The 144,179-nt window shown below is 39.8% G+C and overlaps 1 protein-coding gene across 3 annotated transcripts; it reads right to left on the bottom strand.

Annotated features, from left to right (window-relative positions):
- Window positions 1-62,076: 62,076 nt before the first annotated feature.
- LOC134631731 (protein MTSS 2) lies at window positions 62,077-143,705 on the bottom strand. 3 transcript variants are annotated; one of them, XM_063480289.1, is made up of 14 exons: window positions 143,170-143,705; window positions 120,631-120,692; window positions 119,804-119,877; window positions 87,185-87,269; window positions 86,260-86,351; window positions 85,119-85,193; window positions 80,441-80,598; window positions 79,429-79,536; window positions 79,242-79,339; window positions 77,665-77,941; window positions 77,274-77,348; window positions 73,602-73,784; window positions 72,959-73,145; window positions 62,077-72,413 (listed from the first exon to the last, which is right to left on the bottom strand). In XM_063480289.1, the coding sequence occupies exons 1-14, from the start codon at window positions 143,254-143,256 to the stop codon at window positions 71,545-71,547; spliced, it is 2,430 nt and encodes an 809-aa protein (XP_063336359.1). In that variant the 5' UTR covers window positions 143,257-143,705; the 3' UTR covers window positions 62,077-71,544. The 3 variants fall into 3 exon arrangements, with proteins under 3 accessions (XP_063336359.1, XP_063336371.1, XP_063336365.1); XM_063480301.1 differs by having other exon boundaries at window positions 77,665-77,812; window positions 143,170-143,704; XM_063480295.1 differs by having other exon boundaries at window positions 72,959-73,124; window positions 143,170-143,695.
- Between the last annotated feature and the right edge of the window lie 474 nt (window positions 143,706-144,179).

Raw genomic sequence — 144,179 nt, 5'->3', positions numbered from 1 at the left:
TGTGAGAAGTGCCAATCAGCCAATCAGATTTCGGAACAAACTGTAGCACAGAAACAACTACTAATAGCTCCTACTTTTGATTTTAGTTCTGCCTGATGTCACAGCTGATTTTCTCAGTAGCTCGTGACATTTAATTGAAACGCTTCATCAGTCAGTTGGTTTAACAGGTCAGATTCCCAATCAGCGCTTATCATCCTAATCAGGTAGTAGGTTTTATGTTTCAACAGTTTTAAATTTGAATAAATCAAGTCAGTTATTCCTCAAGGGTCTGTCCTTGATCCATTAATCTTTAATCTTTACGTGATCCTGCTTGGTATTATCACTAAGAAACATTATATCCTATCCCATGTAGATGGTACACAGCAGAGTGAGTGATGCAGTGGACAAAATATAATTTGACTAATAACATTTTATCAAAACGGTCTTTTTGTATGGTAGTATGAATATTGATGTCATTCTAAATCAAATGAATCAAGTACAACTGTATGACTGTGATTGTGGATAAAAAACAATAGTATGGTAGGTAGTAGTCAGCAGCATATCAAATTGTTAAATTTGCTGTTGGCCCAGTTAACCACCCTGACCACTGTTTTCATGCTTGAAGGCAAGCAAAGGTTTTCAAGTGAGTATTAGGGTCGCATTAAGGAAAAAAAACAAAAAACAAAAACACCACAAGGTGGCCGATCAGTTTGTTTCACTGACTCTTCTACACAAGGCATTTTGTAGAGGGTATAGCAGAGACTGAAGTTTATCTTGAAACAACTGTAATCTCCACATTTTGACTTTTTTTTCCAAGATGATCAACAGTATATTTTTTCTTAATGTGGCCCTTATACTACATTGTTTATAGTCGATATAAGCACTGGCTTTAATAAAATTAATTATGGCTACATGTTCTCCATATATATCAACTAATTTAACTATTTAACACAGTTCTATATGTACTGTTTCAGCTATAATGGCACAGTGTAAAACAAATTCCTCACAACCCCATAGTATGAAGCTTGTGGCAGTGAAGCTAGCCAGCAGCTGTTCTATCACACAGATATTTGACAAACTCTTAGCTCCACACTGTATGACTGTCATTAATATTCAGCGGAGAGTGTTTCTTCTTTTTCTGCCTCTACCTGCCACCCTCTTCCTAAACTAAAAACCCTTTATTTCCATGGAAACAGTCAAAAACATCCCTGTGCCCTTTAGGGGATAATGTGAACCTTGCAATGGACCCTTCACATAAATTCACTCATTCTCCTTTGTATCTCTCTCTCACACACACATACCCTCGAACGTACACTGGGAAACTCTGATGCAGTTTTGTGTGTTTATGTGCACAATTCCTGCATTATTCATTATTCTCTTTGTTTTTACCGATCCTCCCATCAGACTACCAGTCTACTTCCATTAAGGTATGACTAAGACAGACTTGCACACACAGACACAAACACACACGCAACTCACCAGTTATTTGCTGATTGCTTTACGATATTCCTAAAAGTTGTGCTCAAGGGTCAATAATTAATTGTGTTTAGTACAAGCCAGACGAGCCCGAGGGAGTCATGAGAACTGCTTTCTTGCTATTCACTTGGCTATCAGATAAACACATAGAAAATATTTACTACTGATAAAAAAGTGATCCAAGTATAATGGTAGAGGCTTACACGTTGTCTCCTTTTGCGTGCCTGCAGTAATTATTTTTCATTTGTAGATTCATGCTGTCATGAGATGTTTTTTTCCACATGTTTTATTAGTGGCCATACAAAGCTGATCCCACCCAGTGAATTGGGCTCCCAAATAACTGAGATGCTTCCATCCATCACTTTGAATTAGTTCATACTTGTACTCCTCACATTGGAAAATAAGTCTATATTACAATCCTCAAGGGATGATGTCATAAAGAACAAGTGGGATTGTTGTCCTGGATTTTAAACCTACAGAGTCCAAACAGAGTGGATTATCAATCATGGAGCAATTACATTATAACTAGAGCCTAAATGTTATATTTCCCTATGGCTCCTCGTAAAACTAATATCTCAGTGACAAATAGCTCCCTACCACCTTTTCTGTACTGGAGCATAATCACCTGTTCTAGTTTGGCGTGACTTCACATAAATAAGCAACAAATACAACTGGAAAAGACGAGTAATGTCTTGTTAGAAATAAAGCCTATACTCAGCCTTAACTCAACCTATTCTGCCACTGTGCCCACTTTTTGAGGTATTGCCATTGTCGCTGAGCGTAATTCCTACTTTTTTCCAAAACATCAAAACATTTTTTAAGCAATGTGACTTCTTAGCTCACAGAATGCTGCCGCATTAATCCACACTATTGCATTCTGGAAGCATTCTACAGCTATGCCTGTTAATAAATTATCCCCAACTGCCAGTAGACAGGAGAGCTGTCTATAGGTTACAGAAAAATGTGAAAACAGAGAAATGAATAGACAATGGTTGTGTTAAAATGCTTTATTCTAATGTAAAAAATGCATAAGTGAAGCTATTTGTTGTCATAATACAACTAAAATGTAAATAAAAGCTTAATTAGGTTATGCTGAGGTCAGACACCGAGTATTTTGTTGAGGATTCTGGGTGATTTAGAAACCTGAGGTGCATAATCAAGTCTACTATCAGCAGGAATCTGTCAACAAGCTCAGAAAGCTGTGTTTTTTTAAGCTTGATGAAAATGCATTTTTCCATAATCCAGTGGGTTTTGATAAGGTTTTATGAGCCTTTAAGATAAGCATGTGAAAATATCAAATTTAAAGATAGAAAGTTCCTACCCAACAGAGATAACACACACACACACTTGTATTCCAGCTGTGTTATGTGAAACAGTATTTAGACCAACATACATGTAAGACAAAAATGTTGTGATATACTAGTGAAAGTGCGAAGAGTATTTCAGTATTATATAGAGAAAGTCTTTATAAGAAATGGCAAACCAATATCAAATTAGCATAAATGTTTCTCTTTCTTGACTGACTGCATAAATTCTGTAATTTCTACTCATTTTACACTTTGAGTGATCACATGGTTGGTTGATTACATTCAAAGCAGCTTGTGCAAAAGTCACAACCACTAATCTATTAATTTGTTCTTTTGCACACAAATTTTATTTATTTTATTTTTTTCATTTTCCTGAATGCAATTAATTTTTTTATATCTGCCCAGTGTCTTATTTTACTGATTATTATTTTCTGTTATTTTCTAGATTTAAGTTTAGACGTTAAAACTATTGGTTTGAGAAAACGACCATAAATTAGATTCTTTCAAAGCTCTGTTTTCTTGGTTGCCATGGTGACACACTTCCTGCTGAGGACTCTGGACAAAATATCTGCTGCAGACACGAAATACCTTCATACATCCTGCTGAAATACATTAGTCATAAATCTGTGCTCACTGTTAGTTAGTTGGTCTGGACAGTAAGCATGTGGGCAACATTATATTATTATTAACCTACATAATGACAACTACATAGCTTTAAAGACCATGAAGAAACAAATGAATTGATAACACAATTTTATTACTCAAAAAATCATTATCTCAGGCTGAAATTATGTGTATTTATGAGTTTTGTGGGTGTTAAATTCTGTTATATTTATTAAGTTTCAGGTATATTTGGGCATTGTTTAAAAAATGTCCTGTTCATGGAGCTGTTCCTACATAATAGACGAGATTGGCTCATGTTTACAGGACTGATGGAAGTATTGAAATGTTTTTTTTGTTTTTCTGTTATTGGAGCTACATTTCACCCCTATTCCATTTTGCCAAAGGAAATAAAATTGATCCATTTGAACACAATTTTTGGGAAATAGCATCAGACACAAACAAAACAATTGCAGGCTTATGAGAAAACATTTCAAGTTGTATATATACTTAGTATTTAGTGCATTTCTACTTCTCAAATTGTACAGTTTGTTACTTTGTGTTTTTATGAGTCAGCACATTCATTATTTATTGACTCTCATGCATGGTATAACCCTGGCCTTCCCAAGAAAACACACATGCACTCATGCACCAAATATCAACAAATGTCTTTCTTCATATTAGACTAGCTGTCGTCTTTATCGAATCCAACCCCCTGCAACCTGCTGTCAACGCAGTGGTTGAACTGGAATAGATCCTCCTAATGTGGGATTGTATTGTGTTTTTATAGTTCTGTCATTGACAATGACAGAGAACTAATAGCCAAATTTCCTTCTCTTCCTAAATACTGGAATGACATGTTCAACACAGATTATAGGCCACGTAGTTAAAATGAACATCACAGAAGCCTGCTGGGTTAAACAACCAGGCTGCTGGCTAAAAGTGCATCATATCCTATTAGTAGCAAGCACACTGTGTTAGGATTCTGATTTAAAATGTAATTTGTGTCTCTGTCTAAATAATGCTCATAACGTTGTGCCCGAGTCAACATTTCGTAGTATGATTACACATGATGAATATTGTTGCATGCAGATTTCAATAAGATGACAAGTGATAAAGTGGGGGAGGTAGAAAGGTAGAAGTAGAACAGAGACAAATGGCTTCCTTTCTAAACGGAGACAGGAAAGACAAATAATAATAAAAAGCTTGTTGATTAATTGATTGTAATTTCGTGATGGCATTTTGCTGAATGATTTATCATTCTTCAGGATTGTCACTGTGTTCTTTGGCGAACAGATGCTAAAATATTTTGTGCTGATGAAGCTCATTTAAATTTGAGAAACATAGAGCGAAAGGAGCCAAGGGTTATCCGACATCTGCAGTGTCTCTGATTTTTAAATAAACACAGATCAACAGATCAGCCAGATGAAACAAATGTGAAAAAGATTCAGTGAGTGTGTGTGTGTGTGTGTGTGGGGGGGGGGGTCTTATGTGTGTGCATTTTTGTTTTCACTTATCTTGCTTACGTGCAAGCCAACTCGAAGAGCGTTCTGCTGAATCCCCATTTTCCTTTAATCTTCACTCGCAGTTTATGCTGAGATGAAGCATAATGCACATCAATCAGAAACACACACACACACACACCAATGCATATATCAAAGATAAAATTAATAATATCAAACAGAGTTATAAATATGTAGATTAGGTTCTTACCCGTTGCAGTCTGGAAACAAACACATGGCCTGTTTGCAATCACAACAAAACACATTTTGACACCAATATGAATTCTGAAACAAAAATCGAATGACAGAGCTTTGAAAACTACTTAGAACAGAGCAGGTCCAGTAAAGTCCATACAAGTAATATTCAGAGGTATTTGAGAGTTTTTTCCTTTTTTTTTTTTTTTTTTTTTTTTTTTTTGTACTAGTGGTTATAAAACACTCAATGTAGTCTTGCAGGAAATATTATTTATTATTTAATATTATTTAATGTGCGTTTTCTTTGTTGTTATAGATAGCATGAATTTATTTAGGGATGTTACTGCTACTGTTATTGCTTTAAGCGGAGATCACGATTGATTTTATTTTAAAAATTGGAGCATTGCAACAAAAAACTTTCCCAGTGAGAAATTGCAGTTGCTTTGACTGGAGTGCATTTACAAAGTCTAAAGGTTGACCCTTCTCTTTCACTCTTGTACACACACCTACATAATAAGACTGGCTTAAACACAGACCCGGCTCAAAGCAGTCCTTACTGTAAAATCCCACAGAGCTCTCACCTTTAAATGGGCTTCATAAAAATCCCAGGAGTTTAAATGCATCTGCAAGAGACAGAGAATCACAATTACAAGCTGTTGGAATGTGCCATCTAGAAATGGGTTCCATACTGATATACAGCTCCAAATCTATAAGATGTACATTTTGCACTACTAAAAATATTTCATCCTATATTATAATCTTGAGCACAACAAATAGATCAAATGTTTAAACAAACATTTTTTTTACTATTTCATGAAAATTATTAACTCACTTTGATAGAAGCAACATATCTCAAAAAGTTGGGAAGAAGAGACGAAGGCTGGAAAGGCATGTGGCATAAAAAAAAAAGAAACAGCTGGTGGAACATTTTGCAACTAATTAAGTCAGCTGGCAACAGGTCAGTGTAAAAATAAAAATGTAGAGAGGTAGAGTTTCACCAATCTGCAAAAAAGATGAAAGAAAAAAAAAGAAAATATACAAATTTCAGAAAAATGTACTGTATGACTTTTGAATATCTCATAAAATCTCATAATCTACAGTACGTGATATCATCAAAAAATTCTGAGAATCTGGAAAATTCTGTGTCCAAGGGACAAGGCCCAAAATAAATACTGAATGCCCATGATCCTAGTGTCTTTAGGACACACTGCATTAAATAATGGAATAACTGCACAGACTCAGGACGACTTCCAGAAACCACTGTCTGTGAAGACAGTTTGCCAGGACATTCATAAATGCAGGTTAGACCCATGTCATGCAAACAAGAATGAATATGTAAACAAGATCCAGAAATGCTGACGTCTTCTTTGGGCCAAAGCTCATTTAAAATAGACTGAGGCAAAGCGGAAAACTGTTCTGTGACAAATTCTCAGATTAATCGAAATTCAAAATTCCTTGTAAAAACATGAATGCTGCATCCTCTGGACTGAAAGGAGAGGAAGCATTTCTGATCTCTGATTATATGCCTATGGAATTGACAGCTTACACAACTGGAAAAGCACCATCAGTGCTATAAGGTATATATAGGTTTTAGAGCAACGTATGGTCCCGTCCATCTTATGGTCCCACCTTCTTCAGAGAATCCCTGGAATGCCTATAACTGTACAAGATCGACAGGACCCTTAGAGCCTTCATCTGGAACTCAATGGGGATGTGGTGAGCAACACTAGAGGCCAACTTCAAGCCAATAGCGCAATTTAGCATCTAGTGTGGGATCTACCAAGAAGATTCAATGCCCCACTGCTGTTCTACATAGGCTTGAACCCCTTCAGTGAGCTCATTGACAAGACTGGCTACAGATATCGATTACGGAATGCAGCAATTTTGAGCTGCCTCCTCTACATGGATGACATCAAGCTGTATGCCAAGAATGAATGGGACATCAATTCACTGATCCACACCACCAGGATCTATAGCACATGTGTCAAAGTCATGGCCCGCGGGCCACATCCGGCCCGGCCTACATTTATATCTGGCCCGCGAGATCATTTTATATAGATGTATTATTATTGTTATGCATGGCCCGGCGATGTGAGGCGCTAATAATATACAAACTACAGATCCCATAATGCAGCGCTGCAGCCTCCTTGCTGAACGCTAGGCTAACTGGGAACATTCCCGCATCAATCAAGTCAAACTTCTGTTATTGCGAAGCTAGCCGCTCACAATGGTGGAGAGAAAAGTTGATTCTGAAAGCAGAGCCTTTCAGCGCCAGTGGGTGACTGAATATATGTTTACAGACATTGCTGGTAAACCCGTGTGTCTTATTAGTGGAGCTAATGTGGCTGTAATTAAGGAATTTAATTTAAGACGGCACTACAAGACAAAACGTCAGGATAAGCTGAAAAACCTAAATGCAGAGCAGAAACTACAGAAAGTAGAAGAGCTAAAGTAGAATCTGACATTTCAGCAGACTTTTTTCACCAGAGCAAAATCACAAAGTGAAGCTGCTGTGAAAGCAAGTTTTATTGTAGCAGAGGAGCCACATCAGCCCGGTACCACTCTGAAGAGCTGCATGATGAAGCTGTGCGACGTCTTGTCCAAACAAAACGCAGATTTTGGCAAATGTGAGCCTGAGGAGAAATACGATTGCTGATCGGGTTTGTGAGATGGCCACTGATTTAAGAACACAGTTGTGTGAAAGAAGCAAAAACTTCATTGCATCCTCTCTTGCTGTGGATGAAAGTATAGACATGATGGACATTGCACAGCTGACCATCTTCATCCGTGGAGAGGAAATATTGAACATTAAATCGATGCACGGGACAACGACAGGAAAAGACATTTTTTAAAACGTATGTCAAAGTCTAACCGACATGAAACTGCCCTGGGACAAACTTGTTGGACTTACAACAGATGGAGCGCCGGTGTTGTGCGGTGAAAAAAGCGGACTAGTCAGCAGGATGCGAGTAAAGATGCAGGAGGAGAACTGTACTGGTGAGTTAACAGCATATCACTGCATCATACACCAGGAAAGGCTGTGTGGTAAAGTCCTAAAAATGGAGCATGTAATGATCACCGTAACGCAAACCGTAAATTTTATCTGAGCTAAAAGTTTAAATCACCGTCAATTTCAGTCTTTTATGTGGGAAATAGATTCAGAGTTTGCCGACATTCCTTATCATACAGAGGTCCGTTGGCTGAGTTGGGATAAAAATTCTCAATAGAGTTTTTGAGCTCAGCAAGGAAATCTGTCAGTTCATGGACATGGCCTGTATGATGCGGTGAAGGCATTTCAAGTGAAGCTGTCACAAATGCACCAGTGCAACTTGCCTCACTTTCCCTGTTGCTAAGTAATGTTGAACCAAGTCAGCGGACTTTGCTGAACTGCACCTGTGCAGATTCAGATGGAGCTGCAGTGTAATGATACACTCAAGGGAAAGTACGACACTGAATGGCCTGCACAGTTTATTAGTTCCATTCCTGAAGCAATGCCCAGCTCCGTCTACATGCGGCTCCAACCTTGTGTTTGCTTTCATTTATTTTTTCTGGGGTTTTTGGCAGCATGTTCATATTTCTAACTTGCATAATTTTGACAGGATATAGTTTTATAAAGAGCAAAATATTTAAAGTTAAAGTTTATTTTTTTAAGTTTATTTAATCTGGAATAATATTCCTGTCTGTTTTTATTCATATTTATGTTTAAAAACATTGTTTTAGTATATTCAATAAATGTTTATCTTGTTTGGCCCGCGACCTAAAGTGTGCCTTGAGTTTTGGCCCCCTCTGCAATTGAGTTTGACACCCCTGATCTATAGCAATGAAATTGGAATGTGAATCGGACTGGAGAAGTGTAGTTGGATGGTAAAAAAAGAGAGGGAAGGTAGTCAGAACTGAGGTAACTGCACTACAAAAAATCCTACCAGTGGCTGGACAAAGCTGGACTGAAAGACAGCACAGAGCCACTAATTATGGCAGCACAGGAACAAGTTCTGAGCACAAGATCCATGGAGGCTGGGGTCTATCACACCAGGCAAAACCCCAGGTGCAGGCTGTGTAAAGGTGCCCTTGACACAATCCAGCACATTATTGCACGATGCAAGATGCTAGCAGGCAGGGTATACATGGAATGATATAGCCAAGTGCCTAGTATACAGAAACATCTGAGCCGAGAATGGCCTAGAAGTCCCGATGTCAAAATGGGAGACACCCACTAGGGTGGTCAAGAATGACCGAGATAAGATTCTGTGGGACTTCCAGATACAGACTGACAAACTTGATTGATGTAGCGATACCGAATGACAGCAACATCAGGAAGAAGGAACATGAGAAGCTGGAGAAGTGCTGAGGACTCAGAGAAGAGCTCGAGAAGATGTGGAGGGTGAAGGTAATAGTGGTCCCAGTGGTAATCGGAGCACTCAGTGCAGTGACCACCCAAGCTAGGAGAGTGGCTCCAGCAGCTCTGAAATTGTAAAATTACTCAGTTTAAAGATTTGATACATTTTCTTTTGTGAATAAAATATGTTTTTAGGAGATTTATTTTTTATTTACATTTTACACACAGTCCCAACTCTGTAGATGAAGAGTCTATTAGTATATTTGCAAAAAAAAAAAATCTATTATGATTTTTTTTTTTTAAATAATTCAATACTCCTGATTATCCTCAGCTCAAGCTAAAATCTCTTTGTGGGACACCAAAAGAAATCCAATTCGCAGAGAAAACCTATGAATATGGAAGCTGAGTCAGTGCCCCTGATACATTTGGCACCTTTTTTCATCATGCTGAGTTGTTATTGTGAGGAGCTGTATTTAACCCAAAGTGTGATTTTTTTCAAGCCCAAACACAAACAAAAATTGAGCCAAACTGCAGACTCCTGGGTGACAGCTGTAATTTACGTCACTGGCACCCACTCCTGATTCCTTCATTGCACTCGGCATACAATATCGCCACTGATTGTGTTAAAGTAGGGATGCTTAAAGAGACTTTCTGTGTACCACAGAGATGCCAGCAACATTGACAAAGGGGCAGTATTTGACACTCTGAAAATGAAAGCAAGTTGGATTACTCTGAATCTTTGATCAGTGGCACACAGAGTTGAGCCAAACAGCTTTGGGTTTTGCTCCTCAAATTTTTGCCAAATTTTAAATAACGCTTCAGCAAAAATGAGGTAAGAGCAAAGAATTAAAGGAGATCCAGCAGAAGGTCTGCAAGGTCTTTTATATTGTATATTAAAGCAAATAATTAGACAAAGGTGTGACAGAACGCTGGCAGGAAAACAGAAAAAGAGCTAAATTAGATCAACAGGAAAGTTATATAGTATTTAGTATAATATTAAGTGACAAGAAACAGAAGCTCAGAACCATGACAGAAAGACTGAAAGCAGTCCTGTGTGGGATTCACTCTGCAGTCTCCTAAATGTACTCCACCCATATACTCCATGACCATCTCCTTCTAGCAAAGGCTCTACAATTCATGTCCAAGAACACAAGTGCATGACATGACTGTTTCATAAAACTGATATCAGACTCTATTTCTGCTATTTATCCATGTCCACTGGTGTCTATTTAGGTAAAAAACAACAACAAAAAAAACATTTTCTGTAAATTTATGACCCATTCATTAAATACTCTGTGTGTACACAGATATCCAGATTTTTTTTTTGATTTAACATAAATGTAAAAAAATCAAGGTATTCACAATTCACAGCCAAGTGTCACATATAAGTTAAGTCACATTTTGTCAAACAAGCACATTCCTCATTTACACTGAAATGAGATAGTGTTGTTTTTTTTACCCATTGTAGGGAAAGAATGACTTAAACACCTAATTATTACACTGATAAATGTTTCAAGATAATGTTTTGCCTTGTGTGTGCTTGCATGCATGAATATACTGTATGTTTTCCCCAGGCAGACTGACAAGCTGATCCAAATTGAGAGGGTGTTCCATCAACAGATGGTATTGGTAGCTCAGGCTTTGGCCTTCTGGGACTCAGTTTGGCCCACAGTTGGACCAATTAGTCTGAGCCACAAAACATTATTATGCTGAACAAATGTGGTTACAAAAGGCCCCAAGTTCTAGTAGAACTAATGCACATAGACACCATGAAAATGTGTTAAGAAGAAAATGCACACATAGAAAAGCAGAGTTTATTGGACTTTTTGCTCAAATGTTGCTGGTTAAGTGTAGAGATGGGAAATTAACAGTTTCTATATACAACTCTTTTTGCCACAGTTCCTTTTCTGTATGTTGATGCCAAATAAAACTTTATGCTGATGATACTATGCTGTACTTAAGTACAAAATAGTGTACCCTTGAGTGGTTCTATGTAACCTTAAAACAGCTTTTCTAGTTTAAGGGAAATTTACTATTGTACTTCTAGCGACCCCTTGAGCTTGTAATTATTAAGTTGTTGCATACAGGTGACAAATTTATATTAAAAAAAAACTTTGGTGAGCATATGCTTCAGTGAGCTTTGCCATTATATAGTTAAATAATGGTGTTCGAGGCTCCTATCTTACAATTACAAAATGCCCTAGATGTTTGACTGCTAAGATCTGGTGAAGGCCAGTTTGATTTATATGATCAAAATTCATTGGAATCATACAGTTACACCTTGTGGGAAAGGGGAATGTTTAATCGTATGATGGTCCTTTGTTAAAAGGACTCGATCGCTGTCATTGCCTCACTGAAGAGGGCAAGTTTTTACTTTAATTTGTCACTTGTGTGTACATTTTCTACATATATTGCACACCAGCTTTGTCCCTTCTGCTTCATAAAGACAGTAAGAACAGGGATGTAGTTAAAGTCTTGCGTGTAATTATTACTTTTTGAAAGCAGTGTTAACAAATTGTTTTTTGTTATTTTTTCTAACTGTAAACCAGTGCATCACTTGTGTTCTTTGAGCAAGGTAGGGTTATTCTTTACTCGATTCTTGTACAGTAAAATTCTGTACATTATTTTCTCAGCGGCTTGCAAAAACAGTCAGCCTTGATTACTTAGGCTTATGATTTTTGACATTTCCCAAAGTCTATTGTGGCTACAGAGGGAAGACTAAGTTTCTGGTCCTTCTCTCACCTCTAGACACGAAAACATTTTCTTAACTGTTGCTGTGTCCTGGTCTTTAAGGCTTCTCTCTGTGTAGAAATTTCTCATTTCTAAATCCTTTGTATTTCTTGGACAAGGATTTTAATTTTGGAACTGGACACTAGCAGATACAGTGAAGATGACACAGATGGTAAGGTTAAAGAGGTTTTAATGAAGGGGGAGTGAAGGGCCTGAAGCTCAACAGGAGAAATTCTGCCGGCAGCAGGAGAGAACAGACTGGAGATCTAAAGATGCAAGTGAATTGGAAAGACGGAAGGCAACTGGAGGGTGACTTTGTATAATGGGTATAAACCCATATGGGAAAGAGATATATATAAATCTTATAAAGTTTGTATCTGTCTTGTGTGAAACTTGTATGAAAAGCATACAAGAGTGAAAACAGATATAAGATCCCTTGAAAAATTATATAAATGAAACTTGTATGTTTTGGATACTTACTAAAACAATATATGAAAGTAATGAGAAAGTGGCCACTTTCATGAGTAAATCATATAAGCCTTATACGATTCACTATATGAAGTAGGCCACATCTTATGCAAGTCTTTTATAAGTTTTTTCTATTTCTTTTCCATATGGGAATAGTCTCCAGGAAACTAATAACTACATTTATAGTGTATTTCTCAACTTATGCAGGGTGGAAATACAGTTAAAAATCTAAAAAAGAAACAGTTTTTATACATTTTGCAAGTAATTAAGTTAAATGGCAACAGGTCAGTATATAAAAAGAACATCTTAGAGAGTTTTCAGAAGTATAGATGGGCAGAGGTTCACCAATCATCACAATACTGCATCTTCAAACCACAGAAAACATTTCATTCATTATCTACAGGACACAATATTGTGACAAGCAGAGAAATCTTAACAAGAAAGCTCCACACAGAGACTGACCTTATTGTTTGACCCCAAACTGGTAGGGGGAGCTCTTTATTAAACACTTGCTTGTACTAGTGATGTGTCGGTCGCGAACGAAACGGCTCTTAGAGCCGACTCTTTGAAGTGAACGACGCGAGCCTCTAGCACTTTTTTCCGCTTCACTCCGCACGCGAGCCTTGTGCTTTGCACTGGGAAGAGGGGGGAGGGGCGGTAGTTACACTCGCAGTAGCACAGGAACAGAGCGGGAGGGAAAGAGAGAGAAAGAGAGCCAGGGACAACAACGTCACATTAGAAAAGTATAGTAATCATCCACAACTATTTTCAGTTGCGGATGATAAAGGATTCAGAAAGTTTATTAATGCAGGCCCATATGACAGAGAATGTGCATCGTTTTTTTGTTTTCATATTTTTTCATATTTATATTTAATTTTGTTGGTTTGCAGTGTTTTGTGTTGTTTCACTTTAAATTTGTTTAAAAGGAAAAAGCTGCAAATGTAAATAGTTAAAGTTGAAATGTAAATAGTTGGTTTTTGTATTATATGATTTATTTATTACATGTTATGTGGGGTGAATAAATAAAAGTATATTTACGGTGACCCCTAGAGACAAAGCATGTACGAACTCCAAAACACAACGGCAGTGCTCCAGGATGCTAGGCACAGTGTTGAGCTTTTGTTACCTAGTGGCTACACAAGCCAGCAAGTACCAACGACCAGATTTACATTAGTAATTGCTTTTGTACATAATTTTATATTGTTGTTAATAATAAATTAATTAAACCAACCAAACAACCTGAAGAGCCGAGCTGAAAAAGCCAGTTCTCTAAAAAGAGCCAGAAATCCCATCACTAGCTTGTACTACACTGTGCTTCGAGTCTCAATAACATAACAGCATAACAGAACTCACTTATGGTATTGCATTCTTTCTATTGAATAAAAACTGTTATCTTAACTGTTGTGTAACAACAGTTAGGATAACAGTTAAAAGTAATGTAACCATAAACAATAAAACAAGAACATCTAAACAGCAGCACATGTCCCAAGGCATGATGGGAGAGAACTAACTGCTCCCCCAACACGCCACAATATCTTTAAAGGTCTGCAAGTAATAAGGCTCATTCAATTCATTTTGAATGCCCAGGAACTTTGGACCCTCAGGCATCACTGCATTAAAAAAACAGGCAAACAGGCATGACTTTGTCATGAAAATCACTGGACTCAGGAACACACATACAAACACATACACATAGAATCATTTTTACAACACATTTTAGAGTGCTGTTGTAGTCATTTGAGATATTTTGGTTATATTCTTTACATATTCATTTATTCTCTTTTAGCCCCATTTTTGGTGTCCATCAACTTTTGAATGAAATTCTTGCAGATTTAGCAGCTAAACAGTTGCTGCTGCAGAACATTCACTACTGAATGGAACTGACAAGAAGTAGAGACAGTTCTCTACCTTGCAAAAAGGTACTGATAAATTTCAGAACTGGAGCTGAAAGCCCAGACCTCCCCGAAAAAAGTGCCAGAAACTCACTGCAAGAAAGTTGATAACAATTAGTAGTAAATCGAGTAACTGAAAGATTAAAACAATTCTTTGAAATGCTAAAAAACAACAACAAACAAATTAAAAACAAAAACCTCTTACTAAGTAACAAATTATTACAATCAGCCCTGAGAAGCAGCTGGGAAGTCATCAGGGAGATGCAGATGCAGCTGGGGTTGAAACACAGACTTTTGAGCTGTCAAATGATGCAGAGAACATGATTGTTTTAGATGCACAATTCATACGGTTTTCAGTCTAAAGAAGGGACACACTTTGCTTTTCTTTCTTCTTTTTCTTCTTCACCCGACTGGCAGTCGGGTGAAGAAGACTTTTTTTTTCCCCCAATACAATGCTATAGAAAATAATCCCATTAACATCTATCCATCCACTGTTGCAGGGTGTTTTGGGTTTGCCCTGAGTCCTATTGCCTTTTGCCTATTAAGGCATGCCTGAAACACCTCACCCAGGAGGCACGCGGGAGTCAGATGCCCAAACCACCTCAACTCAAGTGGCCCCTTTCTTCTCTCTACTTTTCACATTAAAATGAACCAAGAAACAGAAATTTCTAAAAATACATTTTTTTAAAAAATCCAGTCGCCTAAAAGTTTTGTCACAACTAAGCTCATGGCCTCAGAAAATAAGTAGTGTCTCTAAACCACTTCCCAGGAGAGGAAAGAGTCTGAACACTTGGAGTGAGCTATGCAATACCAGCACTTCATGGTACTGTCTAAAAAAAAAGAAAACAAAACGATCCTGTTACCTGATGAATCAAAGTTTCAGATTTCAGGAAGTCAGTGGAAGTTATAAGGAGATAAATAAGAGATCAAACTTCCAATGAAACACGGTGGTAGGAATTTTCTGTGTGGATTTGCTTAACTTGAGTTAGGCACCTGTACTGAATTCTACTCTGACCAAGTGGAAGCAGCACTCCTCTTTAGAGACATGCTTAACCTTCATCTCTGTGGAGAAAGGATTCATGCTCCTGCAGGATAATGAGCCCAAACATACCTTAAAGTTTTGCAAAAATTACTTGAAAACCAAAAAAGACCAGGAAGTGCTCACTGTAGTTGACTTTGACTTCATAAACACTTGATCACAAACCTACTGAGCATGTATAGAGGCAGTTAAAGGCTTAGGAAACCAAATTCCTGACACTGTGAGAGTCTCTGGGTAACAGATAAATCATGCTGGGATAAAATTGCTGAGCTGCTGTCCTTTAAGAGAAAGAGGGGACATGTCAAAAACACACGTCAAAATGCATGTACATTTTTCAGAGATTAACCTTTAAATTGCTGTTAATAACAATAATATTACCTTTGAAACAAATGTAAAACAGTATTATCTTCACTAATGGTGTCAGTCACTGGTTTAAATAAAGGGCACTCATAAATCCTATCACTGTACTATCCCTATTGAAGATGGAAATATGACTACTGATGATGATTTTGCTGAAGCATGTGCTGAATTAATAATATTATGGGCACTATAAATAACCTAAGCCATGCGTAATAGATGCGCATAATGACAGATGAAAGTCCACTACCTCCTTTCCTGTTCATTAAAAAGACTGACAGAGCACACAAAAGTATTGATATGCAAACAGGTCATAAAGGTTGTGTCTAAATCCAGTTCTGGTCTTAGATGCAAGTAGAATGGATGTTAGACCTCCCAGCTGCAGTATTAATTTGTAAATCAGACTGACAGATATCTCCTTTCAGAAATTTCTAGGAAAACGTCAGTCTTTGTGCACACATTTTTGTCTTTATCTGGAACTGGTTTGCTGAATATTCATCCAGATGAGGAATTGTAAAAATACTGCTTTAAGCTTCCCTCTTAGAGCATTTCCATTAAACTGTAAGCATCCCTTAATCAACCAGGTATGCTTTGATTATAAACTAATTACACCATAATTAACAATTAGCCTGCTGGTTTTCAAAGAAAGTGCATTACTTGGGAATTCCAGATTTCTTATCCCTTTTCTGTTGTTTTCTTATGTTTTTGTCATTGCTATCACCATGGAAATATAAATAAAGTGTATATAAAGTTAAAGTAAATAAAGCATAAGGTGACTAAAAGTTTAACCTTTACACAGCAGATTTGGTGTGTCCCACAGATGGACCTCAGTTTATCATTTAAATAGCAAAGGGGGGGGGGGGGGGGGGGTTATCAGGTGTGGAAAAAACACTTAGGCCCTCAGTATAATAAGGAAATTAAAGAGCTCAGTATCTGAAGAGACTCAAGTTTGTGGTTCCAAAGACAGCTTTCTGAATTCCACAAAGGGTCTATAGTCTTTGTGAGAAATATTGCCATGTGTTTGGGTCATTTAAACCACAATTACAGTTTTAGGACTGATGCACTTTCTTTGATCAGTAATGTATTACTGGGCAAGTACCAACTCCAAAATAACAACTGCAATGTGATGAAATCTGTACTGAAACAGTGAAATATGGAACACTCAGTATTCATAACACACTGACCATGTAATCAAACACAAATATAGCCTCCACCCCTGTGTCCTAATTACTTTGCTGACTTATTAATGAGAACCAATTAAGATCTCAACTTTAGTTCCATGCTAAACCAACCATAACTGCTGAGTAAATCTGTTCAATGATGATAACAAATAACTTACAACATAATGATTCATGCATAAGGAAACCCATACAGAAACAAAAACGCTGTGTAAAGGTACCTTTGACCTTGTGTACAAGGGTCAAGAAAAAAAAGATGTCTCTGCAATAGATCGTTTGCTTACAGTTACATTTACTATAGAATCGAATTGCTGAGTTCAAACAGTATTTCTTATCAAATCCCAGCGCACCTCTAACTTCAGTAAACGGCACAAACCATGTTCTCTTCTTATCTCATGTAATGATTCTGCCTATTTAAGAAATATACCTTTCTGTAGCTTTTGAAGCCCTTCAGGCAAAAATCTACCCGAGCGGTTCTTTTCTTTCTGTAATCTTACTTCAATCAGTTTTGTAAATGCAAAGATTTTTATCCTGGGGCTATACACTTGGAAACATGCAGCTTCACTATTTAACTTCATTAAGAGACAAAAGCTGGAGTGTTTTATTAAATGAGGAGCAACAAATTGATGTTTTCTCACACCAGTCGCAGAATGTACTGCATACTTTCATCTGTTGTGCCTTTTAACACTAGAAAGAATTATCAAATTGATTGTGCATGTTCTGTTTAACACTGTGTTTGTCCTTTTGTTGTTCTGTCACCGTGTTAATCAATATGTCTTGATAAGATCTAAAAACAACAACAGCAACAACAAAAAAAAAATCTGTATTGGAGTTGATCCAAATGTATTTAAATGGTTTGTATTGGGTAAATGGTAAAACTGCTCTCTTTAACTAGTTAGTAGTGATGGATGTGTCCCTCCAGTCTAAAAATCAAGTGCAAGCCGACTCCCCAATCAAATCAGACCTGGAGGCCATACATGCATCATAAAAAGCCTGCTTTAATTGAGAGCATTTATATAGTGCTTTCCTAGCCTTATTGACCACTCAAAATGCTTTACACTACAAGCTACATTCATCCATTATTAGTGGGATTTTCCTGACACACACACCTACACACACACACACACACACACACACACACACACACACACACGGGCAGTTTTTAGAGTTCAATATACTGTTACATGTAGAGGAGAGAGGCTTGGGCTGGGATCAGGGCAGTGACTTTTCGATTACTGAACGATGTACGTCCTCAGCTATAGTTGACCCAGACAGACATATAGTTTTATAAACTAATATTATCATATAAATAGTTTAAAAAATATGGTAAGTCCACTTTGTGGTAACTTTAAGAATGTCTGGTTTCATACCCAATGTGTTACATTATTTTTTTGTCTTTAGCTAAAATATCACTATAGGAATATGTACCGAGATAACCAAGAGGCTAAACTCACTGCGAGGCTCATGTTAGGAATCACTCAGAGTGAAGTGGCAGAGTGGGAGTAGGTAGGGCAATTCCCCTGCTTCTTCTCAGATGTATCTACCCACCATGAAATTACACAGTTGTTGTTAACTATTGTTAACTAATTTAATAAAAAATGGGAAACCTCAGTTTTAGTACTTTGGCCATCACCATTTTGGTTTTGGATGAGAGGGTGTACCAGCTACCATGAGCAAGCTTGGCTAAAAAAAGCTGCATCCATACACTATATAGAGATTTAATGCTCAGGTACACATATCTGCTAATTAGTGTCAATTTAGTGCCACTAAAAATGCTGAAATACCACAAATACAATCAAGATGTCCAGTGTCTATAATAAGTGGAGATCAAAATTAGCAGATGTAGGCACAGCTGTTAATCAGGGTGTACACAACTTTAATTTTAAGCCTTAGCAGTTTCAAAATGCATGACTTATCCATTTAGCTCCTCATAGGGTTATTATAAAAGAAGAAATTAGGTTTGAGTTTAAAATGGTTTTATGAGATGAGCGATAAAAATTTCATTTTTATGTCTGAAGTTAAGCATTTTAACTTGGAAGTCTAAAGGGATTCATTTGTTTTCAGAGCCAGCCAGCACCTGATAAGTTGAGCTACAAATGCTGGAATCACCCACAGCAGTCAAAAGTAGATCCATCCCACTAACCAGTTCAGGTTGGCAGGGGTACTGGACCCCATTCCAGCTGTGGGGGTGCACCCTGGACAAGCTGCCAGGCTCTCACAGGGCTATAACTTGCATATAAAGTTGGATATAAGACATATCAAGCTTTTAAGTGATGCTTGTCTTATGATGCCACTTTAATGGGATTGTTCAGAGATATGAAACCACTGTTTCATAAACTATATTCACAAAATCTCTGTTTACAAAACACAGAAAGAAAACATGGCAGAGCCAAAGTCTCAGAGCTTCGGATTAGGTGGTAAAGTCATTTTTCTATTTTAGTTCATCTTTTTCTTTTCAAAGTTACACAATGTGCCCATTGTCCCTGTGAAAGTATACTTCACACTTTTTTTTCCACAGTGACTTTCCACAATCAATTCACTGCCCACCTAATGTGAGGACAGATTATTGTGCAACATGTAAGCCCATTTCACTTCATCACAGTAAAAAATAATACCCATTAGAAACAATTAGACTGCTGCTGTCCCTGTATCAAATTTTGTGAATTGTCAGTGTTGCACATGCTACTTCCTTATTCAAAGCTGAGCCCACAGGTCATTAATATAGCTGCCAGTTTTGTTTTTTTGTTGGTTTTTTTTCCTGCCAAATCCTAGTTTACACATAATTACCAATGCATGATTAGCACACGTGCAATGTTCCTGCTGTGCAATCTCCATCTACTGCCAGTGGTTGGTGTGCATCATCCAATTGTTTTACATGGGGGTGTTGCATGTAATCAGAAGCATGACAGCCCTGATTTATGTATTTAGCATATTTGAATACTAAGCCAACAACAAACATAAACACACTTAAATATTTATTTATAAATTTCTCATATAAATGTAAATCCCTTATTTTACAAGTACATAACCAACATAACGCTCATCTTTACTTTGCAGTTCTGTTGGCTCTGAATGGAGCTCACAATCAGTGTAACTATGAAGCAGTATCAACCTTGTGTGTGTGTGTGTGTGTGTGTGTGTGTGTGTGTGTGTGTGTGTGTGTGTGTGTGTGTGTGTGTGTGTGTGTGTGTGTGTGTGTGTGCATGAGAGAGAGAGACAGAGACAAAGTATGTCTGTGTCCACTTAACCCTAAAAAAAAATATTCAATGTGCTCTCTTTCCTTCTTTGTCTTCATCTGTTAATTTCCCTAGCGAGTGATTACAAGCACATTAATGTGGTTCAACAGCAACCTTCTCTGAAGACAACTGGCCGCTTAATCGCCCCATAACTGCATTCTCAATATTGATCAGGAATGAGTGCTGCACCATCACACATGGTTTAATACACAGAAAACACGTGGGGGGAAAAAGGAGACTAAAATTTAGGGGTAACAACCGAGCACACAGTGAGATGATAGAAGGAGAGAGATCTCTGTCTGTTTGTAGGGGTGTTGTGAGGGGAGCTCTGGATGTAATTTGCTGCAGCATTGCAGTAGTGTGGTGGGGAGTTGCTCTGAGAGCAGCCATCTCACCTGACTCATTAGAGAGAGTAATAAATCGCTGACTATAGATCAGTGTCAAGGGGCTACTCCACTCTGCCCACTGCATCAATGTGCATTGTAGGTGTGTGTATTAGCACCAATGTATTTGCATTTGTGTGTCTCAGTACACGTGAAAACAGCCGCACATTTGTATTTGAGCGCGCATGCTTGTATCTCTTCTTATTTTGTTTTTGTGTCCCTGCAAGAACGTTGAAATCTTCACATACAATTGCACTTTGTCTTCCATACATTCTCTTAATGAACATATAACACATATATGCAGAGTACCATCTTCTATAGTCTTTATTGCATGTGCCGTGGCTGTCACATAAGGAGAGGGACTATTGTTTTAAGGTCACGGCTAAAGGCAGAGACATAAGCTAAATCAACCAACAGGTTTTCATATCCTGCCAGTTTTCTTGATGCATAGACGAGATTTGGGAACTGTGCAGTAATGCATACTGCCTTTTCCACGGAACCATAATTAAAGACAATGACATATTCAGACCAAATTCATGCTGAATGCAAAGTGTTGGTCTGTGAAATGATTTTGCACTCCTCATTTGTTTGCCACAAACAGCCAATTTACCAGCTATACAGCTGTTAGAGGTACTGGAGTGTGACTGTGCGCGCGGTAGCTTCCATTCAGTTTCTCTCAGTTTTACCCCTTGTCTCTCTGTGGCCACTAATTAAAATCAGAAAACTTCCAACTCTGCTGAAGCTTTTCTACTGAATTCCAGAAATTCTGAAGTCATAAAATGTTTCACCTGGAATAAATTACTGACTTGGTAGGGTCATCCAAATATGCAGCATGCCACATACATTCATATTCTGCATAACAGTGTGTATTGTGCTTATGGCAAAAATCATTATAGTAACTGAAATGTGAGATGGACTGACTGATGGCCTTTCCCTTTAAGAAAGGAAAGGGCCAGTATGTGTCATGTAGGTGTCACGGTTTTCACTGGCTGAGGAAGAGGACCCAATGCAGACACTTGGAACGAAATTATAATTTAACAAAAGGCAAGCTGTTTATTTGTGGCTGGAAAAAGGTACAAAACAAAACGCAGATGAACACTGAGGCAAAACTAACTAGAACTAAACTAAACGCTGACCAAGAACAAAACCTTGAACATGATAAAAACCTGAACATGAAAAATAACCTGGAGACATGACAGAACTCAACAGACGACCTGACACTGAACAAAGGAAGACAGAGGACTTAAATACACACAAGGGTAATGAGGGAAATGGAAACACATGGGGAACACAGCTGACACAAATGAACATGACGCCACAGGGAAGCAACACTAAACACACTGAACACGGAAGCACAAGCCTGTCAAAATAAAACAGGAAACATAATGAGATGAAGACTGTGACATGGAAAACACAGACATGAAACACATAACAGACTGGGAAGATGGAATGATACACAAGGAGAGGAACATGAAACAGATAAAGGGAAATGAGGCACAGATATAACTAAAAATCATACATAAGAGGACAAGAGACTTAGACAGGAAACAGGTGAGCAAAAAGAAACAGTGCATCATGGGATGCCCCCAGATGCTGATACTGTGAATTTATGTATATGTATTGAGAGATATTCTAATCAATCTATCAGTTTATTAGATTCCATTAGCAAGAGTATGATTTGGTATAAGGCTGGTGGAAATTCTAGCACTACTGGGTAAAATGGGATATGCTTCTGCTGATAGTGTTGGATCATCAGGTAGCACACTATGCTATTGAATGAAGTGAATGTTGTTTTTTTCCTTGTCTTTGTACATTTGTCTTTGCCATGTTTGTGTGTGTGCTCACTTTTTAGGATGCTTGTGCATACCGCAGAGCATGTGAACCCAAATTTTAAGGATCTCCTTTGCTAAAGATAAAATTCACAATCTCAAAAAGCTCAATTTGAGGGGAATCATCATGTCGGCTTCAAAGCTTCTAAAAGGTCCTCTCACTTCAGTTTGTGAATTCACAAAAATCTCATGAAATGGCGTTTCACCCGTCGAGAGACATAGTGCTGGAATCAAAGGCATGGATCAATTATCCACAGTTACTACAAGAACACAGCTTCAAAGGATACATATCAGATCATAATCTCTGAGGGTTGTGCTTTCTCCACCTCCTCTCAGATTTCACAAACACAAATACACAGGGAGAGAGAGTACGCAAGGAATACGCACACATATGAGTTGTAAAAACATTTAGTTTTTACATCCTTGCACTTGATATCATTAATGTCATCAGATCAGGGGGACGTATTTGACTGATTAATCACACTGATGAGACTGCCTTAGTAAGTGAGGATGAAGAATTGAAATTGGTTCATTACTTTGTGAATCTGACCCACTTACATAGAAGAGACAGAGGGAAACAGAAACAGGGAGAGAGACGATGCAGCGATGCTGAGGCACTCTTGAAACCAAACAATGAAACTTGTTTAAGAGAAGACAGCGTCACACCTCAAATTCAAAAGCATGGAGGAAAAGGTTGTTTACTTCTCTCGGAGATGGACATGTGAAGCTATTCAAAGAAAAAACATTAAATAGATGAATGGGGCCCGTGCAGTGAGACATCGAACTGTGATGCTCTGGTTTCAGAGGAGAATAAACGAGGTTGAGAAAAGTGGGCCTCCAGATGTGACTCCTTGTTCTTACGCCCCCCTTGGCATCATCTTCAGATGGCTGGAATGTGTTCAATTATATTCATAAATATAGGATCGTCTCATAGCTGACAAATATAGACTGGATTTGTATTATTTAAATGCAACCTGGGAGGAAAATTACAGCGTGAATATGCAAATGGGTTAAGAAGATTAAAAAGATCAGCAAAAAGTAGGGGTGTATATGTGGCATGGCAAGGCGCCACAATAATGGGGAGGGTAGTGGGGAGGACAGGAAGAGAATGAGTGAAAGAGTGAGGGTAGAAGAAGTAAATGATGAGAGAAGAGGGAAAAAGAAAGCAGAGAAAGGGAGGAGAGATTATGAGCGATTGAAGCAGGGGTGGAATCTGAGGAAAGGAGACAAAGTAGGAGTGTTTGAGGAAGGACTGGGATCGGACAAGAACGGGTGAATGGTGTTGAACCAGGACAAAAGGAGGAGATAAATAAGAGCAGAGGTGTTATCTGTGAAGAGGAGTAAGAGTATTATGTGCAAGAATAGAGCTGCAAAGCACTTTCTTAAAGAGCAGAGTGGGCCAGGCACAAAAACTGATCCTGATCTAATCTTCTCTATTGTCCTTCACTTGGGCATCTTCAAACATCAACCACATCTCTGCCTCTGCACACACTGGTTCAATCTGCTGCCACAGTTAAGTACAATTAATCTCATGCTGCCGATCGTAGAAAAAAAAAAACAAGAGGGGGGAAAAAAGGCGTTTTTAAAACTCTGCTAAATAAATCATCGTACGAGCGAGTTGCTTCCCGCTCTTCCATTGTTTTGTTTTTGACAGAAATTTCCTGACCAAAGGAGCGATGACGAACACCTATATCTAACTAGTACAGCTGATAAATTGCCATGGTGACAATTAATGAAATACATCCCCATCTTCTCTAAATTCGGCTCCTCATTAACATGGTAATAAACATTGCAGTCGTTATCACAAAGACAGATCGGCGAGAATGATAGCTCATCTTTTTCCCCCAAAAAACTGAGTGGTGGTGGTTTGGATGCAGCGGGGAGGGCAGGAGGAGGGTCGACTGAAGAACTGAGGATATAAGGCGAGACAAAAGGCTGTGGGAAGATGAAGCAGAAGATATGTAACAAAAGAGAGAGTCTATAATGTTCAGAGGGGATTGTTCAAAGCTTTAAACAGATGGTATTGCTATCCAGAAGTCATTGCAGCATTTCATTTAAAATATTTTCAGCAAGTTTTTAAATGTCTGCACAGAGGATTTTTTGTAACTATATGAAAAAGTTTTTTTTCCTCCTTTAACAAGTCTCTGATATTAAATTTGCATTAAATATTAAAAACAGTCTCAAGAGGAGCGCTAGATAAATTTTTAAAGTGAAAGTATCACTGTTTCACTATGATGCTGCAATCCCCCAGTCATGCTCACAACACAGACATGCATCTTCCAAGCTTGCTGCTGTTCAGCTGACCTCTGTGGGCTTATTACTGTATATTTATTCATGAACTTGCAATCAGTTTAGAAGGACATTCCATTCCAACATGTTTTAATAATTATTTTTATAAATCTCCTTTTTTTCCCTGAAAATTACATGGCAGAGCCTTCAGAGAGCAATGAGAAAATATATACTTGAATCAGGTTCGGACATTTTAAATCTAAGAAAAAATATTCCTTCTTCGAAAAGAAACCTTGTGATTTTTGTCAATATATTACAGGCCAAAGAGTTGGAGTCTAGAGAGTTCACTGAATTATCATGATTAATCAGTGTTGCTTTTTTAATACTGTCTCAGAAAATGAACTTGACCTTAATATATGAACATGAATACCTCTACCAAGCAAATTATAGCTCTCATTTGACTCTCACAAAAATCTGAAAAGGCTGCTAAATCCCTTCAGTCTGTCTTCATGCTGTGATTCAGGAGATTTTTTTGGAACATGATAAAATCTTTGCAGTCTTCCTCAAATATTTGCTATAAATACAAACGGCTCAGTCATTATGCAGGCGGATGCTAAGATTTATGGTTTTCAAAAATCAAATATGACAACCAGTAATCAGTTTTAAAGCAAGGTCTATCTGTGCTTGAGAATGTCTACTTCCATTTCCTCCAGTGAGCATGTTTTTAACTGCTTGGTGATTGAAGACCAGTTGTCAAGAGGGAGGCAAAAAGATGAGGGGGGGAAAAAGTTTTCTAGGCAAATATAGCATTTAGTATTTTTATAATGTGACAAATGATCTCCGTAGCAGATATTTCTCTGAGATTACTGCTCTAGTTACTAGTTTTATTTGTTCAGTTGTGAGGTTGTGACTGTATTATTGATGTCAGTTACGGCAGCAGTTTGAAGAGAAAAGAATGGTCACTGAGAAAAGTTCAAACTTATTTGCAAATTCATTTGTTTACACAGAGAAAATAGACACGATGATAAAAAATTGTTTTGATCTTGTGTCTCTGTGGTAAAAGGGAAGTGTTGTGCTTTTTCTCATTTCTGTCAGTTACAATCAAACTTTAAACTTTAAAGCTGATTAAAATATAAGAAAATAACTCAAAGCCTTCAGTGTAATGGTAATAAAACTAGAATCCAGCAAAGCACAAAGAACATGGCAAAGAAAGAAACTAAGTAGATGAACATCTGACATGCATAAATATTTTATGGTGGCTTTAAAAAAAACCAAAACCCTAGCCATATGGATAATGGAGTTAGAGACTGCTATGTGCTACCAAGAAACTGTTCAGTTCAAGCCAAGTTAAGTTCTGGCAGTGGCTAAAGCAAAAAACCTCAGAGAAGCTGTTGAACAAGACTTTCAGCTGATGATGAGACAATTCTGTCAATCAGGTGCCTCAGGAGGATGAAGCCGTTTTCTGACTACATTTATATACTGGGGTTTGAGTACTGCTGATGTCAACTGGGGATATAGTATGATGGGAGGAGGAATACTTTGAGAATCACCTGAATCCCACTGACATATCTTCTGTAGAAGAAGCAGAGAAACTTACAACCATCACTGTGGCTGAAGTCTCTGAGGTACCTAAACAGCTCCTGTGTGGCTGGGTCCTGAGTTTGTATTAGATTCATTCTGAATTCCTGAATATTGTGGCGCTGTACTGGTTGTAATATCTCTGTTGCACTGCATGAAAGTTGAGGACACTGCCTGTGAATCTGCAGACTGGAGCAGTGGTTGATTTTTTTTTTTATTATTTTTTCCAAACGGGATACCAGAGGGTATACTCCACTTTCAGTGGGATCAGCCTTCCTGGAAAGATCTATGCCTCAGATTCAGGGGGAACAGTATGTTTTTTCACTGTTGTGGAACAAAACACCAGCTTATTTTCCTCTCAAGGATACTTTAGTGGGTGTGGACTTGAAGACATCTGACCAGGACTTTTGGAGTGATTTATGGTGTTTGGAGCATGAGTATAGGGTCTGTTAAGTAAGACTTATTCCCAGTGGGTGTCGGACTTCACCGAGGCTGTCCTGTATAGAAAAAAAAAGTTTATAAAATTATGGGTATAATTTCTAGGAACAGCCAAGTGGTAGAAGGTACTCTCGGTTTTATGTTGTTACATACTCATGTATTCTTGTACAATGCACCTGAGTGTGAAGTGGCAAAAATGAGAAGTAGCCCCATAGTCTCCAAGTCTAAGGCTATGGTTCTCAGCCAGAAAAGAGCGAGCAGAGGCCTCCCAGGGCACACAAAATCAAGAGAATGACTGAAGGATTGATACAGTGTCTGCTGCTACATGGTCTGGAAAGAGGTTATAACTTCTGGCTAACTTGAAAATGCCTCAGCATCACTTCAGAAGAACTGAAGGAGCTGGCGGTGAATAGGGAGATCTGGGCATCTCTGCTTAGACCGCTGCCTGCAGGATCAGGTCAGTGTAAGTCGAAGAAAATGGATATATTATTACATAACAAATTTCCAACGTGTGGGACTAATAAAGGTTATCTTATTTAAGCTCATGCACACATTGTGATTCTACCAAATGTGCTGCAGTGCATTCAGGCAGCAATCCCAGTTTGTGTTTTTGTTTTGTTTTTTTTAAGTCATTTCAAACTGCAGAGAGCAGGCGAGAGAAGGTCAGACACAGGAACAACATAGAGAATCCAGTTAATTGTCAAAAATAGGCCCCATGCAGAATAAGCATTGCACTTCAGACACTGGTGTGATTTATTGTGACGGACATAACAAAACTGAAAATAAACACCTGGTTTATTCCTGGAGTGGGATGTATCTGTCAGCCACAGTTGTGACTAAAAGTTCAAGTGATGAAATATTTTCAGATTTTTAAACTGGGCTGCAGCATTATTGAGACTGTGCACTTATGGCACACTTATTTCAGTTTATTCATATACAACAAACCCCTCCTGTCTGTCATGACAAAAAAAAGATAAGCAGCACATTGTCACCTATAATGACTCCAGGTTATTTAATACACAAGAAGATCATAAAATGATTATGATTTCAGGAAACTAGAGAGAAAATAAATGAAAAAGTTGATATATTATCTGCAGAAAGTGGTCCCTCTCTGGGCTTAAATAATTACAATGTGGCCAAGGTTTAGCATTGTGAAACATCAAAGAAAAAACTGCCTTGTGGTGTTCTGAGCTTAATCTGCCAATGAAGGGTGTAATTATACAACATTGTCAGGTAGAAAATGAACTTGTTCCTAATCCCAACCCACCCAAAATTCCTTACTGAAAGATTCAGTGGAACTGATTGGGAGAGCACATTGTGGGTGCAGCAGCCAATTGAATTTTCCACCCCCTCCCTCCTCCCAAGAGAGTGTGCTCCAACTTTCATTACCCACAACTTCCCCCCTTTAAATGTTATTGCATTTACAAATCCATTAAATATGTCCTAATTTTTATCTTTTAAATCAGTAATTGGAGTTGCCAGCTCTACACAGTGGCTCCTGCAACAGCAGCTAGCTGATATAATTGCAATGTATGCGTGACTTGAGTATAATACCAATTAGCTGTGTTACCTCCTTGAAGAGCAAACTGTGTCCAAATAAACACATCTTAATTATGCCCGCAGAGAATAGGATGGAGAACACACAATTAAAGTGGCTAATTAATTCAGTGTTTTATCATGATAGTTTTTCCTTTTTTTGTCCTTACCCTGTCTTGCTTTAGCCAGAATCATGCAACTAAAAGATTAATAAACTGTTCGTCCTCTCCACAGGACTTTGGGTCAGCCTTTATAGTTTTTGTCCTGGCAGCCCGTTTGCCTCTATGGACTGAAGAAAAGGAGACCAGTGAAAAAGAAAAAAAAAAGGAAGAAAGAGCCAATCTCATTGAGTTTCACTGTGCTAACCGGACCAATCAGATCTATTGGCTTCTATGGCCCATCAGACCTGCTGTCTACCCTAAATTCTCTCAAACTTGACAAAGCCTTTCTTTGAGTTTAATCTTACAGCTTTTGTCTTCTGTTCTTTCAACAGCTCTTTATATACTGTGTTCATGTTTTTATTGGCTTTGAGCTTACAGAGCCAATCACAGCTGTCACAGGGTAAAGGTGGGGGTACATGCGGGAGAGGTCATTAGTCAATCACAGGACTCATAAACAAAGACAGACAATCATTTACACCAATTTAGAATTTCCATAGGTAACCTAACCCCATGCATTTCTTCAGACTGTAGGAAGATGCCAGAGTACCTGACTGACACATGAATTGGTTTGACGTTCAAACATGCAAACTGTTGGTGGATTCGAACCCACTTGGACCTTCTTGCTGTGTGCTAAACACTGTACCACCATACTGTCATGTCATAATGGTATAATAATACAATAATATTAATACAAGGGAATATTCTTACATCATTCCACACTCCCATATTCTTTTCTCTACCTGCAAAATACAGAAGATTCGTGTGTTTGCTGACATTTGTTGAGCTGAAACATTGCATTTGAATTTATTTGCCACTTATAGAAATGTTAGCTAGATGTTAAATGACCACGACCATCTGCACAAACAAAACAAAACAAAACAATCTAGATTGGTCCAATCCACTTTAACCTTTCAATACAGACCTATAAATGATACAGAAATTATGTCTTTTTTCCCCCCAATGTCTTCCATCTCTTCCTGAGTGATAAGCACTGTGTTTGATATGGTTTTATGTGGCATTGTTGCCTCTAAATTGATTTGAAGGTACACAGTGATGGGAAATAATAACTGACCTAAAATGTCTCAAATCTACAGTAACTGTAAAGTAAGGAATATATTGCGTCAAAAGGGTGTAAAAGTAATATATCTGGGAAGTCTACTTAAGTACACTAATGATGTAATTTTACTTCATTACTTCCCTTCTCTGATGAAGAATAGGTTTTCATTAAGTCACTTTAGAAGCTAACCATCTTGAATTTTCTCATTTGTAACTGCTCAGTACGGTAAACAAAACCTGGCATATAAATGTGAGATACATGTGATTATACAAGAAATGAGCATAGAGAGACAATAACAACATGACTATAGGAGAGTCTCTGTAGTGATCTTTAACTACAAATGTCTGAATAGGCTTACATCAGATCAGATACACAATTCACCACGGGCCCTGGCTCAACCAGCACAGTACAAATGCAGGTTCAAAGTGTCGGTCCCCAGAGTGTCAGCTCTGCTCCCGACATTATGTTGTGAAGGAAAGTGGATCACATAGTCAGTCAATGAGTCTCCGTGGCTTTGTGAAATAGCATAGGAGAAAAGCTTGCATCAGAGTGACTCTAAACTCTCTTGGTGATGCAAGCTCTTGCATTATTCTATTTCAAGCAACAATGCAAGGAAGCACAAAAGAAAAACGAATGCTTCCACTTAATTCATCATTACCAAACATTTCTGAAAGACAGTTTATTTTGATAATAGTCATTCTTGAAAGACTCTAGACTCCTATATGTAAGTTTTTAATATCTGAACTCTACACTAATTGTGACTGTAAACAGACACGAGCCCTTTTAAACCTACTTGTAATCTCTTTTTATGCATCTGTGTATCTCATCCTATACAGTGCTTCAGAACCCCCAATGCGTACACTCAAAATACTGAGAGTTCTTAAGCTTAAATAGGTAACTTTGTCTTGTCTTAAACTGTGATCAAAAAGCAAACACTAAATCTCACTCAGCAGCATTATGTAGAAACACTTTTCTTTTGCCCTATCTTCATCCCCAGATCTTTGCCCTTGTACCTCAGTTCTCACCGGTTTTTCACCCTCAGGCTCTGCTGATTCTGCATCATTGTCTAGCTCCACATGCTCAACCATCCAGGTAAGGAAATCCCAAAAAGTTGATTCAGTTTTATTCTGGATGTAGCGTTTTCACTGGGAGAAATGTTTTGTCACTCATCCAAGTCTTAGCTGAATGCAGGTTTCCTCAACCTTATAAACAATACATTTGCATAATGACTGAAACTAGCACCACTAACGAACAATGGGCTGTGAGGTCAGTTTCTTGATCATTCAACAACCACTGATCAATGACCATATAGTGATTGCAAAGAAAGCAGTCCAAAGGCCAGATTAACTATCAGTCTGTTTCATAGGTGCAAAGAAAAAGTTGGTACTGAAAGTCTTGTTTTTTTTCTATATAAGGAGGAGCACATTTAAATGAATCATGTAGATTGCTGTGAATAAGTATTTGAGAAAGATATTAGAAATATTAGCAGAAGACACCCTAGGTAAATAAAAAATATTTTTTTTAAATCTTGATTTCATTTATTGAGGCTAACAAAAAGCTGTCCAAACCTATCTGAACCCCCCACACAGGTTTGTCTCACATATGCCAAAACACATAAGATAAGATAACCTTTATTAGTCCCACACGTGGGAAATTTGTTTTGTCACAGCAGGAAGTGGACAGTGCAAAAGTTATGAAGCAAAAATTAGAATAAAATAAAATAAGAATAAATACAGTATACAACTGTACAGAATAGAATAAAATAAAATACTATATACAGTAGAATAAAATAGAATAAAATATGCAATAAGATAAAAATAGAATACAAGTGCTATATACAACTCAGTAAAAATACAACGATGCCAGAAAAGATTATTGCACATTAGTGTTATTGCACATGTGTGAATGTGTGTGTTGATCAGTTAAAGTCTTTGTTGTGGAGTCTGACAGCAGTGGGGAGGAAAGACCTGCGAAATCTCTCCGTCCCACACCGTGGGTGCCGCAGTCTCCCACTGAAGGAGCTGCTCAGTGCTGTCACAGTCTCATGCATGGGGTGGGAGATGTTGTCCAACAGGGATGACAGCTTAGCCACCATTCTCCTGTCACTCACCACCTCCACTGGGTCCAGAGGGCATCCTAGAACAGAGCTGGCCCTGCGGATCAGCCTGTTCAGTCTCTTCCTGTCCCCAGAAGAGATGCTGCCGCCCCAGCAGACCACACCATAAAAGATGGCTGAGGCCACCACAGAGTCATAGAAGGTCTTCAGGAGTGGGCCCTCCACTCCAAACGACCTGAGTCTCCGCAGCAGGTACAGCCTGCTCTGCCCTTTCCTGTAGAGGGCGTCTGAGTTATGAGTCCAGTCCAGTTTGCTGTTCAGATGAACACCAAGGTACCTGTAGCTGTCCACAGCCTCAATGTCCATACCTTGGATGTTCAGTGGTTGCAGTGGAGGATGTTTATGCCTGCGGAAGTCTACCACCAGCTCCTTGGTTTTACTGGCATTGATCTGGAGGTAGTTCAGCTGGCACCAGTCCACAAAGTCCTGAGTCAGTCCTCTGTACTCCTTGTCGTCCCCATCAGTGATGAGGCCAACTATAGCAGAGTCATCAGAGAACTTCTGCAGGAAGCACTGGGTGGAGTTGTGGGAGAAGTCTGCAGTGTAGATGGTGAAGAGGAACGGAGCCAGAACCGTTCCCTGTGGGGCCCCCGTACTGCAGACGACCCTGTCCGACACACAGCCCTGAGTCCTCACATACTGTGGTCGGTCGGTGAGGTAGTCCAAAATCCAGGTAGTGAGGTGATGGTCCACTCCAGAGTTCTCCAGCTTGTCCTTCAGAACCGAGGGAAGAATAGTGTTGAAGGCACTGGAGAAATCAAAGAACATGATTCTCACAGTGCTTCCAGTGGTCTCCAGGTGAGTGAGGGAACGATGTAGGAGGTGAATGACGGCATCATCCGCTCCAATGCCAGGCTGGTAGGCAAACTGAAGTGGATCCAGTGATGAGCTCACAAGGCGCCGAAGCTGAGCCAGGACCAGCCGCTCCAGGGTCTTCATCAGGTGGGATGTCAGAGCCACCGGCCTGTAGCTGTTGAGGTCCTTGGGGCGTGAAGTCTTTGGCACTGGTACAACACAGGAGGTTTTCCAGAGCTGTGGGACTCTTCCCAGCCTCAGGCTCAGGTTGAAGAGGTGCTCCATCACACCACACAGTTGGTCCGCGCAGGACCTGACGACCCTCGAGCTGATGCCATCTGGACCCGCTGCCTTCTTGGCTTTAATCCTCCTCAGTTCCCTCCTAACCTGGGTGGTTGAGAGAGACAGGCTGGAGCCTTGTGTTGAGTGTGTATTGGATGCTGTTGTTGGGGGTGGGGAGGAGTGAGCAGGGTGAATAGAGGAGGTGTGAAGTGTCTGAGGTGTCAGAGGTGGAACAGCAGCAGTGGGGGTGGGTGAGTCTGCAGCCGATGTTGGAGACTGCCTCATGGCTGAATCAAATCTGTTGAAGAAATGATTCAGTTCATTTGCCCACCTCACATCCCTCCCAGGCAGAGAGTTCTGATGTTTGTGGCCTGAGATGGTTCTAAGGCCTCTCCAGACTTCACCAACGTTATTTTGCTGAAGCTGGTTCTCCATCTTCTGCCTGTAGCTATCCTTCCCATTCCTTATCAGTCCCCTCAGCTCTCTCTGCACCCTTTTCAACTCCTCTTTGTCTTTGGATTTGAAGGCCCTCCTCTTCTGCTTGAGGACAGCTTTAATTTCCGGGGTAATCCAAGGTTTGTTGTTGGAGAAACACCGTACAGTCCTGGTAGGTACGGTGTTATCCACACAGAAATTAATATAGTCCGTAATGCATGTAGTAAGGCTGTCGATGTCCTCTCCGTGGTCGTCACAGATCACCTCCCACACAGTCGACTCAAAACAGTCCTTAAGAGCCTCCTCGCTCTCCTGCGACCATCTCTGTACTGTGCGGGTGGCTGGTGGCTCCCTGCGCACTAAGGGCTCATACACAGGGACAAGGTGCACCAGGTTGTGATCAGATCTGCCCAGGGGAGGGAGAGGTGATGAACTGTATGCCTCTTCAGCATTGGCATACAGTAAGTCCAGTGTTTTATTGTCTCTGGTTGGGCAGGTCACATACTGGGTGAAGGTGGGCAGTGTGGAGTCCAGTGAGGCATGATTGAAGTCCCCTGATATTATGAGGAGGGCTCTCGGAGATTGTGTTTGCAGTCTGCTGACCACTGAGTGGAGAGTGTCACAGGCTGCATCCGTTGGCCGAGGGGGGGACATACGCTGTTATCGCGATAACATGCGAGAATTCCCGGGGCAGGTAGTACGGAGGCATGCTAACGGCTAACAGCTCAATGTCTCTGCTGCAGAGTTGTTCTTTCACAGTGATGTGCCCAGGGTTACACCATCTGTCATTCACAAACACTGCCAGTCCCCCTCCTTTCCTCTTACCGCTCTCTCTCGTCCTGTCCGCTCGCAGCATCTGGAATCCCGGTAGTGTCACGCTCGTGTCCGGAGTTAGCGGTGTTAGCCACGACTCCGTTAGCATCATGATGCTACATTGCCGGTACTCCCTCTGTGACCAGGTTAGCGACGTGAGCTCATCCAATTTATTGTGCAAAGAACGTACATTTCCAATAATTACAGAAGGAAGAGATGGTCGATAACGTCTCCTTCTCGGGCGACGGCGCTCCTTCCCAGCACGACACCCCCGTCTTTTCCTCCTCAGCTCGCTGGGAATGTCGGGTCTGTCCGCCGGCAGTACTGCTGTGGGACGCAGCGCTAACAGCTGATCCTTACTGTAAACAAAGGATCCCTGCTCTGGGTCCCCACACACGGGTGAAAAAAGTAGAAAAAAACTAAGAAAAACGACCAGAACTAGCACAAAACGGTAGAACATGGTTGCAGAGTCTAATTACTAATACGTTAGTTATAAAAAATTACGAGAGAAAAGATAAGAAAGAAATAAACTCAGAATGAGCAGAGCTGCTGTAACAGGCTGCCGCACAGGGGGGCGCCGGATCATCAACATCTTGATGATCCCCAAGACTTTTGTGAAAAGATTCTGTGGACTAATGAGACAAAATTTACACTTTTTGAAATGTTTGATACCCATTACATCTGGCATAAAACTAACACTACATTTCCTAAGAAGAATTTTACTAATAGTCAGAGATGGTGGTAGTAGTATGATGGACTGGGCAACTTTGCTGCTTCAGGACCAGGACAACTTGCTGTAATTGATGGAACCATGAATTCTGCTCTCTACAAGAAAATGTCAGTGAACATCTGGCCATGACTTTGTGTCCTGAAGCTCAAACTCTGCTGCCTGTATTATTACCAGGACCCCTTCTATTCACCACATCACCCCAATCCTGCAGCAGCTTCATTGGCTTCCAGTCAAATAAAGCATCAATTTCAAGATACTTTTGTATACATTTAAGGCTATCCATCATCTCTCCCCTTCATACCTCTCTGATCTGGTTCAGATCACCATTCCTTCTCTGTGTCTCAGATCCTCTTCCTCTCTTTCTCTTTCCATCCCTTCCCCTTGGCTAGCCACCATGGGGTGCAGGGCTTTCTGCTGCTCTGCTCCTCGACTCTGGAATTCCCTTCCTCCTGATATAAGAAATATCACTTCCCTCTCTCTCTTTAAGTCTAAACTCAAAACTCACCTGTTCACAATAGCCTATTCCACATAAGCGTTTCCATTCTGCTAGTTTACATCTGCTCTACATTTTATCTTTCTAATTTTGTAAATTGTTAAGCTTGTTGTTGTCATTGCTTGTCTCTATTCTGCTGTGTACAGTGTCCTTGAGTGTTTTGAAAGGCACTTTTTAAAATAAAATATATTATTATTATTTATTATTAAGTGCACTCAGGATAAGCATCAGGAACATCATCCAAATCACACCAGCAAGTGACTAAAAAAAAAAAAAAGGGCAAAAAAAGGAAAAGAATTGAAAAGTTACCTAATCAATTTCTTAAAGAATGACATCTTATTGAGATGTTTTGGCATTTCCTTAAATAGCCTGCTCATGCTGGAAAACCCTCCAGTGTGGCTGAATTAAAACATTTCTGCAAAGAAGAGCAGGCCAAAATTCCTCCACAGTCAGGTGAAAGACTCAGTTCTTGCTGACAAAGGGTGGCACAACCAGTTAAAGCATTAGATTTAGGGGGTAGTTATTTTTCCACACAGGGCCAGGTAGATTTGAATAGTCCTTTTCCCTTAATAAATAAAATTATCATTTAAAAACTGCATTTAGTATTAACCTGGATCATCAAACAAAATTCATATATATTTGATGATCTGAAATATTTATGACAAATATGAACAACAACAACAAAAATCAGGGAGAGGGCAAATACTTTTTTACTGTACTATAAATATGATTTACTAAGGTCTGATGCATGTAATTTATTAGAAACTGTAAAAAAAAAATCATATTATTTTGCATATGATGTGACCGTGAGTCACCATGAGAAATATGAATTTATTCTGGAAGAGCAAGGTGTTATAAAAACATGCATATATTGGGCATGGCTGGATTACTTAAAAGTGCCAGCTACAGACAGAGCTAAAACTTTGGCTCTGTCCTGTTGCTCCTTCTCACTCCCAACTTTTTACTGCTCTTGGCAGAATACACTGGTCATTTTAAAAATGAACTAGCTATGCGGGCATTCATAAATTAGAGCATTGTTAATAGATCACCCACAGAACTTTCCACTCCCATCAGTTGCCCTGCTTAGCAAGTTTAGCCCCTTGACTACATACCTCTGCCAAGGCTGAAAATGTTCTCCACACCATGCATAATAATCTTAGTCCCTGGAAGGACATCTGAATCCAGATTACTCTGTGGTATTTTCTTAAAAAACTTTCTTTAAAAAACATTTTAAACTTCATGTGTCCCAGTACTACAGTTTATATATTTGGACATCACAGAAAATAAAGAGTCGTTTTAAAATCCTTTTAAAACTGTGGAAGTTTGGCAAAACCACATTTCTCTTGAAACTGTCATGCAAAACCGTCTATAGCTTTTAATAATTCTGCTAACAACCAAACCAATCACACGCATATCTTCTTGGTGGAGATATTACCTGTACTTCACTGAGGCCAACATTTGTAGTACTAGGTGCAGGGATGTCAAACTCATTTTATATTGTGAGGGACACAACTCAATTTTAAGTGAGTCAGACCAATGAAGACAAAAATATTGCCCCGCCAAAAGACCCAAAAAACAAAACTGCGAACTGTTTTCATTTTTTCAGTGTAAAGACGTCCAACTACACAAATATTATCTGAGATGTATCAGGGAAAAGTGCAATTTCTACAATAAGTCTCATTTTTTCTACATTATTCACAAAAGCTGCTCCATGATATAAAAAAAAGAACCCCATCAACACAGCTCTTAGGGTTGAAACTCAAAGATAAATTACATAAACCTTAATTATAAATTATAAAGTATAACTTTAATTATACTTTAATTAAATAAAATTACAGAAAAAAGTAATGGTAACTCATTAAGTTTTTAATTACAAGATTTTTCCCTGTAATTAAAAACTGAAATTCTCTCACAGAAATTTTTTTTTTTTTTGCCATTTTTACCCTGGACTATTTTTATTTTTTTTTAATAAATTAAAAAAAAAATAAAAAATAAAAATAAAAATGTCTGTGGTGAATAGTGAAAAAAACAGAAACTCTTGATGAAATACTAACACCTAATTTCCTGTCCTTTAATTTTTTATTTTTTTTAATCTAATTTTTTTTTTAGACAATCTTATGTTTACATCATATTATAATGTGGGAGAAGAGCGTAACACCTGCTAAAATACAATAAAAAAAATTCCCAAGAGTATGTACTTCATTACAGTTTTCACATTTTCTAAAGATCCAGACCAGACCTCGCTGGCTATGGGCCATGCATTTGGTGCCCCTGTTAAAGTTTCGAATATTTTTCCCCCCTGATGTCCTACTCAGAACCTAGCATGCAAATTGATTGCTTTTAGACAAACTATTTTTTTGTAGACAGAAAGGTCAAACACTGGAAAGTAAATGTAAAAAAAAAAAAAGAAAAAAAGAAAAAAAAAGAAATCAGCCCAAAGACTTAATAAGAAGGAATATTTATCCACAGCCTTTGATTAAAATTTCTCTCTGAGATTTCCATCCTGACAGGTGGGTTCAAATTCATTCTCTTTACTGGAGCCATTTAAACTTGGGGAAAACTAAAGAATGAGCTCAGAATGGATTTAGCTGCAATAAGCAACAATGAATGCATCATCCGCGATATCAGACCATATCAGATTACATACAAACAGATCCTATAAAGACCAACTTTAAACTGTAGAATTTGAAAAATCACATGGAAAGGCACTTGGCTACATACTTTCTTTTAGAACAATATTTATGACCTCACTGCAGATTTTCCCACACATCTATCTCTAGGGTTTACAGAGAATGGTCCCAAAAAGAAAAAATATCCACTGAGTGGCAGTTCTGAGTGGTTAGAAATGATTTGTTGATCCTAGAGAACAGACCAGAATGGTCAGATTGTAACTAAAATAACCACTCACTGCAACCAAGGTATCCAGAAAAGCATCTCTGAATACACAACACTCTGAACCCTTAAGCAGATGGGCTGAAGCAGCAGAAAACAACTAGGTGCCAATCCTGCCACAACTGCAATTTGCTCAGGTTGACCATTCATCCCTTTATGACCACAGTGTACTGATCTTCTGAAGGCTGCGTCCAGCAGGATAACGCACCATGTCAAAAACCTCAGATGATCTCAAATTGGTTACCTGAACATGACAATGACAATGTGCTCGAATACAGTGGTGTGTGGTAAGATTTACAGAAAGGCAATTCCCCTCCCATCCCCAAGAACAAAAAACAAAAAAAGAAACACAGACAACAATCCCTTGTCTGTGTGTTTCCCCCATCAACATCAAATTGATTAATATTAAAATTGCTTTATATCGTTAAGGTGAGCCAGTTTTAAATGCTTTATATTCTGTTTAATGTCAAGCCATATTTGTAAATGGTAAATTGTTCTGGTTCTTATTAAGCACTTTTCTACTACTTTGAGTATGCAAAGCGCTTTTGTGCAACACATTCGCACAAACAATTGCCTTTCTATGCTTTGCAATGGCTGTGCTGTGAGGACCACATATCACTGGGAAAAAAAACAAACTGTTGTTCATGAACTCAGAAACACAGACCTGTATCTTGATTTAAAAGGAGGAAACTTTATTAAAAACAAAGAAAAAGAACTAAGCCCAATTAAAAGGCTTCAACTGTGTGTGAAATGGTTAACTGTTAATATCTGTGGGGGCACTGAACATATTTAGCAAGATGAAGGTGCAATATTGGCAAAACAGCTGGTTAAACATATTACATTGAGACATTCTTAAAAATGCTAATCCAAAAATGCTGTTGAGTTCAGTTTACTGTTATTAGAGCGGACATGGTCAGAGCTGTCTCCTTTTTCGATCATCATCAAAGCTTTACTTGCTAATGTACTAAAGAAGTTCTTAACAACTTTTTCACACTTCATTTTCTCGACAGGTTGGCTAAGGTGATTAGCAGAGGTTTTTTTTTTTTTGGTTTTTTTTTTTTTCCACTCTATGCTACACTGCAGTTTAGGCTACGTCCACACTAGCCCGGATAGAATTGATAGTTTTCGTCTGAAAGCGCTCCGCGTCCACACTAGCGTTTTCAGTCGTTTTCACAGAGTTGTGCGTCCACATTAAAACGTCCCAAAACGCTTAAGTTCCAGTCCTGCGCATGCGCAAAAGCGAGTGAGAATTAAAGAATTTGAAGAAAAGCTATCTGGAGCATGTACAAACTGATATTAGTCTTTTTTAGGGCTGTCAGAATTGAGAGCAATCAAAACAACTGCTGTATAATGCCCTCCACTATCTTTGTTTAATTGGTCACATGACTGCATCACATGACTAAAATGCGTCATCGTTTTAGAAAGTCTGCGTTTTTGAGTGTCCACACTGCGATGGGGCAGCTCCGTTTTGAAATATATGCGTTTTCGAGAGCGTTTTCAAAACGCTGCGTTTTTCCTTGAGGAAAACAAAAAAAACAGTGTGGACGTAGCCTTAGAAGCCAATCAGAATTCAACTAGGGTGGAGGGAGGATGCAACCCCACGCCACCTTTCTAGACCGGTGCCGGTGGTTAGCAAGATGAAACTCATCTGGTGCGATGATAAATCACTGAAGCTCGTTTACTTGCTAATACTAGTTGTGTTTCCACACAAAGCACAGATTGTAACTGATCTCAGAGCACTAAAATTAGAGCCAGTGGCAGCTTCCCTGGCACCCATCACTTTATCATAAAAAAAAAAAAAAACAGGTTTATCCATGTTGTGCACATGTAATGTGCAACCACCGGGCAAACACTGCTGGTCTCTCAGCTTGCCTAGCTCATGTCATTGTCAATGGGAGATGGAAACATTGTTAACTGGAGACAGCTACAGTTTTCTATAAGCATGAAACAAGCTAAGCTTTCTGCAATAATATATGATTGCAGTTGCAAGATGCCAGTAATATAAAGGATGGATGTGGAACATTACAGCTTAAATAGCATCTTAGTCTCAATTCAATTGAGCACCTTTCAGATGTGATGGAACAGGAGATTTGCATCATGAATTTGCACCTGACAAATCTGGAGCAACTGTGTGATGCTATCATGCCACAGAGAATTAAGGCGGTTCTGAAGGCAAAAGTGGGTCTCCCCAGTATTAGCAAGGTGTACCTAATAAAGCATCCACTAAGTATATGCATGTATTAAACCATATCCAGGAAAAGCTTAAATATACAGTGCTCACATTGTAAATTACAGGACGTTTAGTATGTATCGACAGAAGATTGGCCATTGCACTTAAATCTGTGCCCGTGCAGCTGACATAGTGGAACAATGCAGCTGCATCTCCTAAAGCATAGGCATCCTTTGAGGCAGGTATAGCCACAATCTTTATATAATATTTTGAACATTGATACATAGAAATTATGTATCGTATCTTCAGTGCCAACATAACTCTGCCATTTAAGAACATCTAAAACTGGCACTTGGTAAAGGATGATGAAACAGCTGGTATGAAAACTATTTCAGTCTAAATGAGCAGAGATATGCGCTTTTAGAAAGAGTCATCTTGATTTTCATGTTTATTACCTGATCAGGTCTTATCAGTAAATAAAACTGAAATCATTACAGCTGAGCTAACAAATCCTTTGTGATTATATCCATCCTGTATGGACTGTTGCCTGAAATTTTAGCATAGGAATAGTTATTTCCTATGGTGAATGAAGCCTGAAAATAATCAGCTCTTGAGATAATAGTTACACCCCCCCCCCCCCCCCCCGATCAGCTTATGAATAAGCCAGCAACATATTGGATATTTGTCTGCATCATCAAATTTAAGTATTTTATCCTTTTTCAGATTTGACTCACCTTTAAGAGCCGCATCAGGATTTTAGTTTTATTTTTCACAAATCAAACTATGTAGGTAATTCTTTCCTATCACCTCCTTTGAGCATCATAGCTCTATGTGGTTGGCCATAGACTCAGCATCATGAACAACTGAGCAGCCAGGCAGCTGTGAAGAGAGAGCGGGAGCCTTTATTGAAATGCTAATGCTGTCGTTCATTAGCTGTCTTTAATTAGTGAGTGTGCTGCTGTGGGCTTCTGGCTAACTGCAGCCATCAACGTCAGACCAGTCATCAACAGACAGGAGAAACACACCATTCCCAAACAGCCTGAGAGAAAGAAAAAGAGAGAAAGAAAGCCCGTGTGTGTCTGTGTGTGTGTCTGTGTTGGGGGGGGAGAAGGGTATATTTTGGGAGAAGGACATAGAGATATTGGAAAAATGGAAAGAATGAGGAGGAGATATTAATCAAAGTGAATAATCAGTATAGACTAAAATATGAGTCATCTGGGTTTTTGCATATTAACCAGGGCGTATCTTTGGGGCACAGTCTAACTTGTTGTCAAAAACATTCATAAGGCAACTAATAACCAAACAGGAAATCATTAGTGGTGATTGACTGGTGTGAAAGCTCACAGCCTTGTGGGATTCAGCTGGTTGGGAAGCACACTCATATTTTTGTATTTTGTACTGAAACATGACTTTTCCTTATGCTCTATTGCGTTATTGACTGCTTGTCTAGTCCAATCAACCGATGTTTCTGAGTATAAATAACTGTAAAAATAATGGCATATGTCCAGTGCTACAAATATGGGGACCAGAAGATATTAAAGCTTGTATACCTACCAACACCATCCTCAGTCTTGGGGTCAAGACTGAGGATGGTGTGTAAATTCAGGGAAGGTCCAGTCCTGCTGATGTTTTTCTTTTTTTTTTAATGTATTTGTTTTTATTTTTTTGCAAAAATATGCCACATGAGAGAATGTAAGAGTTATGGTAGGAAATCGGACCTTCATTTTATTTGCACAAGTGTTGGGTATTATTTTTAGTTGTGGCCTCGGGTACTCCTGAAACCAGAGCTTCACTAAAAATAATAAATCCTCTCCCAGTAGAGGTATACAGAGAGTGATGAATGGAAATCATCGCATAACCAAATATTTGGTTAGTTTGGTGTTGATTTCAGGTATGACTGATGGAATACCAGGGGCTGCGAGGCAAAAAATGAACGCTGGGTCTTCAGTGGCATACAATTTTGTTCTCCCTCTCTATATTTTGTGTGCAGCTCTTAAATAAATACATAGACAGAAATCAACCACTCCTGTCTAACCTGAGTTAAACAAACTGCTCCAGCCCTCTTCCCATTATATCTTAATTGTTCATTTTAATTCATTCTGCTAATACTTGCAAAACTTGTTTTTTACACATTAAATACTATGTGCAGCTGTCTGGCTTGAATTGTGGTAGGCATATTAGTTTATGTTTACTTGACACTTACTGACACTTATGAGGGGCCGTACAAGCCAAAATTCATTCTTTCACTCTCACATGCATACATTCTTCTTTCACACACATATAGACACTGTCACTTTATCAAGGCTGGTCATCATGCCCTTTGCTGCTAAAGTATTTATTTACACCTATATATATTTATACCCACACTCTATACCCATACTCCATACTGGTACTCAGGTTGTTGCACGCTAGTTATAGTATAATTTATTGTATTGTCTTATTACTTGTCATTTCTGTTTGTTAAAAAAACAAAAAACAAAACAAAACAAAACTTAACTATTTATTTATAACTTAAAAAAAAAAAGATTCTGTTTCTTCATTATTTTTTTTCTTTTCATTCCGGGACCGTGTGTACATAATTTCGTTCCACCTCATGTTGACATGTGATGCGAATGACAAATAAAGCTCCTTGAATCCTTGTCAGACTGAAAATATCTATTAGAGTAAAAGTATTGTTGTTGTTGTTGTGGTACAGGAATTTAATACTGAAGCAAACACTTCGAAAGCAGACTCTTTCCTGGAAAAAAATAAAATAAAATAACACAACCTAAAAGAAAGAAGTTCAGCCAAAAAAAAAAAAATCATTAAAAACCAAACAAAAGTATTTTCTTGTTACAACCACTACCTGATTTCATGCTAGAAACAACACTACTGACGCACTATCTGAAAAATGCTGTTTGAGGTAGGTGAGTGCCTTAAATCCCACTGTGCAAACTGACGTCAGAGTGACGTCTTTTATATGTCATTTTGGGACGTACAATTTTAGTCTGCTATAGGGGTTGTTTTGTAATGCCAGGTGACGTCTTTTTTTTCCCCCACTTCTGCTGAACTTCTAGTGTTGACGTTCGTGAGACCTATACGAACAGTTGTGTGCAGGAATGCAGGATGATCAGCAGAGATCTCCAAGATGGCACAGGCTCTTGACGCTAAAAAAGTGTGCAGTTGCAGGGTGGATTTCGCGCAGAAATGACTCCAGCTTCTCACAGGCAGTTTCCAAAATGTGCACAACGACAAAGACTGTTTAGCAGATAGTCCAGTTCATATATACGCATATGTCGTATAGATGTCCAGAACTGGTCATGGACCAACAGATCCAGTATAGACATGACCTGGCCATCTATCAGAAGTCCAATGTTTAGTGGGATAGGTCTCCCTGTGGTACATACATATCCTGTTTGAAACGTCTTGATGCATGCTCAATCATCCAGCTAAGTAAATCTCCGAAAGTTGATTCTGTTCATCTGGACGTAGCACTACGTACGTAACGCTACGTCCAGATGAACAGAATCAACTTTTGGAGCCTTGTTTGAAAATAAGTATGTAGGTAGGCATATATTTCTCCTAGTTGCTCCTCTAGAAGTAGCATATTGAATGTAAGGTTAATGAGCACATAAGCACAATTCAAATATTGCAACAATCTGTTCTTTTTCATCTTAAAATACAAAAAAAGCAAACATGTTGAATGTGACAAAGTTCAGCTCAAACTGATGAGAGTGGAGCGGAGTTTGATAAGCTGACCTTGGATGTCCCACCAAGACCATTATGATGGAATTCAGAATTTGAAAGATTCTGTCAAACATTTCAACGTGTCTGTGAACAGTCTTCATGTTCTGCTGTAACTTATGCACATTTGTGTGCATTGTCAATACAAACATACTTACTTGTTATATCGGGGTTTTTTTTTTTTCCTTTTGTCATTCCCTCTGTTGTGGACATGCTGCGAGAGCATATAGCACATCATTTACTGAGACAGCCGTTCTTTCTACCGTCAAGTCGCTCCTCTTTCTTCCTTCTCTCCCCGTCGCCAGTACTCGAGGCCACTGTGTATGCAGAAGAGACATGCAATGGTTTGTTACTGTAAGCCGAGGTATTTTGTGATTTCTGATGCAGCTTTCAACAGCTTCAGACCAAGCAGCCGCCATTATCCCTGAGGCCTGACAGCTATGTCGAGGATATGATGAGAGTCACAAAATGGAGAGAAGACTGGCATTTTTCTGTCATTGTGTAAGACACCCAAGCTCCAGATCCCTTTCATCTCAAGCAGCATTGCTTTGTTATTCTCTCCACTAATTCTTCCCCATCTCCCTCCGTGCCCTCAGTCTATCGTCAATAATATATAAATTTAAACATGAGATCTTTGCGATTCCCTGTGGGGTGTCACAGCAGGCCACCAATCAGTGTAATAATAAAAACATGCCATCTTTGGCCTTGTTGCTCTATGATTATAATTTCCTCTAAAGTAAAACTAGTGCTCTCACCTTTCCCTTTTTAATTTCCTTTGCCATGTTTATACATGATAATGTTTGTTGGCAGTCTGAATGGCCCAGGGGAAGAAGCTGTTTGTGAGATATTTATATATAAATGAAGACTTTAGCTATGCTAACAATTTAAGTGTTAGCTAACAATGCTATCCTAATAGTTGTGAGTGTTGAAACTGTTAGCAGTTAAGTGTAAATTCGAGTTGAAATGGATTCCTTTGAACATGAAACATGTTGAAGACAAAGAGGTTTTCGAGTCCATCCAAAAAGGCTACAAGGACACGTCAGATGAGAAAGGTTGGGAGAGACCGCTTTAGACATTATTTACTTTTTCTATTCCCCATGACCACCCAGATATCTTCTGTTTTACTTTTTAATAATTATTGTCTATCTATTTTAGATAATATTTGCCCTATTAAAACTAGACTAGCCCCTGTTTCAAAACCCTCTCCTTGGATAAACGACAGCATTCGCTGTTTAAAGCGTGTCTGTCGTAAAGCTGAGCGTTTGTGGAGAAAGACTCATTTACAGGTTCATCTCCTTCATTTAAAAGACCTCTTAGTTTCTTTTAACGCTTCAATTCGTGATGCAAGGGCTGCTTATTTTTCAAACCTAGTCTCTAGGAGCAGAGGTAGTGTTTTATTTGACACTATTAGGGATATTGTTGCTCCGGTTTCTGCTGCTGTCCCAATCTCTTCGAATGAAGACTGTGAAAACTTTCTCTCTTTCTTTCTTTCTTTCTTTGTTGAAAAGGTTAGCAATGTAAGGAGCAACATCTCTCCCTCTATGTACCATTTGCCTGCTCCGATTTTACTTAAGCCTGTCATATTTGAAAGATATATCAAAATCAAATCAAATCACTTTTATTGTCACGTCACATGTGCAGGTACACTGGTACAGTACATGAGAGTGAAATTCTTGTGTGCGAGCTTCACAAGCAACAGAGTTGTGCAATAATACAATAACGTAAAAAAAGCAAAATATAAGAATGGCTAAATCTGAAAGTAATAAATATATGTACAATATATAAGAGTATATGCATTACTGGATGTGTATACTAAATATGTTTCTCTACGTGTGTGTGTGTGTGTGTGTGTGTGTGTGTGTGTGTGTGTGTGTGTGTGTGTGTGTGTGTATATACATATTTTACAAATGGAATAGAGTAAACAATAAAATAAGATATATAAAATATACAGAGGTCGGTAGTTGACCTGTGCAAAACAGTGGCATTAATGTACAGTATGGAGTGCATAATGTTGAAGTTCCAGTAGTGAAGATGAGGTGTCTATGACGTGTTCAGCAGTCTGATGGCCTGATGGAAAAAGCTGTCTCTCAGTCTGCTGGTACGGGACCGGATGCTGCAGAACCTCCTTCCTGATGGAAGTAGTCTGAACAGTTTATGGCTGGGGTGACTGGAGTCCTTGATGATCCTCCCCGCTTTCCTCAGGCACCGCTTCCTGTAGATGTCTTGGAGGGAGGGAAGCTCACCTCCAATTATCCGTTCAGCACACCGCACTACTCTCTGGAGAGCTTTGCGGTTGTAAGCGGTGCTGTTGCCGTACCAGGTGGTGATGCATCCAGTGAGGATGCTCTCAATGGCGCAGCGATAGAAGGTCCTGAGGATGCGGGGGCTCATGCCAAATCTTTTCAGTCTCCTGAGAAAGAAGAGGCGCTGCTGCGCCTTCTTCACTGTTTTTTTTATGTGTACTGACCACGTAAGATCCTCAGCCAGATGTACACCAAGGAAGCGGAAGCTGCTCACTCTCTCCACAGCAGCGCCGTTGATGGTGATGGGGGTGTGTACTTCTCTGCACCTCCGGAAGTCCACTATCAACTCCTTTGTCTTTGCGACGTTGAGGGTGAGATGGTTGTCTTGACACCAGTGGGTCAGGGCGCTGACCTCCTCCCTGTAGGCCGTCTCATCACCGTTGGTAATAAGACCCACCACTGTAGTGTCGTCCGCAAACTTCACAATGATGTTGGAGTTTCTAGTGGCCGTGCAGTCGTAGGTGTAGAGTGAGTACAGGAGAGGGCTCAGTACACACCCCTGTGGAGCACCAGTGTTCAGTGTGATGGGGGATGAGGTGGTGCTGCCCAGCCTGACCACTTGGCGTCTGTCAGACAGGAAGTTAAGGATCCAGCTGCAGAGGGAGCTGCTCAGTCCTAGATCCTGCAGTTTCCTGTCCAGCTTCGAGGGAACGATGGTGTTGAATGCTGAAATCTACAAACAGCATTCTCACATACGTGTCTCTCTTCTCCAGGTGTGACAGGGCAGCATGGAGTGTCAGGGCTATGGCATCATCAGTGGACCTGTTGTGGCGGTATGCGAACTGTAGAGGGTCCAGTGAGTCGGGTAGTGCAGAGCAGATGAAGTCCCTGACCAGCTTCTCGAAGCATTTGCTCACGATGGGGGTCAGGGCTACGGGTCGCCAGTCGTTCAATGAGGAGATGGTGGAGGATTTGGGTACAGGGACGATGGTGGCCATTTTGAAGCAGGCTGGGACTACAGACAGAGAGAGGGAAAGGTTGAAGATGTGTGTAAACACTCCAGCCAGCTGAGCCGTGCATGACTTGAGGACGCGGCCGGGAATCCCGTCCGGACCAGTAGCTTTGCGTGCGTTCACCCTCCTGAAGCACTTCCGCACATCCTCCTCAGACACAGTGTGCGCACTGACGTCATCCGCGGTGCGTGCACTGTCCGGTCTCATGGTGTTCGCTGTGTCGAATCTAGCGTAGAATACGTTCAGATCCTCACACAGAGAGGCCGTGGTCTGCGGCCAGTGTCCTTACCTGAGTTGTTGAAGCTGGTTACTTCAATGAAATCATCCTCTTGCCCCCTTCATATTTTATTAGGGTCTTTGTTTAAAAATGTTTTTAAGTCTATTGGTCCTAGTGTTCTTACAATTATTACTGCATCTCTACTCTCTGGTCAGGTCCCTGTTTACTGCAAAAGTGCTGTCATTCACCCACTTTAAAAAACCCAAACTTGATGTTTCTTTGCTTTCCAGCTACAGACCCATCTCAAAATTGCCTTTTATTGCCAATATTTTAGAAAAGGTTGTGGCCAAGCAACTCACGGTTGTTCTAGATGAACATAACATTCTTGATAAATTTCAATCTGGCTTTCGTAAGGCTCATTCTACCGAAACTGCACTTCTTAGAGTGTCTAATGATATTTTGATGAATTATGATGCTGCAGAGTGCACTGTTTTGATGTTGCTGACCTCTGCTTTTGACACTGTTGATCATCATATTTTGTTAGATAGATTAAACCACTGGGTGGGTATATCGGGTACCGCATTGGAATGGTTTAAATCCTATTTGTCTGAATGATCTTTCTCTGTGGCTTCCTCTAAGTTCAGATCCTCCGTCAGCTCTCTCGCCTATGGGGTGCCACAGGGCTCTGTCTTGGGACAGTTACTGTTGTATTTACTCCCTCTTCCACAACTTCTTAGCTCTTTTTCTGATATTTCATATCATTGTTACGCAGATGATATTCAGCTATATCTATCTAGCTATCTATCTTTTAGGCCACCTGATGTTTCTAAGCTCCAAATCTTTCAGGCCTGCTTAAATTCCATTAGAGATTGGATGGCTGATAATTATCTTCTACTAAATGCTGATAAAACTGAAGTCATTGTTTTTGCTCCTGAGAAATTTGCTCCCCTTGTGGTTAAAAATCTAGGCCCTCTTGCTTCTTATATTAAACCCTCCATTAGTAACCCTGGTGTTACATTTGACCCAGCTCTGACGCTGGACACACACGTTAAATCTTTGGTTCGCTCTTGTTTTTACCATTTAAGAAATATTGCTAAGCTGAGTCCCATTGTGTCACACCCCAGATTGGAAATGATCATTCAATCTTTTGTTTCATCTCGCTTAGATTATTGTAATTCCTTGTTTACGTGCTTAATTAATGCCTCCTTGGAACGACGGCAGGGTGTTCAAAATGCTGCTGCTAGGCTTCTGACAAAGCATCCCAAATACCCCCATGCCACTCCCCTGCTGATTCCACTGCACTGGCTCCCTGTCAAGTTCAGGGTCCATTTTAAGATTATAATCATGACCTATAGGGTCCTGCACGGTGTAGCTTCAACTTACATCAGTGATCTTTTTCTTCATCTGTTTAAACTTGCTTTTGGTTGATTTTGTTTGTTTGAGGTTTCATGTCTGTTTCTGCTTCTGTGAAGCACTTTGTGATTTTATCTTGAAAGGTGCTATATAAATAAAATCTTACTTACTTACTGACTGACTTACGTTAACATGCTGTTAATCACTTAAAAATCACTTCTGTGGGACTAAACGTGAAGTTACAGAAATCTTTTTAAACTCAAATTCACATTTTTTTATTGCTATTAACTTGGTGGTCATGTCAGTCAGGCATCACCTGTATGCAGGTCAAATACAACACTCAGAACTGCTTTTTGTCCTGAGTGAGTGCCATTATTTTTATGTTATTTTTAGACTTTTAATTGTCACTCTTGCACTTTGGTTCCATTCACTGTTTGGTTTCTGTCACAGCGAATCCAGTTTGAAAAATATAATTTGAGGTCATTTCAGATATAAAAACACTGCAGAGTGGATTCAGATACTTAATAGCAATAATCTGGCATGGCAGTCAATTGTGCGTTAAACAATAGAAATAAAGTGTTCATATTACCAAGTGATTTACCAGGAAGATGTCTTTGTTTGTATATTACTGATGAGTGCAGTACCTTCCTCTGTGTCACTGACATCAGATTGCTTTGCTTTGGAAGTTCATCTCTTCCTCTAATAATGGCTGTGATGAAGCCTTTACATATTTCATGTTTAACAACTTGCTACGAGTTTGTGTGGACTGAATATGTTCATATGTATTTCCACATATTTTTCAGAAAAAGACTAATCTGTGTTTCTGTCTTCAGTAATAGTACTTTATTGTGAGATTTTGGTACAATAATCGGCATGTACGAGGTGCCACTTTATTAAATGACAATGGGTAATAAAATGTGACCCTAAATCTATAAACATATACCCTACCATTTAAATTTTTTCCAGATTGTCAAAGTGGAATTGTCTGTTTAACTTATAAAATTAGTTTCTATTTGACCTGGACACCAGACATGTACAGCAGATCCCAAATGCTTGAAATTTTAAACAGCAAATAGAACAATCATGTTAATTGAGCTGACTCTGATTTAAGGCTTCACGTTACAAGTTTCTTATGCTGCAGAAAACCACTACAGCACTATAATCATTCAAGAAGAAAGAATGGTTGTCTTCAGTTTCACCCACAATGTCATTGTGTGTTTTGTTCAATGGAGGGATTTCTTTCTTCAAGATAAAATGGCCATCACATTCACACTTCCTTAACCGCTATATACATATTTCACACACTCCTTTCATTAATCCATGACATTCATGTGCCCACAGTAGGAAATATTGCAGCAGACATAATATATTTCTGTCTCAGTTTAAAAATAGCAAGAGTCAATAATTTCTTATTCACCATGTTTTGTCTGAGAGGAAAACAAAACATTCTCAACAACTTTGGGGTTGGAAATATGGGAAAGAAACTAAGGGATGTATTTTTACTCTAAACCAGTGTGTAAATGAGCAGGACTATTTTAAAACCAGTTCAGTGACACTGAGAGCACAACTGGAGGCTTGTTTTCAGCCTTTGTGGTCTATGTCAGAACTCTTGCAGGGTTTTTGTTCATGAGCTGCAGCTGTCTAACAGACTTCTCAAGAGACCTGAGGAGATGGCTTGCTGGAGTTAAAGGCATGGTTGTTTTTCCAGCACTTCGTTAGACATGGATTCTTCAAGTGCCTCTGTAAGAAGTCTGTTCTTGGCTTTCTTGTTCTTCTTCTGTAATCAAGTAATTAGGGCAGTTTTTCTGAATACCTGTTCAATCAAATGTTAACATCTACAAAAGTACAAAAGATATTAAGACCTTAGACTCAGTACTTTGCTTGGTCTTGTTCTGTATGTTTCCACTGTACAACTTGAACAGTTTATCTCACTTCCTGGCAGATCCAGTGAAGCTTCATTAGATTGGATGTGGAACATCTGTGAAATGCCATTTTTAGGTCCCTCCGGAGGCATTCTATAGGCTTTATGTCTGTGTTTTGGTTAGACCACTCAATGCTAGTCAGATACTTCCAGTATGTCATACTGAAACAAACATTGTTGTGACAGCCCATGATAAGTGTATGCTTGTTTCAATAACTCCCTGTGTTTGGCTATAATCATTTCCCCTTCAATTTTGACCACTCTTCCAGAAAGTCCATAGTATGACACTGTCCACGACCACTGGTTTCTTTAGGGATCAGATCAGCTGGACAACAAACTAGTGAAAGTGCCTGGCTTTTGGAGTTGAGCCTAAATAGTCCTCTTTCTGACAGAGAAAAACTTTTCCCTCATCATTTACCCAAAAGCCTCAATGATGGAGCACTCCTGAGGTGGTTGTCCTTTTGATGGGTTCTCTTATCTCTAAAAGAATTTTTCAAGCCCTGTTAAAGTTACTATTTGGTCCATGTCACTACCCCAAACAAGGTACCACAATTCTGGTTACTCGGTTTGAGAGACGTTACACTTTACATCATCAATTTTACTGTGGACATTTTGGATTTTTATGCCTTGACATGCAGTTTCAGATGTCTGGCCTTATATAAACTAATTTGTGCCTTTCTAAATAATGTCCTGTCTATTCAGTTCACCACAGGTGGGTTCCAATCAAGATCTAGGCACATCTTATTAAAGCAAATCGAACGCACCTGACCACAATTTGGAGCCACAGCAAAGGATCTGATACATTTGTAAATTAAAGAATTCAGATTGTGAAGTGTTTTTTTCACTTTGTCATTGTGGATTATGTAGACTAATTGTAAAAAACAAGTCTTGTAGACTTCTATGGATGTGCATAAACCATGCTTTCTAAGCACAGTTAATATATAAGGATGCATACACACACTTTATAATGTTGTACTCTCTTTTTTTCTACTTATAACAAACAGTTCAGGTTATTGTTATCTTTGGGATATTTTTTCACAGTACGGGTCAGGTTACCCTGAATGTGAAACTATCTCTCTATAAACCTTGCACAAAGTAAAAAAGATAAAAAGCATGGCATGCTTTGAATGTTACTTCAGTTTATTTGGATATGAAGGCAAAAGCACACACATTCTTAGTAGACAGAAATGTGCACTCACTGGGTGGATTGTTTGACAGTGCAGGAAAACTAATTTAAAAAGCAAAGTTTAAAAGTAATAGTAAAATTAGTTGCTGATATACCTATCCTGCAGTGTCTGTGCTACTTCTCTATGAATAAAATCATGACAATACGTGAGTCTTTTCAATATGTCATGCAGCAATTCGCTATTAGTGCTGCTAACACTGAGCCACACGATTTAAACATTTAATTAGAGTCCCAGTATGAGAAGAGAAGAGCAGAGTAGAGACACATTCACTTCATTTCAGCTAAGAGCGCATGCACCCATGGACGGACACACACACACACACACACACACACACACACACACACACACACACACACACACACACACACACAAAAGGCAGTATAACGGGCTTACAGTCTCAAGCTGCTGTGCGTTTGAATGAAGCTTGCCTCCCTCAGATTAATTGTGCCCCACTTATTTTTAATTAAAGTTCTATGTGTGGTTCCATGCTGGCAATGGGGAGTAGGTGTTAAGTAAAAGAAGTCTGTCCTTGCCCTATCAAGTGCTTTAATCAAAACCAGCTGACAAGATTTAGCTCAGTTAACCAGCAGACCATTCACTAATTCTCAGCAGATGATGGCCACCACCGGCAGCTATTGTTAGAAATGGAACATAAATCTCCAGAAACGATAATGAAGGCTAATGAAAAGTGTTTTTGGCCGTTTCAAGCTTGAAAAGAAAGAAAGAAGTTATTGACGCTTTAACTGTATTCACAAGAAAATTAATTTGATTCATTTTAGAGTACCTTGCCACAGTTTGCCTCAGAAATGTAAGCCATCTGAAGATGTCCCTGTGCTTCCTAAAGGAAAAACATAGCCAGTCTGTGTGACATATTCCTGAACAACTCATGTTGTTTAACATATTTACATGTGTGTACAGTAAGCATGTACTATCACTGCTCTGTCTGCTTCAGACCCATTTCTGCATTTGAGAGTTAAAGGTCTTGGGTGCCCCCTACCAGCACACAGTAGAATACATCTAATTTCTTTCACTTCATTTCCAGCCTCATGAGTGATCTATAACTCTTTGTCAGGAGCAATGACCTGGAAAAATCTGAATTGAAGTGGAAACTGCAAACTCAGCATTAGCAACTGCAATGTTCACTAAGGTGTAATCAGGATGAGGTTTAGTTTCTCTGGCCAAGTAATCAATGTCTGTGCTTCAGAATAAAACTATACAGGCATATTTATTTTCACTGTTAATCATACAAAATTTTCTTGTCCAACATTCATGCCATTTAGAAGTTTCACTATCCTTTGAGTTTCAACCCTTGTTAGTTACTGAATGACTAGATACTGGCTACTTCAAAATGTGTTGTTAATTAAAGAATTGTAAGGATCTTTAAGGCACAGGGAAGCGTTCATGATTTGTTCATAACCACAAAGGTTACGATTGGGTATTTCACAATATAGTTTCTCAGCTGAAGCCCTTTTGATTCTCGACAAACAAAAGATTTTCAAAGCATCCAGCTTAAGAGCATCTGAAGGCTAAGCTTTGCAAGGTGTATGTGGGTTTTGAGAAATTCTTTAGCAGTCCAATTAAATTTTAAAAATCTTGTTTTCATTTTTCATTTCTGCCTCAGTGTGCTATATGCTCTCATTCATGGACAACATCTCATTCATAATTATATAATATATTCAATTCCCCTCTCCGCCTGCACACAGTCTTTATCCTTCAAGTTTGGGTCCTCCACCAGAGGCTCCATGTGCTCCAATTACCACTGAGACCCTTCACTCTCCAGATCTTTTCAACCTCTTCTCTCAGCTCTTTTATTTCTCGAGCTTCTCGTGTTCCATGTTCCTGAAGTTGTTATCACTCAGTATGGCAACATCTATCACTATAACCATCTTCTTCTGCTTGTTCACCACTGTTATGTCCAGTTGGTTAGCCATCACCAGAAATGTCTGCAAGTCCCACAGGATTTTGGCTCTGTTCATTGTCCAAATAGGCTATCTGATAACCGAGAGGGCATAGGTTGCTCAGATTTTGTTCTTTTCATTCAGCTGATTCCTGAGGACTTGTCTTACTCTCTGTAGGTTCTGTATTTGGTTTCAGCTTCGTTTCAGCCTCTTGGTGGTTCCCATTTACCTGTGGGATTCACAGGTACCTCAATATCTGCAATGTTGCCTTCTAGTAGTGTGATCCCCTCAGTTCTGACTACCTTCCCTCTCTGTGTTGCTATCTGACTACACTTCTCCAGTTTGAATGACATTCAAATGTTGTTGCTGTAGATCCTAGTGGTGTGAATTGATGCCTCATTCACTCCTGGCGTACAGCTTGCTGTAATCCAGAGGAGGCTGCTGACGATTGATCCATTCTGTAGTCAGTATCTGCAGCCAGTCAGTTATCTTACTGAGGGGGTTCAGGCCTGTGCAGAACAGCAGTGGGGACACAACGTCTCCTTGGTAGATCCCACGCTTGATGGTGACTTGTGCTATTGGCTTGAAGTTGGCCTCTAGAGTTGTTTGCCACATCCCCATTGAGTTCCTTAGAAGGATCTAAGGAAGTAAAGTTTGAAACCTCATCTTAAAGGTAGAGCTTTGAGCTGGTTCCACAGAAGAGAGGCCTGAAAGATGATGGCTCTGGCTCCCATTCAACTTTTAAATACTCTAGGACCCACAAGTAAGTCTGAAAGCGAAGTGCTCTAATGGGGTGACATGATACTATAAGGTCATTAAAATGAGAGGGGTGTTTCTATCAGTACAGGATTTTGCATCAACTGAAGGCTTTTCATGGAGGTTTTAGGACATCCTGATAATAACTAATTACAGTAGTCAAGCCTTGAAGTAATGAATGCATGAACTAGTTTTTCACTGTCACTCTGAGACAGGATGTTCGCAATCTTAGAGATATTGCACAATGGAACCAGTCCTACATAGTTGGTTAATATTTTATATATTAACCCTCTATAATATGAATTTGGAAGTTGGAAATTAGCATATACCAGTTAGTTAAACTACAGGAATGTCTTAAAGACATAAAGACCTGGATGATCTCTATCTGTCTTAATGGACAGATAAAGTTTGGTATCATTTGCATAGAGGTAAAAATTGGAGTCTATTAGATAGATATGATTCAAACCACCTTTAATACATTTAATACCTACAGTTATACCTACAGACAGGGGACTACAGATGAGTCCACTGTCAGAAGACACAAGAAGATCATTTGTAACCTTCACTAAATGTGATGAGCTCTGAAACCTGACTGAAACATTCCTCTCCAGACGATCAGTTAGTTGTTTTACTCTTTCAAGTAAAGTCAAGTCAAGTCATCTTTATTTATATAGCACATTTAAAAGACATCAAGTGTCGGCCAAAGTGCTGAACAGAGGGATAATATAATAAAAAGAATTAAAATAGATAAGATGAAAACATAATAGAAAACATTGCAAGACATCCATTTATGTTTGTAAATATGTATGTGTACATGCAAATTTGCACATACATATAAAAAAATGTACACATTCACACACAAGCACACATACGTGAACATAAAATACATGTATACGTATACACATGCAAACATCATCCAATGAGATAAAAGACCAGAATAGCTAAAACAGAATAAAAGAGGTGTCAGAGAGCTCTGAAAGCCTTGGAAAATAGGTAGGTCTTCAGATTCGATTTGAAGACTTCAAAGGATGAAGAGGATTTTATAAGAGGGGGAAGACTGTTCCAGAGTCTCGGGGCGGCAATGGAGAAAGCCCTGTCACCCCTAGATTTGAACTGGGAGTATGGAACTAATAAAAGCATCTGACTGGAGGAGCGCAGAGTTCGAGTGGGTAGGTGCAGGCTAAGAAGATCTGAAATGTAACCTGGAGCCAAACCATGGAGGGCTTTAAAAACAAATAATAAAACCTTAAAATCAATTCTGTATTTAACTGGCAGCCAATTTAGAGATGCGAGTATCAGAGTAATACTCTCTCTCTTTCTGGTACCCGTCAGGAGCCTTGCAGGTGCATTTTGAACAAGTTGCAGGCGGGACAGGCTTGAGTGAAAGATGCCTAAATAGAGAGAGTTCAGTAGTCAAGACGTGATGATATGAAAGCATGGATAACAGTTTCCAGGTCTTTAGATGACAGGATTTTTTTGAGTTTAGAAATGCTCCTGAGTTGGAAAAAACTGCCACGAACAACTGAATTTATTTGTTTGTCCAGCTTGAGGGTAGAATCAAAAATGAAACCAAGATTTTTTTTACAGGGGGATGTACATTAGCTGATAATGGGCCCAAGTTGTTTCTTATAAGACTAACAGAGTACTGCTTACCCAAATTATAATGTCGGTTTTGTTGTGATTTAATTTGAGAAAGTTCAGAGACATCCAGCAATGTATGTCGCTAAGACAATCTGAGACTTTCTGCAATGTACTATCAGCACCTGGTTTTAGAGAGGTAGAACTGTGTATCATCTGCATAAGAGTGATAAGAAATTTGGTGTTTCTGAAAAATGGAGCCTAATGGGAGCATGTATAAGGAGAATAAGACAGTGCCCTGAATAGAGTCCTGAGGTATTCCACAAGTGAGTGTAGCTGGGGAAGAGTATTTGTTACCCAGCATCACAGAGTATGATCTGCTCCCCAGGTAAGAGGCAAACCATTTTAGAGCAGAGCCTTGAATGCGACAGTGTGGGCGACAGTGTCAAATGCTGCACTCAGGTCTAAAAGAATTAAAACTGTACTTTTTCCAGAGTCAGCAGCTAAAAGCACATCATTGAACACCTTCAGTAGAGCAGACTCTGTGCTGTGGAAGGTTCTGAAACCACACTCATATTTATCCAGAATATTATGTGTGTTACCAATTATGAGGATAATTGGTGGAGGACAACTTTCTCGAGAACCTTAGACAAGAACAATAGACAGCTTAGAGATTGGTCTAAAATTGCCAAGAACTGACGTCTCCAAACCGGTTTTTTTTAGAAGTGGCTGGACAACATCTTGTTTAAACAAATGAAGAACAGTTCCATTTCAGACACTGCCATTTACAATAGTGGGGATGTTAGGGCCGACTGTCTTCAGCACATCTCTGAGAAATGGCATAGGTAACATCCAAGGGGCACGTAGTGTTAGGTTAAGGCTGTGTGCAGGCAGGAATGGTGGACCCATAGTGCAGACGTTCAGAGGCAAAAAGGTGAACTCAAAACAGCTTTAATGCTGAACTCAAGAAGGTAACAAAACTAAGACTTCAAACATAAACTCAGGCAAGCAGACAAAACACACAGCATAATAAACGGTAGAACGCGACAGAGAGCACAGGAAAACACAGGGCTTAAATACGCAGAGGGAGTAGTCAGGGAATGGGCAACAGGAGGGAAACACAGCTGGGGCAAATCAGGACTAACGAGACAAAGAAGCGTAAACTGAACACACTGAGAAAAGACAGAGACCTTCAAAGTAAAACAGGAAACACAACACAGACTGAACTTACAGACACAGACTGACTGGACACGGGGATATAGCAACTAAGGATACACAGAGACGCGAACTAGACAAGGGGATACAGCTGACAGGGGAGACAGCAACTAGAGACGACAGAGACATAAACCATAAGACAGAACTCAAAGAAACCAAAGACTAGAAATTATAAATAATATAACAAACTCAAAAACCCTGGGTCAACGACCCAGGCCTCCTAACAGTACCCCCCCCTTAAGGGCTGGCTTCCAGACAGCCCAAACCAGAATCACCAAAAACGAAAAACCCCCCAACCAGGGTGGGCGGTGGGGGAAACAGGACGGAGGGCTCGAAACAAACCAAACAAGGAGCCAGAAACAAAAAAAAAGCGCAAACAACGGAGCCCAGAAAGCAACATAACAAAACACACAGGCGGCCAGGAAAAACAAGTCACACAAAGTTCAGGGGGCCGGCCCGGAGGACGACGGCCCAAGAGTCCAGAAAAAAGTACAGGAGGCCGGCCGGGCGGGAGGCACCGGCGGCGACGGAGCAGGTCAGGAGGCCGTCCACGACGGCGAGGACGTCTAGTCATTGGCCTGGAAAGCGGCCGGACAGGACGTGCAGGGCGGGCAGGGCGGGCAGGACGGGCAGGACAGAAGGGCGAGGACGTGCAATCAGAGGCCTGGAAGGAGGCCGGCACTGTCGAGGCGCAGGCGCAGGAGCCAGAGATGTTGGCGCTGCAGGCGACGCTGATGAAGCTGGAGCTGGACCAGGCGACGCTGGAGCCTCGGAGGCCGGACCAGGCGACGCTGAAGCCTCGGAGGCCGGACGGGGCGAAGGTGGCGATGCAGGCAACGGTGTGGGAGCCGGAGATGGTGGCGCTGCAGGCGACACTGAAGCTGGTCCCGGCGACGGCGGAGCTGAAGCTGCTGCTGCTGCTGGCGGCGACGTAGGTGGTGGCTGAACGGTCTCCCCGGAACCGTCAATAGAGATGAGGATGTGTTGGCTGGGTCCTCCAAGACCCCCAGCTGACGAGGCAGGAGGCTGAACGGGCTCCTCGGACCCTCCAGCGGAGACAGGTGGCTGTGGCTGGACGGGCCCCTCGGACCCTCCAGCGGAGACGAACAAGGACTGGCGCGGTTCTCCAGAACCCCCAGCGGGAACAGAAGGCTGGACGGGCCCCTCGGACCCTCCAGCAGAGGCAGAAGGTTGGACGGGCCCCTCGGACCCTCCAGCGGAGACAGGTGGCAGTGGCTGGACGGGCTCCTCGGACCCTCCAGCGGAGACGAACAAGGACTGGCGCGGTTCTCCAGAACCCCCAGCGGGAACAGAAGGCTGGACGGGCCCCTCGGACCCTCCAGCGGAGACGAACAAAGGCTGGTTTGGTTCACCAGAACCCCCAGCGGGAACAGAAGGCTGGACGGGCCCCTCGGACCCTCCAGCAGAGGCAGAAGGCTGGACGGGCCCCTCGGACCCTCCAGCAGAGGCAGAAGGCTGGACGGGCCCCTCGGACCCCCCAGCGGAGGCAAACAAAGGCTGGTGGGGTTCTCCAGAACCCCCAGCGGGAACAGAAGGCTGGAAAACTAAACAATCCAAAGAAGCATCTTGGCTAACAGTCTCTGTATTAGCTGGCTCAGATGAAACAGAATCCTCAGAGTGAAACACAATGTTACTCACAGTGGGTGTGACGTCAGAATGTCCAGAGTCAGAATGCTCAAATGGAGCATGCAATAAACAGTCACTGTTTCCCCTGAGAGGAGTCTGCTCAACAGTTCTGGAGTGGCGGCGGCATGAACGCTGTTTCCTTCGGGATGAGGAAATAGGAACCGGTGGAGAAACGGAGACCTCCTCCTCATCCCCTGACCACATAGCCGCCAGGAAAAAGGCAGGCGAACGGATAGGTGAACGAGATCCCCGCTGGCGTGGGGAGGGAGAGGAAGTCTGTGGCAGCGGTGCGGAAACTCTGTCCCGCTGTGGTGACCGCCGCGGAAACTGCTTTACGGCGAGCTCAGACCGCTGCTGCATTGGCGTGGTGAGAGAGAGGGCGAGCTCACTTGCCCTGACCTGCTCCCTCCATGCAGCGATCGTGCTGCCCAGATTGGCATCCGAAGCAAACTGCTGAAGCCGGGGGCTGGTTCTCACCATTGCTTCCACTGTGCTCAGTCCCACAGACATAGCCCGTAGGCTGTCGGACTGGGATATGCGGTCCAGCAATTTAACCAGCCTTTCCATCTCAGCGTCTGACTCCGAAGTGAAAACGTCTGCGGGGTCCATGTTCTGGTCGCGTTCTTCTGTTAGGTTAAGGCTGTGTGCAGGCAGGAATGGTGGACCCATAGTGCAGACGTTCAGAGGCAAAAAGGTGAACTCAAAACAGCTTTAATGCTGAACTCAAGAAGGTAACAAAACTAAGACTTCAAACATAAACTCAGGCAAGCAGACAAAACACACAGCATAATAAACGGTAGAACGCGACAGAGAGCACAGGAAAACACAGGGCTTAAATACGCAGAGGGAGTAGTCAGGGAATGGGCAACAGGAGGGAAACACAGCTGGGGCAAATCAGGACTAACGAGACAAAGAAGCGTAAACTGAACACACTGAGAAAAGACAGAGACCTTCAAAGTAAAACAGGAAACACAACACAGACTGAACTTACAGACACAGACTGACTGGACACGGGGATATAGCAACTAAGGATACACAGAGACGCGAACTAGACAAGGGGATACAGCTGACAGGGGAGACAGCAACTAGAGACGACAGAGACATAAACCATAAGACAGAACTCAAAGAAACCAAAGACTAGAAATTATAAATAATATAACAAACTCAAAAACCCTGGGTCAACGACCCAGGCCTCCTAACACGTAGTTGGTTTCATGTGCATTATTATATCAGTAAGATGGGATAATGAAACTGAATTAAATTCAGAGAAAAAGAATGAACATGTAGGTGGCTCTTTCCAGAATTTATGAGATTAGCTAAAACAGTTGGGTCAAGGGATGGCTTTTTAAACAATGGATTAAGCTGTAGCCGATTAATAGAGATAAATTGATCATATTTAAGATTGAAGGATTAATTAATGGTTGGATTTGTTTAAGCAGTCTTATAGGAATGGGGCCTAAAAGACACGTTGATGGTTTGGAGGAAGTTATTACTGAAGTTAACTCAGAAAGATCACTTGGAGAAAAATAGTCTAAATAAATATCAACATTATAAAAAGTAGCTGTACATAATGGTACTCAGGGCTGGACTGGGACAAATAATCGGCCCGGGCATTTTGACTAGAGACCGGTCCACCAGGTATTACAGGAAAAGCCATAAAGCCTTTGAAAGAAAACAAACACTGTTGTGACAGTGATGTACACTTTCTTGCTGGTATATATGTATGATTTCTATGCATTTGACCACTTTGGTTGTAAAATTATTTATTAAAAGCTAGACATTTTAAATGAGAATAAGAAAGAAGTATTTCTTTGCGCCGCCCTTTCCCTGTTAATGCCCTACCTGACCACCTGGCAAAACTTTGCTAGACTCGTCCCTCAACAACTACCAGCTGTCAGCTATGTAGAAAAGGATCCTGGTGTATTTGTCTCTCGGAAACAGTTCATAACTTCCCTTCAACTCATTCATGTCACCTAAAAGGCATCAGACCTCCTTGGCTGTAATTGTTCCAGCCCAGAGTCGATCATGACCATGTGGCCAGTCACCACCTTTCATTGTTTATACCGTTACAAACAACAACAACAGCATAAAAAACTCAACAACATCGGTCCATAAAACGAAAAATTACGTGAAGTCATTATGAGTTAAAGAACGCTTTGCTCAACAGAGCTCTGACTTTCTGTCAGCCTGGCTATAGTGCTGAAGAGAAACCTATGGTTGGTCTTATTTTCTTCAATCAGTGATGAATTTTAAGATGCTTTACGGAGGGCTTTTTAGAATAAACAATTTTCCCTTCTAAATGATGATCTTCTAAATTAGGACAATTGACCTGAAACTCACAATGTTGTCCTGATTTCATGTCACTAAATAGGTGAAGTCACTAAAAGCTATAGCTAATGCAAATTCTTTTCAGAGGTCCTTCTCAACACGGGTCTAATAGAGTTCACTAAACAGAGGAACCTCATTTGTAAGAATATAGACTCATCTGGAGACAGCAAGGCCCTATAGAGTACTTCTTTTCTAGCTTAGAAGAGAGAAAGACCTTGAATAATTGGCATGCCTTCTTCCTTTTTGAAGGTGTGCCACATACATAATGCCTTGTATTCTGCATATGGAGAGGAATGTGCAATACACATAAAGACCACGTTTTTGTATAAATGTGAGCTTTTATCAGAATGTACGTGCTGACCTGTACATATTACTCTTTTCTCATCTGCAGACTCCTATTTAATGTTTCTATATACATCTGAGAGAGCGTGTAATTCATTTTAACTCTAACTTAACCTGGACATTCTTCATAAAAACTACTTTTTATTTACAGTATCTGCCTAAAGTTATTGTTGTGGAAAATATATACCAATGGGATATGGAATCTTTTCCTAACCAGTGTTATCATGCACTGAAAGTACAAGTGTCTTTCTTTGGTTCAGTGACTACAGTTAGCCTTTCTACCTCTGACTGGCCTATAGATGCCACACCGACTATTCACTGACCCATACTGAATCGCTTCTTACAGTGCATACTCAACTCTGTAGATGGTTTAGGATTCTGACCATATTTCTTGAAAAAAAAGATTCGTTTTACACAGCAGCACACAGTTTAAGTACAACTTTTATTAATACTGGAATCATCACAGTGCATTTTGTTACATTAGCAGTGACTAAAGTTAACAAAAAAAGGGTCAATTTTACAAAAAGGAAGACAGAAAAGAAATCTTCACCTTCAGCGACAGAGGCGAACCAAACTTAGAAATCAATTCACAATAAATTAAAGGAAAAAAAGCGGAAGTGAGGGGGCGTGAGAAGAGAGAAAGACAAGACCACAGTGCCTGCAGGGCTACTCAGGAGGAAAAAGAGGAGCTAAAAGACTGGTTTGTACAGAAAGAAGAAGCAGGTGTTGACTCTCTCACAATGTTATTATTTGAGAAAAAAAAAAAAAAGCCCCTCAGAAAATGCCTCAGCTGTGAATTTTGTAGAGATTTCATTGAGAGTTCAGATGTCGGCTGTCGAGAAAGAGAGCAAGCGAGCAAGAGACACTACTGGAACTGGAGTATAGACACCAAGACATTCAATTTAGTTGCAGTGACAGTGGCACCGGGAGGCCACTTCGGCCACTCTGTTCTGCATGGCTGTATGACAAGAGGTTGCAATGTGTTACATCAGGATCTCATAGAGGACTTCAAGGTACCCTCATGTGGCTTCTGAGAATCAACCTTAGTCATGTTTGCTTCAGACCAGTGTGTGTGTGTGTGTGTGTGTGTGTCTGTGTGTGTATTAATGTGGATACCTTCCGTATTAGACAGCAGGAAAGACTGACAGATTGTGTGTGGGAGGTTGAAGGGAGGAACAGTAGGGGTTTTAACCATCTCTCCTTGTACAACACACATAATCACACTCATACAGACACACATACACAAGTACATAGTTCAATATAACTTGGGCAGATGGCTAAACGAGTGGGTTGTATATAGAGCAACTCAAAACTTCTTTTTGTCTGATCAAAAATATAAAACAATCTGTTCTTCAATGGCCAGCATTGTGGTTTCCTTACTTAGATCAAGTCAACAATCAAGAACATTATGTTCATTTTGACTAGGGTATTTCAAATGAAGACATTTTTAAATCTTATGTAGCATATTATGTAAGTATACAATATTTAAAGGGAAGTTATTTCCATACAGATTTCTAACAATGTTTTCATGCTGCGAGCAAATGCTCACAGTGGAAGTCTTCCAACCGCCTATAAATCTCCGTAACCAGGGAAACGGATATGTATCGGGTCATGAAGTTTACCGGCTGAGAGAAGTTGGCCGTGCCTTAAGTTTCATCATCAGTCGTCAACATGCAGTTTCAACTTCTGTTCTGCTCTACTTTTAATTTTACTATGTTGCACTAACAGCAAAATGACAAGATGTTGACTGCTGCATCTTCTCCAGTCTCTATAACAGTGATGTAAAATGGCTTCAGAAGAAATAATTCAGACAGCAGTTGGAAAAAAGCTGATTACATGCGCAGCAATTTTGATAGAAAAATGACTTTTGTGCAAGATATCGATTTAGTAGTGTTGTCTCCTGAGCCATGCCAATCAAAAACAGAACATGTGAAATTGGTGACACTGAATGCTTAGTTAAAAGTAGACAATGTTGTTGTTTTTCATGTATTAAATGATGTAAACAATTCTTCCCTAAACATGAGACTCTCAGCCTGTGGACAGATTTCTATTCGAAGGACTCGGGTTAAAAAAGCCAAACCTGCTTTAAGCCATCTTTTGTCTGGATGACATCAGCTAATGATCGCTTGCAAAAGACAAATTGCTAGGCAGCTAGCTAACATGTATAATCTACTTAAAGTAAATCAGAGAAGAACTGTTTCCTCTTGAAATCAACCTTCAGTTAAATTTGGGTTACAAGACCACGCTTAACAAATTGGTGTTACAGCTGTAGTTGGTGTGGTTTTGCTTGATCCTAAGGTCAGTTAGTGTTTTAACCTTTTCCTGTATGTTGTTCAGGTTTTATATATTCTACCCTTTTTTACTCTTATGCTTTGTCACTCCTTGCCACAATGGAAATCAATTCACAATTGAACTGCAATATATTTTAATTATGGTATTTTGGTGGTCTCCCTAACTGACCTTGTACTGTTAGTTTAAAAAGCTCACATGGTGTCTTTGACAAAAGCTCACTGAGAAACCAAGTAACATGAACAGCCTTTGAGGTGATGTCAGGAAGATGCCATAAAAAGCCTGATCAAAATTAATTAAAATGTAATCTAGCACTGAGACAGTGTTAGAGTGTGCTTGCCTTGAGACCAGCAGATATTAATGTGCGTGCTAGGGAAAAGTTTAACCTACCTAATGATTCCAGCATTTTGAACAAAACACCCAGGTCCCAAAATGATAGCATCCATTAGCCATTATGACACATTGGATCCACACATGCATCCTGACATACAGTAATCAGACACAGAAGGAGGGGGGAGGGAAGAGGGTGAAGGGAAAGACAGAAAGATAATAAACTGAGCGTAGTGTGTATTCACTGTGGACTATGGTGAAAATAAAGACTTCATCAAAATTATTTTTCATTAGCTTTGATGGGCTGCGAGGCACAGAGAGACAAAGTAATGCCAATGGGGCTCCCATCTTGACAAGTGTTGTTTTCTGATTTGTCAGCCACACATTATCCCTGTGTGTACTGATTGAGGAAAGTGGATTAAAGTTGAATGGCAATAGGGGAAAGTGAGAGAAGACGGGGATACACAAGTTTAAATGTCTGGGAATAGAGGAACATTTAAATTCAGTTCTCTTTTGCTTTTTCCACTTGGCGAAATACGATTTGCATGGCTAACTGGTAGCTTTCATATACCTCCAGGCTGTTCAGACAATTATGGTATTAGGAATTTTCAGCTCAGTCCATCTCCAGTTACATAATCCAAAAAAAAAATCATGTTTTCATTAAAAGTTAAAGCAACCACTTAACATTTTGGAAAATTTATGAGCTTATTTCTTTATTCTCTTGTCAGTGTGAGCCATTCACTGTGGGAACAACACTTGCCAGTTAACCTCTTACTTTGTATAATTTACATTTTCAGATTAAACACAAAAGTGTGTTACTAAGTAAACTACAGGTATAAAGGTAGGTGGAATGTTTCAATTTGGAGGGGTTGGGTTTCCTACAGCTTCCAAACCTTGCCATGCTAAAATTACCATCTGATGGCTATGAATTATTTTTTAATGCACACACTCACCAAAAGTGAAAGTAAGTATTTTCCAAAATGTTAAACTAGTCCTTTCACATACTCTATGCAGCCTCGTGCTAATCATTGAAAAGTATATAGCTTTCTAGTTTTTTGGGCTTGTTGTGCAGTATTTTAAGTGTACGCAGTATTTTTAAGTACTGTGCATGTTTCTAAGTGTGTGCATTACTAAAGAAGCTCGCACATTAACCTTGATAGAAAACAAGAAAGCTAATATAAAATGGAAAGTAAACTGTGGTAATATCATTGACTGAGCCAAATTATGAAATTAACAGAAGAGGAGATTGTTCTATATGTTAGTCCTGTATCTAATACAGCGGTACCCAACCCCCGGGCCTTGGACCGGTACCGGTCCGTGAGTCGTTTGGTACCGGGCCGCGAGAGTTGAGGCTCAGGTGTGAAATGTATGGTTTTCAGGGTTTTTATCGGTTTTCAGCGTTATTTTGTTATCGTTTTTATCGTTAACTCGGTTTTCCTGGGTCTTTTCACATGTGTTATGAATAAATCTTCTTTTTTTCGGTACCGGTACTAGTTTTATTTTGTTGTATTTATCCGCGACACCTTAAAGGCCGGTCCGTGAAAATATTGTCAGGCATAAACCGGTCCGTGGCGCAAAAAAGGTTGGAGACCGCTGATCTAATATGTCCACAAGTGTTTCTATCTATGCACGCATGCCTGCATGCATGTATGTCTATGTGCCTTTGTATATTTCTGCAGCAGCCACTTCGTTTGAAGGTGGGCCCACACTGAACAACACATACACTCGTAAACTTACACTGTAGCACAGTTATTCCAGCTTGTTCAGTTAGTTACACAGTTAATTTAGAATTTTAAAAACATTATTATTTAGTACGATATTTCTTGTGCTGTAAACTGGGTATTTTAAAGGAAAATAGCAGTGTTGTGTCTTTTAGTCATCTTAACCATTCATCCTTTTACTGTGTGCAGTCTCGCCTTTAGGCTGCCGTGATCTCATTCGATTTGAAAAACTCAGAGGTTTTAGAATACTTGTCTGGTCCCAAGTTGTTATTTATAATTTGAGTGCTTGTTCTCCAGGGCATTATTAAAACTTTATTAAAGGAATAACTTCCTGTAGATAACTGGCAGTGTATTCCTTAGTTTTCATTTCATTCAATAAATATGCAGCACTTAAATCTTCAGACTCAGGGAGACATGTGTAGCTATGAAGACTGAAGTCAGCTTCTCATACTCAGAAAACCACACCCACTGGAGAAGAAACCAATCATAGCCACAACATGCAACTTTTGCAGGACTTTAGAATATTTCATGACTCTAGGGCTCCGTTTCTCAGAAAGTGATTAAGTCTGGTGCTAGACTAGAACCTTTTTCAGTGGCAAAGTTTTCTATTAATCTGGGACTTTACACACACTTAGCTAATCTTATTCAATCCCTCTCTGTGAGAGGACTGCTGCTAGCTGAATGAGTGTGATTGTTTATGCCTGAGTTTGCTGAGTGTCGCATCAAGCTGCAGCTTGGTTGTTATACTGTATTTTTATTGTTTGCTGATTATTGCACAACACAACAACATTTTGTTTCAGCCTGTGTATGTCTGTAAATACCATGTAAAAACATGGTATTACAGAATAAACCTTCTTGAATCTGGGAAGTTTTAGAACGTTACAGGAAGGGGTATCTTGACAAACACTAAATAAAAGGAGCCTGGTTCTATTGGAGTTTTCTTCTTTTAAAAGGGAGTTTTTAAATGTCCTACTGCTGCCAAGTGCCTCCTCGTAAGGGATCTTTGGATTGCTAGGTTTTTTTTTCCTATAATCGAATCTTAACATTATATATAGCATGTAATATAAAGTGCCTTGAGATAGCTGAATTAATAATACTAATGAAATTGTAAATTTTCCTACTGAGTGACCAAGCCTTGCATAGCTTTATTAGGTTAACGCCTACAGTAACTTTCAGGATCCCAGAGTTTTCCCATTCTTCCTTACGCCTCATATTTTATTGCTTTTATCTAGCAGGGTTGGGTGATTAGACAAATATACTGACTATAAATAAATCTTAATATGGAAGTCTTGGTTCCCATGTCCATTTTGGAGTTAGGCGATATGGGTTCTGCTGCAAAATTCTGCAAATATATCTACAGTACCCAGTTGTTGGACTCATCGTAACCACCTGAAAAATTAAACATACTACCCAACACTAACACCCAGTTTTACACCTCACAGCAGCTTTTAGGCAAGGTAAATCTTCAAAGTCAGTGAGGATGATACACCATTTTCTTCTCCAGTGTGTATTATTTATTCTGTCTCTTTAAAGATATCTGAACTCCAAATAACACCATTAGAGCTATGTAGTGTGAAATAACTTTAAGCTGGAAAACACAAGTATCCTAGTCTACAAAACAATGGTATTCTCCTTTATCATACCCACAGTGGATCATGATTGTGAATGCACATACATGCACTACCCCTGTATTGCTTTCCTGTTGTTTAAAGAGGAAATATCACCCAGTTGTACAGGAACAATGTTCTGACATTGCAATAGTTTAAGCAAATCAGACACAGTTGGATGCCATCCTTCACCATGTCATACATTCAGTATAGGTATACAGATTCATGGACATGGTGACCTTGACATGTGGTTTAGGAGAAACTCTTTTTCACTTTTCTCACTCAAAACATTTTTTACCCCCTTTCAACTACTAAGATTTAGAGTCAGATTCATCACACAGCATCCACATGTAACAACAAATGCACAGTTTCCTGTTGACAGAACATTAAAACAACCCCTATTTGATGCACTGTTGCAAACTTCAACAAAAAAATGGTGTGCTTGCAGAGGGTGCCTATGTTAAAAACATCTGTTCTCCAACTCTTTATATTAAATCATTCTAAAGAAGCCACAAATGTGCCTGGAACAATTTTCTATTCGAGGCAAAAAAAAAAAAAAAAAAAAAAAGTTGACAAAAAGAGTATATAGGAGAGTGGATGTCACAGGCTATGTTCAGGTCACTGCTAAAAGAGCATACAGACATGTTGATGAAGAGTTCACTAGCCTAAAGATCAACAGCCAAACAAGGACACACTCACTCTCGGCCCACACGTCCTGCATCCGTATGTTACACAGCTTAGTAGTTTGTGTTACAACTGGAGTTTTTTCTTTTTTTCTTTTTTTTACATTAATTAAAGTTAAGACAAAACATTCAAACAGTACTGTAGAAGAAAAAAAAACAACTAAATATTCCATGTAATATTTTCTAACAAACCTTTATACCAAATCTGTGCGCCTGATTCTCTTTAACAAGTACAGCACATACAGTACATATTGTATGAACAGGCAGTGAAATGCTCATTTCACACATCTTTTCCTCTCTGTCAACTTGCAAAGTTAAATATTCCCACGTCTTTGTCATCAGCGAGCCGGCTTCACCGTTTCTTGCATCTTAATGTTCATAAAAGTTTCTTTCACACAGCCATATCCTGAGCTGAACTGGGTAATTTGCGATGAACTGAGCTTAACTGTGCTGGGGCGGCCTTTTTGTGTTTAGACACCAGCGTTGTGTCTCACTGCTGGGAATACATTCATTTTATGTGACTGAATAAATGTGGGGCTAAATAATTATGTTGCATGTGATTGAGCTAATTTAAAACCAGCTGGCCAAATAATCTGAAAAATTTAGGTTAGATTACATTACTTCTTACAGTCCTCCAGTACTTGTACTGGATTTGAGAATGGTGGCTTTCAATAGCTTCAAAGGCAGTCTCACCTTACACCCTGTGCAGAAGTCCAACTTTCAATCGAAGACTTGGGCAACAGCAAAACTTTCAGGAACTTGCGGGCAGCTAAGAAAACTTTGACGCATAATAACCACTTTGACAAATTTACTCCCCCTGCACTAGGCAAACTCATCCTGTCTCTTATTTGAAGAGTTGAAAATGATCTCAAGTCTCTTGATCTGTCAAGACTATAAACACGTAGACCTCCAAATTGTTGAATAGCAATTTTAATGCTATTATTGAGTTTCAAACAATAATCCCTCACTCTCTACCAAAATAAAGAACTAAGAACTAATGTCAAAAATTGTCATCTACAAGCTGGACATGTCTTCGAGGGTTTTATTACATCTGTGCTATGTGTGCTATGCTGTTTGATTAAAATCTTTGTTTTATTTAGAAAGGACAACATACAGAGTAAATCTAAGGCAAAAGAGTATTGTTCAGCTTTGTTCAAGGCTTAACTTTGTGTGGCCACAATGTAAAAAAACACACAATATTTACAGGTGAGACGATATTTTTTAGATAAGCAGCTGTCATTGAAGATTTGGACAGTGAAAAATACAGTATCTAAACAGCCCTAATTTTTGATACTGGTTAAGTATTAAGAGGCAAATATCCAAGTAAAAGTGTTAGATTTTGTTCTCGACCACAGGTGTGTTTATAGTTTTGATTGTATTGGCCCAATTTTTGACATTTTCGCCTCTCTACAATAACATAATAACTGTTCCACTCACAGTGGAAAAAGTTTTATTCTGAAAAGCTGTTTTTATTAGGTTTTTTTTAAAGGTCTGTGTCCACAGTAGAAACTCAATCAAACCTACATTCCCCTCTGATGCTATGAGGCAGAAGTCTCAGTGACAGAAAAATAAAACTGGCAGGAAAGTATGGATCTGCTTTATTCAGACGTTGTCTGACCTGTCTATACTGTTTTTGTTTTTTTTTTCATTATGTAACCAGTCCTTTAAATGCCAGTGCAGCCACAGCATTAAAAACTTCAGTGCTCTTCACGATCCACAACAAGCAATAGCTTGTATGGCCCTGACACTTTCTTATCCCTTCTCATTCAACCAATCTCCCAAATCAACCAGTCTTTCTCACTTGCTCTTTGTCCCTCCCTGTCTTCTTCTGCTTCTTCTTTCACAAATTAAATAATTCCCCCCTGGATACCATCTCGCTCACTTTCACATTCCCTATCATACAGTATGACTACAACAACACCTACTGGCTATTGTACATATTACCTATCCCCTATCAAAGTGCTTACAGTTTTCCTTTTTTCCCCCAGACTTTTGTAATCCATTTCATTCACCAGAAAGAGACCGGGACAGAGAGAGACAAACGCCAAAACCGGCTAGGCATGAATTCACAGTCGATGTGTAATTTAGCATTCCTGATGATTGCCTGAATGTGACAAAGGAGAATCTACAATCCTCCATCGAGCCGCTTCTTCGAAACAAGAAAATAAAACACATTTATTGCTCCATTTCTGATTTAACATTTTCTCTCTGGTTCTAGAAAATATATATGAATATATCTATACGCCTGGAGTACGTCTTGTAACTTCTCGTACAGCGGTAACAAGGTAAATGACGTCACAATATAAACAAGAAAATACACGCACAACACACAGGAGAAAAAGCCCTGCCCTCATTGGGTAACCAGCTGTCCTGCAGCAGAGCTCTACCCACCCTCCTCACACACATACACACAATTAGTCACACGTAGACACACACTCACTTTTTACATTTGCCCACATGCACACCCATGAATGCACACATTCACTACGCAGAGAGTGAGAGAGGGGGGAAGGGGGCACTAGCACGGTTCAATGCCAACAGTGGATATTTCCTTTTTTTCAAGATTCTTTTACATTAGGATGAACCAGAGAGGCCCTCTGGCTTGTTAGCTCCCCGTACTAATACCAAAGCTTCAGTTCAATGGGCTAATAAGTACAGTGTGTTGCTGCTGAGACAGCTTGGGTTCAAATCCAGCTGCTCACATGGCACTCTGAGTCCCCTCTCTCTCTCGTCCACACCAGCCCCTCGTTCAGTCATCAGTCTTTCATCTGGGATCAGACAGTCGGGTTAGTTGGAGAAGAGGATAGGGAAAGGTGTAAGTTGGCAAAACAGAACAGAACCCAGCGTTTCTCTCTTTCTTTGCCTCTTTTTTAAAAAATCATATCTGTTTTGTTTTTTTTTTGTCCTGTGAGTCTTTCCTTCCCTGGGCGAAGGTGTATAGAAGACAAACATGCGTCCAACACACACTAGTTATAGTGGCCTGCTAGGAGCCTGTCAATGTTCAGCATTTAACTTTTAACTGTCAGCATGAGTTAACATTATTATTGTTATTATTATCATTATATTATATATCATTACTCTAATGGTGTCTTTAAACTTTTTTTTTGTGTATGTTTCTGTTTTCATTCGTCTTCTGTTATATTATAGCTTTCCCTACATGGTTAAGTTTTTGTGTATGTACTAGGTGGTTGGGTTGCATCACACCAACACCTGACTCCCTCTCGGTTGACAAGCATCATCCTCTTTCTGCTGTTCCTCCGATCACAATATACGGGGAGCTGAGCGGTCATTGGAGACGGTTTTGCGAAGACGGACTCCTCTCCTGATGGTGGTCAGCATGTCACCAGACCCTTCTGCCCCTTCGGTCCCTGTCTGAGTGTCAGTGGGGCCAGTTGGTGGTGGGGCTGGGTCATCAGGGAGGGCAGGGAAGGGAAACTGGCCCTCACCAAGGGCGTGTGCACTAGCTACCAGCTCGCCAATCTTCTCCACTAGGCTGTGCCGATTGGCTGCGATCATCTGATCTTCCTCTGATCCAGTGCCTGAGCCTGTTCCTATTGCAAGGCCCCCATGCTGCTGAGCATAGACCTCTAACGCAGCCCCTGATCCCCAGGCGGTGTTAGGCAGGCTGAGGCGCTTCGGTGATGCCTTCACATAATCAAGCGCTCCCTGTGAATCCTCAGCTCCAGTGAAGAACACACATTCCTCACTCCCCACACGGACAGGTACGCCACCAGCGTGCCCTCCACCTGCACCAGGTGAATGTGAGTCTCCAGGGACAGTGGGTGTTTTGACAGGCACGATGGGTGGTCGAATGGGGATGGGTCCCGCACTGGATAACGTGCGCCTCACGCCAGGTTTGGTAGAGGGGGTTCGGCGGATGGTGGCAGTCCCTGGAGTCCCTGTTCCACCTCCACCAGCTCCACCAGGCTGCCCTGGTATCCCATGAGCCCCTGGACCAAGAACGCCAGTGGGCAGGCCAGCTGTGCTGGCTGGCCTCTTGGTCTGGATCATTCGCCTGTAGTTCTGGGCAATATTAGAGTGGCGAGGAATTGTAGAGGACTTGTCAAACTCTGTCTGTCCATCTGGACCTTCGGCATCACCATTCACTGAGTAGCAGTCATAATCTGAACCTAATATGAGGAGAGCAGAGGGAAAAACAAAAAAAGGTATTTATGAGATTTTAGAGAAATGATTGAACTAGATGTGCCAGAAACAGAGAGAGAGGAAAGACAATGTTCTGTGGTCGCTTTATTAGATTAACACAGGGATAGCTACATTATTTTGGTAGAGCAAGCCAGCAAGTGAGCACATTTAATATTTTTCAATTTTATCTTTATATTGTCATTTTCCAACTGCTGTCAGAGAAACTGTCAGAATACATCCATCATACACTTTAGCTGCTGCCTGGATGATTAAATGGATTCACTTAATCTGATTTTGGTAAAACTACACTCAATGGCAGGAGTGCTAGTGGGAGAAATACAATAAAGTAAAACTTCTGCAGAAGTTGTAAATATTGATATTTCCCCTAAAAAAACACCTTCCCTTAACAGGTTGCTTTTCCTGGAATGTTACAAAAATAAGATGATGAATGTGGCCAGGTGAAATGTAATATATGTGGGCACTGAATGAGATTAAATGCTGCCATAAAGAGTGTGGTAGATTAGAGTTTCACCTTGTGAAGGAATTGTGTCCTCTGAGCAGGATGGGGTTGTGGTCTCTGTGCTATATCCACTGGAGTACTGCAGGGAGTCTCTGTTGCTCTTCTGCTGCTCCATGCTGAGTCCCCTGGTAAGCACCATGGCCAGGTCACTGGCTGCTGGAGAAACCTCCTCTCCATGCTGAGAACATACAATGAAACACTGCACTGGAGTTTGAACAACCCGCTGTTTGAAAACTAAACCCTAATCTACAAATTGAATAGAATAAAAAAGGTTTCTGGTCTTAAAATGCAGTAGCAAAAAGAAAAAAGAGTTTTGTTTTTTGTTTCATTTGTAAGCATCCACCTGAGAACCTGGAAGTGTTTTGCCTGTGTCGTACCTCGTGTTGACAAGGACACTTGTGTTTACAGCCTTTTGTAGTCATATATAGGCTTTTTATGCTTTTTCTAAATTGACAACTAAGTCAAATCTTTAGCTGACTGTCTCAGATGTATTCCACAGTCAATGATATATGAGCTGCTCCCACAGACCACAATACCTGGAATAACTACTATAGGCCATACTTTATACATATTCATGCATTTGTATAGACGCACACATGCACACACAAATTGCTATCTTCAGCCCGTGTTTCAGTATCATCAACTTCACTATTACCTTGGCAGCGATGGTAGCTGGCGTCATCCTGGCTCTCTGCCCATCATCAGGATGTGATGGCCCAGCATATCCCTGGGAGCCCGGTGATGCCTCACTCTCCCTCAGCCTATCAAGAGGTTCCCTTCTTCTCTGGACTGCCGCTGCAGCCACAGGCTGCTCATACTGACCTGCTTTGGACCAGTCCTGAAGAGGTGAGCGGAATTAATAAACAGGAAGTAGGTGGTAGCATTAGCACACATGACTTGTCCACTATCCAGCAGTTTGATGCCCTTCATCTGAGTGCAGAAAGAGGGGGCCTTTATGGGTACATCAAGGACTGTGTGCAGGTCAGAATGTGTGGAACAGAGGCCTTTTCGAGGGTTAGAGCATGTATATGTTGATGACCTTTGACCCTGCTTGGTTTTGGTCAGTTACCGGTTGGCAGACTGTAAAACCAATGAGGCAGATGAAGCCAAAAAAATGCACACAAAGCAAGTGGGGATGAACACTTGCAATGAAGCAGTGCAATGTGGTTATGAATGAGTTAATCAGGTGATGAAAAGTAAAAGAAAATAAATTCTATGCATTAACTTGTTAAACAGAAACAGAAGAAAATGTGCAACTGAAGAAATGGAAGCGAATGGAGAACAAACCTTCCACATAGGAACCTTTGATGTGGGAGAGGAGGAGCTGGATCCAGGGGGGCGGTTATAGGGTGGGGACGCAGGAACAGGAAGAATGACAGAGAGAGGCCGGGTGGAGCCAGAGTGAAAAAGAGCGGGGCGGAAGGTAGCGAAGGACGAGCCAAACTGCGGGACGAGAGACACAGTCATGTCATCAGAGAATGGAAAAGCCACAGACACGAAGCAAGAGTGAGAGAGCGGGAGACAGAGAGACAAAGATATATGTATATATATCTATATATATATCTATATATATATCTATATATATAGATATATATATATGTATGTATATGTAGAGAGAGAGAGAGAGAGACAGCCAACTACTGGGCCACATACGAAAACAAAAGCCAAGCATGTGTACACACACACACCAAATTCTAAGAAACAGACTCGGGTAGTTCTGCATATTTGTGGGATTTGTACAGTGATCAAGGAAAAGACAAATGAAGCATTGTTGGGGCTAAAAAGTGTGGAAGTTGTACCTCATGCCTGATGGAGATAGAGAAAAATGATTGGTGGGAGCTATTGTTTGATTTAGTAACTTCTCATTGTACCTTCATTCACAAGAAAGTAAAATGCAGTTTAAGTTAACCATGCACAGTATGCAGTGCAGTTTGTTATTATTAAAGCTGCAGGCATGACTTGTTTCCCAGAAGCACATAAATAATTGCTAACTGTTAACACTTGTCTTTATGTAGTTAGCAGTAAGCAAGGGTTAGGGCTTATGTAGGGCTTAAAGTAAAGGAGCTCAGGTAGAAATCACAGTAACTCTGCTTTTGTTGCATGTACACGGAGCTGTTGCACCATTTTCCCAAAGGTGCTGGATGTGGATACAGTGAGATGAGCAGATGAAACTGATCTAAAGGGTTTTAGATCAGTTTTAGGGGAGCAGGCAAATTTTAATTGTCTCGTGAGTTTTTAATGGAACGTGTCATGTGTCTAGTGTGTCTGCCTCAGATTCCATGATGATTTAATTAAGAACATCCATAAATAACCAATACATGCAATGCACAGGAGAGACTGCAAGTCTGCCTCGTGATGCTTATGCTAAATCTTGTCAAGATAACCAGTGAAAGTGGGGCACACGGTCCAGCTTGACAATGTGTATCAGTCAAATTAGAGCTGGATCACAGATGGTTGTGAACACGTCAAGTGAAAGGGAAGCAGTATATGCAAGCTGGTACGGAGGACAGATGCTGCTTAAGATCAGAAATGAATATTTATTTTGCCTTGCAAGCATGATTTATATAATGGTGTGCAAACTGGCTAAAGAATGTATAATGGAAGAGGAAGAGACAAGTTCCCAAACATAAATAAAACAAGTCTCTGATTTTGTAGAGCTTTATTTGGGTATGCCTCCATCAATTAAAAGCACAGAAGACCGGCGTTACATGCTCCTATTTTCAGTTGGTGAGCAGGGGACGATGCAAATGGCTGTAACTCTTAAAGCCAACTTTGCAACTGGCACCAATGTGTAGGTGGTTCATGCTGAGGAAGATACAACTTTGCCCCATGTGCCTATGAAAACAGAGCTCTCCAAGGCTAATTGCTGCAATGAACATTTTTTTAAATTGGAGAAAATGCATAAATTCAACCAACCCCTCGTGTCTCAAATACATTTGCCTCACTATTCTCTTGTGAGTAAGTGGGCAGTGTTTGATATGATGTTGCTTGATGGTACCACAAAGCTTTCTCTGCTGGAGAACACATCAAGGCCCCAGAGATTTAATACTGTCAGCGCTATACCAAGTTTGACTTACCATTCAGAAATCAAAGTCTCCTACTGTTCTCGGAAATCCCTGAAAATCTTATGAACGCCCTGCTACCTTGGTGAGTGTAACGTCTCATTTTAAACAGCATGTGTTGTGCGCTACCTTGTAATTCTGTATCAACAATGACTTTATACTACCACAATTATCACAGCTGTTTAAAAAATTGCTCAATCTTATATGAAATTACATTTTGTTGTTCTTGCCTGATGTCCCTGGAAAACACTACAGGTAATATAGGTGTGAATCTGACGGGTGTTCAGTGGAAATCTGGTTGATCTGGACAAGATGAGGAAACTTGAAGTAAACTTAAATGAAGCAGAGCTTAATTTTTAATTTCAAGTAATTCATTTATCTTTTCCCCCCACCAATCATTAAGCTGTATTTGTAAATATACCCTAAACTGAGAGTTTAACTCTAAACTTAAGAATAAACCAGCACTGTCGGGGAGAACTAATCTCTCAACAGTGATGTCACAGACTGACCACAAGTATGATGTATGATTGTATGATTACTGTGCAAAAATCTTAAAGGACACACATTATGCTAACTAGAATAATTTTGTATGATCCACAGCTCACAATAATTTCTGTTTCTCTTATACTGGGCCCTCATTCTATCCTCCATGTGAAGCAAATCATTATAGCCCCCCTCTCTTTAAGTTAGCTGTGCACAAACTGTGTGCTGGGCCCCGCTACTGGGACATAGACCCACTATATACTCAATACTACATGTATGCACTATGCATACATAGCGTGAATATGAATAAGTATGAATAAGTATCAAGTGAAACTAATAGAAGAATAGTTATGTCTAACAATCATAACTAAGAATAATTTTTTGAGGGTAAAAACAAACAAGAGTCTGTTGACACTATAATTTTTATATTTATTTCATCTAATTTTTTATTCATTTTTTCGGCTCTTTCATTGGAGCAGCCAGAGAAGGTTTGGGAGCCACTGCTTAAAGCTAATTTTCACACAAGAATGGGTCATCTGTGTTTACAATGACAGCTGTGCATATTAGTGATATCCTCTCGCTCTGACATGATACAGAGGAGGAAGCTCTCAGAAACAGTGTTTAGGAAAGTCTGAAGCCTGAGCTTTTGGCTCATAAGGACTACTTGTGCACATACTGACCTTTATTTGTTAACTTTTTAGGACCACACTTTTATTGCTTTAATTTTTTTTATGCTGCATTTCAGACTGTCCATGTTATATGGTATGAATAAGAATACTTACAGTGGTGGGGGAGCTGCATTCACTGACTGACTGGCATGTTTCTGAGGCCTCTGATGATGCTGAGCTGGATGATTTCTACACCAGGAAAGAAATAAGAGTGACACAAACCGATAAGAGTTTAGACCAAGAACCAAAACACATGTGTGAAACTTAATGTTTTTCATTAGATATCCAGTAATTAAATTCTATTCAAATATTTCTCCTTTGTTATTTTAAAGTTACACTGAAATGTTTAGTTTACCTGCTGGATGTCCTTAAAATAGAGACCAAACATTTTGTGTCATTGTCTTTTTCAGGCTGTGCGTGTGCCATTGGAAGCCAGCAATTTAAGCCACAGTAACTCTGAACGGGTCACATAAATAATGTAAATTTGTCCATGAGGCATTTGTACCTGACTAGTGATGTCTGAGGGCATAGGTGAGGGTGGCTTGGAGTAGATGTTGGCATCCTGGGACACGAAGCCCGAATCATGTGAGGAGACACTGCTGAGGCGGTGGGCAGCAATGCCCCCCGGTGGTGGAGGCTGGTGCGGCAGGCTGCTGCGGTAGCGACAGGAGGAGGAGGAGGATGAGGTGGGCGAGTGGGGCAAGGAGCCTCCGCCACCAACACCACCACTACCACCTCCCCCTGACGAACGGGAGGCACTACTGTGGGTGCTGTTTACACTGCTGTTGGGGGAGGAAGGTGTAGAGGAGAAGGGAGGGGGCAGAGCGATGGAGGTGTGAGGAATGTGGAGGTGATGATTTCCAGCATAGAGCGAAGGCAGTATCAGGGAGGGACAGCATGATTAGAGAAGTAATGGTTGAATTCAGAGAGAAGAAGTGGGGTTGGTTGTTGTAGAAAGTGATAGATTGACAATTAAAGGAAGTGTTGGAAGTTCGTATGATGGGTTGAAGGACCAAGAGGAGTTTACAGCAAATCGTTGGTTCATCAGGTTAGTGAAAACCCGCAGTGCGATGACGCAGTAAAGCCACACACCAGGAACAGTTAAAAGTAGAGACCCGCAACAAAATCAGGTAAGCAAAGACCCAGCAGGAGAGAAAGAGGGCAAATCACATGAATGCACACAAACAAGACACAAGTAATAGAAGATAAGTGAAAAAGAGTACACAGAATGGCAGTTGTTTTGAGTGGAAAAGTGGGAAAGAAAAGGACAGGAGGGGGTAGACAGAGGGTGTGTAAACTTAGAAGGATCCAGCACACACACATCGATACACACAGTAAACACTGAAGGCAAAATGCTGTGAATCTGCTTCACATGCACTGACACTCATACAGTTTGCTTCACAGAACCACAGAAATCAGTTTGTAGTCTTTTGAAAGTATTCAGTTTTTTAATGCATTTGGCTTGTAAAAGAGAGGCTGTCATAACTTATCTTAAGGCCACAATCCTAGATTCTTTATTATCATTTATTTAGTGCTGTTCTGTCTGAAGGCAGCGCTTCTACAAAACTGAGGATGACCCAATCATCAAAAGCTTGTTGAAGCACCAACTTCATCAGATGTATAAATGACCTTTCATTTCAACAGACATTTGGATTTAAACAGAAACAGCCTTTTTTCTGGTGCCCTTTCAACTACCTGAACAGGCAACCTTTCACTCAGCATTTTCTAATTTGCTGGCTAAGTTTACTTTTTAATATTTTTCAGTGAGTTTTTGGCAGTCATCATGTTTTAATGGCCATGTTAGAGATATATGTGGTCCAGTTTGATCTAAATTGGGTCCTATAATTATGCAGAATCACCACCGCCTGATTATGAAGGAACATTTCTGGGGTTAAATGAGTGGCTCTATCACCCATAGACACTTGTTTTTCGGGGACTGCACAGAATGTAATGATAGACTGACATGTAGACAAAACGACTGACAATCACACTGACATATAAACATCAAGGATGGCTCCTCTTTCTGATACTCAGAACACTGCCTATGTGTGTATGGATAAGAGTGTATTTGTGTGTGAGTACCTGCACATGCTGCTCTTGCGTGAGCCAGAGCTGCTTGGGGATGACGGAGGGGTCTGATAGGACCAGCTGTAATCGGACCCCTTTAGATCCTTAATCACCTGAGAGAACGTGTAGGAGTCAGAGGTTTGTCTTCTATTTGTTTCTGTCTTTGTGTATTCTGGATGTCATGTTTGCGTATGCTTTTCACCTGTTCACTGGCAGGGGGCAGTTTGTGCGGATCAGTTGTCAGCACAGTGAGGTCATCGATGATGGCCTGGAGATGGGTGATCTCACCCAGCATAGCAATCTCTCCATTCTTAAAACAAGATAGAAAACATTTTTACTTTTTCTTTTACACTAGTCCAAAAATTCTCAGTGTACAGTTTCCACAACAACCATAACACAGTTAATTATACTCAGAGCTCTAGTTATTTTTATGTATGATTATTTTTCGTGATATAATTAAACTGTAAATTAGGTACTGTAAGCAAAGCAGTTTAGTTTCTTGTCTAAAGATAATGTGGTTGAAGTGTCAGTACGACACATAATCGTGGCTCAAGAGTTGGGTGTTCGTCTTGTAATCGGAAGGTTGCCGATTCGAGCCCTGGCTCGGACAGTCTCGGTCGTTGTGTCCTTGGGCAAGACACTTCACCTACCGCCTACTGGTGATGGCCAGAGGGGCCGATGGCGCGATATGGCAGCCTCGCCTCTGTCAGTCTGCCCCAGGGCAGCTGTGGCTACAACTGTAGCTTGCCTTCACCAGTGTGTGAATGAATAGTGGTATTGTAAAGCGCTTTGAGGGGTCCTGAAAAGCGCTGTATAAATGCAATCCATTATTATAATTATTATTATTATAATAAAGTAACAACTCATTTTACATGTTTTTGCTTCACATTGTTTATTAATTAATGGTTTTCTGCAAGATAAATGTTATACTGATGCTATTCTTTAAAGTGTCTCTCATCAGTACAGCCCAAGGTTGTTCATTTTAGCCTTATAGTTTTGTAGCTAAATACATGTGTTTTTTTTTTAATGGGGCAATGTCAAACAATGGCCTAGGGCATAAGGGTTCAAATACAGTAATTATCAGTGGAGCTGTTCAGCGAACATGCTTCTCTGTACGGCACTTCAAAAGTTGCTTTAGACAGTCCTTGCCCTCATCTATCCATCTTTCCTCCTGCTGTTAAAGTCTACCACATTTCCTCCATATGTGTCCTCACCACAACTGGCTGAAGGAAACCAATGAAGGTGCAGAAGCGACCCCTCTCCTCCACCAGGGCACGGCGCACCGCCTGCTTCTCAGTCTCCTCCATCAGCAGGCACATGTCGGTCACATCCTGCATGGCACTGTCGAGCTGTGGCTGCAGGTCCCCTCGCCCTGGGTGGGAGAAGGCGCAGCAGTGGGTGAGAGACGTTTATCAAAGGAGAGAGCAGAGACTGACACAGGAAGGTAGAGGTTTTCATCAGAGGGTGAAAATGAAAAAGGAAAGAAAGATGGAGGTATGGAAAAGTGTTAATGTAACTAAATGTGGATATCTCTCTGTCAAGCTTTGCTTTCCATAATGCAGGAGTTCATCCAACCGCTAGTACAGATTATAAAATTTTGACCAGGACAAAAAAAGCAGCAACATGTTTTTTGTTTGTTTGTTTTTAAGCTATTTTAGCTCTGTATTTGTTCTAATATTAATGTGCAGTAGTCAGTGTCCTATGTTTTTTTCAATGAACTAAGACTTTTTGCTAAAAGTTTTGCTAAAAATTTAATGTTATCATATCTGTTGTAACTATACTGCAATACCTTGATAATAAAAGCTTAAATATAAGTGCATATGTAATCTGAAAAAAGAAATTCTATCTGCTATCTATAAAAATACATCAAATGCAGTAAATGGAAAGCAAGACATGAAATATTTCTTTGTAGTGTTACAGCATGTAAGAGCAGAATCAGGAACAAAATGACGGAGATAACAGCCGAGGAGGGGTAGCATGAGAGTCAGATTGAAGCCTGCAGTGTCACTACAAAGCTGATAGTAACAGCTACAAAAGTCATGCAGGAGTCGAGGAAGAAGTTCAGTTACATCATGCATTGTTAAAAGTGACACTACACGACAGCTAACTACAGACGCTGAGCTCTAATCTGTCACGAGGGGCAAAACTTGTTTAGGAAGCATTGGAGCTAGTTCATGTAGTTTTTAAAAAGGTCATGGTTACAAGTTTCATTATTTTCAATGGAGAAGTAAAAGCTAAACCCCAGTTGACCATTTAGGTGCAATAAATGAAACTGTCATGTTGTTGTTGGCTCAGTAGAATGATGCCCATTACAAGCAAGGCTGGATTGCCCACTGGGCACAGTATGTAACTATTCAGGTGATCCGAAAGGTTGAGGTTCAAAATGTGACATTCAATTTGTGGTAAAAAAAACTACACATAATTATGTTTGTGCAGAAAACTCAGAAGTATATTTTAACCTATAAATTAACATCACTTAACAACATTGCTACCCCACCTCATGAATCACCGGTCACAAAAAAATCTCAATATCAGTTGTTTCAGGCAAATTAAAATTTTCTGATTGAAACCTTCCAACATGCATGATCTTCTACAATGACCCTAACACGTCGGCTCTGTAGAAGATCATGAAAGTTCTTTATCATTTTGTCTGTGTTGATTTAAAGCTTTAAATCTTCAAATCTGGTCATGCAGACTTTTGAACATTGTTTGGTTTCCCTGGCACCAAAGGAGGAATAAAATATAGGAAATACAATACAAATACAAACATCAGTTTTTCCGTTGGCCACTGGGCAAACTGTTTTCTGCACATTTTCTGCACACAGACTAGAACGGAGGACTTAGTCTGTTTTCTTCATTTTAATCAGCTGAGTGTGATGCAGTTCAGGACACACACAGCACATGTTTCATGTTTAAACTAAAGTGGCACCAGCCTAAAAGCACCTGTGTTGTAATGGGGCCTCAGATAGAAATTTAGCTTTAAGGCTTTATTATTTCAGCTTGCAATGTGCTTATATGGTGTACTTGACAAAATAATTGTATGCTAATTACATTACCATAAACTCATAACTAATTAATAACAATTTATGCACCGAGAGCGAGTTAAATTAAACAAAAGCCTACAGCTTATTATTGGAGTCCCTGTGGTGGGTTAATCCAGCCCTGATAAGGTTCTCTCTATTCCCCTTAAGTCTGCTTACATGACTATTTCATTATGGAAGACAATTTCCTGATATACCCCCAAAACTTTTCCATGACCTCAAATTTAGTAATAATCACTGCCTGCAGGCAAATGCTGGAAATTTAAGAAGGAAAGGATGTGATGCGGTAGAGCAGCGAGCGGCAGGCTGATACTTACCCTGCATCTCTATACAAATACCAGAGGGGAGGAGAGACAGAGAGACGTAGCAGTGAGAGGGGGAGACAGCAAAAAAGGAAGCAAAGTAAGGAAAAAGAAAGGAAACAGAGAGAGAGTGACAGGGGCGGGGAGAGCAGAAATAGCAGAACTCATTGTTAGGGTTAGTACAAGGAAGCCATCACAAGACAGCCACAGTGCCAAATGTTAGAGCAAAATAATACAGCTGCAACCAAAAGTTCAATCCAGAAACAATAATATCATCAAGCATCAGCTGCGATGGGGCTTATCAGACACAGGAACGGACATTGCACAGTTTCACTGTTAATCTAGTCCTGTTAAAGGATAGTTTAGGTTTTCAAAAGTGGAGCTGGCTCATTTTGGAGATGCACCCAGGTATGCAACATTGTGGAAACATTGTGCCAGTGTGGAAGAGATCAGCATCAAAACGTATTTTAGCCACATGAACTCTCATGTCATGTGAACTAGAATGTCTGATGGCTTTAAACATTGCATAGATGGATAGAAGCCTGAGGACTAAGGAGAAAGGGCAGTGTGACGTTGCGGTATGCTTTTGTACTTTTTTAAAAAACACATTTTGCTGCTGACCCTTGAAAGCAGGACTTTGCTTATCTGTTACACTGGTAACTTTTCAGTTACAGTACGTACAGTAGGTGTGTGATAACTTTTACAATAGGTAACGCACTGACTACTGTGAAGCGCCTCATACAAACCCCCCTTCAAAGATATCAGACTATCGTTTTAAGATAATTTCTTATATTACCCTTGTTTTATGTGAGAAAATGACATCTCTAAGCATATAACTTGCATTCAGATTCACAGTCACTGGGTTGCTTTTGAAGGTGTGGACTTCCTAAAGTAATCAGGCTAGAAAAAACTGACTTTTGTTCAATACAAACGAAATCTTTAGTGAGAAAACAAACTGAAAACTAAGATTCATAATTTAGATTAAATAGTAGCCTCTCTTTGCACTGATGATAGCTTTGCATAATAATAGTAATATACTAATATATATTATTGCTTCACAGGAAACCTCTGAAGACAGGCTGAATTTAAATTCTGCTTCTTTTTTCACTGATTTTGATCATATATGATTTGAAGCAAAAAAAAACTTACCAATTTAAATGGTGCAAACTTTTTTGAGGTACCAGTATCAACATTATCATTATTGTTATTATCACATTACCAACATTATAAGCGTTTGTTCACAGCAAACCTTTCAATTTTTTATTTTTTTCTGCTTTCTATAAGGGCGCATTTTTCGCCTTACAAATAACTGTTTACTCTGTTTCCAACATACTAATGTGCTTATAAGCCGTTCTCCCTAAACGAAGAGAAGAAGAATTTAAAGATTAAATAGCTGTTTCCTGTAAAATGTTAACTTTTTTCTTTTTCTGTTTCAGTCCATTAGTTGTGTTTGTGCCAGCACAGAACAACAAACACAGCTAGCCTTATACAACTACTGCAGTAATAAATGCTAATGCAAACCCCACCTAACTAAGTAAAGAGAAATGACATATTAACATATTGACTAGCTTTTCTGTTTAATAATTGTAAAGACAAAAATGATGGACTCTCACAAAGACTGCCCCAGGAAACTAAGTCCAAGAGTTAACCGTGCTTTGGACGACAATTTGTTTTCTTATTTTTCCCATGAGGCAACGCAACTGTAGGCTAGGTAAAGGCTACCAGAGTGTGGAATACTACACCAGAGGACCTGACCTCTACAATATGGTAATGCAAACCCACCTGACACAGTCAGGCATGAGTTACTGTGCATATAGAAGGAAAAGCTCCATCATAGCTGTAGGAAAACATTTTGGAAGTTGTTCTCATGATGCAGACTGAGAGACTGTAATGAGCGTGCTAAGCATTCATCAAAGCAAAATGTGGCTACTTTAAAGATACTTCAAATTGAAAGTGCATTTTGCTTTCCCCCCTCTCTTTCTACATAAATATAAATTTAAATTCTGACAAACCCTTGAATGAGTATATATAACACTCATTCAAGGGTATATGTTTTATATAAAATATAAAACAACAATTTCAATAATGATAAATAATTATCTTGAAATATATTTTAGACAACTTGCATGTGTAAATTAATCTGCCTGGCAACTGAACGGAAGCAGCAGCAGCAGAAAGAAACCAACAATTATTGGCTGCTGCCTCACTGGGTAAAGCGATTCAGGACAAATGAGAAAAGACCTGTAATTTTACAGAACGCCACCAGATGGCAATATAAACTTATAACGACTCAAGTTACTGTTTGGATGATGCTCACGTAGTCTGTTATCATGAGTGCCAGTCAGATACAAAATGGCTCATTTTTTGTGATTAACTGCAGCCTTACACTTACGATGTTGTGTTTAGATAAATAACAGTAGGAACAATGAACTGGATATCTAAATATATTTACAGCTGAAATACATAAAACACACAAACACCACTTGGACAAGAACTGTCTGAGTGACAACCATGAGCCTGAGCTTGACTGTTAGACGGCTGATCGTTACCTTTACGAGCCTTCTTCTGCAGTTTCATGGTGTCAGATGATTTCTTCTTGATCTCATGACGTGACCTCTTGTACTCTTGACAGAGAATAAAGAGAGATGTTTTAGTAAAAGGAATGCAAAAGCTGCTGAGCAAACTCATACTGTCTTGCATTTCCAGTAATAAATCAAATAGAAACAATATTAACTTTCAGGAACCGAAACCACCAAGAGGTCAGCGAAACACTGATTATTATATTTGGTTTCAGATGTACCCGCTCCCGTTTAGACACTGTTGTATACAAAGGTATAGTTTTAGAACCGAATGATGTGGAAGCAAATGTTTAAGTAAGATTACCTGTTTACTGCGGAAACACATATTAATAGGTAAATATCCTGTTTATATCGACAAAGGCTAGTGCTGTCAAGTACCAAAATAAAGTCTATAGACAGACTCCTGCATATGAACATACAGTTTGGTTTGGGACAAATTTTCATGGTGTCAGGTTTCAGTCTGATCATAGTCTGAGTAGTATGGTTTATGGAATGAGGAAAAGACAACATGTATTTGGCACAATGATATCCTAACAACACTGGCTTTGTCTTTTTCAAAGCATTTATAAAGTATAACCAGTGCACAGAGCAGGAAGTGTCCCGGCTACGTCAGAAGCCCCAAAACATGCTTTCCCTCAAAGTTTAGGTCAACTATCTGACACCCTGGCAGTGGGACAGATAATGGAACAGATAACTTGATGAGAATACTTCCTTGGCATTTTCAGACATGATTCTTTGGCTGTTTGACAGTTAGGACATCTGCAGGCATTACTTTTTCAGCTGCTGGAGTACAAGCTTGCAAGGAGTGACGATGAGCAGGTAAAGAGGAGCGTAGCTCTAAGAAGCTGCAATGTGATCAAGGTAGGCATACACGCCACCTGCACTGCTGCTGAAACCTCATTTTAAAATGGTGTGCAGAGTTTGCTTTTTCTATTCACTGCTAGCCTGTGCTAGCATAGCAATGGTGCAGCCCAGCTGATCAAACATTTGCCCTTCTGTTAGAGCCGTACATAAGCAGTACACTTAAAGCTACTTCAGCGGTGAGGATATGGGGTTAGAATTTAGTGATGTTGAAGTTGAATGAATAAGCAAATCTGGGATGTCTGTGTACCTTTGGCGTGATCCTTATCCAGCTGGTTGGCTGTCTTCTTCCAGTCCTCAATCTTGTCCTGAAGAGGAGTGATAAGACTCTCCATCAAAGCACTGTGGGAGAGACAAAGAAGTAGATATTTGAATGCAGGTTAGATGCACTGGCAGTATCAGAGACGGTGAGCAGGGATTCATTAAATAGTTCCTAAGTGTGACATTGTGACAAATGACTGGTTTAATGTAAACCTGCAATATTCAGATCTCCAAGTCCCACAGAACAGTGCAAAAAGTACAAAACATATTTCTGAAAACATGTTAATGTATACATCACCTCCACCTATTGTTCTACTTCATAATTTTAGTATCTGGACATTTTCCCACAACATGTCCACACATGCATACACATGTGATGCACATGCTCAGATATTAAGATAAATGCATGACTATTACGACATGTGTACATCTTTTATGCAAAGCCACACAAGAGCTTTAAGATAAATCAGTCATCAAAAACCCCGTCATTACCACAGTCATAGATCATTATCGCCATTACCATCATCATCAGCGTAATAGCTTTTGCTGTGGAAAAGTCATTAGAAAGTAGAAAAAAATGAAGATAAAGGCAAACAATGGTTGAAAGCAGACTCTTGGTGAGGTTTCCAGAGCGGTTTGCATTGTGTGCCATAGCTATATTTATTTACAGCCACTTCAATATGGATAGACAGACCAATGTTCCTAATGGAGTCCATATTGCTGTCAAGAAAACCTCACCAAACATGTGCCCCATCATAAAACAAAGTCAGCTTTACTTGGAAATACACACATAGTTGAGCATTTTCTGACTTCTGAAAGATCCTGATGGGCTGCAGTTTAGGATCAGGGGAAAAAGTTACAGAAGGAAACAAATTCCTACTTGAAATAAGGGAGCTTGAAGGATCATTTCTTACTTGGTGAACTGACGAAGTTTGGCCTCAATGCTGCGATGCCTCATGCACATCCTGGTCAGAGCTGATCCAATATCTCTGGTTGCCCCTGGAAAAACAAACCAGGATCTTATTGTGAAGCATAAAATCTCCTAGTAAATTTACCACAAAGACCTCTTTTTTCTGTTCCACAAAAACACAGATCACAAAGCTGTGATCAATATTTATGTTACAGCTCGCTGTGTGCTGTGTAATGTAATGCAGTTAAAAGCGCTGCATCTTTCAAACACATGAACAGCTACACAGACTTTGTATTATTTTACCTCCAGCCAGTGTTTACACAAGACACCGATCTGCCTCATGTAGACACTACGCGCACACCCCGGCTTCATCCAAATAAAGCAGTGTCTTGTGAGTGTGTGTGTCCTGCGCAGGGACCCAGTTTCGTGAGTAGCTAACCTGCAGCTGTAAACAGCAGTCTATTTTAAGGCAGTAGATCCATGTGGAAAAAGTTGACCTCAGAGTTTAAGTCAATTTAAGTGATGGCAGAGACTGCTAACTTCCAAACAAGGTGCTCAGATCTGTTGCCGCTGCGCTACAGGTGAAAAGCCTGCACAAGAAAAGTGATTAAAGCTTTACTCTCATGCTACGCATTTAAAGACTTTTAAACAGAAGTCAGGCTTATATAGTATACCTTACTTAGAGAGGCCATAATCTCTACTGCCAGTGAAATGTATATAGCAGAAAATTCAGATTAAACAGCAACCAAATGGGGTTTCCTCCTGTTTATCATACGGGCTTAGACTGGCTTACAGAGTAATGTACAGGGGGAGTACAGCAGGAGGAAGGGCATTAATCTAATATGTTCTTTTTAACATTTTCATCCAAAACTGGAATTATAATTTCCAAATAAAAAGGACATTTTCAACCAATGCACACGTTTACTGGAACTTTACTTCCACTTAGCTTTAATTTCACCACATAAAACACATAATTTTGTAATTGTAGAAATATTCTTGTTTTGCACTCTGCCTGTCTTTGTCCTGCATTTGGGTGCTCACCTATGCACACTCCACATGACAAAATGATTGAAATTACAGTTATTTAACAGCCCTGAACTTTTCTAGACCTTACCTAAAGGAACTGCATGTCAGGATATGTCTAACAGAGTTGAACTGAACATTCATCAGGACCATGTGAGAGCAGTCTCTCAAAGCAGACGTGTTCTTATGCAGTGCAGAATTTGTTAGCAAGACTCAAAAACGTTGGTACAGGAAGCTTTCTGGAGTCAGTTTGATCATGTTTGAACAGACTTGAGCTGCATGCAGATAAACTGTGAAGAGCTTTTAAAAAAATTGACTGCACTCTGAATGCAGTGATGAGTGGCCCGAAGTGAAAACTGGTTTCACTAGATGCCCCAGAGTTTAGCTGGCTCAGTCGATAGTTTATGGTTTGTCAGACTGATGGTCCACTGATTTGCAGTGAGTAAGTCATGTGTCCTGCCTCCCGCACACTCCATCCGGGCAGCTGTCTCATCTAAATCTGAGTACTTCTGGTACACTTAAATTAACTCTCTCCTGTTGCTTCCTAGATGTGAGAAATGTAAACTTTGGACAGTCTCCAACCTAATCTCCTGATATATTCTGAAGTTCATGTGTGAAAACAGCTTAGGGTGATGATGAGGTAGTTAAGCTTTGGGAAGTTGGGTTAGAGTTTTTAAAAAGTGAAATGTATATTTTATGTATAATAAGGAATAATATTCCTGCTGTTTCCTGCTCAAAGGCAGACATCCACGTCACCACTTCCACCACAGTGACCTCAGCAGCTTTAAACCTTTGACACACAAACTAGTCTAGAGTACCCCGTAATTACCAGGGAGTGTGGAGACCTCCTTTGCAGTCAGTTAAATCTGCATTACCTACTACATTTGATTTCACAAAATCAGTGTTATGTGGGTTCCCTTCTGTTCTAATATGAAACAGAATGATTTGGTGCTATTCTCGTCTGATCAATCTAATGCCTTGCTCATGAGCAGTACAGTGGTAATTAGTATTGTTCGTTTAATTTCCTCACCAGACAGTCAGCAGATTCAAATCAGCAACCCCTTGATTAAAACAACCACAAGGCATATACTCAGATGTATGCCTGTATGCTACCACACAACCACACACTCACAAACGTCAAACCACACACAGACTCTCTCCCTCACACACACACACACACACACACACACACACACACACACACACACACACACACACACACACACACACACACACACACACACACACACACACACACACACTGTGTTGTTCACAACCAGAGAGAAGTGCTCCATTCATAATTAGCAAATTCCTCCCTCACGCCTCCTGTTCTACCCGGCAACCATTCATTAAAGCAGCGACACCCACCCCCAAACACACACATTCATAGACACATACACACATACTAAGAATATAAAAGTGTACAATGTGCACGTTGAGCAGTTATACAACTGAAGGAGTAGTTTGAACTGTGCCTGCCGAGAATGTGATCTTACCCCAAATCAGTGAGTGGATCTCAAGTGAAACTAATGAAGAGTGTCGGTGTGTGATAGTTGGTGTCGAAGGAAAAATGATGATTTGGGAAAGAAATGAGAGAGGACGAGGTGGAGGAGAGATGAGAGGGAATGAAGACGAAAAGGGTCGCTTTGCACATTTTAATGAGCTCACTGCTGGAGTGAGAACCACGGGACTGGAGTTACAGCCAAGTGTGTGTGTGTGTGTGTATTTGATCTCTACATTTATGATGGTGCTCTTCCTGTTTGTCTGTTATTACCAGGCCTCTCAGACTCCATAGGAGATCAACAACTAGACAAAAAACTGTAACTACTCACATCTGGAATCCAGCTACTGTGTCTGTCCACATCCAAGTCAGTTTTCGTTTTCTTCGAAGCCAAATCACCATGTTAACTTGAACCAAAAGAGGAACTAACAAGACTCAAACCACACTGCGCATTTTGATTTTGATTTGCTTCACTGTTTATGGATTGCTGTATGTGAATGAGGATTACATAGTTGTACACACACTGTAGGTCTGTTCAGCTGTGATCATTAAAGGCAAAAAGCAAAAAAAGCAAAAATGAAAGGTTGACAAAGTAAGTCCAAGACTGTACAACTGCTGAAAAAGATTTGCATTACAACATTTCTGAAGAGGTCTTCTTCTTTCTGCTGATTTATAGCTGATTTGAGCAAAATTGAGAAAAGTCCTTTGCAAGTCTCAGCACATGGCCATTATCATTATTATCAATAATAATAATAATAATAATAATAATAATAATAGTGTATCTATAGTCTGCTTTTAATAATATGTGAATGAGAACAAAAGTTTTAAGGAAAAAGCCACAGCCCATGAAAATAGTTTTTAATTTACAGCCTAAGAATATATTTTTCAGAATTACAGTTTTTTTTATGTTTGTTATTTTCACATAATTGGAGTGCACCAGTTTTCAGAGATAATCCCCCCCCCTCCACCCACTTTCTGTATGTCTGTCCTGCAGCGGGGTGGGACCGCCTCCTGGGACATGCGACCTTACTTGTTTTCCTTCATGTTCCCTTCAGTCACTCTCCCTTTCCTGCTTTTGATATGCTTCCTGGCTGCAAAGTGCTCTGTGAATATACTGTACAGAGGGATAAAAAAAGGATAAAAGAGTAACAAATCCACTTTTGGAATTTGGAGGGATGAGGTGAAAGTCACATGTTTGTCAGCCAAGAGACTGTGTGTGTGTGTGTGTGTGTGCCGGGAGTCTGTTTGGGAGTTTTTGCTCGCTGAGGAGATTTGTTTAAACTCACTTTTTTGTTCTCCTTTTTACTTGCTGGTTAGGGTCAGTAACCAAAACTTATTTTATTTAGGAAAGTACTATAAAACTAAATATTGTACTAAAAGTACTATATTGAGGAAAAAATCATGCAGTAGGTTAAAATATGCCCCTTTACAGCACTGACCCTACATGCTGCAAAAAAGATGTTCACCTAGTAAGTTTAAGGGTGGGCTTTCCATTCCATACACTAACCAAGTTGGTGTGACCCCCAAAGTTAAGTTTGTTTGCTAGTGTCAAACAAACTTGACTGATTAGGAGGAAAAACTAGCCAGGGCAAAGTTAAGAGCGCTGTGCCGTTGCCCACTTGGTTCATTTGGACTCAGGCACAGTATGCATGTAAGCATACAGTATGCAAGTGATGACTATCAGCACCCAAGTGCTTCCTCAACCACGGATGCCTCTGTAATTATGTTTCTGTTAAGGAATTCACAAATCTGTGGGGACAGTGTGTCACTGCTTCACTAATTGAGCCACAAAATGACAATAAAAATGGAAAAACAAATGAAAAAAATCATTTCAAATCAGCAGTCATGCTTGAATCCAGTACAAGGTATCCAGACCTAGGATGAGTACTTCCTAAATGTGACATGAAGAGGTTCCTTATAAGTATTTATATGTGATTAATTGGAAGTAAGAGACTTGCGACTTTGAAAGAATTACCCTGAGGTCAGAAGAACTGGAGAAACCCACAGAGAGAGGCTAATGAATGGTAACCTTGTACTTTCTCAGATCTAAAAATAATTTAACTTTTATACAATTAAAAATTAGAAACCTGTTATTTTATTATTTTATTACTATCCACAGCAAACAGGTTACTTACATTTGCTTTGTTAGTACAGTAACCAGTCAAACTAAAGAACTGACTAGTCTGCTGATATAGCCTCTGGGGTTCAGGGTTCCAGAGTAACCAAATGATAAATGGGGCCAGACTTCCTGTTCAGTTACAAATGCAGATAAAAAAGCAATAGTTTCAAGATTGCATTTGGACAAGCTTCTCTCTTTTATCTCAGTGCAAAGCATTTTCCCTGAATGCAACCAAACCCTGTTCATACACGATTGCTCCCAGGAGCAAAATATTGCTCTTTGCATACAGATTTAGTTTATTCATATACAGCTAACTATTTATAGAGAGCGGTGATATCCTGCCACCTGATTGTTAATCATTACAAAAAGTAATGATTAACAATATATATATATATACATACATATACAGAGAGACATCGACATCGATTCACTGATCCACACTACCAGGATATACAGCAATGACATCGGAATGTCGTTCGGACTGGAGAAGTGTAGTCGGATGGTAACAAAGAGAGGGAAGGTAGTCAGAACTGAGGGGATCGAACTACCAGAAGGCAACATTGCAGACATAAAGGACAGTTACAAGTACCTGGGGATCCCGCAGGCGAATGGGAACCATGAAGAGGCCGCTAGGAAAGCTGCAACCACCAAGTACCTGCAGAGGGTCAGGCAAGTCCTGAGGAGTCAGCTGAACGGTAAGAACAGGATCCGGCCCATCAACACATACGCCCTGCCTGTGATCAGGTACCCTGCTGGGGTAATAGGCTGGCCAAAGGACGAGATAGAAGCCACTGACATAAAGACAAGAAAGCTCCTGACCATGCATGGAGGGTTTCACCCCAAGTCCAGCATCCTGAGGCTGTACGCTAAGCGGAAGGAAGGAGGCCGGGGACTGGTGAGTGTCAGCACCACAGTCCAGGATGAGACAAGAAACATCCACGAATACATCACGAAGATGGCCCCAACTGACAGCGTGCTCAGTGAGTACCTCAGGCAGCAGAAACCCAAGAAAGAGGAGGAAGGCGAGGAACCATCATGGAAGGACAGGCCCCTGCACGGTATGTACCACTGGCAGATAGAGGAGGTGGCTGATATCCAGAAATCCTACCAGTGGCTGGACAAAGCTGGACTGAAAGACAGCACAGAGGCACTAATCATGGCAGCACAAGAACAAGCTCTGAGTACAAGATCCATAGAGGCTGGGGTCTATCACACCAGGCAAGACCCCAGGTGCAGGCTGTGTAAAGATGCCCCAGAAACAATCCAGCACATAACAGCAGGGTGCAAGATGCTAGCAGGCAAGGCATACATGGAACGCCATAACCAAGCGGCCGGCATAGTGTACAGGAACAGCTGTGCCGAGTATAACCTGGAAGTCCTGAGGTCAAAATGGGAGACGCCCCCAAGGGTGGTGGAGAATGACCGAGCTAAGATCCTGTGGGACTTCCAGATACAGACAGACAAAATGGTGGTGGCTAACCAACCGGACATAGTGGTGGTAGACAAACAGAAGAAGACGGCCGTAGTGATCGATGTAGCGGTTCCGAATGACAGCAATATCAGGAAGAAGGAACACGAGAAGCTGGAGAAATACCAAGGGCTCAGAGAAGAGCTCGAGAGTTTGTGGAGGGTGTAGGTAACGGTGGTCCCCGTGGTAATCGGAGCACTAGGTGCGGTGACTCCCAAGCTAGGCGAGTGGCTCCAGCAGATCCCGGAAACAACATCGGAGATCTCTGTCCAGAAGAGCGCAGTCCTAGGAACAGCTAAGATACTGCGCAGGACCCTCAAGCTCCCAGGCCTCTGGTAGAGGACCCGAGCTTGAAGGATAAACCGCCCGCAGGGGCGAGTGGGGAATTTATTTTTTTTTTTTCTTGGAGTATATATATATGTATATGTATATATATGTTATATATATGTGTGTGTCTGTGTGTGTGTGTGTGTGTGTGTGTGTGTGTGTGTGTGTGTGTGTATAATGTAAATGAGTGTTGAATGACAATCAATGTTCTTTATATAATTCATATATGTTTGTGCTTAAAACCTTGAATGGAGCTGATGATATGTATTCACACTTGAGGCAAAGTGAGCGCCTCCCTTGTAAATGGCAAAGTAACTGATCTTTATCACCTAGCAACTGACTTAACTGACAAGGTTGCTACGGTTTCCATGACAGCACAGATCTTGGCCTGTTGCTAAGGTCAAACTGTCTGCTGCTACGGAAACGAATGTCTGAACTGCACTGCAAGAGAGAGAGACAGGAGAACAGAGTGGGAATACCAAACAGACACACAGACTGCAGTCACTCACTGGCACACAGTAACATCACTGTGAACACCGGAAAAGCGCTCAAAGCGGTGGGAACGGGAAGCGACAGACCAGCACAAACATTGTTATTACATTAACTCGTTATTAGGGTTACCCCTGTTTTGTTAAGGAACGTGTCTGTACAAAGTGCAACAGAAATTGTATCACAACTGTTTTAGTTTTCAAATTTAAAAGTTTGTCTTCACAATCAAATTTATGAAAGTCAGTTAATTAAACCCTAACCCGTCACTGGTGACGGTTAGCATTTATAGCAAGGGTGGGCAACTCCAGGCCTCTCTCACCCATCTCACCCTGGGTCAACACACCTGAATCAAATGATTAGTTCATTACCAGGCCTCTGGAGAACTTCAAGACATGTTCAGGAGGTAATTTAGCCATTTAAATCAGCTGTGTTAGATGAAGGATACATCTAAAACCTGCAGGACACTGGCCCTTGAGGCCCGGAGTTGCCCACCCCTGGTTTAAAGGGTAAATTAGGTTAGGGTTTAAAGGGTTAATATCCCTGTAGCGACAGTATTACCCCCTTAGTGGGCCCAAGGTAGCTATGTCAAACATATTTTTTTGACAATAAAACCGTCATTCTAGATTTATATCAACTGGAAGAAAAATAATTTCTGCAAGGCTTGATAAAGACTATAGCAACAAATAATTAATGAAACTATAGAAATATATCAATGCTTACCACTATAAACACATAAAATTCTCCAGAGACGTTAAAGAAAGGTCTTTATAAAATGCGAACCCTTTAAAAGTATAACATCATTACTTATAAGCCGTTTTACCTCTGCAGGTACAATGAGGTACTTTCTTTCAAAGTGTGGGTATATTTTCTAACTCCATTCATTGCATAAGATGGTAAATGTACTGGCAGTTATAGGGTGCTTTCTAGTCTTCTTGATCATTCAGAAAGCTTTGAAATGTATGTGTCATTTAGCCATTCACGCACAAGTCATACAACACTTTATTGTATTCACACAAAAGGCAGGTGGAAGGACACTTCCACCTGCAGTCTGGCAGAGATGGGAACTGAAACCACCAACCTCCCCACTGTAGAAACACACTCTTCCTCTTGGCCACTAAGCCCCATCTTGGAGTAATTGCAACTAATTCACTTGCACGTGCACACACACACACACACACACACACACACACACACACACACACACAGTACATGCTGCTGTACACTGTTTCCTTCCCAGGAAAATCACTTCTTCTGCTCTGTAATGATAGCATCTCTCTCTCTCTCTGCTTCCTTTTTCTCTGGTTCTTTGCCTAGGGCATCTCTGGCCTTCCCACCAGTGCATCTCCATGGCAACTATTATCTGTACTTTTGCAGAGGGATTCATCAGCCTCTGGGTTTTCATTTGCTGTGCAATGCAAGCAAACGTGCAACTGTAATAAAGTGAATGGTAGTGATTGCTATGTATCTGTTTTACTTGGATAAATGCATCCAGCAGGCGTATGCACATCTTTCATGTTATGTGTGTATGCACTGGGTGTAGGCCTTTTTTCAGTTTCATATCAGGTGACAGGACAAAAGGAAAAAATGGCAACTGTGTTTGGATTCTTCACAGTCAAATGGAAACGCACACATAAAGACACACAGATGCATACACACAGAGACACAACTATATATGAAGCAAATGGTTTATTAGTTGTTCATTACTCACAATTAGTTCCTAGTGAGCTGAGGTTATGGTTGCATAATTACTCTTAAATTAACATCCTGCCACATGTCAGTCACTGGTATCTTTTGCTCCCACTGGTATCTGCTTCAATTGCTTGTGTTTCAGGTCCAATTAGTTTAATGACTTAGAACGACTATAATTATCTCACCGGTCATTACTAAAAGTTGCCACTCTAAGTCACAGCTTACACACGCACATTATTGTTTTATTTAGTGTCGTTTTCACCTAAAACAGCTGGTGACACACAAACTTGCAAAGAAAAATACAAACATGAGTTATGATTAATATTTGGTATTTAAACTTTTCTTAATGCTATCAGTACGTCGTACTCTGTTCTCATCAACACTGTGTTTCTTGGGCCGAGTATGGCACAGATTTAATGGATGGAAAAATACAACTGCTAAGCAAAATAGTTCTTCATATTATGGTGACATCTCCACCCTGACTACAGCCTCACTGAGAGTTCTTAGACTTTCACACCAGCGCTGATATCTTGAACACTCCATGAGCTCGCTGTCACTAATACAGGTCAAGCCTTTGCTCACCAAACAATCTATTTTCTTCATTCCAAGGATTGCAAAACATATTGAAAACATTGGTTAAATTTTGCCACATGCTGACATGACTTGATCACTTCTGCACATTTATCAGATGCATAGAGGTTCTACTCCAACATGTCTCAACGCTGTGCTACGGGATGAAGGTCTGATGACAGAGATCACTTTAGTTTAATAAACTCATACTTTATGAAACCTGTTACAGCTGTTTGATTTTTAAAATGTTCCATATAGCAAGCTATAACTAGAATTAAATGAATACTAAATGGTAAACAAAAATGGATGCAGGTGGTCAGCAGTAATTTTCAGCACATTCCAGCATTGATTGATTGGTATGAAGGGGTCAAAGATGTGGGAAGAAAAAGTCTCTGGCGCCGTTACACAGTGAACAAAAGGCACGTTAGACCCATGAATTGTCAGTGCCATATTATATTCTGAGCATACCATCAAAGTTCCTTAATAGCTCATCAGCTCACGCTTTCTTGTTTTTGGTTTTTGTGAGTCTGAGGCCACTGCAGCTTTACAATTTCTGCCCTGGCCTGATAGGACCGTGAGCTGACTTCTCCAGTTTGAGGCCATTTACTTCAAGGCTGGACATGCTGTGTAACATAATACACAGCTTGTTGTCTCTATTATCTGGCTTCCAGATAACAGATAAAGTTGAGCCTAATCTGGGCTGCTTTTGGGAATAAAGGCTCAGTTATAGGTTTGGCAACTGGTGTGCTGGCCAGATGTGGCCCAAGACACACCAGCCCATATATGGTAGACCTGTCACTGGGCTGAGGCAGCCAGACTCACTCTGAGTCAGTACCATCAGTAAAGACCAAATGTTGCCCACAAGAAACCTGCAGATGTGAGACACATTTGGACCAAACATTCATTTTTATCTGAGTCTAGTCCAGCAGGTTCAGAAACGCACCAGCTGGCACTAGTAATTATGCCATGCATACCTGCAATATGATAATATGTTTCAACATTGCAGACTTTGTTTTCTGGCTCTGCTGTTAAGAGACCTCAGACTGTCAAATATTACACAAGCAGCTAAAGACTTTTTAGCTGCTTCTGGTACTTTAACGAAGAACGACTCCTCCACATTTAGTCACAAGCAGCCCACATCCAAAACAAACACCTGCCTGCTGCTCCCATTCACTAATACATCATCTGTTATGTGAGCCATTTGGTTTGAAAACACTTAAAAAGGCAACTGCATCACTGAAACTTTTAGGGACTCTCATAAACTATACGCAACCCCATAACCTTAGCTAGAAAGTCAACAAATACCCTCCATTTTGTACAAATAAAAACTGCACTGCAAGAGAAAAACCAGTCAGTTAGTTCACATTTCACATAATGTAACCTGAGAGAAAGGTTGTATTTGATTAGAGATAATTGCAGTTTTTATAATTATTTCCTAACTTTTTATTCCCTTAATGATAAGGGAATAAAAAGACATAATAAGACGTGTAAAGCGAGGAAAGCTGACACACTTATACTCTGTAAAATTTAACCCGGCCAAGTGTTGTTAGTTATGCTGTAAATCCACTAAAGGCCACAGTCCATTAGCAGATTGCACATCTGAAGACACTGTCAGTAACCCTGACTGAGCTCAAAGGGTCAGCCACACATAAAGATTAAACACATAAACACATAAAAATGACAACAAGGACTGAAGAAGAAAGACAATAAAAAAGCAATGGTGATATACAGACGAAAAGGAATGTGCAGGATGACGATGCGTTTGTGTCTCAGGTGGCAAAACACAGAGGGAGGGTTAATGCTAGAGCAGGTGAGGCTGTGGTTGCCAGGGTTACAGACGTCTGCAGCACCCGCCCATCTGTTCCCCTGACAGCAGCATCTCTTCAGTGACACAGCAACAATAAGAGGGAGAGGTGAAAGAGATAGACTCAAAGGCAGAAAGGAAGGAGGAGACAAAGATAGGTGGAGACAGATTAAAGAGAGGAAGATGGGAAGAGAGTCTGCAGTAGTAGCACCGGCTGATAAGGCAGAATTATTCATGAGGCCTAGATTCTCCTCTCACCATGAAACCAAGACAGAGATTGTGCTTTCCAGACAACTAGACAGCCCTGGCCAAAACAAACCACCTCTGAGACAACAGCATCTACATTATGTTCCAGTGTAAATCCTGTGCCGCAAATCTCCAATACAGCATGCTGAAGGAATGCATTACAGCATGAAACATTATACTTAAGCAATAAACCACAAGAGGCCGTGGTTTGGAAGGATCCTGACTGAGAAGAACACCGGTGGTAACGGTGTAAAGGCTCATTAGCCTTACTAATCAATAACATGATGATGTGATGATGTTCTTCACTGAGTGAATGCATTTAACCCATTCACTCAGTGAAGCAGTGGGCAGCCATTGGGAGCAGTGTATAGGGACGGTACCTTGCTCAGGGGTACCTCAGGGTAGCCGTTGAATGGATTTGAACCCTCAACCTTCCGATCATGGGGTCACCACCCTACCCTACTGAGCTATCCCTGCCCCATATTATTAACATAGATAATAATGTGGTGGTTTGTTGGGAACGCGTAAATATGATGAAAACCAACTATATCCACTTCCCACACTCAGCTGAACCCTGTTGCACAGTATCACGACACTATAACTGCGTGTTTTTACAGCCAGTGCATCAATTTTAAATGAAGTCACAGTGGCTGTGTTTACCTGTGCTTTTTGTGTAGATCAAAGGCAGGAGCAGTTAAGGTCACAAGAATTAGAGCCAAGCACTTCAGTAGAAACAAAGAAATGTCTCACATGTTTGAAATACAGTAGTTCAGTGATTTAAGCTGTTACTTCTGCTGAGCTCCTTTGGGAACAAGTCAACAAGCCGTACAAAGATCTTGAAATGTCTTAATGACTGCTCTCTGTGTTTTTTATCTTTATGTGGCCATAAAAAAACTTTAAAACACATTTAACTCTGCATACACCAAGCTGCTTTGGGTGTTTTATTTTCTGGGGTTGCTTCAAGTTTCTCTTTATTCAGTACCATTAACAGCCAAATCACAACAAGTGCATCAAGGTGCTTCATGTGCCAGTGTTCCGTATTTTAAATAATAAATATGAGTAACTGTTTTCCGTTACAGTTACCGTTTAAAAAGGTGATAATTAGAATACAGTTACTTTGTTGAAATAAATGGATTACACAGCGGTCTTTTCCTGTTTCATATGTTAGGCTATCCCCTCTCTATCGGGCAGGAATGCATTTCTTACTTGGAAATTCTGACACCACTTCACATTTAAAGAAGAAAGGGATGGGCGAAATCTGACAGTGCAGTGCAAACTCTGTTTGCCACCAATCAAGCTGCTCTCAGCATCAAAAAGACTCCACCTGCAACCTAAAGAAACATCTGGAAACAAGTTATTTTTTAAAAACTAACGTTAGCCTGCTGCAACTACCTTGTTTTAGTTGTGGTAACTACCTGGGTTATGTGCCACTTCAGTAGCTTTGATGTACTATTGCTGTTACTGAAGGATACTTGCCTCCAAGCTAACATTGTTAGCTAGCGTTACCTGAGGTTAGTTCATAGGCTCGTAGACTTGATGGATAGCATTAACAACCTGGTAGCTGCAAATAACCATGTGCAGTTCTGAAAGCAGTCTATGAACTAACCTCAGCTAACGCCAGCTAACAATGTTAGCTCGATGGCAAGTAGCCTTCAGTAATAGTAATAAATCACACAGCAATAGTACAGTACACAGCAATTTATGTAGTTGTAAAAAGCATGACAATATAATTAGTAATCCAAAGTATTCAGAATACATTACTCACATTGAGTAACTTAATGGAATATGTTACAAACTACATTTTGGGGCATGTATTTTGTAATCTGTGGTGGAATACATTTTAAAAGTAACCTTCCCAACACTGTTTATAGAGAAACCCAAACATTAAACACCCTCTATGAGCAACTACTTGGCAACAGTGGGAAAGAAAAAAAACCCTTTTAACAAGATAAAAATCTGTAACAGAAGCAAACTCAGGAAAGGGCAACCATGAGCAGCTGGCCCTGTGGTGAAAGAGAAGAAAGCAGAGGGAGAAATGACAAAAGACACAATGATGGCAGAATATGAATCTGTTTACCCTTACACCAAGATTGGGATCCCATCATTTATACAAAATTTGACCTCATCTTTTTGTTACGTCGCAGTCTGATTCAAATAAGGACACATTAGCATTTATGTGATAGGATACTACACCAACAACATGCTTGCATGGTATGATTGGAAGGTGGGTCGCGCTGTTACCTCACAACGAGAGGACCCTGGGTTTGAATCTGTTGTCTTTCTGTGTGAAATTAGCAAGTTCTCCATGTGCCTCTGGCTTCCTCCCACAAAGACATAACTAGCTTACCTGGCGATTCTAAATTGGCCATAGGTGTGAATGTGAGTGTGAATGAGTGTTAGCCCTGTGACAGACTGGTGACCTTTCCAGAGTGTATCCCGGCTCATGTCCTGTGACAGCTGAGATAGGTTCCAGCCCACCGTGAAACCTGAACTGGATAAGCGGCAGAAGATCGTTGAATGAGTTATTTTATTAATTGTATAAATAAAATGTTAATTTTAATTTTAAGGACAGTATTGGTTCACTATAGAAGGTCCTGCTCGCCACACAGAGATAGAGGTCTCTTTTTCTTCACTTCAATCTTGATATCTTTCCGTCTGTAGGTAGGCACCAACATACATTCTCTGCACCGTGTGAAAACTGTACAGTTTGGCCACACCTCAAAATTTGCTGCCCCCCCAGTGCCCCCCCTTGGCAAGACTGTTTAATATGGTAATAATTTTAATAAATGTGAGCACAAGACAGAGGAAAAAACACCTGCCAACGAGTTGAAACATTAAGTTCTTATTTATTCCTGCATATACAATCTTTGTCATTCGTATAGTGTCTCTTTGTATGTCCCTCACGATTTCCCGTCGCCACCCCCGGGATGTGCCACTCCAGTACTTTTAGTGGCCCCCATATGGCCATCCTTATGAAAAAATTCTGGAGGTGCCCCTTGGGACAGCCCTTCTGTCATGTTATGACATGATTTCAATTTGTAAGACTGGATATTTAATAAGTAATTAAAGTGCCCAGCTTATGAGCATTGTTACCTGATTCAAGCTCCACATGGTTTGTTCAAACTCAAATTACGTGTCAGATAAAGTCAAGCTCAGCCTGGAACTGCAAGTTGTGCTGTCAGTCAGAAATGTTTTGACTTGACAGAAACTGTGACACGTACATTCTAGCTTTGACCTCTGACCCACTCTGGATTTATGACATCAGTCAGAAGGTCATGACAAGGTCACTTCCTGTCAAAACACATCTCTCCACATTAACTGCAATAGCTATGATGACGGAAGACTAAGATAGGCGATCGCTGATGAACTGATGCACAAACTCAGAACTAAAAATGTTTTATACACATTAGCTTAGTTTCCTTATATCTGTTGACTGGTTACTTATTAAAGATTTCCAACAAATGTTTTATTTCCTTTGTGTTTTACATCTGAACTTTTAATTTCCTTAATGAGCCTAGTCGAAGACTGTGTCTCCTGAGCGAAGATCTTTTATCTGTTCCTTGATGATATTTGCTGTCTAACCTCCTAAGTTATAAAATGAACAGTCTGAGAAAATAAGATCAATGCCCTCTTCTAAATCTTTTTTAAGACATACTTTTTCCCCACAGAGTCTTTCCTGCCTCATTTATTTTTATAATTTTTTATTGTTTCATTTTTGTGTTTGTTTTTATTTAAATGGTTCATGGCTGATGTGTTAAACTGTAAACTGCTCATTTTTTGGTGTCTTTTTGCTATAGTAGTTTGGTTTTAAATGTATTAATAAATACAGATTATCAAATGTTAACAAAATAAAAAAAACAGTTTTAGAAACTGTATCATACTCAAACCGGGTGTAGTTTAATGCTGCAGCTGCTTATCAGACGCCGTCCCCAGAGATGCATCAATCAGGACCCAGATGAGTGTCAGCTGAGATGAACCCGAGCAATCAATGTTCTGCTTGAGTCTAGCTGATTTTTACAGCAGTCATTGTCCTCCCCAGTTGCACGAGATTAAGAAATCATCATGAAGCGATGGCTGCAACAAAAAGAGCAGAGCTCCTTTTCTGTCCAATGAATTTCTATTAACTTGGTTTTATGTCCCGAAACGAGTAAGAGCACTAATTGTCCAGTCAGCTGGGATTAACTGTTGTTGTTCTGTTTCACAGAAAAAGCAAAAAAAAAAAAAATCCATCACATATGAAATAGTTAATTTCAGTTATGAAGAAGGGGCCAAAAATGCCTGAGATGGATATTAGTTATATTAGATAACTCACAAAAGACACATGCTTTTTTTGACAGCAACTGCAGTTACACGTATTGATTGACTAAACGTTCCATGTCAACACAGTTCTGATGAATTTAGCTTATTCAGGCCTGATTAGGTAGAATTAATGCCTTATGCACCCAAATAACCTTTACTATAATTAGCACATTCACCTTTTTCTGTATGTGATCTGTAATTAGGTGCTTTCCACATGTCCTGCATCAGTCATGTCATGCGGTTGTTAATTTTGAAAAATGAAATAGGGTATGGCAGTCTGCGTGTGATAGTGGCTGACCTACTTGATTGACAAACCCCTGGCAACACAAGCAACTCTTCTGCATTACGTAGATGGAATTTATGGAATAAAAGTCACTTCTCCCATCATCAGTGGTGAAACTGTGCAAACCGTACTGATGACTGCTGGATAGGTGCCAGGAAAAATGACAAATGCAGCAGTTTCTAACATGCAACAAGATCGCGCAGGCTGTAGACAATCTGTGTAATGTAAGAGTTCAGATACAAACTGTACATGTGATTTGTACCTTTTTGGTTTTTCTTATCTAGTTGTTGAACCATATAGAGTTTATCAACTTATACTTCAAAAAATAGTTGCCTTACAGCATGAAATGCATACGCTGAAAAAGCTATCCATGTCACTCATCTTAAGGGCATCACAACTGCAGTAATGCAGCTACAGCTGGGGAGTAATGTACTGTGCCCTAAAATAAAAGTCAAAGCCAAAGTGCATCTGTGTTCAACAAAGACAGGTCACGGGTTAGAGCCAAAAGCTTAGCTTAAAAGGAATAGGAGACAGCTGATGTGTCTATGTGCATTATTGTTGCAGAAATAAAAGGTTACATTTTTCCATCTCTATATCTCAGCTCTCTGTCTTAGTCTTCCTCTCAATTTTTCAGTAATACACATTAAAACCCCTCTTTCAGAGTTCTTGCTTCCTAACTTGTGGGAATACACATTCAAACAACTTGACAGGTGAAAACACAGGTTTGAATGTGCAGAAGCAAGTAAACAACATAATAGGCAATTTCTGTGTAGTCCACCTGCACATTAATTCCCTTCTATCAAAGAAATATATTAACATGCATCACCTGAAACTGCAGATTCTTTTATCTGTTTCCATCCCTGCCATTTGATCTCCTCTCTATGCAAAAAAAAATGTCAAATATGAAGCATAATTAAGCTCCATCAACTGACCCTGAGAACTTGGAAAAACTGACCCGAGTTCAGAACAGCCTGCAAGAAAGCAACCCTGCTCCAGGATTAGACACTACTTGGCAAAGAACCTCAGCATCAAAGAGCTCACTTCATGATCACAGAGGAAGTCCAACTTCCTTACTGAACAAACAGACGTGCACAAATGTATACAGTAACTCACAGCCCACAACCTTGGACCCAATAAAATGCAGGGCACAGTAGACCAGAGTGTACTGGTGCAATGGTTTAGAGAGGAGTCAGCTGGGCCTGGGAAAGCATGCACATTCTCTGGCTTTGATTACAGAGGCTTTAAATCTCTCTTACACACATATCCACAAGGACACACATGAGCATACGAACTAAAATACAGATACACACTCGCTCCCCAGAGACAAAGACAGGGTTGAACTAAAGGCCTCCAGACAGGGTATAGGCCGTTTTTACACAGAAATGGGGGGATGCTGCCAAAGGACAGTTTCTGATGCTAAAAATACCAACAGAGAAAGGGAAACTGGCCAAGTTAGCTAGCTTGCACCTACATTACACAATAATCAGTGGAAAAAAATGCAAGGAGAAAAGAAGAAGAAAATGCAACTTAAAAGGCTTTCTGCTGTCTCTGCCAATCAGTAAGAACAGAAAAGCAAAGTTCAAAGTAATACAGGCTTTAAGCATACCCTCCATGACCTTCCTTCTAGCATCTGAGCTGCTTCATGGGTTCCTTCTTTTCACAGATGTAGAAAAATTTTATATTTTTTTACAAGTGAAATATCACTGAAGATGTGAATAAGCTTGGTGCTTTTTTAGCTAGTGTGCTAGAATGCTTTAACTATTATTCTGTATTTGAATAAACAGTATGCAGTACATGTGATGGCGACCTCTCCAGGGTGTACCCCGCCTCTTGATTAAAAGCTGGACAAGCTGCAACCCTAAAATGAATAAGAAGCTAAGCAAATGGCTGGATGAAGTTCAATATTGGGACTGCACTTCGACACTCGATTCACTTTTCAGACCAGCACAGCCAAGAGACAAAGGAAGTAAAGTGACTGTGTGTGCCTTTCACCTTTGAGTTAAGTTGCACATTATTAGATTTGATACATTCTAAATGCAGTGAGGTTAAACAGCAAAAAGGCTGATAAATTATTCAGAGGGAAAAAAAATCATCAAGTCTTCTGCTGATTTTCTCTTTGATATCCGTGAATGTCTAAACAATTTCCATAAAAACAAGTTGTTTGATTAGGCACATGTCCGCACTTCTTTATTGCGGCTGTCGACATACACATGCGGGTACAGCTTTTCGGCTACAGCCTACACACATCATCAACAACAACAGGACCTGATTCATTCTGTTTTAAGCCGCCGAGGCATGAATGGGGATGCCGTTTATGTGCGTCGCCTACTCCGCAGCCGCGCCGCAGACCACGCCCCGCCACAGCTCTGCAGTCAAAAACAGGCTCACTGCAGCCACTAAGAGTGATTAGTATTAAACTCTAAATAAATTATATATTTTTCACCTCTGTTCATAAGTTTCTGGATTTCTTTTTTTTTATAAGACTAAGACTGAAATGTATTTTTCCATGTTTGGCAATGTTCACATTCTGTTTAACTTGTTGCTTTTTTGAAGAAGTGGTGTAGTCTAATGAAGCAGTCTAGTGACAAAAGTCAAAGTCAAACAGCCATCCCACTTGGTTATACACAAAACCTTGGATCCCTTCCACCTAAAAGGTTGATGACCTCACTGGAAACCATCCTGTCCCTTGTCAGGGAAAAACACAATATAATCACGCAGTAGCACTACTGTTTCACATTCACTTTACTCGAATACAGAAACATGACACCTAATTAGGATCAATAAAAAGGAAAATCAATGGAAAGTACATTTGTGCATCTTAACAACCTGATATTGATCTGATATCTTTTACTGTTACCGTAAATGTTCAAAATTGAGTTTCAGTTTAGGTGGAGTATCAATCCTACAGCACATGGTTTTCACAAGGAAAACTCTGAATCCAGATCGGAACACCTCACCCACTGGTAAGAACAGTTTAAACAAAGCTGTTGTCTGATGCCAGTGTAGGCGGAGGTGCTTCCCTCAGCACCGGCTGTTGAGTGGCTGGTTTTCTAAGCTGTCTGCAGTTCCTAACCTCTTGAGGCTACATGACACATGATCTTAAAGTGCTCTCACTGCTCTGGCAAATACTTAGAAAGCCACTCAGTATTGGGTTCAAGGGAAAGCTTATCTCCGTTACAAATTCACCCTGTTGCTGTCTGTGCATATGTGCATTCTCCTGTATCATGCATTGAAATGGCCAGCTGAACATTTCTGTGGCCACTGCTCTGCAAACTTCTCACAACGCATTTACAAAAGTTCAATAAGGAGCACACACAAAGAACAGAGGGTTAACACTGCAGTGCTCTCCACATACTTGAAGTCACTGTCAAGTATTCTAATCCATACATTGTTAAAATAGCTTTTGACTGAGTCACGGGATCCAGTCCAGAGTTATGTTTTTTCCCTTATAATAACAGAAATTTGTTGCCAGTTGGGTGAGCTAATCTGCCTTGCTGTCTTTCACAATTTTAACACAGAAAATTTCCAAAAATGGCCCTGAAACAAGGGACTGCACTCTATATTTATCTCAGTGATGTGATGCATTTTTAAAGGAACATTTTAACATTTTTGAAAATAAACTGGTCGTACTAAAGTTGATGCCACTCTGATATTGCTACAGGAAAGTGTATATATATATATATATATACAGTTAAGCCCAAAATTATTCATACCCCTGGCAAATTTTGACTTAAAGTTACTTTTATTCAACTAGCAAGTTATTTTTTGAGCAGAAATGACACAGGCGTCTCACAAAAGATAATAAGATGATGTACAAGACGCATCATTGTGGAAAAAAAATATTTCTCAGCTTTTATTTACATTTGAGCAAAAAGTATCATGTCCAGAATTATTCATACCCTTCACAAACTGTCACAGTCTCTGGGAAAATCCAAAGTTCCATCGATTCCAAATAGTCAAAGCTGTTCTAAAGCATCCTAATTACCCTGATTAATTGGAAATAGCTGTTTTAATCAACTCAACAGGTGAAAAACAGCAGCTCTCTGCAGGTGGTCTGTGGACATTCATGGCTAAGACAAAGGAACTCAGTGAGGACCTGCAGCTGTGCATTGTGGCTGCTCACAAGTGAGGAATGGGCTACAAGGCCATATCCAAATGTTTTCAAGTTCCAGTGGCCACAGTGCAAAGTATTATTAAAAAATACAAGATGTTCCGCACTGTGGAAAATCTCAGAGGACGTTGTCGGAAGCCAAAAGTGAAACCTGTGCTGGCCAGGAGACTAGTGAGAGAGGTGAAAAAGAATCCAAGGATCACCACCAAGGCCATTCTGGTGAATCTGGGCTCTGCTGGTGGCGATGTCTCAAGCCAGACAGTCCAACGGACACTGTTGGGTTCCACGGATGCAGACCAAGGAAAACGCCACTTCTCCAGGCACTTCTAAGGCATGCAAAAGCTCATTTGGCCTTTGCAAATGCTCATCTGGACAAAGAAGAAGGTTTCTGGTCTTCAGTGTTATGGTCAGATGAAACAAAAATTGAATTATTTGGTCACAATGATGTTGGCATCATTGTGATCATTTGGCATAAAAATGGAGAAGCCTTCAACCCAAAGAACACCATCCCCACTGTCAAACATGGTGGTGGGAACCTAATGCTTTGGGGGTGTTTTTCAGCCAATGGACCATGGAACCTAATCACAGTAAACAGCACCATGAAAAAAGAGCAATACATGAAGATTCTCAACAACAACATCAGGCAGTCTGCAGAAAAACTTGGCCTTGGGAACCAGTGGACATTTTAGCACGACAATAACCCAAAACATACAGCAAACGTGGTGAAGAAATGGTTAGCAGACAACAACATTAACGTTTTGCAGTGGCCTAGCCAGAGTCCTGACTTGAATCCAATTGAGAATCTGTGGAGGGAGCTAAAGATCAGGGTGATGGCAAGAAGACCCTCCAACCTGAAAGATTTGGAGCTCATTGCTAAAGATGAATGGGCAAAAATGCCTGTGGAGACATGCAAAAAGCTGGTCTGCAATTATAGGAACCGTTTGATTGCTGTAATAGCCAATAAAGGCTTTTTTCTATTGATTATTGAGAAGGGTATGAATAATTCTGGACATGATACTTTTTGCTAAAATATAAATAAAACCTGAGAAATATTTTTTTCCACAATGATGCCTCTTGTACATCGTCTTATTATCTTTGGGGAGACACCTGTGTCATTTCTGCTCAAAAAAGAACTTGCTTATTGAACAAAAGTAACTTTAAGTCAATATTTGGCAGGGGTATGAATAATTATGGGCTTAACTGTGTATATGTATATATATATATATATATATATATATATATATGGTCTAAAGTCACTACATCAAACAATAAAATATGTTATCCCCAAGAATAATGCACATATTTTAGTAATCTGGTGAATTACAAAAAACCCAACCAGTACTGGTTTAGAACTTCTACATGCTAAATACTGCAATCTGTTGTTACATGTTCTTTACAAGTGCAAGAAATTTTCCTTCCAAATAAGGTCAGGAGGTCAAATCTGGAAGTTGTGCAAGACCAACATCTTTCAAGGCTACTTAAGCGAAGCTGGTACATAAATCATATTTTCTTTTAGCTTCAGTGTTTGTGTTTGTGCCATTTTCGCTGCTTGCAAAAAAAAATTACACGTGAATATAAAGGTTGCTGTGCAGTTGTGTGGCAACTGCCTATAATTGCATATTAACTGTTGTTATCATTATAAATGTTTGACAAATTCTGATTAATTCTTGACTTTGTCCCTGAAAAACCAAAACACATGTGAAGAGGAATATAAAAATATTTTTTTATTTTATACTTTTCTATGCATTGGGTTTCATAACATCAGATGGTAGTTTTCCTTTATCTAAAGCAAAAGTTAAAGGATAAAGTGTGTTATATTTACATGCCATGAAATGTCCTTTGAGGCTAATTAAATTGCCTCAAAGGACAGGATCTAAGATACGGTTATAATTTATGAATAATAAATGCGCATATGACACAGTGGAATCACCAGTCAGAGCTATGCCATCACAACCAGAGTTAGGCTTGTCTCTGCTGAGTCATGCACTGCAGTGATCTAAATATAGCATTGTGGGTAATGTAGTCTGAGCATCATGTATGCGCGTCTGCTGTTCTGCACATTATTGATCCCCCAAGGAGCAAAATAATGTATAGAACTGGCTCTGAGAACATGAGAAAAACAAAAGAATGATGGTCCATGACTGTCACAGTAAGTGGGAGTGAGTGATGGCATGTTAACAGTTATACATTATTTTCTTTTTCTACTTTTATTGTTCTTTTTTAATACATTTACTCATAAAATAAAAAGAAAACATGCAGAAGAATAAGGGGTTAGATTTTTCCCCAAAAGATAACACACTGGCATCTGTGTGCCACTGTTGCCATGGCAACACAATCATTGGGCTAGCTGCAGACCTGAGAGAGAGAGGGGCTGAAGGGTATGCAAAAAATATGAATGGAAGAGGAGTCCGCGTAGATATCCCTGCATCTGTACAGGTACTGTGTCCATTATGAGGGAACATTATGGCACGACATGTTACTCACATGACAAATAAAATAATGTAAAGAAAAGCAGATTCATTGAACAGAAATAAAATTATTTGAATTGTTTAACTGTACTAAAGTATTTAATGTTGAATACAGATTTCATTACTACTCAAAAGTCAAGCCAGTTTCTCAATTTGAAATTTGCTAGTTGCACAAGGTATGGTGTGAAATTGCAGGTGTGCAAGTGAAAAGAATTGAAGCAGCACTGACAGCAGTCCAGACGTTTGCAAGAAGTATGGAGATGCAAAGCAGGTCTGGGTTTGTATTTTATGTCCCAGAAAATCACAATTTGATTGGTAACTCTTGTAGTGAAAGATAGAACGATTGCTGCATGTTTAACATTCCACAGAAATAAAGTCCTTTCTCCTAACATTACAGAACACAAAGAAGTTGTTCAGCATGTAATAAATATTGCACAGCAACATTCACTTTGTATCAGACCATGGGTGATGCTAAAATCAGGGAGAATCCCTTTAAGATCATAACAGGTCGAGATTGGACATGCAATTCTGATCATTACATTAGGGTTTGTAGAAAGAAAGCCATCTGAAGGATAGCAGTAAAAAGGTGTCTGTGTATGTGTGTGTGTGTGTGTGAGTGTGTGCACGCGCACATGCAGCTGAGCCAGCAGCAGCCACACCAGTTATCACGCCTGGCTGATGGTCGTTAATGCTGAGGATTAACACCTAACTCTCACATAGCTCTCAGCAAACACATGTACACACCATTATACTAGCTTTTCTCTAACTGCTGCAAGAGTTGTATCAGTATTTTGAGAAACTTAGTAAAAAAGTTATTAAATGCTAAAAGTGAAAATATAAGCATGTAAATGTAAAAGAAAACCTCGTGCTTCAAATTGTTCCTGACAAAACTCCTAAAACACAAAGATACATAAGCACACTCATACTGCTCCTCCGCCCAGCCTCTTTACTGATTAAACAGGATTGGCCCTGGAGCAGTGAGACTCACTGAGCTCCGCTTCCCATGCTTACTGAGCGAGGACATTGCATGTGTGTCTCAGTGTGTGTGTGTGTGTGTGTGTTTGTGTGTCCAATAGAGCATGTCCTGTGTTGTTGACCTCTGGGACAATACTGCACTGTGACATGAGGAAATGTCCACAGAGAGCTGCCAGAGACAGACAGAGCGATGGAGGGAAGGAAAAGGCCAATCGAGGAACAGGAATTGTGAGAAACACAAAAATTTGATAGGAGAAACATGTTGTGAAGAAAGAGATGGCAAAGGGGGGGAAAAGAGAAAACGTGAGGAGGAACGCAATATTTGGATTAAGTGAGGAGGGAGAGAAGAGCGATGGAGGGGCTGCAGGGAGGGAAATAGATTCACAGTGGCCGAGGCTTAATTAAAAACAATAATGTTGTTTTGTTGCCCTCCACAACAACAGACCCCTCAGCCATGGCCTACTTAGAGAAAGGGGGAGGGGAGGGTGAGAAAGAAAGAAAGCAAAAAAGAAAGAAATTATCATTACAACATCTCGATGTAGTTAGGCACAGAATTAGACACTTATTTGGATGTATGAACTGATACAACCAAAATTTCTTCTGTTTAGCATTTCAAATTATACAACATTAAAAAACTTTCAGTAAGATCAGGACTGTCATAGCATGTTACAAAATAACAATGTAAAAGTGATTCATTGAATTCTAAAAGAACACATTTTTTAATTTTGAGACCATAAATCAAAGGTATCAAAATATCTCCAAGTGGTAATCTCACAAATTTGTCAAATACAAAATACACATTAGCATAACATGTGAGGATTAGCCTTGTAAGCAAAGGAAAACAAGACAAATTTAAAGTTGTGCTTTTAGATAAGTACGCTTTTGCACAGTTTGCGTACACTAAACAGAAAGTGTACTAGCTAAATGTTACCTTTATGCTAGTTAGCAGTGGTGGAATAGCCCGCTTAGTTTTGTGTTTGTGCCTGTGTAAAAACTCGTGTCTTTAGAAACTCCAGGTATTGCAGTTATTTCTCTGTCCCTTCCTCCTTTTATTCCTTACTCACCGTGCCTTCATGAAGAAGCTACATGCTGCCTTTTACACTGTAATACTTTAAATCCCAGCAATGGCACTAATTTATACTAATTTAGCCAAACTTAAATTGCACCTAGCTTTTATGTCACACCGTTTTTAAGTACCACTCTGGGGTTTAGGTAAGGACAAGAGCTGACTTAACCTGATGCTAACCTGGTTATGTATAGGACAAAATCTCGCTTCAAACATTTTGGTTGCATGATGAACTCTGCCAGCTCCAGTGCGTCTCCAGTTGACCGTGAATGGCATGCTATCTGTGAAAGGCAATTAAACCATCTTTCTCAGATTTCTCTTCTCCTCTTGGCAACAACATGGCTATTTTTTCTCTGCCACCACGTCCCTCTTTTTCTCACACACTCACTCTCTCGCTTGCTTTCTCCCTCCTTGTTGCCTGGTAACCAAGCTCATAAATGTGATCCCACTTGTCTGCGATTGGCTCAAGAGAGAGGGTAGATCCACGTCAGAGTCAGAGACAGAAAATGGGTAGACGTGAATGCATCACGCACCGGAGTTATAAATGTAAAAATATCGAGCAACTGAAATGAAACCAAAAATCAAAAGTATCTGGAGCGCAGAGTACAACTAACATACTCTTTCACCTGTGTATGTCTGTGTGCTTATGACTGGTATAATATACAAATGTTTACACTCATGCCCAGGAGCTAATATACATGCATGTCAGAACTGCATATGTAGAGGTAAAAATGTGTGTGTGTGTGTCAGGAGAGGATTTATCTCTGTGTACTTGTATTAAACAGCAGGTGGTCCTTGAAGGAGGTGCCATGCTCCAAGCTGAATAAGGGAAACCGCTCTTGCTGAGTTGCATGTGTGCGTTTGAGTAGCTGTATTAACTTAAGTGGCCCCACATCTGCAGGTTACGTCTCTTCCCCCCCCCACACACAGGGAGTTGTCACTGACGCCAGCATGGAGAACCCTGCCAGCTAGAATCTGCTGAATACTTTTACTAAGAGATTAATAAAAAATATTAACCCCCACAATAAAACCATCACCACCACCACACACACCCACAGACATAAACACTGTTCCTTTATTATGCAGCACATAGTTTTTCATTCATAGCTCTTCTGCAATAAAATGTCTCAGTAGGCCTATTTCTTACATATGAATCTCCACCCCCTCACACATGAATTACTCTTTAGACAGTCAGCTCAGTAAATCCCATCAGGAGAGTAAAGAACAAAAAACATAAATAGTCAACTTAAAGCAGCAGACAAATTGACTCCATATCAGTAAAAGTTACTCATTAGCAGATGAAATGCCTGATTAATTACTGTGGTAAGTGCATGTAAATTATTGTTAAGATATCCTCACGTAATGTTTACATTTTAGCTGCATTGGTGCTAAAGGAAACAATATGATATGATTTTTACCTGCCTATCTCCAGCAGCCTACTTCACAAACGAGCACCACTGAATAGTTAGACATTGTGTGTAAAGGGTGTTGGAGAAAGTTGTTATCTTTAATTGCTGAATGGCAACATGTTGCCATATTTAAGAATAACAGAAGTTATATCATGTATGTATTTATATGAAATATATACACAATAATGATTATAGTAAAAGATAAGATTTTCCACGAGTACAATAAAGACTGTGAGGGTGATGGAGTCCAGGATTCAGAGCTCAAAGATGGCAGCCGTGTAACAAAATGTAAAACTGTTCTCTTGCACTCGCCAGCAGGCTCTGATATTGTTTTGGTGCCACTCTGGCACTTTGTGGCCTGTGCCCAGCACGTGATGCGCACGTACATAAAACCAGTGCTGGGTAAAGCTGAAGTTCAGCCACTGTCTTAGCTGAGCTTGGTCATATTTACCATGACAGCACAGGCCTGTCACTGAAGACCGCCTCACATTTCTCCAGAGCAGCCCTCTGTCCATTCTCTGCCTTTATTGCTTTCTATACTCGACTCTCTCAAGCATGGACCTCTGTGTTTTCATGCAGTGATAGCTCCATTGCTCTGAGGTCAGAACAATCCTTTACTGTTTCTATCATTTCATTAACCAATTATCTTTCATTTCTTCACACTGCATCACTGTGCTTTGAATCTAAGATTCTTTATTTGCAGCACATGCATTCTTCTTCTTTTTGTCCCCTTTTAAATGTGCTGTGTGTAGCACTTTTTAAACACCAATAAACCCTGCTCCAATTAAAAACCTTACCTTGTTAAAATTACTGTAAACATGTAAGACCACAGCCAGGATAATTGGCAGCCTCCATGTCATATTGTTGGTATATAGTGCTAGTCTTTCTGAAAATCAAGGCCACATTTCCCATAAACTTCATTACTTCCTGACCTCCAGCTCACTTCCTCTGGATTTACTGACAAAGATAAACACATTAGAAATTAGTTTTCCAGCATGTTTTCTCTCCTCTCGACCATATGCAGTTGTGATAAACCTGACTTTTGTTTCTGCTTATTTCTCGTTTAGCAGAAAAACTCTTTCATATTTATTTTAGAAAATCATGAAACTGTAAAGTTCCAGTGTAATGCCACTGTATGCATTCAATCCACACTGGATGATGTTTTACACCAACTGAGAGTCAACACATGCAACCAAGGTTCTTCTGTTTCCATCTAGTTTACAGTGCTTAGGTTTGTCTGATGACTTTAGTCACTGAACACCGATATAATAGACATCAAAGTGCACAATCTTTCAAACTTCAGGAGAACCGTAAGCTTATTTGGATTTTCTCGGTGTGTTTGTATTCCCAGAACACAAGTTGATTATATCAGGACATTGTTTGAAGGTGTCCTTTCTCACACTCCATTAACCATGTTCTCACTTTTGGAATAATTCTATGTGGTTTAGGCAAGGGTATCACCAGAGTGCTGGATGGATATGCAAGAGATAGGACACATGCTACTGCTCAATAAAAACACAATGAAAATTGCTGTTTGCACACACTGTTGTTCATATTCTATATATAGAGTGCAAAACTTTTTGCATTTTGTGGGCATATTGTATTTCAAAATCCAATCATACATATTCTAAATCACAATCCCTTCATTTATCCACCAACTGCAACTGTACAAGTCGGAAGAATAACAGAGAAATTTGGCTCTTGGCATATGCATGATTGTGTGCACACAAGTGTTGGTGTGCATTAAAAAGATTTATGATATTCATTACGTATCTGGGTGCAGGCAGGGAGCCTGGCAATAAAACCACCAGGCATTCTGTATCATCAGATCATCATCTTCCTCTCTTTTTCCCTTTCTCTCTCTGATACACACACACACACACACACACACAAATACAAGTACACACAGGGGCACTTTATTGCTGCACACAGTGCCAAATATGCATAGTGAGAGTCCTGGGACTGACCCAGGTTTTACTGCTGTGATTGCAGAGAGAGGACAGATATGAGGGAGGGGGTGTGTGGATAGAGATGCCTCAGCATCATCAGCATCATTAACATCATCATCATCATCATCATCATCATCATCATCTTCATCATCATCAATATTGCATGAATAAAACACATGAGTAAAACAACAAATCTCATACATAATGACAAGTCACAAAAGGCTTTTTTGGGACTTACGATTATCATGACATCCTGTCTCATTTACAGCCACCTCTGTCAGGAAATGAAAGAGGTGGCTGTAATGGCTGTAGTAAACGCTATGGAACAAAATGATATAAATAGAATATTCCAGCCACAGCCCAGATCTCTTCAAGAACAACAGGTTAAATAAAATGAACAAATATATAATGCAAATATTCTACAAGTCGTCAAATTCTCATGTCATGCTGCAAAAAGAAACATGAAATATTATCGCTGTATTTGCATCTTTATATGACTGAAGAGGAAGAGGGTGGTGACAGAAGTGGGCAGATATTATCAGTAAAAGAATTCAAACAAACGGGTGTGAATCTGCATATCACCAATTTTATACAGATTTTATTGACAATAGAAACTGTTACTATGGATAATTTCCATCATCTGAAAAATATCTTTATATATTTTCCAGCATTAAAACTTTGAGTCCATGTTACCCACTCAAAGTTTTGAGTTTGCCAGTGAACTAAGAAAAAAAAACTACAAAAGCCCACTCTGTAACTTAAACAAAAGCCAAAACAACAAAAGAAATAGGTTTTGCTTGGAAAACTTTCAGTTAATCTCTTTGTATAAACACACACACAAACACACTCACATGTAAAACACAGTTTTCCCTCAGGGGCGCTGGGGAAAGTGAATGTTTGGGCTATAAGACAGGGGTGGAGAGCACATCTGAAAGTGAACTCCCATTCATCCCACACCAGGGAATTCACAAATAATTGTTCACTTCCTACTGCTGGATTTCACCCACTTGTTAAATGTCTTTCTTACACACACACACACACACACACACACACACACACACACACACACACACACACACACACAATGACAAAACCTAAGAAAACTATTTATCTTACCTAATGTGGCCACTTTTAATTTTGTTAAGAGAAAATAATGAATATAGATGACCCTAGGAGAAAACATAGATTGAGACTGAAAAATTCATTACCTGGCGTTTGTGACTTTTCCCACTTACATATAAAAATAGAGCGTGGCTTTGTTTTAAAGCCACCCTGTTAGCATTTACAGATGCAAACATTTTTGTGTTAGTCTTCCTCTCCAAATCCTAATCTAACCCCTAATAAGAAAGAAAATATAGACTATCTACCAAAACACATACTTTTTAGTTATTTACTTTTATCAGGTATTAACAGCAGACTGTGTCCAGACATATTATTTACTCATAGAGGTTTTCAGCTAGATGCTAGTGTGAGCAGACTCTGTAGCACACAGATATTTAATAGCTATCCCAAGGTCATCTTCTAGTGTTAGCATGCTAAAATTAGCTATACACACTGAATGCAAACGATAGTGGACACTTTTGTGATCAGGCTAAATCACAGAGAGTGAACTCTTTGTATTTTACCAATCAGCAGGTCAAACAAATAGTGAAAGACGTGATTTTGGTCAGTTTGATCACCTTGACCGACCTTGATTTTCAACATAAAAAATGTAAAATTAAATAAAAAGTATATAAAAATATCCTCTAATAACACTAGAAATGACTTGTCTGTAAAGGGTTAATCTTGAGAGAAACATACAGCAAATATCATGTCAGTACAAATAATAAAATACTTTTGAATAATACATGTCAGCTTCATTAGTTAGATAAGTTGGGGATCCTTCTCTGAGAGGCATGTACAGCAGCGCTGAAGGGTTTGGGGACATTTTGAAACGTCCCTGTTTTTGGAAGAAAGATGAGAATAAATTGATCATTAATCAGAAATCTTTTATGAGGGACTGCGTAAAAAAATTGTGTGTTTCAGTGGCACAACGTGTTCCCTGATGGAATATTTAAAGGCTAATTCATCATTAGAAAACTTTTTAAATCGTGCTGACTCAGCAGAAAACCTTTTTGTTAATTAAAGAAGGCCGCTGAGTCTCTGAAACATCAGCCTTCAACTACAGGCAGAAACGGCCAATGAACAACTGTGTGTACAACTCCAGTCACAGAAAAATCAAAAGTAAATTTGATCTGAATAGAAAGAAAATTAGGAAACCCTGATACAAATCTGAACAGAGTTCCTGGTTTGACATCTCACAAGTCCTCAACTGGAGGCTTCATTAAGCTGTAAATGTAACAGCCACATTGTGCTGGTCTGCGTAGGGAGTCCTGCACGCTGTCGCATGAAAATTTCAACTTGTTTTTGAAATGAACTGCCACATAAGGCTTTTCTTTCTTCTGTTTCTAAGAACTAAAATAGTTCACGGCAAGTTTCACAAGATGGTGAACGATAACATGAATCATTAGCTGTCAAGACTTTGAGAAATATTCCATGAATAATGGGAGCCTGTTTTTTTTTTTCACTTGAACCCAGCATAACATTTTGCAGCGTTTCAGTTCACTTAAAATTTGTTTGACAGCCGTAATGAAAACATTCCCAATCCAGCCTTCCAAATGGGACTGTCAGTACTAGAGCAGAGCACAGGATCATCAGTACCCTTTGGGCTTGATTCATACACACTGTAATAAGTAGCACATTGATATAGCAAGTGGCAGGAAGACAGAGAGCATCATTATTGGTGCCGTCTCCTGCCTGCATCCATTTAACAAATCTATTATAGAACATCACACACTGAGAAAGAGACGCATCTGTATCGCAGTCTGACAAATGGACTCTAACAGGAATGACTCATCAGTATAGAAAGTAGAAAGAGCCTCTGATGAACAGTCTAGATCTTTGTGACAGGACCATTTATGTTATATTTCAGCGTGTGTGTGTGTGTGTGGCATGTATAATGAGCTGACAAAGCATGGTGACTTCCTGTCTGGCCTGTAAAAGCAGCATGATCTTCCTGTATCCTCTGCTATAGGAGCCCACCTGGGGCTGCAGACACACACCACATACACTGTCTGGCAGCTGCACCTAATAAGCTACAACAGGATGGAGAAATTCCCTGTATTACGGTCTCGGTCGTCTTCCTCACTTTCCTCAGCGGTACCGTACTATTCACGTGGCTGCCGGTGGGCGGTGAATGTTTGTCTGACCTTCTTAGCTCTCATCCCACACTCTCTTAAAACTTGTGCCAAGCTTTAAGCCTACGCACAGAATATCAAGTGTGTCAAGAGTGTCAAGCCAAACACACAAGAAAACAATCCATAGCCCATAAGTCTATAAACTCTGTTGAATTTCTGGCTGAGTACCATGCAGAAAAAAAAGGGAAAAAAATGTAACAACATTAATCATGGGCATTTTAGGAATTTAAGATGTGAATCAACTTGCTAGAAAGCAACCAAGCAGCTGTTTAAAGTTACACTTGTTTGGCACATTACCCACAGGTTTTACCGGCTGTGTATAATGTGCACATTTTTTGTAAGCTCTTCTTAGGAAACATGATCCATGGAATTGTAGCAAAAAATGACAATTATACAAAGTTTCACAGATAATAAAAAAGAAAAAAATGAACCAACTAAAACCACAGTAGTCGCACTGCACACAATTCACAATTCAAGCTGTTTATTTGCTACATAAATTGAGAACTTCCCTCACTATCATTCCGCACCTCTGTCAGCAACAGTCACCCAGTGAGCTTTACAGGCATTTCTCACCCTAAAATACATGTTTTTATGGAGGTAAAACTTTTTTTGCTACACCTTCCAGAATCATTGGGTACAAAAACAACCTGAGGCTATATTTCTGGAGCTACTTTCTACTTCACACTGAGCTTACTGTTGTGTCATTCATGAATTATGAAGATTTCACACCTATTACATGACCGATTTGATTAATTTGACACAAAAACAACTTATCACTTTCATTTATAGATATGAGTTTTAGTCATTTTGGTCTGTTTTTCTGCACCCTGCATTTGGCGTTACTCACACATTACTCACTCACCAATCAACATTAACATGTTGGTTCACTGATGCTGACGCTTGATGCTGGCTTTTATGTGTATTCACCATGACCACCATGAAAATACGGAAAAAATATTATTTATTCCTCTGGTACAGTAGTTGGAGTACTGGGGACTGTAACTATTCTGCAGGTTGCTGATGTTCAAACATTACCTCTGTGAGAACTTTCTCAATAACTCAAAAACTCTTACAGTACTTTGACAAGAAAGAATTAAGGACTATTTTTGTGTGTCTCAAAAAGACTCCATGGAATAAAAATTATTTAAGTATAACCAATACTTTCCATTTCTTTTCTTTCCCAGCAATAAAATTCTGATGCACGTATTTTTTGTCCCCTGTTGTCTCAGTGTTTAAAAGATGTTTCCCATTGCATTGGGATGCCTAATAAAATGCATCCTGCTACAAAAATAGATTTGATTGACCTCTCTGAGGTACTTCCATTATGTTTCTGTCTCTGTAAACAGCAGTAAACTTGTTTTGAAGTTTGGGACAAAGTTTACCTCGAGGACACTGGAAACACTTTCATGAGCAAGATGGCTTTTTAGAAGGCTGGTTGATAATATCTCAACAACATAATAATACTCTTGATAGTTCTGCAATGTGGAGGGCATTTCAGAAAAGCAACAATAGAAGGACACAGAGCTTACAGCTCTCTGAGCAAGTTGCTGTTTCTTTCTTACAAACCCGCAGACACACGTAGTTATCCTACCTCTGGTGTTGGTAGCCATGTCTGCCACCTTCTGAAAGGCATCAAGGAAGGCCACGGCAGCCAACACAGTGGTTCTATGGACAGAAAAAAGCATTTTGACAAAACTTCAGCCTGACTTCACATGATATTATGGTATTATGATATTATGGAATTTATACATAGACTATATTTAAAACTGAATCTAAAAATGGAGCTGTACCAACAATACCTGCTGCTGTGTCAGTTTTAAAGCCTTAACTTCCTCAACTCATTTTAGGTGAGGTTTGGATTTAAGTGAAAAGGGTACAAGATTTCTCTAAGGTCTCTCACTAATAAAAATATTTTAACAACTAAAATATCAAATAGATGAACACTTTAATTTCATTCATTGTCATTTCTGATTCATCTTTTGGATGCGACAGTAGGCATGTCTGAAAAAACAGAATGTGAATATTTTGAAGGAAACACAGCGTTGCAAACAAAAACAAGTGGAAAGTCATGTCTGTGATGTGGGACTCATATACCTTTCCACAGTTTTTGCTAGGACTGTCCTACAAGAAAGCTCAGAGTGTGTTAAAACTAGTAATATGTAACACCCAGTTATCCACGCCCATATTAACTGGTTTAATGCCCTATATTAGGCCCACTTTTCAGGCTACTGCATTCTCATATTTAGTCTATGCCTTTAAATGAAGTCTAAAGGGCTAAATACTAAAGGTAAAAAAAATTCCCAAATTCTCTCTACTTTAATCTGTCTTGTTTTGAAACTGGCATTAAATATTCTCTTAATATTTTCATAATTCAAAAGCTGTCGACTGTGCAGTGGTGTGTTGTGCAGTGGAGCATACCGGAGTTGGGAATGCAGCTTGGTGGCCTTGGCGCTGAAGTCCTCCCACACAGGATAGGAGCACTGACAACACAAAGAAAGGGATCCACATTAAAATGGAAAAATATCATTTAATGATAAAAGTTTACTGCATATATCTGTTACCAAACCAAAATACACATGTTAAAAAGGATGCCAGAAGAAAAAGATATATGAAGTGGGAAGATAATGATGTAGTAATAATATCCTAACATGAAGAGTTGCTTTTGAAGAATAAAACAAGTTTTACTTTTGAGACTTTGCATTGCATTTTGCTTATATATGTTTCTGTGCATGCATGTGTTTAAATTGATACCAATAATGTTCAATATGAATTAAAAATAAACAAATATTCTGATAACAGAAAAGTCTGTCTTCGTTGTAAATTCACTACAGACTTTTTCATTTCATATGCTTTGATATCCTTTAGCTCTACATTTTTCAAGTTAAAACCATAAAGACACACACACATACATTTTCGTTTTCATATCTTAGTGAGGACATCTCATTGACATAATGCTTTCGCTGGCTGTTTACCCTAACCCTTGCCATCAAAACTGAATGCCTAATCTGAATCCTAACCCTCAGCCTAAACCTAACCATAACCTAATTGTAACCTTGATACTAAAACCGCATTTTGAGCCTGAAAAATGCCTTCAAACTCGTGGGGACATTTTGTCCCCATAAGTGACTGTTGGTCCCCACAAGTATAATAGCATGACATTTTTTCTGTCCTCACAAAGATGTCTAAACATGTACACACACACACCAACTCCATTCTCTCCTCCATTGGTACTCTACATCCCCCACTCCACTCACTCCCCCAATCCCTTTTTCACCCCCGCTTCACCCCGTCCTTCATCATCAACCCCCTCTCCTCCTCATGCAGCCATCTAATCCATCTATCCAACACACACACACACACACACACACATGCACACACACACATATAGAGAAGACTTGACAGCCACTGGCATCAGGCAGCATCAAAGGGTCTGACTAGAACAGCCAAGATCGTTAACACAATTCAAAGCTGAAACTGTGTCTTAATGGATGCTACTCCCCCATCCTCCTAGCACTTCTTTAGACTCGATGATTCCTCTATCACACACCCCCAGCACATATTACATTATACTTGATCCAGGTTAACCTATAACCCTGTTAAATGCTTGCAAATTGTGCGTGCCGGGGGTTGGCGGGTGTATTTATATCAGCATGAGGTCAAAAATGTCTTTACAGGAACAGTGAAATATGAGAAATCTGCCAGTGTAAAATAGAAACTCGAGGAAATGCAGGGAATAATGAAAAAATGAAAGTGAAGGAAAGAAGGAGGAAGTGGATGTTTTTGTGTGTTTCTGGGGGGTGGGGTATCCTGTCGTGATGTCAGCCTGGCACAGACAGTAAGGCCTGTATACTCTTTGATCTGGCCTGTTTGATGTGGCTTAATTTGGTCTGAAATCACAGTACCATTTCCCCTTGGTACTGAAAGCTACTCCCTCTACCCTCTACACACACACGCACACACAGAGACACACACAGTAACCCTGCACCCTCCCTTTGCAGGAGCTTAAATAGTGTGGCTGGAAGATAACGCAAAGCGATGCCCTCCTCCTCGCATACACACTCATACATACACACGAGGGGAATCCTTCACTTTATTAGCATATTTGTGCAATTTCAATCCAATAAAAATTTGGTGGTAAGTTACTGTATGAAGACTGAGTAAGGATGTGTGTGATTGCTTTCAGCTTCTTAAAATGCAGGACACACATTGTATGCTGCTGTGAGGTATGAGGTATGATCAGTAGCTTCCAGATTAAATGAAGACTGTCTCTGTGGGATAGTGGCACTGAATATTCAGATGGCAGCATGAATGCTTTGGGTTTGGTCTCGAGGCCATTGTGTGTGGCATTTACATGTTTTCAGCATTCCTGTGTTGGTTCTCTTTGGGTACTCCAGCTTCTTCCCGCAGTCCAAAGACATGCATACTGGTTTGGTTGGTGATTCTAATTTTGCTATGGATTTAAAATGCATGGAATTAAATGCTATACAAATATATGGCTAAACATGAATTGTAGTCTAAATTGCTTTTTTATACAAGTACCAGTCAATTTCTATTGGGTGTTCCTGTAAAGTAAACACAAGTTCCTTTTAATATTACATTTGCATACCATATAATTTAACATTATTTCTAATATGTTCAACGGACCTTACTGGCCGTTTGAAAATTTGTAAATCAAAAAAAGAAAAAAAATAGTAATAATAACTGGAAAAAGAGTGGGGCTAGCACTGGTCATTTTCCCACTGATTTTAAATTCAACTGTTTCATTTATACTAATTTCCAGCTTGTGCTAGCATCAAAACAGCATGGATAGTAAATCTCTTTCTCAGAACAAAAGATCGAAGAAACTGCCACAGAGATTTCATCTTTTATTTAAAAAAAAAAAAAAATTAAGAAAAGATTGTTATTTCAAGGTGTAAAGCTTTATATTTGCTGTTCTGTTCTGGGATGTGTCTGCCCTTCCATGTAAAACGCGGGGAGAGCGGGACCCAGACTTTCAGGACTGAACGCAGAAGGCATCAGTGACAAAAGATATGACACTGATTAAGTCAGACACAACATAAAAGGAAAAGCTGGGATGGGGAGGCTAAACAGCTAGTACAGCTAAATAACAAATAAAAAAAAGATTGAATTCATAGAAAGGTATCAGGTGAGCCATCAGCTAAAGTAATTTGACACTGGATTTACTGGATTCTACTCAAAAATAGCATCAAGATTTAGCATAATAGGCATCTTTCTTGAAAACAAGCACACAAAACCAGTGATTACACAATTGGTACTTTTCTTTAGTTGACACTTAAAACCTATGAGGCTAAGATTTAAAATATTCTTACAAAAACAGGGTCAGTGACACATGTGTGGACCCTTCTGAAATCACTTTTGCATTTAAGGAGATTAAAATTCCCTGGGCCTGCACAGCTTCATGCTCCCTAAATATGTCGTTGCGTGTGTGTTTGTCTCAACCAGAGAGCTAAAAGACCGCGACCGTAACCACTGCTCTCAGATGATTGTGGGACTTGGAACATCACTGTGGCCGAGGGGCAAATACATCAGAGTGTGGGAGACACAGACAGTGGGAGACAGTGAGTGTGTGAAAAAGCTCTGGGATTGTATACTATTACATCACCACTTCCTGTGTCATGAAAACCTCAACAGGGCATGCACGATTACCTCTTGCTCACATACACAGACACAACAGCCATCCATCTATTGTAAACATATCACCACTAAACTTTATCCCAGCCGTCTTCCTCTCATGTTAGTCAGTTGTTTAAAACTCAAATGGGTCAAATTCTAAAGACATTGGATCGGCCATGTATCAGCTGAGCGTGTGCATAATCATGTAATTAGAATGGTTTTGTGTTCCTTTTATAGAATATCATAACAGAAATTTCAAGCTCCACTTCACCTTGACACTTTGTCTTTCTCTCTTCCTTTATAGCCTCCCTTCCTTCCTTTTTCCTTTATTGCTTCTTTTTTTGTGGATGTAGCAAAACCGAATGTGGTTAGACTGCTGAGCTGCTGCCTGGATTTCATGTTCTATCGAGAGTGGACGTGCACTCTAAGCAAAACCATTCATTATAATAGAAACCCTTTGAAAATAGCTTAGTGATAACTAACTAATCACTGTCATACAACAGTTTCTGCATCTGTCTATTTTGCTCATGAAGTTAAACAATCAGTTGTTTTTGGACTTACAGAACAGGATGATGTTGAAGCAAAATGTTGAAGCCAAATCACAAAATAAGTGTAGCTTTCTTTAAATTAATGGTGATTAACGTTCAAAGAACAACTGCATGTTTTTTTAATTGATTGGTTTTATTTTCTTTCCTTTTTCTCCATCCTTAGCGGTTTTGAATAAAAAGGTTCATCTGCTTTGAGTTAATTAGCGGTGACAATTAATTAATTTGCGGTATCCCTGTTTCCATGTTATACTGATTGTCATGGAACATCTAGTTATCAGAAAGCACTGTTAGTGGTGGACAGGGTAAGCAGTTGTTTTGGGTGTTTTTCCTCTGTTAAAAAAATCCTTTTTACAGTAAATGTGTGTTGCGAAAGCATATATATAAGTGTCCATTCTGAGCTTCAAAAGTGTATGTTCTTAATACAATACAAATTACAAGAAGTTGGGACACTGTGTAAAATGTAAAAACAAGTTTGCAAACCTCATAAACCAACATTTTATTCACAATAGAACACAGAAAACAAATGTTTTCAGTGTTTCCCAAAAGTGTGTACATGGCCATGTTTACCACAGCATAGCATTCTCTCTTCTTTTAACAACAGTCTGTAGACATCTGAGTATTGAAGGGACCAGTTGCTGAAGTTTTGGGACAGGAAAGTTGTCCGGTTCTTGTCACATAATTTATTTAATTTAATTTATTTATTTAGGACAGTGCATGTTAATGAACATAAATGTAAAAAAAATTATATGAATGTAAATATGCCAGATTGTAGCCAAGGGCTAATTTCCATCTGTTGTCCTTAAACATAAAAAAATAGACATAATACTTCATAAAAATTCATAATTCATTCATAATAAAAACTCCATCACCAAACTCACACATACTCACCATTCTGTTCCCAAATAAAACATTAAAACTATACAACTTATACATGATCACACACTTGATTTGTCCATAACCAGTTATTAACCTTTGCCTTAAACAAATTGAATGTAGAGCATTCTCTAATGGATTGAGGAAGACTGTTCCACAGATGGCCACCCTGGACAGAAAGGACGTTCTGCCCAAATGCTGTCCGTCTGTGGGGTATAAACAAGTCTCCTCGGGTTGTAGCTCGAGTGGTCCTGTCTGAGCTTTCTTTGCTAAAAGGTTGTAGCTGCTCAACAGTCCAAACAAACAACAATACTAATTTAGGATCATCTGTCAACTTAACCTGCTTAATTTGGACTGCTAAAGAAAGCCAGTGCACCTAGAAAATATCCACGCAGGCACAGGTAGAACATGAAAACACCAAAAAGAAAAGCCTTAGTGCATTGATACTATGAAGTGAAATACTTTTAATTAGACTGTCCATGGTGAAACCCACTTTTTAACTAGAGCCTAGGCAAGCATATAGGGTAAGATTCATGGCTGTCGATTGGATAAGTGGAGGAAAATGGATGGAGAGATTATGCCAGTTCTCCTGATCTTTGCAAGGACTCATAACTTTTTGACTTTCTAAACACAGAGTAAATTGCTGCAATTGAAACAGTGAGTTAGAAAGTCAACGTCTGGGGTCCTGACCAGAATTTCCCGTCCTTACACGCAGTGCATTCCAGTTCAAATGCATTCTGGCTACTGGAAATACTCGGTTTGGTTTTGGCGACAGTGCTGCCTGGATAGAGCATGCAGGAAGTCAGCTACACTGCACTTACTCATAGTGAAATCACCAAGCATAAAAACTGTTTAATCTTCAATGCAATTAAAGTAGACATTTGTATTCTTGGACATTTTAAGTTCAGGGCTGTAGAGTTTGAGCTTTACTTTTATCATCAATCTGATGATTCCTCCATTGACTTCTTTTTCTTTGCATGCTGGAAAATCACTCAAAAAAATCCAAGTTAAGTAGGATTTAGACCGTGGTGTCATCTACAGACAAGTTCTAAAAAATGCATGAGACTGACAAGACTTTGCATGAGTCTATACGTTAAATAACTAAAATATCAAAATGGTGAGCTGTATTTATTAAAAAAAAAAAAAAAACAGAATAATATCATCCTTGTGGACAACTGTGGGCACTACACACACATGCTACTACTTTTTATTCCACTTAGAGAATGTATTTACAGTTGGTCTCTTCGGAGGATACACAGATATCTTCAGAGAGCCTTATGAACACTCTCTGACGACAATAATTATGTTACTTGGACTCTAGTGGACCCTTGTATGCTTGGGGATGTTGAAAGTACAACTCCTCCTGCAGAAAAAGACATTTGTGGCCAGCCACAGAAGTTCCTACAAAACAAACATATTGGTAATTCAGTATGATCAGGATACATTAAGAAGGCCATTTGGTTTGAATTTCATTAAAGTGGACAAGAACAATAAGTGGCATGAACCCATAATATGATTATATGATTCTTAGGTGTACATTTGATGGATACAGTTTCCTGTTTATTTTTTTTTTTAGCTGAATTAAAACTTACTTTTTGATAGTTGTGCAAATATTAAAAGGTAGACAAACTGTGCTTTAATCTTTCAGCAATATATATTTTTCTTTTCACTCTTTTTTTTTCTAGTAATCCTTCATTTAATCCAGTTCTGATTCTAGACTCTGGGGTACTATCAACAGTCCTCTGGCCTAGTTCTCATAGCACCAGTCCATCCAGTCTGCCCAGCATTCTATTGAGAGCTCCACTCCACCACTCCACTATAGTGGACGGGAAGCTTACTGTCTCCTCTCATTCTTTTGTTCCCTTTGTCTCCCCCACAGCAAGACAAAAAAACAGAGGAAATCCAGCAAGAGAGACAGAGGGAGAAAGGGAACGGGTGGAGGCAGGCAGAGAGGGATGTAAGGATTAGCATGAGGTTTTTTTTTTTTTTGGTTTTTTTTTGGTCGTATCACCGAGCCAGTTCACACTTTAAAAGAGAAATGCAAGAATCAAACAATAGAAGCTAATTTCACAGTGCTCCATATGCATAATCATCTGCTTTCATAACGAGGATCAAACTCATTATTATCAAGGTTGGGGACGGATGTATAACCCACAGAAAGAGTGTTATATATCATATCTCTTCCAGAAAGAATGGTGAAGTGTTTAGTCTCCTTTTAGTCAACAGTACCAGTGCATTAACTGGGATTTAGTTACATAGGTAAAGCTTCACGTTCCTGCTCAGTGTGGCTAGATACAGTTTAGTGGCTAGTGAATTCAATTATGTTACATTACAGTCTTTTCCAATTTGGGCCTTTCTAATATATTAATTTTACCAGCAAATTAGACCTTGTATATTCCTGTAAAACTACAATATTTTCCTGTTTCATTATTTTTACTCATAGAGATTTGGTTTATTGTATCATCAATAAAATATCAGTCACTCTTTGAATTTGATGGTGGCTCACTTTGCTTTTTAGAATTTAAATTTTCATGTTGAGAAGATTACTCCTCTGGTTATCCAGGTGAGGTGGTCCTGCTGGCTTTATCAAGCAATGATGTCCCGCTCAGTCTAGACTGCACCTGAGTACAAAGTGGCTCAGAATTAGCTGCCAATTCTGAAGTTTGGGAATGAGTTAAGTGAAGCTGGAGAGTAACAAAAGTACTGAGCCTTAAGGCAATAGAATCAGTTAAATGGTTGATCTACCGTCACCTAAGACCAATGTTCCCTCTAATTTTTCATGTGTCTGAGCGAACACACAAACTCCCTGAGCGGTCCCTTGGACCACTGTGAGCGACATCAGACATGTGCACTGTGGTCACGCCAGCATCGAATCCATCCAAGTTACATGGTTTATTAAAATAATCAAATTACAGCATTTACATTTATGTTAGACTACTTTTAATTAACTGCTTTAGCCCACTTACAATGAAAATTTAAAAAATTTTGTTCATGACCTGTGTGGTATGTTAACACTATTGGAAGTAAAAATAACTTGAACTCCAATTTTGAAAACACAACTTTCTTTCTTTCTTTCTTTTTTTTTTTTTTTAAATAAAGCTCTGACTTGTATTATGAGTATGAGTCTGTGGTCTGGGAGAGAGTCCTGTAACTCTCTGTCTGCAAAATACAGTATATAATGACCAATGTTGGGCAATTAATTATATAGTTACTTCTTCAAAAAAGTAACTGAGTTATGCAAACAACAAAGTTTTTTGCAGCTGTTTACCTAAAAATGCAGTCAATGCGTTTTTTTAAATAAACATTTCAAACTATTTACAGAACAATCAGCTGTTCTGCATCAAATTTGATGCCACACAAATTATTTGTGCCACTCCAAAAAATAATTTCTGTCCTCTATGAGATAAAGGAGAACAACAGCCTGATACCTGCAGGCCTGACAACAGGAGATGTATCACTCCTGTAACACCTGTAACATTCAGCAGTCGCCTCATTGTTCTGACACACCAACAAAACTATTGACTACACTACACACTAACTACACAAGATTTGTGCTAAACGTCGCAAATCTCTCACATCTCAAAACACCGCCGTCACTCCTAAAACTTCCTCCCGTTTCTTAACAACTAGATGCCACGTTGCCATATCATTTTTTGATTGGTCGACATGGTACTTTTTTCGACCAATAGGAAAGGGTGGGGGGGTTTTTTGGTTTTGTTTTTGCTCACAGGCTTTCGAGCGTTTTCCTTATAAAACGCCGTTTTTACCGTTTCTTCCCGCAGTAAATATAAACAACGATAGTATTCAGGAAGAAAACCAAACATCAACACAATTTAAAAACTGGTATTAAGTCCACACTTTTTCCATCAATTGTTCCGTCTGTCCTGCTCACATCTCCAATGGTTGTACACGTTGTCATTAACGTGGCTTCACTCCACATCAGCCACGCCGCTTTGCTAGCTAAAACACCGGTGTCGGCACATAAGGACGCTGTCATAGCCTGTCAACGACGTTGATTGGCTGCGTATATACGAATGTGAATCGCATCATTGGCTGGACTATGGGTAAGGTGGCATCGTTCTAATCCCATACAGGAGCAGCCAGTCACTTACTGACTAACACTGCAAAACAGAATTGTTAAAGTTTTAATTTTAATTTCAATTCAGGTTAGATTTTTTTTTGTGCGCAACGCAGATTTTCTGTGCGCAGAGACCGTGCCAGCAGTGCGCAATTGCACACGTGCGCAGCTTAGAGGGAACATTGCCTAAGACCACGAGGTGTGGGTACTGACTAAAAGAATAAGATACCATCATGACAAAGCTTTCTCCAAACAATTTTTAGAGGAAATACTCAGTGACGAGAAGTAAGTAGACTCCAGAGTAGAGCTGCTGCTAGGGTTTTCTCAGATACCAATGAGCGCTAAAAACAATCAGATTACGTACTCATTTGCAACAGTATCAATATCCTTCAGTCAACACACGACTTCACGCCACACCACTGCAGACAGACACAACTGCTAGTTGATGTTCAAAATGCTGAACAGTCTTTATAAGGAATTTCAAGGGTTCAGTAAAGTAAAGTAAAAAGTAAAGTAAATTAATGGCTGGCTAAATGAATAAATACTTAGCGTAAATCAACAAATGTCTTATATATTCATATTTAAACATATTTCATCTGTGCTTTTGTGCAACCAATTTTTTGTGTTATTTAAATGTTGCGTTAAATTACTGGTTAGTTTGTATGGGATATAACAAAGTTAGCTTGTTGTGAATTGAATGTGAATTTATTTGATTTTTATTCGTGCACAGTGGCTGTGGTTCCTTATGGCCAGTCTGGGTTTACATCAGTGAAGTAAACTCATTTAGATTTAAGATGATGATGCTTCGATTAATTCACTCAACATATCAACAGTACTGTCTAGTATAAAGACCTTATACTGTTAGTGTAGGAAATGGAAATCAGCCATGATGGCTCGTGAAACTGCTGACATCTTGTTGAATTTATTACACTGCAGTCTTGGGGTTCTTCCACATGCCAGATTCCACTTTAACCCCTGACTGTACTCATTTTACTGTTCATGTGTGGAGGCCTTCACAGCTGCACATTCATTAGAATTAGAATTAAGATTGGAATCATATTTTTATTCTCGTGTACTAATATTATTTTATTAATATAGTAATATAGTACAAGGTTCAGTTACCTTTGCATAAAATAGATGGTGGAATTTTCCTTCAACAAGCTACTTTCTTACTCTGAGTACATTTTTACTCGACTGAAAAAAACATACTTACTACTTAGTACTTACAGATACTTGTGTTAAAAAATACTTTAAGTCTATTTAAGTACAGAATGTCTGTACTTTTTCCACCTCTGCCTATGAAGTGCATTTGCACTGGACATATGCATTTTGTGGTTTCAGTTAGAGAAGCTAGTAGTTGAACTAAAAATCGATGAACTAAACAGGGGAAAATGTCACGTATGTAATATCAGTTTTAAACCTTCTGAATAAACCGGTACTACGCACATCCTCCACCACATCACCTGGCAGTTGGTTTTGGAGAAAAAAGAATCAGCGCAGCAATGATGAAGCTGCCTCACTGCATAATTGATGAAGTGCAGCAGCTAATTCCAATCTAAACACAGTGATGAAGGAAAGAGGAAACCATCTGTGTGTTGTTGTGTCACTCTGCTGTTAGGCCAGAGATCACAGACTCCCTACGAGTGAAACATCTGGGATGTCTGCATCATACACTGCACTGATGAATGTCATGTAATATGCCAAACAGGGGTAGATATGAACATAATCGATCACATAATCACATAATCAATAATCACATAATCGATCAAGTGTATCATAATAGGAATGAAAGACGAGAATCAAAGAATATTAGCATTATTACAATAGGATACAGCTAAAAATATTTAACCGGTGCTTTAGCAGGATCATGACATTACACTATTTCAGGACCGTTACATGGTATTATTTGTGACTACAGATAAATCTTTTTCCTTTAACTGACTAACATCCACCAAATCACTAGAGAGCCATCACTGGTTCGGCATTGGCTGTCAGTTTGGCAATGTCCAACCCTCAGTACAGAATTTCCACCTACATGAAGCAACCCAACAGGAAACACAAAAAGTGTAATTTCAAAATTAAGATATTATGCTAAATTTCTACAAATGTGTCTCTTTATTATGGGAGTGAGTAACATTGATATCATCATAATAAGTTGAGCAAGAGGTTTCCGTTTGGACGTCCAAATACCTGCCAGTGTTTTATGACCATACAGACACTTTCCTGGAGAATTTACATTAAAATGCATCAACTGTGCACTCGAAGAAGTATCACATTAATGACTGGTTTCAGTTGTGAGTGTCAAGTAATCAAGGTTTAACCCTAGACTGCAGAGATGCTGCACTACACAAAAATACCACCATAGAAAACACTCAACTGACCTCATTTAGTAGTAAATCATTGTAACTGTGAGAAGTAAGCAAAGTTTAACTGGTAAGATGCTGAAACCCAAAGCTTAGAGACATTATCTACTAGTTGAGATTGTTGAGACTTGCCAATGTGCCCTTATCTGTGTTCAGTCTGTGTCAGTATCTATTGAAGTGTCAGCAAGTGCTCTAACAATAATCTACTGAAGAAGATAGGGTTCAATTCAGTTCAATTCCATTTATTTATATAGCCCAATATCACAACGAGAGCTTGCTTGAGGTGCTTTATAGTGTAAGCTAGACGTTACAATAATACAGAGAAACCCCAACAAATAAATGAGAGCCTATGAGCAAGGATTCTGGCAAACGTGGGAAGGAAAAACTCCCCTTTAACAGGAAGAAACCTCCAGCGGAACCAGGCTCAGGGAGGGGCAGTCATCAGTTGTGACTGGTTAGGGTGGGGATTGGAAATTTACAGTCAAATTGAAAATTTGGATTTGCACTAATTAACAAGTATAATAGCAAAAACTACTCCGAGCGTAGCAGCAATTGCACCAGCACCTATATGCTATATGCAAACATATACTTTAGATCATGATGTTGTCTGACTGCATTTATTTGATGTGTCACCTGTCCTATTTTTCATCTTGCTTGTTCAGAACATCTGCTGTTGGCACTTGTCAAGGACAGCAGCCCCATATTTTGAAAGGTGGTAAGTGAAGTGACATTTTACATTAATGACACTGATTCATATATATTTCTGCTGCTAGTTATGGTAGCAACACTATAATGACTTAAAATGACAAAATCAGTTTTTTAAAAATATAAATAACAGTATATACTAATCTATATGACCTACAAAGTGGAGCTGGGGTGGTTGATGCAGTTAAGCAGAGGAGGTTATGGGAAAGAGTCCAGCAAGTCAGAACCACACTGCCATTAATTTGGGAAAAAGTCCAATCAAAGAAAAAAAATTCATCAGCTAGCCAGTAAACAAGAAAACTGACTTGTGATGTGGATTTCAGCCTTAATTTTCAGGCCAAGTAATGATTCACACACACTTTAAGCATAAATATTCAGTCCTGAATCATAAAAGGCACACAGAGATGCACACATTTTACACCCTGCACAGTGATAAAAGATGAGACTGAGGTGCATTATCATTCATTGGATGGCATGTTCACAAGGAGCCATCAATCATCCAAACTCTTGGCTTTTTTTCCCTTTTCCTTTACTGGGCTGAAGGTTATTATTTTCTGCACTGCTCCACTCTTGTCAAAGGATTGTCACTGGATGCTGAAGGTGTGCCCATCAGGCTTCTAAGACTAAGTGCAGCTGTTATCGTCACTCCCCTCATGTACAGAGATGAGAGGTGGAACTTGATTTTAATGCCTCATAATATTATGTATTACCACTGTATCACATGGCAGTATCAGTGGTTAATTATATTAGTGGGCCATATTGCCGCTGTGTGGAGATCAAAATAGAGCCAAATATAAAACTGCACTTAAAAGTTCTTAAAAGTTAAGGACTGGCTGACCTTCACATATTAAAGAAATTATGACTTCAGTTTCCCTTTACTTAGTTGAGCTATTCTTGTTTTAATGCATTACTGTAATACTATTGCAGTTGAATATAGCTAATGCTATATATCAGCTGAGGATACGAAACACAATAGATTCTACCAATTAACTGTTTACAAGAAATACCACATATGTCTTGTTGTGAAAGGACACTGAATTTAATAGTGGAGGAAGATGGATGGCTGGCTGGATGGATGGATGGAAAACCTACCTTGGAATATTATCCCAAGTGACAACCTCAGGCTAGCTAAGATGTGAATAGAGTGAAAAGCTGTGCAAAGCCAACCCCTTTTCATCCTACGGCATAGAAAGCAGGGATGTCACCGGGACACACAGTTATGGTACCATTCGATAGCTGCCACAGCACCTGTGCTCCTTTGGCTAACATTAAATGCTTATGCTAAAGTCTTGGCACTGTATCAGCAGTAGCCTTGATAAATATGATTTAACATTCTGATCTTCCACTATATCAATGTTTTAAAATGTATTTTCAATATAGGAGTTTATGTTTGTTTTGATGATCATTTTGTTTAGCTGTTGAGCTGGGTAATGAGCATCATGTAATTCTTCAGGTATTTAGAGCCTTCGACCAGATTTCTGGTGTTGTGACATCCCACATACAAAGTCTGCATAAAGAGGTTTCAGATAGTGGCACGTGCTTGCAAGTTTGTCAGCAGGAGTTCCTGACTGATGTCCAACTAAGACCTGATTTGTTTCTATCTTCCACTTGCTAGTTAAGTTTAGGCACTAAAAATGTTCAGGTTTAGAAAAAGATTGCAGTTGGCGTTAAAATCTATCTGTTCATAACACTAACCCTTCATATTAAAAAATGATGAGAGCAACTGTGGGTGTGAAAGCCCCTGCTCACTAATGCCCTTCACACTAATGCCGGTATAAATCCAATGCTTGTCAAATACATGTGATTATGAAATGAAATGATGACATATAGAGCATGAAGAAAACTTTCGTTTTGAAATGAACAGGAGAATATTGATTTGCCATGTTCATTGTTATTCTCTGTGTCAGCCTCTAGTCTGTTCATAATGATCAGTGTTTTTTACAGTAAACAGCTGAGTTGTGATGAAAAGGTTTTGACAGGCCTGACAAAGGGTTCACTGAGTGAAGCTGTCTTGGCGGGCTCCCAAGCAGCCTCCACGCCTCCCAAGACCAGTCCTCCCCATTCATCTCTACCGACTCTAACGAGCCTCGGGGCCCTAACGACCTCTGAGATTTTAACAAGCTCTAATGAGGGAGATGCTCCTTTGCGTGTCCTATTGGAATATTGGCATCTTATACATAAGTATATGATGGACTGTAAGATTTTTTTCTTGTTTTCATTCTTTGTTATTTTTAATGAAAGAAACACAAAGCCTTGCTCTCAACTTTTGCTTCTTCTTGCGACTTTAAAAATCTGATTCTCTCTAAAGTACATATTTTAGGAATATCAAAGTCAATACATTCTAAAACTGCAGCTTTAGTAAGAGTACAGTCATTTCATTTTATTGGATATAGCAAAAAGTACTCTCACTATGGAATCAAGTAAATCCATGTAACTTACGCCACTGTTTTTTCCCCACAGCCTGCTTTGCCAGGTAATATTACAGACTGCTACAGCTGTCGTTGATGAGACAGAAGAGAACTGTAGGGAGGGCTACCAAAGACTGGAAATAGTTCCAAACTGCTTAGCAGCACAGCACCTAGACAAACATTCATTCATTCTAAAATAGCTTACATTTTTAAATTCCTAGCCAACTCTTAAAAATTAAATAGATGCCTCTGAAAAGTTATTACAACTGATATTGCTGGTGCCTCTCAGCTTCAGTGTTGATGGAATTTGCCAAATTCAAAGGAGTTGCTCTGAACACCAGTAAGATTCAGTATTAAAGTCCAAAGTAATTAACTTTAGATGCAATTAGGATTGGAATTATGCTCTCTGTTTTTAAACAGTGCTCTTACTATTACTGTTATTAGCAGAAAACTGAACTGTGTCAGTTAGCAATAATAATCAATCTCAACTGCCAGATGAGGACAATGAAAGAAAAAAAATCGAAATTTCCATTAATCAACCAAGTTTGTCATAAACTCTTCGAGTGAGGCATAATATTTCATCAAAAAGCAAGACTTACAGCCAAAAAGGTCCAGTATAAACAAAGTTCCAACTGAAAACAGAAATCCAAAAACACAAGGAACAAACAGGAATCAATAAAGATAAACAGAGGGAGCCAGGGAATGAAAAGATGAAAAGAAAGACATATAGCAGCAAAAAAGCAAACATGAACCTTGAAAAAAGGCAACATTACATGTACACAGAGGGCAGAAGGCAACCATGGGCAGGTGGGGTACAGCATAGCTGCACAGCCAAAGCAAACTAAGGTGTGGCAAACAACAGAAACAGTACGCAGGGAAAAGAGAAAATACTAAAGACAGAGAGAAGAAAACATAATACTACTACTACTACTAATAATAATAATAATAAAATAATATGTTAATTTGTATAGAACTTTTCAAAACCATTGTTACAAAATGCATTCCAGAGGAAAAAAGAAAAGAAAATTATAAATCAATGTGAAAATGTGAATAAGATACAATGTGATTTACATTTTTGTGAATAACTTAAATTTAACATAAAACTCAGAAACATTGAGGGAAGTAAAACTATTATAAAAATAAAAATAAACACATGAACCAAAACCAGAATTGCCAAACTGAAACTCAGCATAAGAATGTTAACATAATGAAAACGGGAATTAAACACTCAATATCACAGCAAAGTGAAGAACAGGAAGAACACAAAAACTAGTATCATGACAAAGCAAGATTAATCCTATTTGTTTTAATTCTGCTAAACTTACTCAGCTTGGATAGATTACAGAAATACAGCAATCCTTCTAATAAATCATACGATTTGCATTTCATGTATTTCCATAAAGAAAGTAGATATGCAAGTTATGTGAATTCACTTCTGGAGTATCCAGCAGTATCCCTCCAGAACTAAAAACAAAAAAAAGTTTAGCCTGTTTGTTCCAGGACAGAACTGCTAATTGTGCAAGTTAACAGACTTATTAGTGTTACAGGTCTATCATTAAGACATGGGATAACCCATATGTCATACTGATGCCCATTGTTGAAAGATCTGTGAGATATTCACTGAAAGGCAATACAGACAAGTGACTGATCATTAGGTGGTCATCCCATGCATGTTAAACTCTTGTCTCAAACATAACATCAAACATCTGCAGCATGAGCTAACATGCCGATGTTCCCCACTAAGAAGTCTTGGAAATGGTGCTGATGTCTGGGCTGCAAAAAGCTCATTGGTGTGAGTAGCAGAGGCTGCATGGACATACACGAGCTACAAGGAGAAATCTGCCTGTCGATTTTCCTCCATCTTTGGGTTGAACCCGGGCCTCTGTTCTAAACAACAGGCCTTGCATTCGGAAGTGTCCTGGACCACATGGACACAAACGCACCACAGACTGGACTAATGATTTGCTTCCACAGAGCATCTTCAGTTCTGTGGCATGGCCAAGGGTCATGGGGCATAATTGTCACCAGCTTTTAAAGGGATGGACAACAATGAACTGTCTCTGTGAGGCTACTGACCAGTTTACTTCCACTTCTGCTGGTTTGGTGGGGTTGTTGTTTTTCCTGGTCAACACGTTAATGAGGACTCAGGCAAGCACTATGTCCATTTAACACTCTCAATTCATCTGGTATTTTTGGGATTCTCTTTAAACAGAAAAAACAGGACATAAACACTGATTGAGGCAGACTATGACATACAACAAAGGTGAAAACATGACGTCTTCATCTTATCAGATTGACCCTCTGTAACCTGTGTGAACAATTCACTTGAAAGTGGCGAGACATGGCCCTCAAGGGATATACATTTGCTGACAACTACACAATGCCCTTACACACACACACACACACACACACACACACACATACACACACACACACACACACACAGAAATATGCACAGAATTAGCTGTATGAGTATATGGGAACGTTTCCCATGTATATTTCTTGTACACATTAATAAGAAGATTATTACTTTGTGGCTGTTTTATTACTATGTGCTACTTTGCAACTCCCACTGTGCACCATTATTAATTTACAGTTATCCTCAATAATTCTACATCAGATCAAAGGCAGCTTACATATATGATGCACATACAGATTGCACATGTGCACATGCATGAGGGGTGACTGACTGCCTCGGGTGGAGAACCTGCTGAGTACTGGAAGAGGAAGGGCGAAGCAAGAGGAGAAAGAGGAAGATGATGGAAATGAGGAAGAAAAAGTGCTTTCTAAACTGTGTGAATCCACTCTGCTGACGCTGGCAAACAGTGAACGCTGGGGTTGAATCTTGCAAACTGAAAACCATGCATGACACCTAAGGGCACTGGCTTATAGATCCACTTGCAGAAAACAAAATTATACAATAAACGTGAACTGGCAGGACACAGCATATTGAGAGAGTGCACAAACTTTGGGGAGAAGCCCTAACCAAACGTTCTCTGATCTGATGTACTAACCTTGAAACCTTGTGAGGCAGTATAGTATACTGATCAACCCTAATATCACACGTAAATCCAGATGTCCAAGTGTTTTAGATTTATAGAAATAAATAAGTTATCAACTCATTTTTTACCAACTCAACAGAAACTTCAATAGCTTAATATCCCATAAATACATAAAAATATATCTCGGAGCTTGACACTTACCACCTCAGTGTTTCTTAAACATAAGCACTAATTTTTGTTTCAGTTTTTATTTTTCATTCATGCAAAAGAACAATGACACTTGTAGTTGATATACTGATGCACAAACTCCTAATTCACATTTTGAGGTTTCAGTCTCTGTTCACAGCTACCCGTGGTCCATTCCTGAGCCTGTTGTTTTCCTACCAGCTGGCTTACTGGCAAGGTCACTGTCATAACATTCAGCCTCAGATTCCCTTGTCTGTCTTGGACTGTAGCTGGCAATGATAATCCTTGTTCTGCTCAGGAGATTTGCTGAGAGCCACTCAGAAATCCTCTACCTGCTCTAGGTTGCTCCAACCTCACTGAACCCAAAGAGCAGAGCAAGGACTACCATGTGTCATGTGCAGTTGGAATCCATTAGTGGGATAATATATATAAAGTGTTTCAGATCAATTTAAAACCAACAAGAAAACCAACAAAACAGAATAACCAATAAAATAGAATGAAATGTTACCCTAATACCAGTTTAAAAAGATGAGTCTTAAGCTGCTTTTTGAACGAGTCCATTGAGATCACAGATCACAGACTGGAGGGCAGTGAATTCTAGAGTGATTGCAAATGTCACCTTGAGTTTTTTGTCTAAATTTGGGGATGGATAACAATCCCTGATCAGAAGACCTGAAAGTCCTGCTGGTGACATATGGCTGCAAAGGTTTGTTAATATAATGCTTAACTGTGCAGAGACCTAATGTGAACATTCGAAGTTTGATAGGGAGCCAGTGCAGTAAAATCAGCCAACCCAGTATCACAGCAAAAGACCTGCTGTTCCATTGTGTAGTTGCCATGGTTTGCCTCTTCTAGGCATGAAATGGGTTGATCAGCAAGCGTGTGACATGACAATTTTTGGAGGATCTGGTGCAGACCATTACCTGTAGCTGTAGGCGATCCAAGGAGCACAGTGTCAGGTTTAAAGCACCACGACACCAACAGTAAAAACACTGACCTCGCTGGGAGTTTCTAAACAATGAGTGACATCAGGGTGGGTGTGCACATCTTTCATATACAGTTTGCAATTTACAGTTACTTTCACTTCATTTTCTAATTGTTTTCATAATTCATGAGTAGTTGTGAGAATACTTGAATGATGAATTTAGTCCTAGTCTTCTTATAAATTAACAGATAATGATCTAAAAATCAAACAGACTGCTATGTCAGTATGGCTTCTAATTTGCATTACATTTGCATTTTAATTAACACCATTTATAGAAGCCTGGAGTTGTACAGCTTTGTAACATTTTAGAATACTATGGATGAAAGGGTGGACTAGATCGAATTTATACAAATCCTTTGGATCAAAGTGCACATGTTCATGGATGCAGATGGGATGGTGAATATTCTTAAATATTTGACAGTGTGTGTACAGGAATCAGCAATATGCTGCTTTAGAAGTTTTTTTTCCTTTTAAACGTGCTGTATTTCATTTTAAAGAATACGATGTCTAAAACATAACGATCAATTTTATTGTAGCTCACAAATGACTGCACATTATTATATAATTATGTATCCAAGTCTTTTACTAATTCAAATCTAATCTAAATATGAATCGTGGATGTTTGTGGTACTATGCACAAATCATGTACTGGCATTTTAAAAATGCTTCCTCAGCAGTGTGTATTTTGTCGCACAAATCATGCATCAATTTAATCGCCAAAGCTGTCAAAACCAGCTTGTTTCCAAGAAAAACTATTAATTTGTTACATTTGACAAACGGCTTCTTCCTTGGTGAGCTATGAACACTGATTAAAGACACAGTGTTTCCTGTAGAATCAAAAAGAGTTTGAGGGCTGATGATTCAATGATTCTTATCCCTTCACTAATGTTCATTCAATGCCTGGTTGAGGAATTCATACAAACTATATCAGGGCAGGAGTGCTTTAGCCCAATTTGTAGTGACCCACATTTTTCTGAGTTAGGCAGTTAACATCCACAGGAGATGCATTAGAAAATAAATGAATAATAAATGAAACACTGATGCACTGAGAAGCCTTTGAGGTAGCATTCTTTGAGCAATGATTAACCCATCTCAGTGTGTACTGTACACTTATGTTTGAGCATGAGCTCTTAAGAGAAAAAAATTACAAATCCTTGGTAAAGACACATGAAAATACTGATTTATGATCACCACTGAATATGTATCCAATTACAACACTCTAAGTAGACATTCCTCAACCATTACCAAAGTATAAATACATACTGTTGCTACTGCTAACTTCTAATCACACGTCACACAAAGCTAAATATTTTCATTACTGCCATGTGTAAATTTCAGTCACTGGATCTACAATCGCTGTAAACAGATCTCTGCACATGCTTATTACTGAGTGTAAATACGAGACATGATTTATGGTGGTACTCTCGCCGTAGTCTGCTCTTAGTCTGAGTCATATTGACCAGTCTCCATGTTAAGAGCAAAATAAAAAAGAGGATTGCATTTGCTGCAAGTGCAACTGCAATATGAATTTAGCTTTTAAAAAGTGACATATATATATATATATATATATATATATATATATATATATATATATATATATATATATATCTCCATAGGTCCCTCATCCTATTCATGTAACCCCTTCCGCCAGGGTTCACAATACCTCAGGCAGCAGAAACCCAAGAAAGAGGAGGAAGGCGAGGAACCATCATGGAAGGACAGGCCCCTGCACGGTATGTACCACTGGCAGATAGAGGAGGTGGCTGATACCCAGAAATCCTACCAGTGGCTGGACAAAGCTGGACTGAAAGACAGCACAGAGGCACTAATCATGGCAGCACAAGAACAAGCTCTGAGTACAAGATCCATAGAGGCTGAGGTCTATCACACCAGGCAAGACCCCAGGTGCAGGCTGTGTAAAGATGCCCCTGAGACAATCCAGCACATAACAGCAGGGCGCAAGATGCTAGCAGGCAGGGCATACATGGAACGCCATAACCAAGTGGCCGGCATAGTGTACAGGAACATCTGTGCCGAGTATGGCTTGGAAGTTCCGAGGTCAAAATGGGAGACGCCCCCAAGGGTGGTGGAGAATGACCGAGCTAAGATCCTGTGGGACTTCCAGATACAGACGGACAAAATGGTGGTGGCTAACCAACCGGACATAGTGGTGGTAGACAAACAGAAGAAGACGGCCGTAGTGATCGATGTAGCGGTTCCGAATGACAGCAATATCAGGAAGAAGGAACACGAGAAGCTGGAGAAATACCAAGGGCTCAGAGAAGAGCTCGAGAGGATGTGGAGGGTGAAGGTAACGGTGGTCCCCGTGGTAATCGGAGCACTAGGTGCGGTGACTCCCAAGCTAGGCGAGTGGCTCCAGCAGATCCCAGGAACAACATCGGAGATCTCTGTCCAGAAGAGCGCAGTCCTAGGAACAGCTAAGATACTGCGCAGGACCCTCAAGCTCCCAGGCCTCTGGTAGAGGACCCGAGCTTGAAGGATAAACCGCCCGCAGGGGCGAGCTGGGTGTTTATATATATATATATATATATATATATATATATATATATATATATGGATAGATAAAAATTGTAATTCTTGTAGCAAACTATCTGCATGTTTATATATTTAGGTATTCTAGTCCCTTCTCAATATTCTTGGCATTAATTACTTTTAGATGTACACACTAAAAACAGAAAATTCTTCTCTTTCTGCTGCTTTATCATTAAACACTATTAATAGTAAATCACAGGAATGCTTCTTTTTATTGTCCATAATGTTCTAGTCACTATTGACTGGATTTTGCCAGTCATGTCATTTCTCCATGCACCTGTATTATTTGAATTACATTAAGTAGAACTGATCCATTGGAAGTACTCTTTGATCGTGGGTTGGTATTGATATCATATCCCTTTCTGTCACTTCGACATGTCTCGCCCACAACAGAAAGTCAATAATTTATGCTTACAACACAATGAGTGTGCTGCATTGGCTGTGACCTCTAGCATGTGAAGCCATACAGATAGCAATGAAATGTGCAACAGAAAAACCTTTACGTGTTTTACATTCACGCATGTAAACTGGTATTTAGTGGAACATACAGAGAAGGGTGCGTGTCATCAGGTGACAGGCAGACAGAAAAGCATGCAGAGCTGCATGGGCGTCTGACAAGCAGGCATACACCCGAGACTGCATCTCCAACCATTTCATCCAAAGCATCTTACAGCAGCACCGGTGCACATTCAGCTTGGGTGGGTACCGAACCACTCCACGGTTGCTGCAGAATCACTGACTGACAGACAGGCCGTGGTATGGGCAGACAGACACGCGGACAGAGAGGCTAGGTATCTGCGCGGCTTCTCGTGCTTTTGTGATTTCTCGCTGGATCAGCCTGACAGAAAATCAATGACGCTGCACTCTCACGGAGACGCAGAGTAACCAGAAAAGCAAGGACGACGGAAGCTTAACATGCAACAGTCGAGCGCGCACCTTTTCTAACACAGTCGCCGCAGGTCTTAGGTTGGGGACAGTCTGGTGAAGATTCAGGCGTGTGCATGTGAGGGAATGTGTCAGTCACGACAGGGGTACACATCTGATTATATTTGCCAATTATGCATGCCACTCCACGGAGTCGTTGAGATGAATGGAGTCCCAGGCTAACATGGGCACTTCCACAGGGCTTTGATATGAGACCCAGCTGGTCTTCACATTTAGCACAAATTGATTGCAAAATTATCCATATGCATAAACCCGATCAGACTGAGTGAAAACAGATGTGATGGTGCCTGGTTGTTGTGGTGGTGCTGAGATTTGAGAATTGCATTAAAAAAAATAAAATAAATGAAAATAAAATAAAAGAATGGATTGACGTTTGCATGCGCAGCCAATATTCCGGGCGTGAGGAAGGCGGTGGGGGTCGGATCGCACCAATAACCCACCGGGCCGCCGCATCACTGTCAGTAAAAGGCTGCCATCATCCATTCATTCACCTCATTGTTAAATAGAAGACAAATCAGCATTAGCTTTCAAGGAGCGGCGTGTGTCCAGGTATTTTAACCGTGTAGCCCATCTGAGAGCACCAGCTGGGATTAGGCTGCAGAACACCGCTATTTTCAGGGAGGGAGCACATGTGTTTAACCGTGGCAACAAATTCTTATAAATAAACTTTCATTTACCTTCATGTCGTTGACAATCGCCTGGAACAGACCACCGAGGGCCCCGCATTCCTTCTCCACCGTCTCCATGTTTGCCAAATCCACCATTCGCCGGAATTTTTAGAAGCGCGCACCAATTGCGCGCTACCAACACCCAGCAGGGAAAAATATACAAAAAAATTATTTCCACAAAATCACGACCGGTCTCTGAAAACCGGGAGACCGACAATAACGGGAGGGATGCAGGAAGAACGGGAGGAGGAGGAGGGGTGGGAAAAAAAGAACGATGCCGAAACAAACGGCTTCGTTGCGGTGTCTTCCAGAAGAAGGTAAGATTGGGTTTGAGAGAGGAAAGACACAAAATCTCTCTCTCTCTCTCTGTCTGTCTCTTGCGCTCTCTCACTCCCTCCCACTCAGGCGGTGAGATGGTACCGGGGCGACCACGCTCATCTTGGCGCAGCCAGCGCAACGCGGGGACGCATGTGAACGCAGCGGAGAAGCACAGGGATGTGGTGTGTCAGAGCCTGTGTCTGTGCGTTCGTGCATGCATGTGCTCGTAGGTAAAATAACGACAGGCTGTGATTGGTGCACAGGCGGTGGGCTCAGCGGTGCAGGGAGAGCAGCCAGTAATACGATCCGTTCAACTGCAAGCGAGTCACAAAAAGGGGAGGCTGGACAATCCTGGACCGTGTGTCACATGGCCGCACGCAGGCACATATACATGCATGTAGACACACACACACACACACACACACACACACTACAGCATGGGGCTTACTGTCAGATAGAGTTAGACACTAGCAGAGTGTGTGTATGTGTGTAGGAATGCGTACTGACCACCTGATTTATGTTTAAACCACTAACCATTCAGTGACATGTATGAGTGGTTATTTTTGACATTGTGGCTATTTCTGAAATTCCACCTGCTACCCTCTTGTGACATGAGTTCACTGGTCTACCCAGGAGGCAAAACATCTTCAGGTCCAACACACTTCATTTTCCATACCAGTTACTCAGCGTAATAAATAAAT

Source organism: Pelmatolapia mariae, linkage group LG1 (genome assembly GCF_036321145.2).
Source record: "Pelmatolapia mariae isolate MD_Pm_ZW linkage group LG1, Pm_UMD_F_2, whole genome shotgun sequence".
In the NCBI taxonomy this organism is placed as follows: domain Eukaryota; kingdom Metazoa; phylum Chordata; class Actinopteri; order Cichliformes; family Cichlidae; genus Pelmatolapia; species Pelmatolapia mariae.
This window is presented reverse-complemented; position numbering and strand designations above follow the sequence as displayed.

What these genes read in the sequence shown, in the direction of transcription:
- LOC134631731 (XM_063480289.1), bottom strand. Translation starts at nt 143,256, where the DNA reads ATGGTGGATTTGGCAAACATGGAGACGGTGGAGAAGGAATGCGGGGCC. An exon ending in GCAGAAGAAGGCTCGTAAAG is followed by an intron (nt 80,599 to 85,118) that starts GTAACGATCAGC and finishes TCTCCCACCCAG; the next exon opens with GGCGAGGGGACCTGCAGCCA. An exon ending in TGCCCCCTGCCAGTGAACAG is followed by an intron (nt 79,340 to 79,428) that starts GTGAAAAGCATA and finishes ACGTTCTCTCAG; the next exon opens with GTGATTAAGGATCTAAAGGG.